This window comes from Leuciscus leuciscus (assembly GCF_965113295.1).
Source record: "Leuciscus leuciscus genome assembly, chromosome: 2".
Classification (NCBI taxonomy): Eukaryota; Metazoa; Chordata; class Actinopteri; order Cypriniformes; family Leuciscidae; genus Leuciscus; species Leuciscus leuciscus.
In genome coordinates this window covers 54688657-54812330 of record NC_138726.1, presented here as the reverse complement: position 1 = coordinate 54812330, position 123674 = coordinate 54688657, and the positions used below count along the sequence as shown (strand labels likewise).

The 123674-nt window shown below is 38.8% G+C and overlaps 5 protein-coding genes across 8 annotated transcripts; 2 read left to right on the top strand and 3 right to left on the bottom strand.

The window, feature by feature from the left end:
- Positions 1 to 2046: 2046 nt before the first annotated feature.
- Positions 2047 to 26397, bottom strand: LOC309493235 (B-cell receptor CD22-like). The gene is made up of 8 exons (XM_082162387.1): positions 26378 to 26397; positions 7196 to 7231; positions 6796 to 7041; positions 6218 to 6505; positions 3627 to 3878; positions 3076 to 3348; positions 2505 to 2621; positions 2047 to 2392 (listed from the first exon to the last, which is right to left on the bottom strand). The coding sequence occupies exons 1-8, from the start codon at positions 26382 to 26384 to the stop codon at positions 2349 to 2351; spliced, it is 1263 nt and encodes a 420-aa protein (XP_082018513.1). The 5' UTR covers positions 26385 to 26397; the 3' UTR covers positions 2047 to 2348.
- LOC309493195 (uncharacterized protein) lies at positions 15706 to 23802 on the top strand. 3 transcript variants are annotated; one of them, XM_082162315.1, is made up of 3 exons: positions 15706 to 16070; positions 16297 to 23066; positions 23293 to 23802. In XM_082162315.1, the coding sequence occupies exon 2, from the start codon at positions 16817 to 16819 to the stop codon at positions 22652 to 22654; it is 5838 nt and encodes a 1945-aa protein (XP_082018441.1). In that variant the 5' UTR covers positions 15706 to 16070; positions 16297 to 16816; the 3' UTR covers positions 22655 to 23066; positions 23293 to 23802. The 3 variants fall into 3 exon arrangements, with proteins under 3 accessions (XP_082018441.1, XP_082018442.1, XP_082018443.1); XM_082162316.1 differs by having other exon boundaries at positions 16297 to 23070; XM_082162317.1 differs by having other exon boundaries at positions 15706 to 16074.
- Positions 26398 to 41187: 14790 nt separating the features above from the next.
- On the bottom strand, positions 41188 to 61066 carry LOC309493228 (uncharacterized protein). Of its 2 annotated transcripts, XM_082162379.1 has the most exons (7): positions 60777 to 61066; positions 50837 to 50954; positions 50267 to 50334; positions 50058 to 50096; positions 43055 to 43925; positions 42432 to 42679; positions 41188 to 42182 (listed from the first exon to the last, which is right to left on the bottom strand). In XM_082162379.1, the coding sequence occupies exons 3-7, from the start codon at positions 50280 to 50282 to the stop codon at positions 41890 to 41892; spliced, it is 1467 nt and encodes a 488-aa protein (XP_082018505.1). In that variant the 5' UTR covers positions 50283 to 50334; positions 50837 to 50954; positions 60777 to 61066; the 3' UTR covers positions 41188 to 41889. The 2 variants fall into 2 exon arrangements, with proteins under 2 accessions (XP_082018505.1, XP_082018504.1); XM_082162378.1 differs by lacking the exon at positions 50837 to 50954.
- A 4199-nt stretch (positions 61067 to 65265) lies between these two features.
- On the bottom strand, positions 65266 to 97270 carry f13a1b (coagulation factor XIII, A1 polypeptide b; the record flags this gene model as incomplete). Its single annotated transcript, XM_082162373.1, has 21 exons — positions 65266 to 66248; positions 66632 to 66670; positions 66851 to 66918; positions 67071 to 67176; positions 71767 to 71806; positions 71945 to 72012; positions 80199 to 80243; positions 81815 to 84279; positions 84695 to 84831; positions 85382 to 85542; positions 86509 to 86784; positions 86860 to 87013; positions 87159 to 87247; positions 87332 to 87435; positions 88169 to 88307; positions 88919 to 89096; positions 90622 to 90729; positions 91580 to 91698; positions 91853 to 92101; positions 95378 to 95566; positions 97024 to 97270. The coding sequence occupies 14 exons, from the start codon at positions 97268 to 97270 to the stop codon at positions 84138 to 84140; spliced, it is 2292 nt and encodes a 763-aa protein (XP_082018499.1). The 3' UTR covers positions 65266 to 66248; positions 66632 to 66670; positions 66851 to 66918; positions 67071 to 67176; positions 71767 to 71806; positions 71945 to 72012; positions 80199 to 80243; positions 81815 to 84137.
- Positions 97271 to 102765: 5495 nt separating this feature from the next.
- On the top strand, positions 102766 to 111737 carry LOC309493193 (uncharacterized protein). Its single transcript, XM_082162313.1, has 3 exons — positions 102766 to 102961; positions 103789 to 104553; positions 106161 to 111737. Exons 1-3 carry the CDS (start codon positions 102928 to 102930, stop codon positions 111584 to 111586), a joined length of 6225 nt encoding a protein of 2074 aa, XP_082018439.1. The 5' UTR covers positions 102766 to 102927; the 3' UTR covers positions 111587 to 111737.
- The last annotated feature ends 11937 nt before the right edge of the window (positions 111738 to 123674 follow it).

Genomic DNA, 123674 nt, shown 5'->3' with positions numbered 1-123674 from the left:
TCTGATGTCATCATCATAACCTTAAATGCTAAATTCAATGTACTCTACCTTAGTTTTTCATTTTATGTTAAGTAAGGATGTAAGATGTAAGATTTAAAATGCCAGTATGCGCTTTTTGGTTTTATTGAGCTTAAAGCAACACTAAGGAAAATGTTTTACCTTAAAATAATGTTTCCAAAATCGTATCAGTGGTTCATCAAGTCGTAACAGGGTGAAAGGCACTTCTGGATTCGCTTTGCGGTCCTTTATCTGATATAACCACTCTATGCAAGTTTGCCAAACCGGGTCGCATTTCTGTAGTTCGAATGAGACATAAGAAAACTACAAATTTGACTTGCTTTACGTCAAACGTTACAATAGTCATTATTTAGTTTTTCTTCGTTTCTGATGTCGCAATACATCATACTTTCATGAAATCATGCAACATACTCTACTTTGTCTGTGGACATCGTTCATTCCAAAGCTGGTGCTAGATAAACAGCGAGTGTGCGTGCGACAGTAGTCTGCGGGCGGCGAAATTATTTACGACAGCGGCAATGGATAATTCCGCTTCCAACCTGTAGGGGGACCGAAGAGGAAAAGTTCCTTAGTGTTGCTTTAAGATAAACTTACAGTGATCTTGTCAGACTTCTGACCTGTAATGCAGCCTGAATCATAATCATACAACGTTAGCTCGTTGGCCAGAGGACAACTGGCCCCGACTGAGCCTGGTTTTTCCCAAAGTTTTTTTCTCCATTCTTGTCACCTGATGGAGTTTTGGTTCCTTGCCACTGTTGCCTTGGCTTTCGGCTTGCTTAGTTGGGGAAATGTAATATTCAACAATATTATTGATCTGCCTTACTTAAGGTGGATGATGACGCAATTTTATTCTAGAAACAAACTTTGTTGTAGGGGAGAGCCGGGACGATTGAAACGGGGGACGGATGAAACACTGAGATTTCCTTGAAAACCACTCACGTCATGTACGTAAAATTTCGTTAGCACATACAGCACGCAATGCCTACCATACCCGCGAAAATATTTCTTCTTTACGTCGTGCCGTTTTGGAGTTAACTGTTCACTGGCTTCCATGGCTGCAATATGCTGTGTTTTCTGCCAACTGGCAACCTGTGGTGGCAAAATACTATTGGGTAAATTGGCAATGTGGAGTATTGCACAGACCAAAACAAAAACAGATATTATGACACAGAACGCATATTTCAAAGTAAAATAACTGGTTGAAGAAGTGTTTTTCAGAGAAACGAGTATATATAAACTCAGCATGTTTCCTACATAACTTCAAAACATATTAAGGTATTTTTAGGCTTTAGTAAAGTCAAAAACTTACGTACAGCACCTTTAAACATTTCCAAATATCATATAAATCATATATTTTTTAAAATATGAATGAGACGTTTACGTTAAGCCAACTGAGGCTTAATGTGATTTCTATCTAAATTGAGCTCAGTACAATTGAAATCACCGCCTAGGAACAAAAAGTCTTCAGGGCAACAGTTTTGTGGAGTCGAACACAGAATGTCTGAAAAAAACATTCTTTCAACTGGTGCAGTTTGAACATGAGGGGCTTTCACACCGAAGAAACCTTTTCATAGTTCCTAGAACTATTGACAGAAGTACCCGGATGTAGGCGTGTTCGCACCGCAGGAACTAGGAACGATTTTAGTTGCAGGAACTCCTTTTGGAGGAACTAATGTAGCTCCTACTTCAGAGTAGGGTCTAAACCACTGTACGCTGATTGGTCAAACACACGCAAAAAAACAGCACTGTTGAGAAAACACTTATTTAAAGTGAAATGATTTGTGTAAATGCAGTGATCATGCTGTGTTTGGCTGTTTTCACTTTTCAGTGATGATCACATGGCTAAAAGCTGATCTGTGAATATAAATTATGTACTGGCAGATTTTTTTTTTTGTGTCTTTGTTTACATTTTTTACAATGACCAGCACAAGCACTCTGTGACCCAAAACCAGTGACTTTAACTTAACTTTGTGTCACTTTCTCAACACCGACATCAGTGATGCTTTTTGAAGATGTATGCTTCTTTATTAAATAAAGCAGAAATTCAAGACATATAGTGAAACAAATAAAGACTAAAATGATAGCTTCATATTAATTACAAAATCATTTTGGCAAACAATGAGGATAAACACTTTTTTGAATTTACTTCAACATATTCAAAACAGAAATAAAGAAAAAATACGACAGAGAAACGATTAGTGAAGCTGCAGTAGCTCAGGCAGAGTTCATTTAAGCCTTAATTATGTCAAATTCAGACACATTATGAATATAACTAAATAATGTTGAAAAAAAGAAACAGAATGGGATTCATTCATCAGGACAGCAGACTTTCACTCCTCTGTTACAGCATATTGATTGATCTCATCAGACTGAGCTGTAAAACACACGAGATATGGAATAAGGGTTAATTATTCATAGTGATGTTAGATCTGGTTAAATTAATCTGTGGGAGAACAGATCAGAGAGAGAGAGAGAGAGAATCTCACCATGAGCTCTGTAGCATTTGACTCCTATAATGACGGACACGAGCATATATGTAGAAGCTGCCAGTAGAAAACTGAGCAGTTTGAGAACTGAGAGAACTGGCAATGGAGCGTCTGAACCTGAAAAATGAAAGAACTAAATAATTTTATCATCATCAAAACTTGTTCGATTTTCTTATCTATAATAAAAAATAAGGTACCCTCTAGCGCCACCAGATTTTACTTTTCTTCTGTTTCTTAACTTTTAAACCTTGCGATTAAAACATATGATTGTGTCATGTAGGTCTCAGTGAAGCTATTGATTTGAATCTTTGCTCACTGACCGCTATTTTGGAGTTTGACAAATATTATCCAACTTTTAAACCAACATTTATTTACAGTCATCAATCATGTCTGTCACTGTTCATCATTCATATTTTATACTTAAAAGCATCATACAATTATTCTTTAATGCACATATTTCAAAGACTTTTAATAGCACTTGTTGAAGTATACAAAAGATACACTGATCTCAGTGGTAATTTTTCCATGGATGTGAATCAGATTGATGTGAAGGAGAGATTCTCACACTCACCTGAAAGCGTCAGTGTAACTTCATCACTGGTGTGTGTGTATCGTGATCCTCGCGTCTCTCTTCCACTACAGCTGTACTGACCTGTGTGAGATTCATTAACTGAACTGATTCTGTATTCCTGTGATTGACTGACATGAATCTCTGAATCATCTTTATTCCAGGTGTAGTTCCAGCTAGTGACGTCTGTCTCCTGTATGTCACATGTGAGAGTGACCGTCTCTCCTCTGAACACTCGTCCATCAGGCTGAACACGCAATACAGCTTTGGGTCTCTCTGTGAGAAATGAATTGTGTTTAATTTACCTGACAGCACATGATACTGTTGATGGATGACATTAATTTACATAATATCTGAATCAACATGCACCAATGCTAAAATGTTACTCATTTGTTAACAAACAAGTATTCATTACTTCAGTGAGCTCATTGTTTAACTTAAAATTTTTTTTGCTAACTGTGACTTTGTATATGTACATTTCTGAAATACTTAACTTACTTGGATGACATTAAGTTTCATAATATTCCTATTATTAAATCAGATTGGCACATTACCTCTTACAGTTAACGTGACTCTATGACCTTGTGTTGTGTGGTTGTTTTCTCTTATTTCACCACACCAGTACTCTCCTCCATCAGAGATTCTCACATCTCTCAGTGTTTTAATCTCATCACCAGATTTTATTATCTTGAAGTCTTTGTACCAGGTAATCTTCAGTCCAGTTGAGCGTCCCACGTCACAGCTCAGAGTAACTGTGTCTCCAGTGAACACTGAACTCTGGGGCTTCACAGTTACTCTGGGTTTGTCTGTAAATATTTCATGATCTTGTGATACAGCCTTCAGTCATCATCTATCACTGCTTATGACTTATATCATTTCTATTTATTATATTTAATATACTTTTTTAATACTTTTCTCTGTTCTTGTGAGTAATGTAATTATATGCTGTTTTACGTTCATCAAACACAAGAGGTTAAACTTTAAACTCTCAGAATGAAAGTACATGAAGACAAATCCAGTGCTTAAAATAATCAAATGATCCCTTTTTAATTAATTGATCTTAAAACTATAATTAAAAAAATATCTTTGTAATACCATTTTTACAACAAACTAAAACATGAATCAACATGCATTTTTTTTTTTATAGTTCAAATGTCTTTCATAGTTTTGTGCTATTATTTGTTGTTGAATGATTATTAATGGACAGATTGCATTATGCATACAGTTGTTTCTATTTAAAAAAAACACTTAAGTTACATTTATGTTATAGTTAACAAAGAAATGCATATATTTGCATTTTAGGGTGTAAAAAAAAAAAAAAAAAAAAGATTCCAGGGTACAAACCATATCTTTTAACAAAGATATGTTGATCAAATGTTCATAATAATTATTAGCGCAGGCAGAAGGCTTGATCTGATGTTTAATTAATCTACAGTGATCTACAGTGAATCAAGCCTAAACTTTTACTCTAATTTTGTTAATAATAATAATTGAACACAAAGCAAACATTATAATATACAATCTGAGCAAGATCCTGTCATGATTCTGCCTTCTTGTCTTTGATTTTCTCTTGTCTTGCGGCAGAATCATGACAGGCCCATGTTTCATGTGCAGCACATGGCCATTTGTTTGGCCATGTGCTTGCGTTGTCTCGTCCCCTAGCCCCGCCCCCTTGTTATCCTCGTTTTGTCATTATTGCTTTACCCATTATCACCTGTGTTCCTGATTATTTGTTCCCTATTTAATCCCCTCATGTCTGCTGTCTTGTGTCGGTTCATTGTCGATCAATTTCATACTTTGTGTGATCACTTTGTGAGTATTCCTGTCCAGTGAAGTTCTGATCCTGTATTTGTTGTTAATTTGTAGTCTAGTTACGTCAAGTCTATGTCATAGTCTAGTTAGTATTCATAGTCCTGTCTTGTCCTGTTTTGCCCCCTCGTGGGCTTTGTTTTCCCTGTTTTTTTCTATAATAAATTGTGTTTAGTGTACTTTGTCTGCGCCTGGGTTCTCCTTCCTTCTAAACCATAACAGAATGAACCGACCAACATTGAACCCAGCAGACAGTGTGTCTCTCCTCAAGTGGCAGTCGGAGCTCCGGGAACAATGGTGGTTGTCCTCTCCACCTTCTGCCAAGCTTCCTGTGATCCCAGAGGGTCGCGTCCTGGCCGTTGTTGCCCTTGGTGATAAGGCTGGTTCCACTTCTCCTGAGGCCTCTTCTGTTCCCATTGTTCTCCATGGTAAACGAGGGAGACGAGTTTCCTGGGATTCCCCGTCTGAGTCTTCCTCGACCGAGTCAGCGCTGCCCGAGAACGCCATCCCTGCTCCTGTTGCGGTTCCAGCTGAACATCTCCAACTGGTCGCTAGTCCAGCTACAGATTCGGCTTCGCGTTCAAAGAGAAAGAAGAGGAGAAAGGGAGCCTCTCGCTCTTCATCTCTAGCTGTCGCAAGTGCTGTTCCAGAGCCCGCTCCTGCAAGCGCTGTTCCAGAGCCCGCTCCTGCAAGCGCTGTTCCAGAGCCCGCTCCTGCAAGCGCTGTTCCAGAGCCCGCTCCTGCAAGCGCTGTTCCAGAGCCCGCTCCTGCAAGCGCTGTTCCAGAGCCCGCTCCTGCAAGCGCTGTTCCAGAGCCCGCTCCTGCAAGCGCTGTTCCAGAGCCCGCTCCTGCAAGCGCTGTTCCAGAGCCCGCTCCTGCAAGCGCTGTTCCAGAGCCCGCTCCTGCAAGCGCTGTTCCAGAGCCCGCTCCTGCAAGCGCTGTTCCAGAGCCCGCTCCTGCAAGCGCTGTTCCAGAGCCCGCTCCTGCAAGCGCTGTTCCAGAGCCCGCTCCTGCAAGCGCTGTTCCAGAGCCCGCTCCTGCAAGCGCTGTTCCAGAGCCCGCTCCTGCAAGCGCTGTTCCAGAGCCCGCAGTCGTGAGTGCTGCAGAGAGAGCAGCGGCCGATTCAGCTGCTGAAGCTGTCTTGCGGTCGGTTTCTGCTCATCAGAAGATGAGTTAGTATTCATAGTCCTGTCTTGTCCTGTTTTGCCCCCTCGTGGGCTTTGTTTTCCCTGTTTTTTCCTATAATAAATTGTGTTTAGTGTACTTTGTCTGCGCCTGGGTTCTCCTTCCTCATCATCATAACAGATCCTAAAGTCAGTCAGTGATGATCACTCACCTGACACAGTCAGAGTCACTTCATCACTCCAGTCAGAGCAGACTGATCCACTGCAGCCTTTACACTCGCACTTCTGTGTGAACTCTGCAGTGATCTTGGACTCTTTCTCTTTAGATGTGTGCTCTCTATCTCCACACTTCCATCTGTATGTCCATCCTTCCCCCTGTATGTCACATGTGAGAGTGACAGTCTCTCCTCTGAATATCTGTGATGGTTCAGGCTGAACAGTCAGAACAGCTTTAGGTGTCTCAGGTTTAGGTGTCTCAGGTTTAGGTGCCTCTGTAAGAACTGCACAAACAGAAGTTATGATAAAACATCTGAAAGAAACCAAGATAAGTGAATAAAAGAGGATAATGAAAATGTATTTCTCGTCTGTCTAGTAATAGTGCGATACAATTAAAATATCGATAAATCTAACGGCTCTGTTCCTCTTGAAACATCATGCCCTGCTCGCTGAGAACAATAACCTCACTTTATTTACAACCAACTTCTTTTCTTCTGTGCAAATAAAACCCCTTCTTAACACGTCATCACTTCTCAGTGTAACTGATTTCTGCAGTGAAGAGGATCAGACTCACGTGGTAATATCAGTGTAACAGCGTCACTGATCTCTGACTTCTGTCCATCACTTCTTCTCTCTCCTCTACAAGTGACGCTGAGAGATTCATCAGTTCTGAAGCTGAATTCTCTGTCAGAGCTGATGGACTGAGATGATCTGTCTGTAAACCAGCTGTATGTCCAGTCGTCTTCAGTTCCTGGTATTACACATCTGACAGTGATGGTTTCATGTACCTGGACCATAATCACTACAGCCTTTGGTCTCTCTATAACATCACATAAACAGATGTAGTTTAAACATGAAGCAGCATCTGTGACATAAACAACAAACTCTCACTGTACTCGACACACTGCTAAACACTTTCTCTTTCTGTTCCACTGTGTAATGTGTGTGAAGACTTGAGGAAATGTATAAATCACCTTGAGTTTGTCCAGGCTGGATGTTTGAAATCAGCACTACAAATCAAAAGAGACAAATTGCATTGATTTATTTGTAGTTGCTTCATTCATTTTCATACATAAATGTGTTTAAATCAGCATTTGAATAATTTATGACGATTATAAGGTGGAAGAGAAATAATAAAACAGGCTCATTAACAGAAAACTTGTGTGCTTATATTTTTAAATGTAACTAAGACACGTAAAAATAAACAATTCTGATAAAAACACTGATCAAGTGTTTATGCTGAGATCTCTGTTGTGGCGTTGAGCAGAACTGGAGAATCAACACACACCAGCTGCATCCTCACAACTTCATTCTGGAGAAAATACAATATTGAAAGGCTCCAAAAAAGGCTTAATTTGTCTGCTGATTATATGCAATTGTTATTATTATTTAAATTTTTTTGACACCAATTCACAAGGTCCTTTCAGACAAACACAGACTGTGTTGTTGGGTTAGTAAATTGGTACACTCTCCATTTTAGAGGGTACAACCAATGTAAAACTAGGAAAATTCTATTTTACTTTATTATGTATCTGCAACACATTCTCATACCCAAATCGTCACTTTCAAACATTCTTCAATATCCGACGCACAAAGCACCCTTTAGCGTCCATATGAGACGCTTCGGTTATGGGTAGGTTTAGGCGTCATGTAACTGACGCTTTCGAAAGTTCGTCAATATCCGACGCACAAAGCACCCTTAGCGTCAATATGTGACGCTTCGGTTATGGGTAGGTTTAGGTCTGTGGTAGGGTTATGCGTCTCATATGGACGCTAAAGGGTGCTTTGTGCGTCAGATATTGAAGAAATTTTTAAAGCATCAGTATATGACGACTATATGTATGTATATATGTATGAACTTGCTTCATTTTCTATTCCATCAGCTCAACTCTGTCCATTTTCATTATATCAAATCAACTCTATATATTCTTCCAGATCTATATAAGTCAATAAGTGGAGAGATTGAGGGTGAAAGAGGAAGAGTGAAGAAAACATCTAAGTTCAAGAATAGTTAGCTGATGCTGTCATGGCAGAGCTGAAACCACAGTCTGAAGATCTTATTTTCCATGTAATCATTGCTTCATGCGGGAAATGGCATCATCGTGGTCATTAACGTCACTGGTCAGAGTTTGAGACTGAAGAAACACAAGCCATCATCTACACATCTACTACTAAACTCTTGACAACAAAACCTGACATCAAATCAACATCTGAGTTCCTGAGATCCCCATCACAAGTAAAGAATAAATGTACACTGTTAGACATTTTATCGTATTTTTGCGGTAACTTACTGGCAGCACTATTGCCAGTAAGTTACTGTAAGTTCCCTTTTACAGTAGCTTACTGTAAATGTGTTTTACGGTATGATGCCCTTACCGCAATTTAATTTTACAGTAAGATGCCCTTACCGCAAATACATTTTACAGTAAGATGCCCATTTTACACTATTTTATTATTTATATTTTACATGAATGCTATTGAATTTAATAAATTCCAAAAAAGCGACTTGAGTCCATGTACATCAGCATATTCTTTATTCACTCTCACAATCAATTACATCCATTTTATTTATTTATGGTGATGCAACATTAGGCAAGGCAGTTTTATTTATATAGCACGTCATACACTTTGGCAATTAAAAGTGCTTTACACAATAAGGAATTAAAATAATCACAAAATAATGCAAGGAAAATTAAAGTGCCCCTATTATGGATTTTTGAAAATGACCTTTCATGTAGTGTGTAACAGCTCTAAGGCCTCGTTTACAAGTGAAATGTAACCCAATTCAGATTTTTTGCTCATATGTGACACAGATCGGATGTGTTCTTGTCACAGTGTCTGGGTTGTGTTCTTTGGGTCACCACTAGATGTCCTCCTTCCCCACGGTGTCTGTCACATTCGAACTACATTCCCCATGATCCTTGTCTCTTCATTGCACTCAGTTGTCCCTTGTCACTCATTATTACACTCAGCCAATTCCCCATTAGCATTGTCATTTACCTGTGTATTTATACCCTGTCTGTTTTAGTATGTGTTATGGAGTCCTTGTTGTATATCACGCCACTTCTGTGTCCTGTTCCTGCCTGTTCTTGTTTTTGTGTCTCATGTTGGATTGCTTATTTGGATTTTGGATTTCTGCCTGGAGGACTACGATTTGGATTACCCTTAATAAATGATTATACTGCTATTGGATCTTCCCTGGTTTCATTAAGTGTGGATCGTGACAGTTCTATGACAGTGTAAACAGGAAAAAAACACATGCATTCAGATATTTCGAGATCGGTTTCAGGCCTCATTCATATGTGAAAATAAATCAGACATAAATCGGATATGTGCCAATGCGACTGTCATGTAAACAGGCTGATTGGATTTTTTGAGGCATTAGGCTACTTCTCCGCGGTTTAATGACAAGAGCAACCCCGATGCGCGTCTGCAAAGGGACGGATGGCCTGTCGAAACGTTGTGTCGTCGTAGGAGAGGAATGTGGACAAACGTTGACACAACATATCAAAGGTTGGCATGCTCATCCTAAAATTTCGGACCCACTGCTTCTCGTTAAAGCTCGCCACAATATGCTCCTACCAGTCCTGAGATCTCTCTCGCACACAATAACTGAAGCATATGCGCAAACCCTTGAAACTAACCCTTTAAATACCAATGCTAATCAGTTTGTGGGCCACGATTATCTATAACTGTGTCTATTAATGCAGTGTATCACTGAGAAACGTCCTGCTTGAGTCGTCCTTGTGATGGAGGTTCAGGGTGAATAACTAGTTCTTCCAGAGTTTCATTATTGGACTCGCGTTCGGATTGATATGGTAAAATCGATGTCATTGTTCGTTACTTTGTTTAGTTTACGGTGTAGGAAGCCTCAGGACAGCTGATGTTGTTATGGCAATGGGTTTTTTTGTTTAAGACACGCGCGCTGTACGCAGTAAACCAATCACAACAGACTGAGCTGTCTGGCCAGTAGCATGTGGAAAGGAGGGATTTAGAGAGATTAATTTATCTGACGAGCCGTTTAAGAATCTTTGAAAAATGTGGTGATGTGCAAATGTATATTATGAGAAAATTCAGTAGTAAATAGCATAATAGAGGCACTTTAAAACAGTTATAAAAACAATTAAAAAAGATGTACAGTACAGTTATAAAATGAATTAAAAGAGTAAAAAGATAATACATAAATAAACTTCTCATCTGGCAATACACCGGTGTATCATATTTTTCATATCTCCCAGTTTTACTCTGAGATTTTCCCATGGTGATTACACTGTGTCTGTGGTGTTCTTGCGGCACGCCTAAGAAATCAACGTATCCAAAAAAACAGATTTCCCCCTAAAATCGTACATGAGGAGCTCTAGGACTGACTCACGGGGTAACCTCGGGTTCACTGCCCCATCAGTCCGCACCCCAAAGATTTGGAATGGAATCGATCCAGTCCGCACCCCACAGAACCTCGAGTTTAATTACACGTCAAACTCACTACTTCACCACAGACAGAGGTCATCAGCATGGTTTCATCTCTCAATTTCCCCAATTAAGTAATTTATGTTTGTCTCTTACCCAATTCGCAGTGCCATTTGAGTTCAGTTTAGAATCAAAAGGAGGATGCAAAAAGAGAAATGAATTCATAACAAATCAAAGCAGGGATCATGACAATATGCAAAAAAAGCATGAAGCATGAAAAAGCATCCCAGCTGGTCTTGACTGGCCTCCATACCGGTAAACCACTGATGGCTGATCTGAAAAAACAAACAAACAAACAAAACAAAAAAACAGAGAAAATGTGTGAGAAATGGTCATGAGTTTATTTAATCTAAATTTGTTCATGGACAGACGAGGAATCAACTTGTGCAACAGCAGTTATTACCAGTCGAGTTAGTTTAAAATAGTATAGCTTTATTGCACATCCCTTGTTAGGGAACTCTATTAATTGCTTTTAATAGCAATTACAATTACGTTAAAGGTACACTGAGTAACTTTATGGCCCTTCAAACTTAAATCTGAAATAGAAAGCTTTTGTAACATTACAAATGTTTTTACTGTCACTTTAGGTCAATTTAATGCATCCTTGCTGAATTAAAGTATTAATTTCATTCAACAACCAAAAAAAATAAATAAAAAAATACTAACTGAACAGTAGTGCTTTCTATTTCAGATAAATGCTGTTCTTTTGAACTTTCTATTCAAAGAATCCTGAAAAAAAAGTGTACAACTGAAAATAATCAGAAATGTTTCTTGATTCACACAAGTGCTCCTAAAAAAAGTTATGCTGCAAGTTATGCATTACAATATGTTAATCACATAATGCATCTGATAGTTAGTCAAAACATACTTACATACTCTGGGCTGTAGTTAGCTCCTGTTGACACAGGGAAAGAGAGAAATAGAAGAAACATTATTTTTCAGCAATGATTATTGGCAAATGACTATATGTTATGAACATGATAAATGACAGATCTAGGATGACTGCTAGATTGATCAATTACACAATCAGATGACAGTTTTACCAATAATTGGCATAGAATTGAAAAAAATTCAATGAATATTTTTCAATTAGTCTGCCTTTACATTGCTTTAAATGCCTTACTATTTTAACATGTCATATTTCGGTCCTGTGCAGAGTGAATCCAGCATTTATACGTAGCTGTCACATCTCTTACATCGTGTCTACACTTTGTTAATGAGAGTTTTCGCGAGCCTGCATAATTCGGCACTTAATAAAAACTCCTGCGTTCTCCAGAGCACGAAAACAAATAACTGTTAAAGGGATAGTTCACTTTGAAATAAAATTTTGGTATGTTTTAGCTTACCTCAAGGGCATCCAAGATGTAGGTGTCTTTTTTTCCGCAGTAGTTTCAATTTTGATATTTTTAGGTCAAACCGTTCTTGTCTGTCAGTCAAATAATGCAGGTCTATGGTCACTGTCTCAAACAGCAAGCACAGAGTCCAAATTAAAACAATTCCACATCGTCCAAATTAAACAATTCCCCATCGTAAGTACACATTGATGGCCTAAGACACGAAACGAGCGGTTTGTGTGAGAAAACGAACAGTATTTATATCGTTGTTACCTCTTGAACACAGCCAAAAATATCAAAATTGAAACTACTGCGGAAAAAAAGACACCTACATCTTGGATGCCCTTGAGGTAAGCTAAAACATACCAAAATTTTATTTCAAAGTGAACTATCCCTTTAAGCACAAATATGCACTGGAGCGTTTGGTTTGACAAATCTGTTTAGCCAATATATTATAACAGTATCAATCGAGGCTGCTCTTGCTTGCGTTTGAGGGTGCATAGCACCCCCATAGAACCGGGCCTGGGGCAGAGAGAGCGCGAGAGAGTGCCTTTGAGAAAACGCGCTAGGCCTAACTTACTTCAAAACGCCACACATTTAAAGGAACACTATGTAGCTTTTCAACCTTCATAATATATTTCCAAGACTCTTGTGATGGTACATCGACTTACAATAGGTTGAATGACACGTCTGCCATAGCCTGACAGGGTCTGTATCGCTTTTACTGGCACTACGTAACTTCGGGGTTCGGGTAGTAACCCTAGCACAAAAAGAACTACAAAATTCGACTGCTTTACGGCATACGTCACTTCCCCCACCACTTCCTCAAATTTGGACGTGAGCGTTTATATACTGTCTATGGACGTGAGAGGCCAACCAGCGTTTGTTTTCGGCTTTCGTGCGTATGTTTTTGTCATGGGGGCTGTTTACACCTGGCCACTTCATGCGTTTTCTCAGATCGGATAGCTATCTGATCGTGAAAAGACCAGGTGTAAATGTCCTCCGAAACGCATTCAAGACGGATTTGAATCCGATCGCTCAAACCACTTCAGGAGGAGATCTGAGACGCATTCCAGACGAAACTGGACAAGTGTAAATGCATCTGGTTGTTGAAACCACATATGTAAATTGTACTCCTCCCAAAAATTTTAAAAATAAATAAATAAAAAAACGTGTGAGAGCGTATTATAGTCTATATGTTATTGCCAGATATGACGACGCTACTGGAACACGCATCACCGCAGCTGAGCATCGATTCATCAAGACAACGTGCAAACTATCGCAAATCAAAGTGAAAGTAAGTCACAGACGCTTAACACACAATCATCATCATTAAAAGTAAAGAAACGAAATGATCTTACCAGGGCTGTTACTGCTCTCTCTTATTGCCGTCTTTGATTTTGAAATTTTAGCTGATGATCAATAAAATGCAGCTCAAATATATGTTGCTTTCGGTGACGTGCACTCCATTAAATTTGCATATAGCGCGAGAATTGAAGATCGGATTTAAATCCGTTTCGCAAAAACACATTTATGTGACCAGGTGTAAATGGAATCGTTTTGATAAATCAGAAATCCGATCTGAGAAAACTTATTTAGTGGCCAGTAAATAAATCTCTTATTTGTAAACTTGTTTGCATTCTATGTTGTATGTTGTTGCGCTTGCTTGTAGTATGTCATTTGCTTGTAGTAGGCTATGTCATTTTTTTACATGCTGTTCATTCATCCATTGCTGATAATTAGACCAGTCCAATAATTTCCACATATGTCTAGCTAGCTTTCGATTATCAGAGCTGTTAACAGACTTGCTAACAAACACTCGTTTCTCTTACGTGTTTTTTGCGTTATGTTTTCTTGCCTAGCTTGCCTCACGAACTAGTTTGCCAGCTGAACTCAGGTGTTGTGAGGTGTATCTATCACGCAGTCCTGAGGGATATCAGACGACGCTGTTGACGTTGATTCTTGCGATTATCATGAGAACAGTTTTCAATATCTCACATAAATATCAAGACATAAACAAGTCTAACGTAGAGGTTGGGGGGGTGGAGGGGTATACATACAGTCGGCATCTAGTCATAGTTGGGGGCGTGGCGAGGGTGGAGTCGGCGTGGGGGAAAACACTGCGAACATCGTGTGTATTTGAATGACAAAAATGTGGTATTGGGAGTCATTGACGCCTGCCGACCGGCAACGGTACATTGTAAAATGAACTGCAATAGGTTATGATAGCCCTTATTTAAATAAAAACTGGGTCAATGACCCAACCAAATGGCCGGAGGTGTTGTTTCCAGACATATTTTGTGATCTGGTTGAATCTCCAAGACATCGCGGCAGCTGTAGCGGTAACATTAGCCTATAACTCAATCAACTTATGCTGCATACTATAACTCCATAAAACCTTGTCACTTACCAATTGTACGTATGCTTCACTCCAAACTATTAATCCTTTTGTAAAACGGTGATCAGTAGTACGAAGTTGCCGAGGGACTGTGCTGACAGTTATCCCTAAAGTCCTCTAGTAACTCACAGACTGCAGTCTCCATAGGTTCACGGCTCGCGTCATGAGCCTTCAGCTGATAACGCTAATGTGAATGAGACATCCCTTGAAAAACAACTATAGGAATCTTGTAGTATTTTGGGACAAAATATTATAGTAATCCTATAGGAATACTATAGTATTTTGGGACATGCTATAGAAGTACTATAGAGGTATTACAGAACATCACATAAGTATTATACACTAGCCTAGAAATCTTATAGGATTACTATAGTTCTTTTTCGTAAGGGATGTAGACAAAACTAGCCCAGCACTGCCTAATACGAGTTTAACAACCACTACTATATCACACAGGGATCTACTCACACAGTAATCTCAAAAAAGAAAGCTCAAAAGCCATTTTGTCCTCATTTCCGGTTCTGTGTGTTTATTAGGAAGGATGTAGAACATCAATTCATAATTTGTTAGTTTATTGGCGGTACAGAAAACGACACAGCAACTCTTCGGCATGATTGTCCCGTTTATTTCAATGAGCGCCAAGGCAATGTTTTCCCCCCACGGGCTAAATTCACATCACGTGACGGGGCGTTCCCGGGGGCCTTCCCAGACCAACCGTCTGTATCTATTACGACAGTGCAAGTATTCCACAGCGACTCTAGGGGTCGCTGTTTGACAAAAACACAATTTCTCCACAGTGTGCCTTTAACTGACGAGTAAAATATGCCATAACTGGTCGTAAAAAGGACAGAAAACCTTTGTTTGAGTAAATATTAGATTGGGTCCATCCACTGGAAAAGGCAGTCAGTCAATTCTATGGCATTTAATGGGATATTAAAGCGGCAGTTTCGAGGAAAATTAGACTGTCCTGTGAGCTGTTATTAAAAGCCTATTAGATTGTATTATTTACTTTCTTCATAAATTTAGCTATATTTAATTGATATTGGTAATGGTTTACTTTGTAAAAGTAACTTATAAAATAAATTTGTTCAGTACTTACCTCAGAAAAAACCAGACAGTATATGGAAAAACCCCCAGCTGGCCTCTAGCGATCCACTCAGCATGGACGTCCGTTAAGGAGCGCGCACTCGACACGTGACGTCACACAAACCTCAGTTTACATTCTGCCAGGTTGTGTTGCGCGGGCTTTGCAACAATTACAATTTTGTGAGGTGTAAGCAAAGTGTGCAAAAGGCCATGGTCCTGTTATATTTATGTTCTTATTATAGTATAGTATAGTTGTACAGTGTTCTTTTGAAGTGTTGTGTCTGCTGAGTAGGCGGAGTTTGAATCGGAAGGCTCGCGAGTTCTGTGAGAATGACGCGAGATCGCATATACGCGGCAATGGAGGAAAGAGTGAAGAAATGTGGCGCGAGTTATTATGAGCAAACGAGACGAGTTAAGGTGCATCAGAAGGCCATAAAGTTATAGATCGATAATATAGCTGGTGAGCAGTTTGGTATTTCATATGTGATGGGCGGCTGATGTTGTGTGATCGCTCCTGAGGTTGTTGGATTTCTGTGGTGAATACTCGCGCGTGCGTCATTGCAGACTGTAAGTGCTTATCTTACATTTATTTTGTCTAATAATCATTGTTTGATATTCTGTTTAATGCATCAATAAGATATTTATTCAGTCATAAAAGAACAGCTGCTATATTATGCATGTATCACCTGTTTGTGATGTCTTTCACGTTCAATCACGTGGAGTGATAATGACGCAGCATTTTTATTGTAAGAGTTGTAACAGAAACTAATTGAGTTTGTTTGTTTTATTATAGAACCACACGTTTATCTACATTTATCCAGCTGACCATATCACACAAACCCATCACACAAACACACACTGAACATCACAGCACACGAAGCTACAGGCCCTTTTGAACATCATCATATTAACCCTATCAGGACCGGACGGCATCGCGTCTGAGGACCGACGTTTCTGCACCCTTCTTCCATTAAGTGGACTTCATCTGGAATACTTGGGACTTCTTAAAACTGAGTACACTTGCTTATTACCACCAATTCGTTGCCCTCTCTTAATATAATTGTATCGTTTGAATATAACCACATTGTTTTTATTGTTTGTTTATTTTACGTAGGCCTACGCTGTTTATTGTGATATTTACATTTTGTTGACATTGTGAGAAACTAATAATCAATACAGTGAGTGAATTTGATCTTTGACTCTGGTTTCTTTACTCCTCTCCTAGTTACTGGACATTAATTGTGTATTAATACTCTAAGGTGATTTAGAACCGTAATAGCAATCAGTGCATTCTACAGCCTTCAATACATTTTATGGTCCTTCGAGCCGGAGCTATAACCACCTTAGCGATGATGTCCAGAACTAGTGAGGAAGCTATAGAGCCAGAGGTTGTACGTCCTCGTAGAGAAACAAGACGGCCAACACATTTGAGTGACTATGAGGTTAGTTATCCTCAGAAACAGCTAGCATTTGCAGATGAGCAGTCTGATATGCTTAGTTTTATGCGTGAAATGAGGGAGGAAAACAGGCGAATGAGGCAGGACATGCAACGCATATCTGACATGATTGTTAACTCTCCTGTGTTAGCTTCCCAGGTTTCATTATCTGAGCAACGGCTTACGAATGAAGGAGCTGTGGTGTCATCTACACCAAAGTCTACTAGTATGCAGGAGTCATTTCAGGGTGATGGAAACTCTGGCCAGACAGAACATACTCCTTTGGTGCCACATAGAGATGAATCCCTCCTTACAGTTCGCAGTTGTGAGCGAGATCTCATTGAGGAGCTTACAGACAGTTTAAAGAGAACAGGCAGGCTTAGTGATAGTCCGTCTAATTCAGGTATGTCGACCCCTTCGTATAATGATCCACATAGTAGTAAGAATGGCTTGCCACGGTATGATCATCATTATGATGCTAATGTTCCACGGCGCCCACCTCGTTTGTCTGATACCCGTCAGCAATGTGCAGATGACCCACCAATGTTGCGGTCCAGTATGCGGTCTCATGATGTTTTTTATCAACCAGCAACAGACCCTTATCATTGCCGCTTAAGTGACAGAGCGCGTCTGTATAACGATGCCCCTATGGATCGTTTTGATCATTCTCCAATCGATTGGAGGCAAGAGTACAGTCGAGATAATGGACAGTTACGTACATCTCACCATTCTCTTGGACATTCTGGGATTCATCGTCCGGTGCACCCACCACCAATGCAATATCGAGGGCCAACTCCTACAATCCCTAATTTCGTTCGGGATGATCCTCGAGAATTTGCTCGTCTTAAGCTTGCGTTAAACAACGTTCTTCCTGAAGACGCTTCTGAGTCTTTTAAGTTCCAAATACTTATGGACCACCTTAAGCTGGAGGATGCTTTACTTGTCGCCGACTCGTATAGTCACAGTCGCACTCCATTCAGTGACACTATGAGAGCGCTCACTGATATGTATGGGCAGCCACATCAATTGGCACTGCAAAGGATCACTAATTTGATGGATGGGCCCAATATCAGGAGCGGGGATGTGAAGTCTTTCAAGGCATTTGCCCTTCGTGTCCGAGCACTGGTTGGAATGTTAAACCAGTTAGGTAGCACAGGTTGGACTGAACTGAAATGTGGCTCTCATGTTTCTCGTCTCTTAGCCAAGTTGCCGTACGACCTAAGAGCTAACTTCAAGAGATTCATTAACCCCATTCAGACACCTATTCCAACGCTGATTGATTTCGCAGACTGGCTGGAATATGAGGTTCGTGTGCAGGTAGAAGGAACACAGTATGGGTCCTATCCTGAGCAAGTGAAACACAGTGTTCACAAAGACAAGCGAACTGGCTTTGTGCCCCGTAAGCTGACTACTGTTTTACATGGAAGAGAGCAGAAAGTAGGATTGGTAGAGCTCCCAAAGACTGAATACATGGACTCAGAAAGACCACAGGAGAAGCCGAAAAAGTATTGTCCGTTCTGTGATACAATTCAGCACTACATGAATCAGTGCTCCAACTTCAAACTCTTAACTAAGGAGCAGATTGAGAGTTGGATTAGAACGGGACGTAGATGTTGGCGTTGTGGGCGAGGGCATTCTTCATCTAAATGCACGTTAAAGGCGAAGTGCAAGCGGTGTGAACGGAGGCATCTTGATGTTCTTCATGAAGTCAATGCCAACGCTGATGGGATGAGTAAAGGTAATAACCAGACATCGGAGAAAAGCCTAGTAAGCCCTGCTTCTCAGACCCTGTACTTGGATCGGCCTACGAGTGGCAAGCAAGTGCTACTGAAGTTAAGTCGAGTAATCATTCGGAATGGTGATAAGTCACTAGAAACCTATGCTGTGCTAGATGACGGATCTGAGCGTACTATCTTGTTGAATGAAGCTGCTCGACGTCTAGACCTTCAAGGTGAAATTGAAGACTTGGCTCTGCGCACAGTGAGACAGGATGTTCATACCATTCATGGTAGATCTGTATCTTTCTCCATAGCACCTGTTTCACACCCTGACAAATCCTACCCGGTCAAGGGTGCTTTTACCGCAAAAGAGCTAGCCCTGGTTCAACATACTTACCCCATCTCTGACTTGCAAAGAAGATATCGCCATCTCCGTGATTTACCTTTGCATGACATCCACGAAGCGCAGCCCTTGGTACTTATCGGCTCGGATTACCCTCATTTGATAACCCCTGTGGAGCCAGTGAGATTGGGTCCTCCTGGAGGTCCAGCAGCGGTTCATACGATGCTTGGCTGGACATTGCAAGGTCCCTCCAGTCTTATTAAACCTCACTTGCAGCCTCAAGAATGTTTATTCATTTCTTGTGTTTCTCCTGAAGCTGAGCTATTCCGTCATGTTGAAAAACTTTGGCAGCTGGATACCCTTCCTTATCAATCTGAGAAAGTAGTCAGTCGATCACGACAAGATGCAGAAGCTATCCGCCTTCTAGAAGAGAAAACCATCAGGATCGATGTGAATGGTGTCAAAAGGTACGCCACTCCTCTACTCTGGAAAGAGTCGCCTCCACCTCTGAATGCACCCAAAGAGGCAGTCATGGCCCTGTTACGCAGCACAGAGCGGAAACTAGTTAGAGAGCCTAGTATGGCTGCGTCTTACGAATCAGAGATTCAGAAACTGTTGCAAGCGGGTTATGTCACCCCATTGACATCTGCAGAATGTGATCCGAGTTCCAAGGCGTGGTACATACCACATCATATGGTTCATCACAATGCGAAGAACCGTATTGTCTTCAATTGTTCTTTTGAGTATCAGGGTCAGTCTCTCAATGACCATCTTTTCCCCGGTCCGACTTTAAGTGCCAGCTTGTTGGGCGTTCTCCTCCGCTTTCGAGAACATTCTGTGGCCATCTGCAGTGACGTGAAGGGTATGTTCCATCAGATCCGTCTCCTTGACGAAGATAAACCCTTCCTCCGCTTTTTGTGGCGTCATGGAAAAACATCTGAACCGCCCATCGTGTATCAGTGGCAAGTTCTGCCATTTGGCACTGCATGTAGCCCTTGTTGTGCTACCTACGCACTTCAGTCCCATGCAAAGGTGGATCTCGAAGCTACTGATGAAGTACGTCAAACGGTGGAGCGTAGCTTCTATGTTGACAATTGTCTCAAGAGTGTCTCTACTGAAGCTCAAGCTCTACAGCTGGTAAACCGATTGCAGTGTCATCTTATGGACGGTGGATTCGAATTGAGGCAATGGGCCAGTAACATCCCCAAGGTTATTCACCACCTTCCTGCTGAGTTGAAATCGAAGAGTGGTGAGATTCAGCTCAGTCAAGAAATGGCCAATCCGCAGGAGAATGCCCTTGGATTGATATGGCAATGTAGACCAGACACATTGGTATACAAACCTTACCAGAGGGAGGATGGTGAAATTACGATGCGGAGCATCTATCGCACTTTAGCTAAGTTGTACGACCCCCTTGGATATCTCATTCCGTATACCACAAGAGCCAAGATTGTCGTACAGTTGTTGTGGGAGAAGAAACGAGAATGGGATGATCCTAATCTACCATCCGGCTTACTAGACATTTGGCATCAGTGGGAGAGCGAGCTTCCACAATTGTCTCAAATCCACCTGCCAAGATGCTACAGTTCCAGTCTTCAGTATCCTGTCAAGAGCTGCAGCGTTCATGTGTTTTGTGATGCGTCTGAAAAGGCGTACGGCTCTGTAGCATACTTGTGTTCTGAAGATGATCAGGGCAATACGCAGGTTGCCTTTATGGCGGCAAGGTCACGAGTCGCTCCGAGGAAACAGATCTCCATTGCTCGTTTAGAGCTTTGCGCTGCATTGATAGGAGCACAGCTAGGAGACGTCCTGAAGAAAGAGCTAACTCTAGATATCTCCAGATTCGTCTATTGGTCTGACTCGACTACAGTTCTTGCTTGGCTACAGTCTGATTCGTGCAGATACCGAGTGTTCGTAGGAGTCCGAGTCACAGAAATTCAAGAGTTGTCTGACCCTGGAGCTTGGCGTTATGTCGATTCTGCAGCCAATCCTGCGGATGATATAACGCGAGGGTTGTCATTGGCTCAGCTAGCTGAAGAAACGCGATGGAAACAAGGACCAGCTTTCTTGATGCAGTCTAGCAGCTGTTGGCCTAAGGCACCAGAAAGAAAGGCCCCCGAAGAAGTTCAGGAACTTAAGAAATCTGTGTTTTGCGGCTCGTTGATTGAACATCAATTGCAAGTTGAACCTGATCCTTGTCAATTTAGTAGCTATACTGAGTTAATAGAGGCTACAGCGCGAGTTCTTCATGGGGCGGCTGGCAACACAGATTCACTGAGTGCAGATGCGTTTCAGAAGGCAGAATTGTCTATCCTTAGACAATGTCAGATGCAAGACTTTCCTGACGAATTTGCTTTACTCAAGGGAGGGAAAGACATTTCTGTACATAGCCGACTTCTTAAGCTTGCTCCTGAGTATGACAAAGAGCTAGACTTGATTAGAGTAGGAGGAAGACTTCGTAGGTGTCATGGATTGAGTGATGCAGTTCTACACCCTATCGTTCTGTCACAGAATCATCCCGTGGTGAAGCTTCTAATCAAGCATTACGATGAACAATTGCACCACCCGGGAGCCGGCAGGGTGTATGCCGAGCTGCGGCGTAAGTTTTGGATTTTGAGGGGAAGAGAAGCTATTCGAAGACATCAGCACCACTGTCTTGAGTGTAACAAGTGGAGAGGCAAACCAATGATTCCTAGAATGTCAGACTTACCCCCATCAAGTCTGCGATTGTGTAAACCTCCTTTTTACTCCACCGGAGTTGATTGTTTTGGACCACTGATGGTGAAGGTGGGCCGGCGCACTGAGAAAAGGTGGGGTATCGTATTCAAGTGCCTCACTACTCGAGCCGTACATCTAGACCTATTGGATCACATGGATGGAGATTCATTCCTGCTGTCACTCAGGCGTTTCATTGCCCGAAGAGGGAAACCCTATGAGCTTCTCTCGGATCAGGGAACAAATTTCCGAGGTGGATGTAAAGAGCTGGAGGACACCTTCTCTCAGATTCAGCCCAGTATCAGAGACCAGTTGGCCAAAGAACAAATCAGATTCCGGTTCAATCCACCAAGTGCACCTCATTTCGGCGGCTCGTGGGAAAGAGAAGTGAGGTCTGTAAAGACAGCCTTGAGAACCACCTTAGGCGCACAGACAGTTACCGAAGAGGTATTAAGAACCATTCTGATCGAGGTTGAGAGTATCCTTAATTCTAGACCCTTGGGTTATGTCTCTAGCGACATCGCAGATCCAGACCCAGTAACGCCAAATTCCTTGCTGATGGGGCGGCCTGACTCCTCCTTGCCTCAAGTTGTCTATTCAGACCCAGAATTACTCAGTAGGAAAAGATGGAGACATAGTCAGGTTCTGAGTGATCATTTTTGGAAGCATTTTATTCATGACTTTTTACCCACATTGCAGTCAAGACAGAAATGGCACAGAGAGAAAGAGAATATTGCAGTTGGTACTGTAGTACTCATCGTTGACGAGCAGATTCCAAGAGCGCTTTGGAGAGTTGGTACTGTCTCTTCTGTCATTCCAAGTTCAGATGGGAGAATCAGAACAGCAGTGGTCAAAGTGAAAGATCAAACGTACACAAGACCAGTAGCTAAGTTGATTGAATTGCCAATATTACCCCCAGACTCAGAGACTTCCTCATAGACCCTACTAATGGCAAATTTGCATACCAAATTTGGGGGCGGCTGTGCAAAAGGCCATGGTCCTGTTATATTTATGTTCTTATTATAGTATAGTATAGTTGTACAGTGTTCTTTTGAAGTGTTGTGTCTGCTGAGTAGGCGGAGTTTGAATCGGAAGGCTCGCGAGTTCTGTGAGAATGACGCGAGATCGCATATACGCGGCAATGGAGGAAAGAGTGAAGAAATGTGGCGCGAGTTATTATGAGCAAACGAGACGAGTTAAGGTGCATCAGAAGGCCATAAAGTTATAGATCGATAATATAGCTGGTGAGCAGTTTGGTATTTCATATGTGATGGGCGGCTGATGTTGTGTGATCGCTCCTGAGGTTGTTGGATTTCTGTGGTGAATACTCGCGCGTGCGTCATTGCAGACTGTAAGTGCTTATCTTACATTTATTTTGTCTAATAATCATTGTTTGATATTCTGTTTAATGCATCAATAAGATATTTATTCAGTCATAAAAGAACAGCTGCTATATTATGCATGTATCACCTGTTTGTGATGTCTTTCACGTTCAATCACGTGGAGTGATAATGACGCAGCATTTTTATTGTAAGAGTTGTAACAGAAACTAATTGAGTTTGTTTGTTTTATTATAGAACCACACGTTTATCTACATTTATCCAGCTGACCATATCACACAAACCCATCACACAAACACACACTGAACATCACAGCACACGAAGCTACAGGCCCTTTTGAACATCATCATATTAACCCTATCAGGACCGGACGGCATCGCGTCTGAGGACCGACGTTTCTGCACCCTTCTTCCATTAAGTGGACTTCATCTGGAATACTTGGGACTTCTTAAAACTGAGTACACTTGCTTATTACCACCAATTCGTTGCCCTCTCTTAATATAATTGTATCGTTTGAATATAACCACATTGTTTTTATTGTTTGTTTATTTTACGTAGGCCTACGCTGTTTATTGTGATATTTACATTTTGTTGACATTGTGAGAAACTAATAATCAATACAGTGAGTGAATTTGATCTTTGACTCTGGTTTCTTTACTCCTCTCCTAGTTACTGGACATTAATTGTGTATTAATACTCTAAGGTGATTTAGAACCGTAATAGCAATCAGTGCATTCTACAGCCTTCAATACACAAAGTGTATATATATATAAAGTTTATATTAATTTAAAATAAAATAAAAATACATTTATTTCATTTATATTGCCTGTATGGGAACCAGTTGTGAATGTTTGTGTGTGTGTGTGTGTGTGTGTGTATATATATACATATATATATATATATATATATATATATAATTATATATATATATATATATATATATATATATGTTTTTTTTTTGTTTTTTTTTTTGGGGAGAAAATGCTAATATAAAAATTACTCTGGTCTCTCTAAGAACTCATTTTAAATCCTTCCATCCACGTTTATTTATTTATTTATTTATTTTATTTAACTTTTGAGAATGCAGATTCATGATTTTCATCTGCAGAACAAGATGGGGAAAAAAATATATAAAACAGTAAAGTACTGTAAATTCCATATACAGTAAGTTACTGTAAATACAGCAGTTAACCGTAAATAATATAAATGGTATTTTACTGGGCTTTTTTGCGGTAAGTAACTGTAAAATTACGGCAAAGTCTAACAGTGTAGATAGTGAAGATCTATTGAAGAAAACAAAGACAACTTTACAGAACATGACAACATGTTTGATTCACACATGAACCATAATTAACCCTCTGGGCTTCTGAATTATGAATTTTTTGAATTTTTTTGCTTCATCGGAGGGGGGTGAATCTTGGTGACTTTTGTTATATTACCTATGTGAACACACAAAAAAAAAATCAAGAAGATTATTCAGATATGTTAAAGGGTCGTAAAAAAAAAAAGTCACACTTAGCTTCCTTCGTGCAAAAATGACCGACCATAGGAAATGAATGGGAAATACGAAAAAATAGGAAAACTCCGAGAAACTTTTGGTGGTACAAACTACAGATCAGCCACTGTGCAGAAAAAAAGTTCACAGCAATGAAGGGGTGACACTCTAAAACATCAAGAGTGCAAATAAGACACCCACCCCCCACACACACCCACACACACAAACACACACACACACACACAAACACACACAGAGAAATGAACTGGTAAGACTGAAACAGCAAATTTTGCTCCAAACTATATAAAAACTATATAATCATAACTCCAAAACTGTAGCAAGGAGAGTCAAAAGGTAGGTATCGTTTGAAAGAACTCTTTTTACATTTTTTGAAAATATTGTCCTGCCGAGAAACTGCTGATAAAAGACAAAATATATATATAATTTTTATTATGATTTTGCATATCTTTCTTATTTGTCATGGAATAACTCAGGAAGGAAATAAGGTAGGAGGAAAATTCTTTTTTAGTGAAGTCCCCCTACATGTTAGCTGCATCTGGATAAAAAATTAAAATAAAAAAAAATTGGATAAAGGAATCAAAAGTTACAGCATTTGGAACAGAGATAGCCTTTTTGTACAGTCTTTTATGCCCCCTCATGGGCAATTGTTTCTCCAGGAAGAATATCTTGTCATAAAAGACATGGGCTCATTTTAATTGTAATAATATGCTGTAAAAAATGAAGTGTCATTTTCAATGATCTGTGAATGTTTCTGTATGATGTTTTTAACACATTGCAGTACATTATTTTATAGATTATGAAAAAAAGAAATTCTATTTATCAGCAAATAACTCAGCAATACTTAAGATTTTTTCAAAGTGGATACATTCACTGTAAAGTTCAGACTCTATGCTTTCAAATGACATCAACTTTGTGTTAATCAAGGCAAAATTTTAGAAAAATATGGTAATGAATATTTTCACAGCTAGGTGGCGCCTGCTGGCGGTACACTCGGTTTTAGATACATGTGATTATATGCATTAAAAAGCTGAGATCCTGAGCTTTAAAATGATATATATTTTGTGTTGTTCCATTCAGTGGTTGCTTAGTAATTTGTTTGTTTTTCTTTCCGAATGGGAATCAAAAAAATTTAATTAAATAAAAAAATAAAAAAGCTATAGGCAGCCTATAGGCGGTTACAGGACATTACACACATTTATATATTTTTAAAGCCACTAGATGGCGCTCTTCTCACTTGAATTTTATTTATTTTTTTAGGCCTGCACTCTATTTTGATGTGAAATGTTGCATTTATTGAAAAAAAAAAAATAATAAAAAAAAATAATATATATATATATATATATATATATATATATATATATTAATTCTAATGGAAAAAATAGCTCATAAAAATTATATAATTAATTCATATCATAAAAATCTTTAAAAATTCTAAATAATAATAAAAAAAAATATTATTGAACAAAAATATATTTCATTGGTTTTCCTGGGGAAAAAAAAAAAGTAAAATTTTAAGGCTTCGGTCGTTTTTGCACGAAAGGAAGCCAAGTGTAACACATTAATGAAGAAGCCCAGAGGGCTAAACTGAACGACAATCACAGTAATGACCAATACACTGATCTCATTCAGCACATCAGGTGTTTTTCACTTTCACACACAGATATCATGAACTACTGATGGATTTGATACTCAAAGTATTAGCAGCATAAATAAAAAACAGATACTTAAAAAGATGAATGAACACCGATTCACTACAACATTATACAAAATGCACAACTGATGCATAAATGAGAAAATAATACTCACAGATCATTAGAGGAAGTGAACTGAGCTCCATCCTAACCTATTAATGACACGCTGTCAAACACAGTCAGTCTTATAGACTCAACACTTCCTGAACTTAAAGAAGAAAGTCAGAGCAACAGAGAGGAATTAAATAGACACAAAATATCTGATTCGATTAAGTATTGATTCTAACAGCATCTGACAGCCTCTTTAGCTCAAATGTGTGTGTGTTTTTGTTTTTGTTTTGTTTTGTTTTTTCAGGTGCAAGTTACAGGTAATGCATGTGTGCATCCTGAGGTTAAAGCAAAACAGATAAAAACGCCTCAAAATTAAAATGCTATGAAATAAAAGTCAACAAAAATATTTATACTTAATTAGAAATACCAATAAAACTGCACTGAATATAATACTTTGTAATACATCTCTGGTTCACTCTTTAGAAGAAACATTATAAGGGTTCTGCCAGGCACTTAATAAATATAACTTTTTAGGGGTTCCCATCATGTGATCATTTTATGGATTTAGTTAATTAATTCTGTTAATCAATTAATTGTTTTATTTTAATAAAATTTTATGAATTAAACAGTTTGTAAATTTGTTATCACTGTATTTTTTTTTTTTTTTTTTTTTTTTTTAATATACACATCAACCGCAAAGAGGGCGCTGGCGAGCACCCTTCTAAACCTACTTCTACTCAACCTTCTGACGCAACACATTCTCATCCCCAAATCGTCACTTTCAAACATTCTTCAATATCCGACGCACAAAGCACCCTTTAGCGTCCATATGAGACGCTTCGGTTATGGGTAGGTTTAGGCGTCAACACATTATACAGCAAAAAAAACATTAAATGTAAGAGATCTGTCCACTGGCTGCCCAATTGTATTTAGGGAAATAGTTCTAACATCAACGAAAAGAGGGGTGACTCAGGGCAGAGAGTCAGGGCAGAGAATGTTGATATGGTACAGAACACAACTCATAGACTTTATCAAATCTATAAAAATTGGAAAATTTTACATTTGGTTAAAAACCCCAAAAGACATTGTCTCCACAGACCGTCACATGTCCTTGTGTGCAACATATTTACCCCCGGCTGAATCACACTATTACAATGAAGAAACCTTCTCCATCCTGCAAGTGGAGATCAGCCATATTCAGACCATAGACTGTAAAAAAAACGGACAACGACGCCCCTTCGCTCTCTTCCATTGGTGAGAACTGAAGCCGGCTATCCCAAGGAATGTTTTGCAGCTTATTATTGGATCCAGAACAGAGCTTTTTGTGACAGCTCCTGTTAACAATATTTTTCTGGGAAGTGTAGATGTTTAAAAAAACAAATATCCAAGTAATTACATTAGAAATCTTTTGGTAAAGGTTACGGGATCTCCTGCTAAACATTTTTGGACATCTCCTTATAAGGATATTGATTGGGAAAAAATGTGGTTGATGAGTAATAAATTCTGTCTTAACAATAAAATAAAAGAAGTATCTTTCAAAATGATACACAGAATATATCCGGCAAAAAAGACGTTAGAAAGATTTAAGATTGATATTGAGTATTCATGTAATTTCTGTGGCTCAAATAAAGAAACTATTGAACATTTGTTTTATCATTGTGTGTTTACTAAAATGTTCTGGATGAATGTAGCCTACAACATTTTATTGAAAGGAAAACAGGTCAGTCATTATATTTGCAGGAGAAGGACGTTCTTCTTTACTTTGAGGACATTAATTTGGAAAAGGACTTGATTTTCTTTGTACAACTTGTTTTATTTTTAGGAAAATTTCACATTCATAAAAGAAAATGGACTGACAGCAAGCCATTATTTAACCTATTTCTACAAGAGCTATCTCATTACAGCACCACCATCAATGATCTTAAACAGTCAAAGGCTTTAAAAACAAATTCTAGAAAAATTCCTATGCAACTAATGTGTTTTTTGTATACTCTTTGTAACCTTATTTCTTTTAATGTTTGTACCCCTGGCAAACAGTTTTGTTCTGTACATATTATTTAATAAAACATTTTGGGACCAGACCTGCGCAGTAGTGAGCAGGAAGTAAAGCCGCGAAATCAAGGCCCCGCCCTCACTCTCGGTGTGAAATAATTAATTATAGAAATTTAGATATTACATTTAAAGCTCCAATCTCCTCAGTCCTCCGAAGATCCCGAAAAAAAAGTCTGTTGGTGCCGTGACTACTTCGCTCAGAGAACCTGTCAATCACAGCTGTCAATCATGACGTCACACCACCGTTTTTATAGCATCAAATAACTAACTAAAAACCAACTTATTTTAAAAACAAACACTTGAATTTACATTAGCGTGATAAAAACTACAGTAAATGACAGAAACCACCTTTGGAAAGTGTAATTAAATTGTTTAGTTGGTCTCAAGTCCCATTGAATAACAAGGGGAGGCGGGGTTTATGACCTATACTAGGACCAGTCACCGGGGGGCGATCGAGACGTTTTGGCTTCACTTTTCAGGGCTTGTGCGGCACGCTTGATTCAGACAAAAGGAAATGTATAAATGTGTGGCGATTTAAATGCCAGAACTGGAAACAAACCAGACTTTGTCATCCCTCAGGGAGACAAATATATTACAAACACCAGCCATGCACCCTCTGCCCTCATACCACCTCAGAAATAATTATGACAAATTCACAAACAAAAGTGGGAAAAGCCTACTAGAGCTCTGTCGATCACTGGGCCTGTATATAGTGAACGGTTGCATACGGAATAGATTATTACAGACATTGACCCAGTGCATCTCAGTGCATTCACAGTCAGTCCTCAAACGCCTGTCAGACCACTGTAAAATGACACTATATCTAAAACGAACTCAAACCAATGAATCACGCAGACAGTCTTATTTTTACTGAGACTGCAACAATCCTACAAGTGGACAAAAACAGCACAGAAAAATATCAAAATGCAATAGAAAGTCAAACTACCAAATTATTATTGGACAAATTTATAATTAACACATATCCAGAAAATAAAATAGGCATAAATCTGGCACTACGTGACATTACCAACATATTCCACCAATCAGCATCCATGTGCAATTTGAAAAAAATCATCAAAAAGGAAACCAAAACGGACATCTGGCGCAACTGTGTCTCCAGCTGACCCGGGTTCGAATTCGACTCGAGGTCCTTTGCCGATCCCATTCCTCTCTCCCCACCCAAAAGCTTTCCTGTCAACCTTCACTATCCTTTCCAAAAAAAAAAAAAAAGGAAACCAAAAAACACCACCAAAAAACACCACCAAAAAACACCACGAAACGTGGTTTGACAGTGGAAAGATTTCATACTGTTGTTTGAAAATGTTTGCACTCAATCAAAAACACAGATCCTGACAATGAAGAACTCCGCAATCAATATCATGAAGCTCTTAGAGTGTACAAACAAACTTTAAAGTGTAAATTGCAGATAATGCAATGTGCTTAATAACCGCCCACCATTGTTTTGTATGTTTTTTTTTTTATACCAAAATGCTGAATATAATATGAAAAGTTGGTACTTTTTACAGTGGTTTTAAGCACTCCCCCTCCCTTCCACTAGGCTGGGCATGACGTCATAAAAGGGACTCCAAGCCTAGAGTGTGGTCACAGAATTATTTCACAACTATTGTGTGTTATAGGAGGAGTTGTTAAGCCTATTCCGTACAATTTTGTTTAAGATTCTAACAGAACTGAATCAGCCCAAAGCAATGTGGTGGCAGAGTTGTATTGGAATTGTTGAATCAATCCGAAGTAGTGTGGTGGCAGAGTTATATAAGATTGGTTGTTTCTAAAGTAACTGAAACAAATGTGTATGTTTCTAACGTACTTGAAACTGATTGTGAAAGTTGTTATAGTTCTGAGGAAATTCTATAGTAACTGAATAGACCCAAAGCAGTGTGGTCACAGAATTATTTCACAACTATTGTGTGTTATAGTGTAGGCTAGTGAGTCTGACGCGCCGTGAAGTTTAAAACAAGAACCTGAAACAGTGTGGTTTTGCCTGACGTACTGTGGCAGTGTGTTAAATTTGATCAATATTGTTTAAGCCCGATGTACTGTGGCTAACTAAGTAAGTTGTTTTGAGAAAATAACATAAAACCTGACGTAGTGTGGTTTTGTCCTATGTACTGTGACAGTGTTAAATAAAAATAAATAAAAAATAAAAATAAAAAACATTTCTTACTGTTCTGCGTAGTGAAATTTTAGGTCGAAAGGACTGTGGCCGTGGTTAAGTTAAGAAGCCTCGGTAGTGTGGCTATTTTGTTCATTTGCGTCTGAAGTAGGCTACTGGAGCTGTGAATAATTAGACTAATGGATATCTTAAGGCAACTAGAAAATGTGTAGTCATTTAAATCAGACGTTGTGAAAACACGAGATACTGTAAAGCCTGATAAGACTTTTGAAAATGAAAGAAATGATTGTTAAATACATCGCTAAACACGGTTCTCAGGGAATGTTTGACGGAATAGAGAATATTGTAGATAAACCGTACAAGTGGGCTATCTCTAAGTTTGAAAATGATCCCAAAATGCCTAAGAACAAAAATGGGAAAATTGCTAATGCGCTTCAAGCACTTTTTGCTTCATACAAAGTAACTAGGAGGAGAGTAGATGAGTTAGAGGCTGAAAATGAGCGACTCAGTGTTGGGGCAATTTCTACAAAAAATTACCTGGCTAGTGAAACGATATGGAAAGAAGAAAAGGTCAAGATGCAGAATTAGATTGCACTTCTTAGAACTAACAATATTATGCTTAAATCATCAGTGGAAACATTGTCCAACAATTTGGAGGAAGCAAAGGCGGCTTGTCAGTTTATGATAAAGAATGGCACAACTGAGAAAAACCATAGTAAGACATTGTTAGGTGTCACATTGTGTAACCCAGTTCCAGAAATGCCAGATTTGCAAGAAGACAGGGCTGAGGTTTGGGAAAAAGATTCTAAGTCATTCAGTAGCCAATACTCTGACTGTAGAATCAGATTTCCCATGGCACCAGTCCATACTACTACGACTACGCGTGCTAGTGAAGGAAGGGACGAACCAATAACCTCTTCCATAGTCAGAGGATTTAATCCAACTGAACTAGAAACTGTGATCAATAATATTGGTAAATTTGATCCTGCCAAACAAGATCCATTAGATTTTCTGAAAAACTTGGAGGAATATACTGAAGTTTACAATTTAACAGATGGTGATGCATGTGTTTTGTTAAGAATGTGCTTGCCTGACACTTTGTCTGGAGCCTTAACTCAGAAAGTAAAGGACAGAAATGCTAATAAGTCAGAGAGAAAAAAGGCACTGCTTGAAGTCTTAGGTGTGATGTCAGTTAATTGGGATAAAATATCTGAGATGCACATGAGGAAAGGGGAGCATCCAGCAGCATTTTCAGAACGATTATTGGAGATGTTTAAAACTTTCAGTGGCCATCCTGATATTACTAAGAATGAAGTCAGTTTCAAGTCTGCCTTGATTAGCAAATGTGACCCACTCACCCAGTCTGCTGTGACAATGCTTGTGACACCACTCTCTGAATATAATGACATTATTGCTAAAATGACACAGTTTTACAACAATAATGCTAATGCAAATAGTCAAATGAAAGCTGCCAAATCTAGTCATCCAGTTGCAGCCTTTGGCGGGAGAGAATGTTCTACTACATTGTCTAATGGTTTCCATCATAGACCAAGAAGATTTGCAAGAATAAATTCAGAAGGTGTTATTCTTTGCTATGCATGTGGAAAAGCTGGTCACATTGCTAGACATTGTCAAGACAATGAGAGACCTCTTCAAAACTTTGTCTGTCATGCATGTGGAAAGGATGGTCACATTGCAAGGCACTGTTTGGAGAAAAGAAAGGAAGATCAGGAAGTTGTTTGTTTTGCTTGTGGAAAGATAGGACACAAGGCAAGACAGTGTCACTTTTCACACAAAATAAAGGGCTATCGTGGTTTGCTTAAGAAAATAGGCAATTTAGAAACCCAGTTGGCGCTGTTGAAAGGTAATAAAGAAGTCATTCACACCTTGTCAAACATATCACTACACGAGCAACATGACAGTAGCTCAGTCACAAGCAAATGCTTATGCAAATTAGAATTCGTTTTATGATAGTGTAACAATATCGACTCGGGGTAAATGTGAATTAGCTCAAGAATATAGGGAATTTTGGAAATATTAATATTTATGACTCATGGTCATAATTCACAAGTCGCATGTACATTTATTTTATCAATTATCGAGATTACCTTGTTCTGTACTGTCTGATCATTACAGTTAAGAAGGGGGTATCCCTTTTCAAACTCCAAGAAAGTTTGTCTTCTGGCCACGAATATCAAACTTTCTGAGTTTATGAATTAAAACTACTCAAGGTAGTCAATATCGAGCTTGTAGCTTAGATCTTTTAGTTTCATTGACTTTTATAAGGTGGGTTTTCAAACACAGAGACAATTAAAAGTATAAATGGGTTTATTAATAAAATGGCACACACTAGAGATTATATAAACTACAAATATAAACGTACGTAAAAATGCAAACAAACAAGCAAACATTTAACCAAACAAAACATAAAACATAGCGTTATCAGAATGAAATGAAATGAAAGGAAGAAAGATATAGAGAGAAGGGAAAAGCTAGTAATTATTACATACAGAAACCTAAGTTACGAGACACCTGGAACAGCTTTTATAGGAATCAATATACTTGCGAGTGCTCTTTCTGGTCAGGCTGAAGCTGATGCAGGAAGCGAGGATGGTGTCCTGTTTCTGCTGCGTCTTCCGGTGTCGCGGGAAGCTTGAAAGGCTCACTGAATGTAGTGTTACCGGAAAATAAAGTTCATCTCCCGGGATGGGAGAGGTTTAAGGTCTTTGTTGCAAGGGACGCAGCTACGACTCGAACATGTGCTCGCTCGATGGAGAAGGCCAGGGCCTCCTCCAGATGTTCCTTTTGGAGAAGCGCTGCGCCGAGGAAGAGGGTCAAGAGAAGTTGGATGAGTTGAGAGAGAAGAGAGAGAGTTGGATGAGAGGGTTTGGACTTTTATCAGTGTCCCATGTGCCGTCCCCTCCTTCGTGTAGGACGAATCAGCTGTCGAGATTTTTCGAGCGGGAAGATTCCTTTGTCCGGTTAGACACGCCCACTCGAATGAGTCATGATTGACTTTAACTTGAGAGGATTTTCTCCAGACATATGAACTTATAAAACAATGCGCATCACTGAATTCTGCTATCGGAATTCAACTCCGTTAGATTAAGAGAATTACAAAGATATCAAAAATAGAATATAGACGTTGTAGCGATGCAGAGATACATTAGTATGCATTAGTATAGGCAATAGCAGTTCTATTAATGTTACAAATAGGACATATGCTTTCCTATGGTTTACACACACCTCTTAACACACAAATTTATATATTTAGTACATTTAAGAGTGGCTTTATGGGTAAAAGTCCTTTTCTGAAAGGGGGTTTCTGATTCAAAGTCCAGAGTGTGTTTGTGTGTGGGTTGGTGGTCAGCTTTTATGACCTGCCAATGAGATCGGATTACGGGATGCGATTCTACTGGGAGAACATTCTTCAGAAATATATTTCAGAGCCAAACACTCGAAGATCATAACTATATGATCAAAACAACATTAATCACACATGCATAATGGAATTGTACATATATTTAAAAGAAATATTGCTTATCCTGGGTTACACACAAATGTTGGTCTCTTGGTGTGTGTGTGTGTGTGTGTGTGTGTGTGTGTGTGTGTGTGTGTGTGTGTGTGTGTGTGTCTGCGTTGGAATGTCATGAGGCTGTAAAGTCACAGGGAGTCCATGCTGAAATGGGGGGGGGGCGACAGACACCCCGGCGCTGGTGAATTATTCCGTGGGGAATTATTAACCAGCGCTGTTTGGACAAAGAAGATGTGTTCGACATCACATGATTCACTTAATGTGAAAAGCAGATGTCATTGTTGCTACAATAGTAACACATTGTAGAAAAAGGTTTACTATAAAAAGGGGGGTGATTCTTTATGATTTATGAAACATGTTTTATTAGCATTGATATGTTGTTGTAATTTATAATAAATGTTTTAATGACATTATGTTTAGAAATCATTTTTAAAATAATTACTGAAGTTTTGAGATGAAACTTCTCTGACTTTGATGTTTGTATGTGAAAAGATGCTTGTGGGGGAAAGGGGGGCAACCTCTTCTTTTGATTATAGTTTCAGATTTAAGCATCGAGATGTTTGTCTGAAATGTGTAACCTCCTGGAGAAAGATGATCTGGTCGTTTGAAGGACGAGAAGGAAGTAGAACCAGTGGAGCCAGGGGATTTTCTCAAGAAAAAGAACAGAATACAGAGATTTCCAGACCTGCAAGATCCAGAACTCCTGACCTAAAAGACCTAGAAACCCTGAGACCCACCATGGGATGGATGGAACTGATGAAGAGGCACAGACTCGAACAACACCAGTGACTGCTTCTTCTAGAAGGACTAGAAAGGACGCTCCAAGTGGAAAAGAATGGACAATGAGAAGTGAAACAAGAGAAGATTTCAGAAACAACCCATTTCAGAGACTATGGACAGCAGTTTTTCCACATAGAGGGAAAACAAGTGGATAAAGGATGTCCACACTGAGAAAATGGACACAATACATATGACAAAATGAAAAACCACACACACACACGCACATTATATTGTCTGTTGATTGTTGATTGTTTGAGTTATCAAAACCAAACAATATGCTAACATCACTGATGCACATTTTGAGAGCCAAACAAGGCCTTGAAGAAAGACAAGATTTTTTGCAAAACAAATGCATGATGGAGACTTAGATATGGCCTATTCTGATTTAATTTGGAATGTAACCTTTAAAATGGCTGTATGTGTATGTAACTTTCTTATTATTTGCCAATGCATTATGTTAAGTGTTCTGTTTAAACGTCGAATTGCAGATAACTTAATGATCGCTTTAGGACACTCCTACTGGCTTTGATGGTTCTTGAATGTCTTCTCACCCACACCCAATAAAATGTTTGTATATCATATTGCCAAATTTTAGAAGAGTCTCTGATAATTCTGCCCAATTGGATGGAGTTGTGACCAGTGTGCATGAGGTGTCGACCCAAAGACGGGTAAGATTCTCCGGTGGCGAGAGGGGGACAACCTAAGCCAGGGCTTCACCGCCACTGGGCACCTGCCCGATAGAGAAGGGAGGTGTAGTCTGTGAGAAGGGAGTGGATGTGATGCTTCTTTTGGGCCAAGAGCATCAGAGAGAGGACTGTAAGAAATTGTAGTCTGCCTCGACCCAGATTCCACTCCAAACTATACTGTATTTTAGAAGGAGCTCATCCCCAAAATGGCTTAATTATCACAGAGATGAAAGAAAGTCAAGTTATAATGTTTCTTCACCATTTTTGGTTGATCACATCCTGAACAAATGGTAGTCAATTGTAGAATGGGACTGGGTGTGGGACACAGAGAACCTTCCCAGACTATGGGGTGTCACAACTTCATTAACATACAGACCACAGTTGTTGCAACAAGAGCAACTTCATTTACATTAAGAACAGGATAAAAGGTTTAAGATTTGGATGTTGGGGGTTCATTCTGACGCCGGTGAACCCAAAGTGCTTCGTGTACCTTGCCACTGCTATGCTGTAATAAACTTAATTTTTGAGATCTTCGAAGTCCACATAATTTTTTCTTACAGTTTAAATATCTGGGGATATTTATCACCGGTTCGCTTAAAGACTTGTTTTTTAAGAACTTTACACTACTTTTGGAAAAATGCAAGTCAGATATTGCTAGGTGGAGTTCCCTTTCCCTTTCTGAAATAGGTCGTGCAAACCTTATTAAAATGGTTATCCTGCCGAAGTTTTTGTATCTTTTCCAGCATCTTCCGGTCTGCATTAATACATTTTTCGCTATAGATCAGCAATTGAATGGATTCCTTTGGAATAACAAACCAGCTTGAATCTGAAGGGGATTTAGCACTGCCAAAATTTCGATACTACTTTTGGGCATGTAACATCCATAAATTACTATATTGGGTTGGCCTTAAAAGTTGTGCCTCTTGTCCGCCCTGGGTGCATATAGAGATATCTTCCTCTCGTTATTTACTTTCTAATATCTGCTCCCAGCTTCCCCTTGGGGAACACAAAATCTCGAGCAATCCAATAGTTATTAATACTATTAAGATTTGACATCAATTCAGAAAACAATTTGGTCTACATAGAGCATCGATTCATATGCCAATTTCAAATAATCACTTATATTCCCCGTCCCTTGCAGACAGCTTCTTTGATATTTGGGCAGCTAAGGGTCTCTCTACTCTAAACGACCTGTATGAAAACGAAGTCTTCTCCTCTTTCTCTTCTTTATCAGCTAAATTGAACCTTCCTAATAGTCATCTTTTTCATTTTTTTCAAGTGAGGCACTTTATTCAAAAGTTATTTCCCCATTTTCCCAATCGTCCACCCTAATCAGAAATTGATTCAATTTTCACCTTCGACTCTGGTCAAAGACGACTGATTTCAACCATTTATGGTAAAATAATCTGCTTGGGTGGGGGTCTGTATTGCTGTGTGGAACTGTTCTGTTGATTTTCTTTCAGACATCAAGCGTAGCGTTAGTTCTGGCAGGTCACGTTAGTCAAGCTCGCATCAGCTGACTATCAGCTGATCCACATCTACCTATAGGAATACGACGCCTATCACCGTATACATATATAAGCTGCTTCAGTATTATCCGCAACTATCGCGTTTCTCAGGAGCGAATTACCCTCCTCCATCCCCAGCTCCTCCTCTCATCAGTCAGGATTTGGCATTCTGATTCCCTTCGAATCAGAATAAATTCTCGAATTATGTCGTACTTTAAAATCTTGAATTAAGGATATCTGCAATACATTCATGTTGGTTCTGTTCTGTTTACCCCAAGGGGGGTTATTGCTGCTCTCCCTGCTCTTATCCATGCTAGGCTGCATGGATGCGCAGGGAGTTCTCGCCCAGAACGGAACCATACCGCCAATCCAAATTGTATGCTAATTGTCAATCATATATGACGATAGTGGTCCTGACAGAAACCTTGTTTCATTTTACATCTATTGTAACACCCTTTATATGTCTGCAGAAAACGTAATAAATAAATAAATAAAAACATCTCAAATCCGTTCTCCAGCAATCAGGCATCTCAGTGCAGAATTTTTCCAGTCACTCATTCCTTGCCACTGTTGCTCCTTGCCACTGTTGCCTTTGGCTTGCTCAGTTGGGGATATTTTGGGGATATTTAATTTAATTTTATCAATCAATAAATTCCACTAGAAACAAACCTTGTTGTATTATTTTAATTTAATACTGTGAAGCTGCTTTGATTCAATCTGTATTGTGAAAAGCGCTATACAAATATACTTGACTTGACTTGACTTGACTCATTCCGCATTGGGGCAGCACCCTCAGAAGCCCAAAAAGGCCTCTCCCAGCAGCAGATCCAGACTCTCAGAAGATGGTCTTCAGACGCTTTCCAAAGTTACATCAGAACCAACCGGTTCCACATCAAAAAAGCCCATCAAACCCGCTTCGGCTTAACATACCGTGAGTCTTGATATCCCGTCGGATGCTGCGAGAACTCTCAGGTTGAACATCAATGCTTTACTTTCTGTCCACCAGCGAGGCTTACCCATCCGATGCTGTGAATCTTGATCTCCCGTCGGATACTGCGAGAGCCTCCTGGCTAAACATCTACGCTTTAAATTCCTTCTGCCGGCGAGGCTTACCCATCCGATACCATGAGTCTTGATCTCCTGTTGGATAGGGGTGGCACGGTACATGAAAAAACACCCGAACCGTTCGGTTCACTTGTCTCGGTTCGGTGCGTGTATGCGTCGCACGGTTCGACGCATGCGCAATGTAGCCTCGTGCCCGTGCGTGTGCGCAAGCCACAAGAGAACACTGTATCAGTGCCACTGATCGCAGCGGCAACGAGCACTTTGATCACTTGATAAAAAAAAACACATTTCAGCGCTAGATTGCTTCTTATTTAACAAACGAACGAAAAGAATGCTCTGCTAGTTAACTGGAGATGCTTTATTTATTTGTATTGATACATCCGTGCCGCGAGATGTTTCAAAAGTGGTGGGGACAATATCGACCCTGGCAAAAAATGGTGGGGACATGTCCCACCCGCAAATTACGCCTATGATGACGAGACACGAGGAGATATTGACAGAACTGTTCGACACAGCCCACGTAGCTCTCACTACAGATGGATGGAGCTCCAGGGCCACTGAAAGTTTCCTCACGGTAACCGCTCACTCACTCACTATATTACTTCGAAATGGGAAATGAGAAGCTGCGTTTTGCAAACACGCCCCATTTATGAAATACATAAATAATTAGATAATTAAGCTATATATCATATGCTGAAGTACACTTTTGGAGTGTTAAAGATTAAAAGAAAAAATAACTATAAGAACCGTACAGAACTGAAAAAAAGTTACCCTAAAACCGTGATACGAACCGAACCGTGGGTTTTGTGAACCATGCCACCCCTACTGTTGGATGCAGCGAAAGCCGCCTCCTGGTTAAACATCTATGCTTGCTAGGCATCTTAAATTTCTTTCAACCTGCAACCAGCCGATAGGACCCTCTCATCCGACACTGCAAGCTGCTCGCCTTGAAAGCAATATGAGCCATCCTGGTCAGATAGCTAAATCATGCAGATGGCTAAATCTGCTCTTTAGCTTTTTGGGAGAGTACTCTGTGTTCGGGCCAAATTCCGAGCTCGGAGCCCTCCCCCCGGACAGCACACCAAATACGTATAAAGCTGTACTCCATCTAATTATGTAAGTGTGAACTCGTGAACGATTTTTAATATCAACAGAAAAATATAGGGTGAATTCAGGTTAATTGGGACACTTTATCCCAGTCATCTCAATGGCAAAAAGTGACCCAATCAACCCGAATTCACCCATACTGGGATAACCTGGCTTCTCTTGAGACCCCACTGTTTCACAGCATAGTAATGACGTGACGTGACGTCAGAAACACAGGTGATTTCAAACCGTGTCTTTTTTTCACTGCAGTTTTAAGGAGAAAATACTCAGCAATTAACCTGACGTCTTCATACTCAGATTCTAATCAGAATATGAGTCTGATACTGCTCCATTGGGCTGTGAACCAGGAAAGAAAATGCCTCTGCACTCAATTGGATAGACCTACAACCAATCAGAGCAACGGAGTAAGTGACGTATGTTCTTCAGTTATCTTTCCGATCGACAAATGCCTTGATCGTGGTTCTCTGTTCCTCTTTTAAAATGAATGCGCTGTCGATATCTTCTATAACAGATACAATGGCGCAATCTACACATGATGTTTCATAAACAAAGTTCGGGAGGAGCACGTTCAAATAATCAATCCAATCAACTTGATATCAAACAATTACCATGTCTACCCTATCAGCATGAGAGGAAGCATATATTTATTCACTCTGTCAACTCACCTAACATTCCTTGACAGTTTTCAGCATCCCTCCACTCACTCTTGGCTTGTTCTTCCACAGCCTGGAATACGGGGGGAGTACTTTGGGTTCGGGCTGAATACCGATCCCGGAGCCCTCTCCTCGGACAGCACCCCAAATATGCATTTATTCTATCTGACTTATTTGTAAGTGTGAACATGTGAAATCTCAATTCTCCAGCGGCAGTCATCTTTGTTGTAAACGAATTCAACCCAAGCGCTCTTTGGTGACGTGGATGATTGCGTTACTGTTGATCATCTGTCCATAAAGCCCGCCCTGATAATTTGATTGGTCTGAACAGCTTTGGTTCGAGCATAATTGCTCCACAACGGATCAAGTCCAGACTGAACTTCCCAACCTAAAAATGTTGTGGGCGGGGCTAAGTTCGGCTGGCATCCAGGCTACTCAGCAATGGTGTTGACCTATAAATTTGCACATGGTTTGTCTTAAAGCATATTAAAAACACCACATAGACATATAAACAACATTAAACTGATTTTCACCACTGGAGGACTTTAAAATAGAGCCACAATACACAATATAAATAAGACAAAGAAGAATTTGCAACAAACAGCATTGGTATTTGCTCCAATGTAGCTCCAAAGTTTGCTGACCTGAAACAAATGACACAGGGTGTTTCACAAAAGCAATGTTAGCCCACTATGGTCGCAAGTTCCACTGAATTGTGTTGGTAACGAAGGAACATGCGACCATAGAAACGCACCCCAGTTCAGTTCATTTAAGCAGTTCTAAAAACTCTAAAATCTTTTATTTTATTTTTATTTTTTTATTTTTGGGGGGATTCAACCTCAATTTTATTAAGAAAAATCTTCATGTTATCAAAACAAATCATTACATATTGGCATGGTTAAACATTAATTAAATGCTAAACATGAATTCACATTTCTTAAAAAATATTGGTTGTAAAATTATTTTAACACATTAAAAATTGAAATGTTTACTTCATATTATTAGTTTTAAATATGTAACATTTTCATAAAGTTTTTTAAGTGTCTGTGACACAATTTAACAATATACAAAGAACAATACATGCAAATCATAAAATTTACAGTATTGAAGTCACAAAAACAAATAAAGTATGTAAAAAAAAAAAAAAAAGTTTTAATGTGACCAATGTTTGAAATCATAAAAGGACATAAAGGTGTATGAAGTTGATAAAATATCAGTTGGGGATATTTTGGGGATATTTAATTTAATTTTATCAATCAATAAATTCCTCTTGAAACTAACTTTGTTGTATTATTTTAATTTAATACTGTGAAGCTGTTTTGATACAATCTGTATTGTGAAAAGCGCTATACAAATAAACTTGACTTGACTTGACTTGATAATCCTCATGACATCACAGTGTTTGAACAGATTTAAATGGCAGTGATTCCCTGAAGTCAGTTAACCAAATAAATAATGATTTTTTATTTTTTTAGAATGGGGAAAAACACTTACTAAAGCTGGATAGATGAATGAATATATTTGAGTCAAGATTGAATTTAGCTGTAACCTTTTTAAATAGCAGGTGCTGAAAATATTAAAAATGTCACCATTCATTCTGTGCAGATCTAGGGACATACCCATGCAGGTAACAAAATATATATATTTTATTTAAATTATGAAAACTTTTATGAAATCAATTTTATCATTACGGGAACATTTATTTTGAATGGTCACTGAAATTTCGAAAATAAGTAGTTACTTAAAAAATAAAATAAAATAAAAGTTACAAAATGTTTTAAGAACATTATTAAAGACCCAATAACTTTGAACAAATGTTATATTAATGTTACTGGAAGAACATTTGTTCATAACGTTGAGAGAAAATTGGCAGACAGTTCTGAAAACATTGCCTGCTAGAACTAAATCATTAGGCAAATTTCATGGTTCTGTGGGTTCTTAGAAGATAAAAAATATTCCAGTGTCTCATTTCAATAAAGATGCACGATTTCTATTCAGAATGATAAAATTAAGCAGACCTCTTTGAGAAAGAAATGATGACTTTATCGATAGCTGATGATCACCATGTTTCCCCAATTTCCTTCAAGAAAGGTGTAAACAGCTCTATCATGACATCATCATTACGAGGGATTTTCTTCATGAGGTCTCTTGTCTTCAGCACTGACTGTAGTTTACCCCACTGTTTTAGCATTAGTTCTGCTAGATCAACTCTGTCTGTTCTCTCTATTGAGCTCATGGGTATTCTGTATTCTTCATTCTGTTTTAAGTAGTATTTCATTTTCTTCAGTTCATCATCAGAAAGTTCATTCAAGATATGAAGAAGAGTGTGACTCCAGTTGCGTAGAGCTGAGCCTGAAGGAATGTGATCAGATAAGCTGAAATTTAATATTAATTCACTGCATTGCATTCACAAATAAATTTGTACAAATATTGAAATTCAACAAAAACATGTATGATTGAATGGAAATTAACAATTCAGCAATGTGATGACTATTAATGGGAATTAATTTCCACACTACCTCTTCTTTATGCATTAATCATGCATGATTACTGCACCCAATGTACATATTTTCAACAATTTAATTTGAACTACATACTTACCATTTGAAGGAATATCATACAACTGTATTTCGGTGTGTCTTGAGTTCACCGTTGTGACGTCTTGACCGAGTTTACTACGATAGCCTGCATGTGCCTCATGTGGTCTCTGATGTCTAGCCATTCCTCGCAATATTTGTATCTTGTTTGTCAATTCTTCATTCTCAGTATCCCTCTCCTTTACTTTTTTTTTCAGTGTTTCAATCTCAGTATCTTTTTCCATTAGCTCTCTGTTTTTCAAAACAAGTTCTACCAGAAAGACTCGGGAGAGTTATTTCAATAAACCATACATTTATTGACAGCTCAGCAAGCTGATAATCTACAAAGTCATTTGGCGTAGGCCCCGTCCGTAGTGCATAGTCCGAGAGTATCGGATCTGCAATTCCTGCCTAAAGATGAAGGCAGGGGCGCAGCCGACCCCCCTCCTGGGAGGTATGGACGGGACCATCCTGGTGGTGGTGGGGAGGATGGGGGTAATCGTCGCTTCAGTATCTGCGAACTCAAACATGTGTAAGTACCGTGCTTTTATACGATAAGCATAATAATATGATTGGATAGAAGTGAAGCAATAAGTGACGTAATAATTGAGTCTTCCCAGCAGAACTTATGCTAAAGCTTTCATTTCTTCTTTCAATTCTGCAACTCTTCTGTTTTCGATCAGGACAGGATCTTGAGTTCTCACTGACTGTAGCCTCTTTATCTCCCTCTCTTTTTCTTCAAGAATAGTTTTTAATCTCCTTATCTCTTCATCCTTTGAATCGAGTAGCTTTTTAATCTCTATTTTGTCCTTATTTTGTTTTTCTTGATTTGACAGCAGCTTTTCCTTGAAGGTGGAGATCGAGTTGATTTTAGATTTGATCCTCTCAACAAGACCTTTCCAGTCTGACAGTTTATCACCCACATGTTCATCAGCCTCTCTCTGATCAGCAAGATTAAAACAAATCGCTCTTCCTGAGTTCTTACTCATAATAAGATCTTCAATTTTGTCAGTAATCTGTTTTCCATCATTTTTTCGGATATCCAAATATCTTTGTCCACACTTTTCAATTAAAGACTTAAGCTGCGTACTTCTAATATAATCCTTAATGTTGCAATGTCCCAGTCTTTCCGCATGTGTGAAGATCACAATAGTATGATTCCACAGCTCATCAGTAAGAAGTCTTTCTAGGGTGCTGATGGTCGACTCTGGTAGTTCAGAGTTCACTTTAAGAGCCAAGAGGACTGCATGAGGGCCAGTATTGTATAAGGACTGCACACAGTGAACAATTTCCCTTCTGGTTTTCTCTGATCTATGCAACTCTCCTTTCCAGCCTGGGGTGCGAGCCAGATGAATCCGTGTTCCTGATACATTACGAGTCTCCTTGACGTAATCACTTTTATAAGATGTCCAGAATGTAAAGACTTTTTCCCTAAAGATGGCATTACCAATAGTGTTTTTTCCAGCACCTTGAATTCCAATGAGCACAAGCTTAAGTTCTTCAAAAATGGGCTCAATTTCTGAAAGAGTGAATGTTGCATTAAATTGAAAGAAATTTAAATGTACTTTAAAGATGCAATCAGTAATATTCTGTTTATTTTGCACTGGCCAGGATGATATCTGAATCTTTACTGACACCTATACTGATTTTAAAGGAACACGCTGACTTTTTGGGACTTTAGCTCATTCACCGTATCCCCCAGAGTTAGATAAGTCCATACATAACCTTCTCATCTCCATGCGTGCCGTAACTCTGTCTGACGCACCCACCGCCAGCCTAGCTTAGCACAAAGACTGGAGGTAAACGGCTCCAGCTAGCATACTGCTCCCAATAAGTGACAAAATAACGCCAACATTTTCCTATTTACCTATTTACACTTATTGGGAGCAGTATGCTAGCTGGAGCCATTTACCTCCAGTCTTTGTGCTAAGCTAGGCTAGCGATGGGTGCGTCAGACAGAGTTACGGCACGCACGGAGATGAAAAGGGTATGTATGGACGTATCTAGCTCTGGGGGAAATGGTGAATAAGCTTATGTTCCAAAAAGTCAGTGTGCTCCTTTAATACTTTACAGTTCATTAATAATTCTGGTCTAAAGATAATGGAAGTGCATTGGTTTGTTGGGTAATATATAAAGTGCTTTCCCTTTCGAAAGGTGACTCGCACTGCGTCAATGACGCTTTGGAGAACGCCTCCTATGGAACTGGAGCCTGAAACACTTATCCAGTCACAGCAATCGCATTGACAGGCGAAAGGCTATGACGTCACTACTAGTGCGACACGGAAGTATTTATGGGGTGCCTTGAGAACATGTCATGCACTTCTTCGTCTTCAGGGGCTCTTTTGTCTGTATGCTTCAAACTGAAAACTTCAAAAGGTAATCACAGCTTGAGAAAAATACTTCAGGATGTGTGTGTATCCGTGTCTAAGATATTTGACACCTGATGACCAGAGCCGGATTATCCATAAGGGCACTTGGGCCAGTGCCCAGGGGCACCAACCATTCACAACCATTAGGGGGGCACCACATGACACAAGCTGTAAAAATATTTTTCATAAATTGTTATATTATTAACTTGAAATTCTTGAAAGACCATACATAACTCGTTTATGAACACTAATTTAACAATAATAATAATAATAAATTATAAATAAATAAAGATTATATGACCACTATCACTCCCCCCCTCCCTCCCTCCCCAATCTGTCAGAGTTGAGTTGGTCCACAACAAGTATGCGCAAATGTGTCTATTTTTTTTTTTAACGGCTACAGAAAATGAATCTAAATCCAAAACGGACAGATGTCAATTGAGTGGTTTTGCAGTTGTTATATAGGCCTATGTGTTAAAGATTTTATTTTGGATGTGTTCATTGTGATTATATTGGCTGGGTTTATAAAAGTTTATAAAAATTTAAAGGATCTTTGCTTGGTGCATTTGGAAACAAATCTTGTCTATTTCTAAATGTAATCGCGTGCATTGCTGATGATTATACTGTTCGTGTGTTGAAAAAAACTTCGATTAAACACACTCGCAACCAAAGCGGAGACGTTACAGCGTTGCCAGTGCACTGAGCGGAGTTTTGCCGCTGTAGTGGACACGCATGCTAATGTTTGCCTACGCGTCGGCGATGGCGCCAGGCGAATGAGGATATTCTTCTTGGGGGAGACAGGAGCGAGGAAGACTCGGGTGAGGAAGAGGACATTAATGAAGGTTTTTTGGGCAAACGTGAATTGACGCTGTCAATGAATTGATGTACATTTTGAATTGAGACATTTGAATATAGTGCTCACTGCTCATATGTATGTAGTTGGACAAGTTAGTAAATTACATTTGAGAAATCACCTTGATTATGTCGGGGGGGGGGGGGGGGGCTGCTGATGACACAAACAACTTGTGTGTTTACTGTTTGGGCTAAGAGCACGCATGATCAGCTCTTGAGGGAGCTGCTTGTGCCAACTATGAGAGAGGTGTTAATCTCTCACGCCCCTCTGAGGCTCTCGAGTGCTCTGCTGCCCAGCCCAAGAGAGCAGAAGATGGCTGATGAGGCTGAAGAGGATGTACAACCTGAACCCTCACAGCCACCCTGCTTCAGCGAGGCTTCAGCTGCCGTAGGAGCGCGTGAGGGAAGAGACCGCTTGTGGCAGACTTGACGAACGGTTTCTTTACGGCCATAACGCTCCAGGACCAAAGTCAGGCTCTTTCCCTTGACGCAGTGGACGAGCTGCGTCGCACCACAGATTTAGCTCTCTGGGCCACCAAACAAACAGCCGCCACGATCGGACACTCGATGATGGTGGCCAGGGAGAGGCATCTGTGGTTGAACTTGGCTGACATCGGGAGAAAGAAAAAGCCTTTCTTCTTGTTGCACCAGTGTCACCTTCTGAACTGTTTGGCACCTCCGTCGAGGCGGTGGTAGGAAAGTTCAGAGACGCAAAGGCGCGCTCGGCTGCATTTAAATCTTGCATAACACTGCGATCCAAATCTGTGCCTCCCCCACTTTTTTCTTATATGGAAAACTCTCTAGTGAGTCCATCGTTCATCCGAGCATCAAACAGATATTTCTGGGTGAGATGGCTTCCTCCCTATTGGGTGTTATTCTACTGAGGCCACCGCTCTGTCAAACTCCAGATAGAACTACAACGTCAAGCCTTGATAGCCACCTTATACTAGAGCAGCAGTTCTCCTCTCACTTTAGAGAGTCATTTTGAGATTATTGCTCTGAACTTCAGACATATAATGTTCGTGTGTCAGCCATCACAGGGCCACCTCGATATCTGGCTAAGGCTTAGTAACTAGGAATTTGGTGGCGGTCTGCTAAGCATTCTCGCCTCAAGCCTCTCAGTATCTGAGTGTAGGTTCCTTAGAGCAAGAGCCCATGAGGAGATTTTATTCCTGTAAATCTAGTTTTCCTAGTACTAGCCTCCTCTTACTACAAGAGTCGTCTAGCCAAGGCCTGCCTTTTGCATTAGGTGTAAAATTGCTAGTAGTGTTACAGGGTAGATAGCAGCATATGTAGCAGCTGTCTTCAAAAAGCCGATGCAGATATTTCATGGGCATTGTAAGGCCTTTCTCTCTAGAAAGTAAAAAGCAGAATGCTCTGGCCTCCGCCCTTTAGAGCCGAGTATAGTAGCTAGTATATCCAGCAAGGCCTTAAGTTGAAATAGGAATTTTCCACTGAGCCCCTTGAATAAAAGAATTCAAGTCATAAGGTCAAATGTCGTTGGCCACTTACTGAGGCCTCCATTCCCTTGGGTTTAGTAAAGAATAAAAAAACCAAGATAATAGGCCTAGACCCTGATACATTGCTCAGGGTCATGCTGATAGTACTACTCTTGTTAGGGTCATTATTTAGAGTACTTTGCTACCCATAGCTCGTATGTTATCACCCTTCACCACCCAGGCTCAGGTAGAGACAGATTAGTTACTCTCTCCCATTTGGGATGGTTGAGTATGCTCCCTTAGAGCCAAAGCACTGCCCGGGCTAACGCCCATGCCATTCAAACCTGCAGGCCTTACAGTAGGCCTCCTTGATAGTCCGGTAGCGTAAGATTGTACTCCCCTTGCTCTAAAGGGTCGATAGCACTTCTGCTGAGTAGACTGCCTGTTGGCAATGTTAAATAAGTATAACCAGAAATGTCTGTGAGAGCACCTGCTTCTGAGGCTAGCTCTGCTAACAGTCTCGCTATCAAGTATTTAGGCCTTAACAGGCCTCCTTGAGGGCAGCTCCCCAATGAATTGGATGCTTAGCATTGAAAAGGCATTAAGTATCACGTTGCAGGCCCCCATAGAGCCTCCCTGATTCTAGCCCAGAGCCTGGTCAATACTTTTTCAGGTTGAGAATAGTGTTCCAGAATCTATCTGAGGATCACTCTGGATGAAAACTTAGCTCCCTAAGTCTGGTCGGAAGGTCGAAGGACTCTCACGAGGCCTCCCTGTTAGGTCAGCCCTAGAGCTGGAGGTGTTCCCTTTATAAGGGTCCCTTTCAGAGTACCCAGCCTCCACAGGGCTCTGTAGCACTGTGTGGATCCAGCTTCGAGTAGAGTTACTCCCCTCATTAGCAAGGGTTAGAAAGCGTTATGCTGACTTCTACTCTCTAGGATGCCCATCTCTATGATCCGATTACTGCCACTATCTGCAGTCCCCCCTATTGGATGCCTCCACAAGTGAGGCAAATAATGTTAGAGACTCTGTTTAAGAAACAGACAGGTTGTTGTCCCCCTCAGAAACTGACTGGATGGGACTCCTTTTGGACCCCCTGGCCATATTCCCTTAAAGGAACTCCTTCCACGGAAGCTGTTGGTTCCAAGCCTTTGAGCGGCCTTGGTAGGCCTTCATTGTATCAGAGGCCTCTTTGAGGCTTATAGCTTGGGCAGTGCCCGTAGGTTGAGTTAGAGTTTGCCACATTGAGTGTCTCAGGTTACGACTGTAACCTATGTTGCCCGAGAACAGGGAACGAGACGCTGGGTCTTTCGCCATGCCTCGGGGATGCCTGCTGAACAGTCCCTTCAGACGATAAGTGGATGACATGTTCTGTAGGCGCCCCTTATATACAGTAGATCCAGGTCGCACTAGTAGTGACGTCATAGGCTATCACAGCTATGCTGTGATTGGATAAGCGTCATTGACGTAGAGTCTCATACCCTGTTCTCAGGGAACATAGGTTACAGTCGTAACCTGAGATGATTAACTAAGCAAAAAGTCTAGTCTACCATATTTTTCCACACGTGTTACAATATATAAATCAAAACAAAATGCACTGTGTTTCACAATAGGTCTGGATATAATTTGTATTGCAAAGATATTTCGTAAAGGGGTCATTGGATGCCCATTTTCCACAAGTTTGTATGATTCTTTAGGGTCTTCGTGTAAAGTTTGTAACATACTTTGGCTAAAATTCCTCAGTGGTTGTATAAAACAACACCCTTTTTACCTCCTCAAAAACAGCTCTGTTCACAGCGATCTGTTTCGGTGCTTGTCTCTTTAAATAATAATGAGCAACTGCTCACCCCACCCCTCTCTTCCATGGGGCGTATTGACACAAGACATGTAAAGTGCTGCCTTGGCAACCTGCTCAGCAGAAAGCATACAAATGGCTGAGGGTAGAAATATGCTAAGACGGGACAGTCCATCAGTGGTCGTGGGCGGAGCATGAGCAATATGACACCATATTGCTCAGAAAATCCAAACGGCTTGATTATAGAGCTGGTAAGTCCCGCCCCTTCCACTAACCCCACTGGACCTCTAGGTTGAAAAATCGTCAATGCAAGTGAATGTGAGAAAATAATTATTTTCTGGTCCCGTTTGAATTTTGCCATGAATGTGAACATATGTTGTCTGTGAATTTTTTATATAATTTTTCGTGTGAAGAATGCTACAATTTAGCGAGTAGAAGTTTGATACGGTTAGACTTTGTGTGAGAGCACTTTGTGGACTACAACTCTTCGCTGCTTTCGACGCGGAATCAGACGGGAATCTGAAGAAAGAACAGCCCATTTGGTTTGAATGGTGACATTTGGGTACAAAACACACAGGCATCTCGATCTGTCTCCATAGATTATCGCAGCATTAGCACCGTGATTTGACAAGTGGAGGGAAAATGTGTTATGGGGTGACGTCACATAGGCGACATGTAGTCTTTCTCGTTATGTCTTTTCTACAACTGCTAGCCAAAGAATTATACAATATACTGTCAAACTCGTAACATGAAAAATTATATAAAAAATTCACAGACAACATATGTTCACATTCATGGCACAATTCAAACGGGACCAGAAAATAATTATTTTCTCACATTCACTTGCATTGACGATTTTTCAACCTAGAGGTCCAGTGGGGTTAGCGGAAGGGGCGGGACTTACCAGCTCTATAACCAAGCCGTTTGGATTTTCTGAGCAATATGGTGTCATATTGCTCATGCTCCGCCCATGACCACTGATGGACGGATGGGCGGGACTTACCAGCTCTATTGACAGTGTTTAGACTTTTTGAGGATAAAAAAATAAGTGAATGGATTTTTTTCATTGTATGATGGTTGTGTCCACACACTGCAAAGACACATTTATGCAAACACCATATAAAAGTGAATTTTGCATCCGATGACCCCTTTAAATAATAATAATTCTAAATACACAGAGATGTGCATATACTCACCTTCATCATACCCTAACAAGGGCACCTGGTCCTCTTGTGCTGAAATAAATAAATAAACTAAATAAATCAGTTATAAAACTTATAAATGATCAAATAAATAGTGATATAAAAGATTCATAGGAAATTCTTTATTGTTATAGAGACAATAAAGAATTGTCTTCTGTATATCTGTATTGTATCTTTTTTTTTTTTTCAAACACACAACTTACATGGTTTGTTTCCCATTTGTCATGTCCCAGTCAGGGAAAGTCTTGATAGCTTCAGCTGATAACCTTTCCTAATGAATAGATTAGAATGAATTGAAATTAATTTTTAATTAATAAAGAAATTTCAAAGCTGGAAATATTTGTCAGTCCAAAAAACAGTGTTAAAGGGATGGTTCAGAGTAAAATCAACCTAGGGTCCTTTGCACCATGACATCGAGCCAAACACACCCCAGAAGCCTTTTTTTCCCTTGGTTCAACATTATTAAAGTTAGAGCTTATTTAGAGATATCAGACGAATGGCTTAGTACAGGCGCTATTGGCTCCAAATTTGTATCTCGTAAATTACCCCACTAATAATGCCAAGAATGGTACCAAACTTCTACAGTAGTACAAATAGGTTCTGTACTCATAAAACGAGGCACTGGAAAGTTTGTAAGTACATCAGGAGTTTATTTAAATAACACTTGCCTGACGGCTCATGCTACTGCTAACCCGGACTCAGAAATGAATTCTCTGAACCATCCCTTTAAAGCCTATCTTAAAAAAATGTATCACCAAAAAGAGGAAAAATACCTAATTTATGTGTTAGGATTCAGGTGTTTTGTGTGGGTTTGGTTGTTTTGTTTTCTCTTTGCAGGTTTCATTAGTGATTGGGCCGTGACCTGAGAACACCTGCATCCAGTCTTGGCTCCTATTTGAGCAAGCAAGGTGATTAGTTGAGGAGCTGCTAAGCTGTTGCCCTTCAGTGTTGAGAATGTTACTTTTTTGTTTCACAACCATACACTTCCTGTCAACATTCCAGTTATACATTGTTACGCTGTTACGCTGTTAAGCCTAATGGGAACAGTGTTTGTGCTGCTTTGTGCGGTTGTGTTTCTGTTTCCTCTATAGGTCCCGTCGACTGCTGATTGTGGGTGGGGGCAACTGCTTTAAAGACACCTTGTTTGACATCCGCTCTCTCTCTCACTCTCACTTCCGATCCGCTTCTGGTGGCAGACGGAGCGTAGCTCCGAGGTGTCTCATGTGCTCGGCCCGTTATGCCTCTTTATGGAGTTTCTCGTGTCGACTTCATGATCGTGTTTCATAAGCACGGTCCCGGCGAGGAATTCACGTTTGTTGTTTTCAGTTTATAACTTTATTTAGAGCTGGTGGTAATTGGTGATGGGTTTTCATGTTATTTAGTTTAGGATTAGTTAGGGTAGCAGTCAGAGGACCCGGAAGACTCACGGAGAACATTGTCTTTTGTTTTTGGACGGGAGGTAGGCCGGTAGTTCTCTTTCGAAAGCTACAATCGATGCTGCGCTGCTCAGCGCATTGGGAACATATTTTATCGTGACCAGCTGTGAATATTGTGTATAACACGTCAATGAAATTGACCCGGAGGTAACATAGCCTCGGTCGGTGACGTCATCGGCGCACCCCGCGACACGAGGCTATAAGTAGATGAGCCACAGGTGCATCGTCAGGTCTTTTGTCTTCAGACCATCACTGTGCATGTGTGAACGTCAAAACTCTCTCTCTCTACCTTTTATCTGCTACAGATCTTTGCTAGGAGTTAGTTTATTCAGGCAGTGTGCAGAAAATTTCTCATTTCTCAAGCCTTTTTCGCTCTCGTACATCAAAGAGTTTAAAAAGTAAAAAAAGAGGAGAAATGAGCCAACAAAATAATAAGTGTTGTGTTCCTCCATGCTCCCGTCCCATGTCAGAATTGGATACACACACTTACTGCTTTGTTTGTTTGGGAAAGAACATGCTGCCCTTGCATTTGAGCATGGTGATTGCGAGCACAGTGGAATGTCCACAGTTAAAGTGCTTCGCGTTCGCTTTGCTTATTTCAAAGGGGTAGTGCCCATAATGATTGTGGGGCTCGCGTGCGATCTGGCTGAGAAGCGAGAGACGGTGCGTCCCTATCGCTCGCTCTCTCTCCAGATCGCGATGTCCTTTTGCCTGACTACCGAAGCGTGCCTCGGCGCTTCTTCGGCTCGGGCAGAGGACATTGAATCTCGTGGGTTTGTCGCCTCCGAGTGTTTCTCCCGTGATGATAAAAGGAGATCGCTCGTGGCGATCGCTCGTGCAGTGGCCAGATTAATCTGATCACAACAAAAAGAGTCCCATAAAACAGTCTATAAATAAATAAAGATTGTAAATATTTGTGTCTTGTGTCCTCGACATCGAGCCATTATACTATCGCGGGTGCGAGGGCACGCGATTATATGATATTGCCTCAGTTTGGAGAGACGCTCGCGGGCTATTTCTCCCCTGGGATCACATTATCAGATGCATTTTCAGCGGTCAGGCTGGTACTGCGTTGTACACCATGGCCGTGTTAAAGGCATACCAGGTTGATTTTATGAAAGATTTAAACACAGCCTATCATCCAGACCGTGTTTGCTTGTCTGATTGGGATGTGTTTATTGCTGAGGAACTTCACAGTTGACGTTAACTTGACGTTAACTCGTTCATGGGAAAACCTTATTCTTCGTGCATCTTTGTGCCCTTGACGTATTAAGACCATCATGGGTGCGGGGGTGTGTGGTTATACGATGATGGGCCAGTCTGAAGAGACATTTTATTCTCTTCTTTTTGCTCATCGTCATTTTAGGAGGGTTCAAAAGCAGAGTGTAACGAGTTGCGCTCTCCCTCGAGAAAAACTGGGGACCTGCTCGTTGCACTCAGCAGCTGCATAATAGACCTAAGACTAAATCCTGAGGGTTGTTTTGTCCTAGGTCTGTGGGGGTGTGCCCCTACGGGACGAGACATGTAAATCAAACAGCTCCTACCTGACACCCTCACGAAACCACTGTACTTCCTCGCCACCTCTGGTGGTTCGGGGAGCAGCGGTTTCCAGCTAAATGTTAGATGTTCTGTTGCTTTTCTGCTGTCATCCAGGACACGGAACATCTAACATCCCCTCAAAAGGAAGTGTTAAGTTGATACCACTCTCAGAGAGTCTGGCAGCGTGGAAACTTCTGCCAGGTTTTTCTGCTTGGGTATTAAGTACAGTACAAATAGGATAGAATCCAATTTATTAATCGTCCTCCGCGTTTCAACGGCGTGGTATTCACTTCCGTGAGACCGGAACAGGCACATGTACTGTCACAAGAGCTACAATCTCTGCTGAGCAAAGAGGCCATAGAACATGTTCCTCTTCCAGAGAGAGAGTCAGGCTATTACAGCAGATACTTTCTGGTCCCCAAGAAGGATGGGGGGGTTGTGTCCAATCTTCAATCTTCGAGGCTTAAACCGTACAGTTAAAGCACTCAAGTTCAAGATGTTAACTGTAAAGACGATCGTGTCGTAAATTCAACATCACGTTTGATTTGTCATGATCGATCTGAAGGACGTATATTTTCATATAGAATATAGCCACAACACAGGAGGTTTCCAAGTTTGCTTTTGGGGGCAAAGCTTACCAATATTGGGTCCTTCCATTCAACCTAGCCATGTTATCTCTAGGGGGCTGAGGTCAACGCCAAGGGCGTACTCTCTCCCACCCTGAGGGTAACATGTTTGGGGTTAAATGGGACTCTGTCACCATCGGGCATAATTGTCTCCCGCTCGTGTCAGGACCAATTTGAACACCCTAAGCAACATCTAGCTAGGTCAGGACATTACATAGGTCTCATGGCAGTCCACAATGATTCTTCTGGGCCTTTTGCGCATGAGACCATGTCAGTTGTGGCTCAAAACGGGGGATTTCAACTACAATCCCCAAGGGCAAATAAAGGCAAGAACACTCGCTGAGTGCTTCGTGTCCTTTTTTAAAATCCATGTTTATGGTGAGTCACGCGCTGAACGCTTCGTGAACTTTCTAAAATCCATGTTTATGGTAAGGGTTACGCGCTGCAACTTCGTTCCCTTTCTATGTGGTTCAGACCCCGGTTCCTTGCTTTGGGTCCAACTTTAGGTGCGTCTTGCTGTCGCAGAATGCTAACGGCAGACGCCTCCCTGATGGGCTGGGGAGCGGTCTTAAGTGGTCGTCCAGCTCAAGGGGAATGAGAGGCATCAACTGCTTCAAGCTGATGACTGTATTTCTGGCCCTGAAATACTCTCTCCCTCAGTTGAGAGACTGTCATGTCCTAGTGCGGCACAGCGGCAGTCTCTCACATAATCACCAGGGAGGTTTGTGCTCACGCAATCTGAACAGAATAGCGGGGCACATCTTTCTCTGGGCCCAGGAAAAGTTCCTGTCACTCAGGGCAGTGTACATCTCAGGGCACCTGAATATGGGAGCGGATTTACTGTCCAGACAGAAACTACTGAGAGGGGAATGGAAACTCCACCCAGAAGTAGTCAAACAGATTTGGATATGAAGCGGAGGTGGACCTCTTCGCCTCTTATCAGAAAGCGCAATGTTCCCTCTACTTATCTCTGAATCACCCAGCCCCTGGGTCTGGATGCGATGGCGCACACATGGCCTAGGATGTGCATGTATGCGTTTTCCTCCAGTTTCTCTGCTCCCAGGAGTTCTAGCCAGAGTTTGGTTCTCCGAGATAATATCTCTCCTCAACGGCTCGCCTTGGACGATTCCGGAGAGGAGGGACCTTCTGTCTCAGACGGAGTGCACGATATTCCATCCCAGGCCCAACCTCTGGAACCTTCATGTTTGGCCCCTGATGGGTACCAACTGAGGGGCACTGGGCTTTTCGCCTGTTGTTGTTGAGACCATTCTCAGTGCTAGTGCTTCCTCCACTAGAAAGAGTTATGTCAACAAATGGAGTGTCTTTGAAAGGTGGTGTGTCATAAATAATGCAGATCCGGTCAACTGCCAGATTGCTTCAGTTCTGGAATTCCTGCAGGAAATATTATCATCTGGCACATGCCCCGCCACTCTCAAGGTTTATGTGGCCGCTCTTTCGGCTTGCCATGCCTTGGTTGACGGGGTGCCACTCGGGAGACATCCTCTGTTCGTTCATTTCATTCATGGGGACAGACCACTGAGGCCTCTCATAAAACCAAGATCCTATCATGGGACTTAGCTTTAGTCCTAGAGGGTCTGGTTGAGACTCCTTTTGAACCTCTAGAATCAGCGTCTGACAAACTTCTGACTCTAAGATGGTTTTTCTTATGGCAATAACTTCTTTGAAAGAATTGGGGATATGCAGGCTCTGTCGATTTCGCCACCCTGCTTAGACTTTGCCCCAGGAATGGTGAAAGTGATTTTGCATCCTCATCCTGATTACCTGCCTAAGGTGCCTTTTTCGACTGTACATCCTGTCACGCTTGAGGCCTTCTGTTCTCCGCCGTTCACGACGCCGGAACTGGATAGATCTCATAGACTGTGTCCAGTCCGTGCTCTTCAGGCCTACGTCCACCGCACTAGCCAGTGGCGTAAGTCAGAGCGACTTTTCGCCTGTTATGGGGGCCACAACCGATGGCTGCTGCCACTAAGCAGACCATGTCACATTGGGTCAGGGATGCTATTGCTCTTGCCTATGAGGCGCGCGGCCAAGTTTCGCCAACAGGTCTAAGGGCTCACTCCACCAGGGGGGTCGCCTCCTCTGCTGCCTTGGCAAGAGGTGCCCCTTGCGGTTTGTTTGTGATGCGGCAGGTTGGTCCTCTCCGCAGACATTCATAAGATTTTATAGTTTGGATGTTCATGCCACTCCGGGCTCTCATGTCCTTGAGTCGACATACAAGCTAATGTCTAGGCCTTCTTGCGTTCTTGTGAAACACACCTGCACAACCGTGGGGGTCCAGACATGTTCAAGCACGGCGGCATAGGTATTCTCGTTCCCAATGCGCTGAGCAGCGCAGCATCGATTGTAGCTTTCGAAAGGGAACGTCTCCGGTTACTTAACTGTAACCTTGTTCCCTGAGAAAGCGGAACGAGATGCTGCACTACTTTGCCGTGCTGAAGATGTCCCAGGACTGCTCTTCAGACAAAATATCCTGACGATGCACCTGTGGCTCATCTACTTATAGCCTCGTGTCGCGGGGGCGCGCCGATGACGTCACCGACCGAGGCTATGTTACCTCCGGGTCAATTTCATTGACGTGTTATACACAATATTCACAGCTGGTCACGATAAAATATGTTCCCAATGCGCTGAGCAGCGCAGCATCTCGTTCCACTTTCTCAGGGAACAAGGTTACAGTTAAGTAACCGGAGACGTTATGTGTGGGCAGGGTTTTCTTTCTGTTTTGTTATTTTCTTTTACCACCATGCTCTGCTTATGACAAATTATTCATCATTTAAATCATTTATAAATAAATAATTTATGCACCGTCACTGAATCTCTGTGGTCTTTATATGTTATGATGTTCCATTTCCATTCATTTGATGGGCTCGTAACATAGCCTACATCCATTCACCTGGATTTCATACTGACTGATATTACTGACATTTTGATTATGTTTTTTTGTTTTGTTCATTTGGATCGAATACATTTTTTTCTTTTGAATTTATTCCGCTGTGTCGTCTCCCCTTAATGTCACATCGTTTAGCCAGTTGTGACAAATGAAATATGAGCTGAATAAATTTCTGATGAAACAAGCTCTGAATCAACATGCACCAATGCTACATTTTTCTATCCTAATCATTTGTTAACAAACATGTATTCATTACTTCAATGAGCTAGTTGTTTCTGCCTTAAATGAATACATTGTTTAAATGAATACATTATTAGCTAACTGTGTGATCTGTATATATGCATTTCTGAAATACATAACTTGGACACAGTTCCCTCTGATAACGGAGCACTCTAGTCATGCATTTGTAAAACTGCTTTGAAACAATGTTTTGTAAAAAAAAAAAAAAACGCTATACAAATAAATGTAAATTGAATTGAATTCAATAAATTTGTACCTCAACCATCACATGTGTACTATAATGAAAATATAAATTTTCAAAATATAAGTTTGATTTAGTATCATTAGTTTCCAATTTCCTTTATGGATTTTTACGGATGCTTTTTCAATTAGATATATTTCCTAAATTCTTTACTAATGTACTAATTATTATAAAGTTATAGTTACTATAAACTATAAATAAGTCAAACTAAAATTAAATCAGAATTGATGGTAGGCCTACTGATAAAATCAATAGTGATAAAACCAATAAATTAATAAAAATGTGATTTTTATCATAAACCTCTTGATCATTTTGCTCTTATTCACAGATGATCTCTTCCTGATAATACACTGGTCTTAACAAATTACGTTCCTACGTGAACTGATTAAAACAACAGCGAATTTGTTCACTTAAGTTGTTTTGTTAGGAACTGCTAGAATTTTAAATGCAAATATTGCATCCACTTTAGTGTATTTAAGAAGAAACATGTTTGTCAAAATATTTTGCTTATACTTTCAAAATGCAGTATAGGCATACTTTTATTTTATCAAATCAATGAGCCTAAATCACAAAGTAATCATGTACAGTTAATTAAACTTGCATATATTAAATGTCAATTATATTTATATTAAAACAATAAATAAATAAATAAACTAAATAAAACAATTATAAAACAATTATATTTAGTCTACGTCAGCCTCCTCTCAAACTATATTAGAGCTGCTGTTTAGGTTGAGTCGTCTAAATGCTTTCACAAAACAGAAAGCATCGCAGATTGCTCAAGGTGGAAAATGTCCTGCTTTTGTCAGAATAATGATTTGAGATGAGAAAGTCCAAAAGTCATTAAGAAGTTTTATAGGCCTATTAATAATACCAATGTAGCACAGAATTAGAGATGATCATGGCTGTTGTGATTTTGGACTGCGCCACTGTGTAAAAGTTATTCACTGTAAAAGTGAATAGTAGATTTGTATGAATTCTTTACCCTTAATTGCCTTTTTCAGTCACCTTAGTCTGTAATACCTGATATCAGGAAATCTGCCTGGCAACTAGGGTGTGTTAGCAGGTGGAACTTTGGTGAAAGAAGGTGATATCTCTGGCCCTGTTTGGGATTGCCTAAGCAAATATTGGTCCACATTGCAGATCATCCGTCTCTATTTTTTTCCCCTTTGTTCTCTTCAGTCACGTGACCTGTTCTACAGACGTGGGCTGCATCCGAAAACCTCGACAGCTGACTTGTTGCCTCACTGCCCTGTCAGTCAATGGCTTCGCAGGCAACGTTTAAAGTCCCCGTGAAATCAAAATTGACCCTATTTACTTTGTTAGCGCATATTACTAGTCTTGTGGTGAACAATTAATCCGTGCAAGTTAAGACACAGAAAAAAATTGTTTGCCGGGGTAATCTTTAATCAAAGTCTGAAAAGTTACTTCCGGTCTGGAATGGCGGTCCCTCTCTGATGACATAGGCTTAACGGCTTGGGTTGAAAAACGCTTAACCACTCCCCTCAAACCGTTAGTCTGTTATGAGCGAGAGATGGAGAGGAGGAGCGCTAGAGTAAAACCCTGCCCTCTGTTCAATATTCCGTTTCACTGGGAAATACGTCACAACACTGGAGAAAAATCGTTTGCAACTTCCGGTTCACGGGGACTTTAAGCATGAAGATACCTCATGAAACTGATTTCAGACAGACTTCTGAGGCAGCGTAACTATTTGATGATCGATAACAAAACAGAAAGAGCTTTGGTGACAACCAATTGAATATTTAATTACTGCAATACTAACTTCTCGCTAGAAATTTCATCAAAAGTTGGAAAAGTTGGTCAAAATGTACACTTTACACACAAACTGACCACCAACCTCAAATTTCAGATGCCATCTTTATTTTTTAGCTCAACAGTCAGGGAATGGAACGCACAGGATTGTGGGACGGATCCATCTATGCTGCCTTCAAAAACTGCTCAGATGAAGGTATGTCAGGAGCAGTGGGGATTTCTTTAAGACTGCAAGGGAAGCTCGGCTTCCCCTATAATGTCCCCTATAATATTTTTTATGATGTAGGCCGAGAATTAATGAGCTTCCCCTCTTTGAAAGACCAGCAGCCGCCACTGGTCAGGAGACAGGATGTGGCACGATCATTGGATTCGGATGTGCCTTGTTACCTTCCTGCCTCCGTATTCTAGCTGCATTTTTCAGTTTACAGACGCAGCCATTAATTAGACAGAGGAAGCTGTCACGTTTTTTATAACCCTATAGTGAAGTGACGAAACATGCTACTATGTTGTTATGTCACTTGACATGAGACACAGATATCTTTCACCGTTTGTGCCCGCCCATTCATTATTTTATTCAGAATATTTCAATAACCATGAATATAGCCTACTCACTCGTTCATGTTTAAATGTGATTGTGGACAGGCAGTTGTTTAATCAAACAAATTACAAATCTAATTTGTGTTTGCACTGCAGTTCATGCAAATATTTGCCTTGTGTCTCAGATTTGTTAACTATAACTTTACTTGAACATGTTTCACAGAGTAAGACTAGAGCATGCTAATATTGGGGTGTGCATGACCGGAAGGTTTCACAAAATCACAACACATTGTATGCAGGGGACATTCAAATGCATAAATCTAAAATAAAGCTTTATCTGATCTAAAAAGAAAACTGATTAGTAGTAATGAAGAGTATAGTGATCTCACCATGCCTGAACTCTGAAGCATTTGACCAGCCAGTAAAACTACAAGTTGGAACATAAACGGGATATTCCTACATAATCCTACATTAAAACAACTATTGAAATAACCTCATTCAGATGAATGCATATCAATCCAACAATACCAGACTTGTTCATTACAGTAAGCAAGCTTGATAGTGAGTTTGGTCTTCTGTTCCTGATCAGATATAAAGCTAATATGTTTTTAAAAAGTGACTGCACTTTTTGGTGTAAAAGAAATCTCAGTGAAACACTGTAAAGAAACAAGCTATTTGTATTATTGTTGATGGTGCTGGCTTAATGAAAAACAATAGCCTACATTAATCTCCATTAAGTCATTAAATATTACATCACGGAAATAACAATAACAATATCCCTACTCGTGTTTCATCATACACATAGCAGTAAATAGCACCACTGGATTAAAATACATTTTAATACATATTACCAATAATATAGCTGGATATAGCAGTGGGCGAGTTACGCAAAACCTTTACCAATCTAGATTTGAATCAAGCACAGTTTATTTATTGAATGTTGATTTGGCGAATCATGTCATTTCAGAAAACGGATCACAAAACATTTCATCATCTTTTATATAGACTGATATATATATATATAGCCTATATAAACTAAAACTGAAAGTCTTTGACTTTGTAGACCTAGGAGGAGGATCTATTTAAGCTAAATTTTAAAGTTCAAATTATGAGTCATGAGTCAAAGTAAAACTGAAAGCTGCCATATGAACCACACATAACAATCAGTTAGTAGGTGAATTTACTACAGTTAATTTAATTATTTTAGTTGTTTAGTTAAGAACTGCTCGAATTGTCAATGGAAATATTGTATTTGGTGTATTTAAGCAGAAAGAGATATGCTTGTCAAGATAAGCTACTTTTGGTTTCAAAATGCTGTATCTCAATTTATCAAATCAAATAAATTAATCATATACAGTAAATTAAACTTGCACATTTTAAAAGTCAGACAACAGAATTGTATTTACTTACATTAACTTTCCCTCGAAGTGAGTTCGAGCTGCTGTTTAGGTTAAGTATGTTTTCACAAAACAGGAAGTATCAGATTGCTGAAGGTAAATTCCCTCTTTTGTCAGCATAATGATGAGAGATTGGATAACATCCAAAAGTCTTTGAGAAGTATCACTGTATATATGGAATAAATCTATTGACAGTTGGCTATAGCAGTGAATTAGAGATTATTTTATCATCTGTTTGTCCGTGTCTGTAAAGAAACCCCATTGCACGCCACCCATCTCTCTTTTTCCTTTGTTCTTCTCAGTCATGTGACTCATTCTGCAGACAGAAATAGTAACAATAGACCTAGACAGAGGAAGAGATCAGTTTTATAACATCAGTGTATAAACCTTGACATGACACAAAATATTTCACCATAACTTTTGTTGTTCATTCATTGTTTTCCTCATTCATTGTTTTACAATGAAACCATTCATTGTTTTACTCATAATATTCAATATTTCCTCTAGTTCCTATACTGACGATTTTCAACAGACTGCATCAACTCACTTGTTCCTGTTTCAATGTGATTTGTGGATAAGCAGAGAGTTGTTTAATCAAACAAATAGCAAACTTTTATTTGATTTGTTTTGTTTGCACTGCAGTTTGTGCCAATATTCACCTTGTGTCTCAGGTTATGTAACTTGAAGAGGTATTTTAATATTGTATGAGGTATTTAGAGTACATGTTAATATTGGGAAGTTTTTACATGAATTTATTTACAGTTTGTGGAGTCCCTTATGGACTGCATATTTAATAATGTTAATTTACTAATTACTATTTTATAAAAAAATCCATCATGACTACCAAGTAACAGATAAACTTCTGCCAAAAAATACTGTCAAGTCTTGGACGTTATACGAAATAAAGGTTTTCTGCCTTTTCATCCTACATATGACTGATTATAAAATTAATAGACTATAGTAAAAAAATAAATAATGAATCCCTGTACCACTCAATACACAGACCAAATCAGAAAGACTGTAAATTCTCATACAAAGTCAGTTTATAAGTGCCGTCTTATCAGATTCTGCGTAGCCTTTATAAAGAGCATTCTGACAGAAACAGTACGAACATGCAGGGACAAGAACAGACAAGCACAAGGCTGGAAAGTTTCACAAAAAGCACAAAACATCGAACACAAAGGGACACACAAATGCATTAATCTAAAATTAAGTATTACCTGATTTAAAAAGAAAAATAAGTAGGCTAATAGATTAAAATAATGGAATAGTAGTGATCTCACCATGAATTATGACCATTTAAGCTTTTTAGAGTGGAGCAAAACATTAACATAGGCAACATGTTGGAACACAAAACTGGTAAAATATTAGTATAGGCTATATGTTAAAGAGGACCTATTATGTCCATTTTCACAAGATGTATTACAAGTGTCAGGTGTCCCCAGAATGTGTCTGTGAAGTTTCAGCTCAAAATACTCCACATATCATTTATCATAGCTTGTCAAATGTTCCCCTATTTCCTCTCCTTCACTGGGTCGCCCGTCTCAGGTGCACTTTGAAGCCTTTAGTGGGTTCTTAGTAGCCTATGGGCGAGCTGGCGGTGCCACCTTTCTGCGAGAAGGCGGTTGTTGGTTGCGGGGTCGGAGCAGCATTCACAATGGCAGAGACTTTGCAGCGAGTTGTGTTAACATAGATTAGCGATTTAGAGAAGAGAAAACTTCAGAATAATGTCACAGAGTTAATTTATTAAGTTGTGTGAACAACACACGACATCCGTGTAGAAATGATGTTTTATTAACAAAGTTCGGGAGGAGCATTTTCAGATAATCAAACCTAATTAAACACGAGTGGAGCACGCTCAGTTATTCAACCCAGTCAACGAGTTAAGAGGTATATTCAGTGTTGGTCAGAATTATTTGCCCCCTTGGTAAATATGATCAAAGATGGCTGTAAAAAAATGTATCTCAATTGTTAATCCTTTTGATATTTTATTTTTTTTAAAGTGCAAAAATCTAACCTTTCATGGAAGTAAAATAATTGAAAGTAGGGGGAAAAATCACATTATGAAATAAATGTTTTTCTCCAAAACACGTTGGGAACAATTATTTGCCCCCTTTTATTAAATACTTTTTGCAACCTCCTTTTTCCAAGATAAAAGTTCTGAGTCTTTTCCTATAATGCCTGATGAGTTTGGAGAACACCTGACGAGAGATCAGAGACCATTCCTCCATACAGAATCTCTCCAGATCCTTCAGTTTCCCAGATCCATGTTGGCACTTCTCTTCAATTCAGCCCACTCATTTTCTATAGGGTTCAGGTCAGGGACTGGGATGGCCATTGCAGATGCTTGGTTTTGTGCTCAGTGACCCATTTTTGTTTTGGTTTTGATGTTTGTTTTTGGATCACTGTCCTGTTGGAAGATCCAAACATTGCCTATTATAAGATTTCTAGCAGAGGCTGTCAGGTTTTGATTTTTTATCTGTTGGTATTTGATCGAATCCATGATGCCATGTATCTGAACAAGATGTCCAGGACCTCTGGCAGAAAATTAGGCCCACAGCATTAAAGATACAGCAGAGTATTACATTTTACACATGGGGTACTTTTTATCCCTGTGTGCACCAAACCCATCTTAAGGGTTTGCTGCCAAAAAAGCTTTTTTGTTGTTGTTTCATTTGACCATAGAACCCGTCCCATTTGAAGTTCCAGTAGTGTCAGTTACTTTTCAAACGTTCTATGAACAGATGAAAAAAGAGAGAGCTTTATGGCAGCAAACACTTAATATGGGTTTGGTGCACACAGGGATAAAAAAGTACCCCATGTGTAAAATGAAATACTCTGTTGTATCTTTAACCTCGTGCACGAGCAGATCCTTTTCCTCTCTGGAGAAGCACTCAGTCTTTACGCTTGCAAATTGCGTCATGTAAATAGCAAAACCACCTTTGCAAGTGCAACTGAATTTTAAAGGGAATGGGAGATGAGACTCTGATTGGTTTATTGCACTTAAAGCCCAAAACACACCCATTACTCATTAAGAGAATAGGGACAACACTTTTAGACCATGCGTCGGGAGCGCCAACCATTTTTCCATTAGCAAGCCATTAGCAAAAGTGGATTCGGACTCGCCCTAAGTGCGCTTGCGCCGTGCACTTTAGACCATGCGCTTAAATCCTTAAAATAGGGCCCAATAATTTAAAGTCCCCCTGTAGTCAATAATTGTATCCCTTAAAACTCATAGTAATGATGATTTGCTATAGCTCGCCCGGACCTTGACGTGACGTCAGAAACACAGGCGATTTCAAAACGTGTCTTTTTTTCACTGCAGTTTTAAACAAAAAATACTCAGCAATGGTGTTGACTTATGAATTTACACATGGTTTGTCTTAACGCATACTAAAAACACCACATAGACATATAAACAACATTAAAAACCTGATTTTCACCAAAGGGGGGCTTAGAGCTACAATATAAATAAAAGTGTCTGACACACAATATAACAATATACAAATGTACAGTAAATATTGGATGTATGAGTATTTTTTGTGCTAAAATTTTAAGAACATTACTACAGACCCAATAACTTTGAACAAATGTAATATTAACGTTACTGGAAGAACATTTGTTCATAACTTTGAGAGAAAATTGCCAGACCATTCTGAGGTTCATTAGGCAAATTTCATGGTTCTGTGAGTTATTAGAAGATAAAAATATTCCAGTGTCTCATTTCAATAAAGATGCACGATTTCCCTGGATGTGGAAAAGAAATGTCTCATTATTTGGAATGACAAAAATGAAGCAGTCCTCTTTGAGAAAGAAATGATGACTGTATGATAGCTGATGATCACCATGTTTCCCCAATTTCCTTCAAGAAAGGTGTAAACAGCTCTATCATGACATCATCATTACGAGGGATTTTCTTCATGAGGTCTCTTGTCTTCAGCACTGACTGTAGTTTACCCCACTGTTTTAGCATTAGTTCTGCTAGATCAACTCTGTCTGTTCCCTCTATTGAGCTCATGGGTATTCTGTATTCTTCATTCTGTTTTAAGTAGTATTTCATTCTCTTCAGTTCATCATCAGAAAGCTCATTCAAGATATGAAGAAGAGTGTGACTCCAGTTGCGTTGAGCTGAGCCTGAGGGAATGTGATCAGATAAAATGAAATTATGCATTGCATTCTCCAATGAATTTATACAAATATTGATATACTATAAAAACATTTGTTAATTTCATGGTCATGGAAATTAACAATAACAACGTGGCGGCTATTAATGGGAATGAATTTCCACACTACCTCTTCTTTATGCATCAATCATGTATGATTACTGCACCCAATGAACATATTTTCAACAATTTAATTTTAACCTTGTACTTACCATTTGAAGGAACTAACTGTATTTTGCCATTTCTTGAGTTCACCGTTGTGACGTCTTGACCGAGTTTATTACGATAGCCTGCATGTGGTCTCTGATATCTAGCTTTTCCTCGCAATATTTGTAACTCTTTTGTCAATTCTTCATTCTCAGTATCCTTCTCCTTGACTTTTTTTTTCAGTGTTTCATTCTCAGTATCCTTCTCCTTTAATTTTTTGTTCAGTGTTTCATTCTCAGTATCCTTCTCCTTTAATTTTTGTTTTAATGTTTTAATCTCAGTATCCTTTTCCGTTAGATCTTGATGATCTTGAGTTATCACTGACTCTAGCCTCTTTATCTCCCTCTCTTTTTCTTCAACAATAGTTTCTAGTTTCCTTATCTTTTTATCCTTTGAATCGAGTAGCTTTTTTTTGTCCTTATTTTGTTTTTCTGGATTTGACAGCAACCTTTCCTTGAAGGCTGAGATAGAGGCGATTTTAGATTTGATCCTCTTAACAAGATCTTGCCAGTCTGACAATTTAGCCTTAAGTTCATCGCCCTCTCTCTCAGAAAGTTTAAAATAAATCGCTGAGTTCTTGCTCATAATGAGCTCTTCAATTTTGTCAGTAATCAGTTTTCCATCATTTTTTCGGATATCAAAATATCTTTGTCCACACTTTTCAATTAAAGACTGAAGCTGCATACTTCTGATATAATCCTTAATGTTGCAATGTCCCAGTCTTTCCGCATGTGTAAAGATCACTATAGTATGATTCCACAGCTCATCAGTAAGAAGTCTTTCTAGGGTGCTGATGGTCGACTCTGGCAGTTCAGAGTTCACTTTAAGAGCCAAGAGGACTGCATGAGGGCCAGTATTGTATAAGGACTGCACACAGTGAACAATTTCCCTTCTGGCTTTCTCTGACCTATGCAACTCTCCTTTCCAGCCTGGAGTGCGAGCCAGATGAATCCGTGTTCCTGATACTTTACGAGTCTCCTTGACGTGATCACTTTTATAAGATGTCCAGAATGTAAAGACTTTTTCCCTAAAGATGGCATTACCAATATTGTTTTTTCCAGCACCTTGAATTCCAATGAGCACAAGCTTAAGTTCATCCAAAATGGGCTCATTTTCTGAAAGAATGAAAGTTGCATTAAATTGAAAAAAATTTGAAAGAAATTAAAATGTTCTTCAGGTGCAGTCAGTAATCAGTAATGTTCTATTTATTTTGCACTGGCCAGTATGATATATCTGTATCTTTACTTGCACCTATACTGATATTAATACTTTACTGTTTATTAATAATGCTGGTCTACAGATCATGAAAGTGCATTTGTTTGTTGAGTAATATCTAAAGTGCTATTAAACTAAGCAAAAAGTCTAGTCTACCATGTTTTATATATAAATCAAAACAAAATGCACTGTGTTTCACAACAGGTCTGGATGTAATTTGTATTGCAAATACATTTCTTAAATAATAATAACTCTAAATACACAGAGATGTTCATATACTCACCTTCGTCATCCTCAAACAAGCGAACCTTGTCATCTTGTGCTAAAACAATTAACAAAATAAATCTGTTATAAAGCTTCAATTATCAAATAAATAGTGATATAAAAGATTCATAGGATGTATTTGTTATAGGAAATTATGTATTGTTATAAAGACAATAAAGTTTTTTTTATATTTTTTATATATCTATTCTGTAGATATTTTTTCAAACACACAACTTACATGATTTGTTTCCCATTTGTCATGTTCCAGTCAGGGAAAGTCTTGATAGCTTCAGCTGATAACCTTTCCTAATGAATAGATTAGAATGAGTTGAAATTAATAGAATAAAGGATTATAGAAATATCAAAGCTGCAAATATTTTTCAGTCCAAAAACCAGTGTGAAAGCCTATCCTAAAAACTGTCATGAAATCACCAAAAGAAGAAAAATACCTAATTTACCTAGGATTCAGTTGTTTTGTGTGGGTTTGGTTGTTTTGTTTTCTCTTTGCAGGTTTGATTAGTGATTGGGCCGTGACCTGAGAACACCTGAATCCAGTCTTGGCTCCTATTTAAGCAAGCAAGGTGGTTAGTTGGGGAGCTGCTGTTGCTTGAGCAGATTGCCAGAGTTGCGCTTAAGTTTTGAGAATGTTACTTTTGCAAGCCTTTAATGACAATCACATACACAACAACAACAACAACCCGTAGCCCACACGCATGCTCCACCGGGGTCTGCTCATTCAACCTCAATGTCAAGAACGACATAACGATCCACGTCACACTCCACATCCCAGCCAACATTTGTATGTGGGGTCCAAATGGGTATGAAATGGGCTGAAAAATGGGCCCCATATAGGATTGTCCGTGGGTTACATAATGGGCCAATGTTAATTGCCCAGATCGATTTCATGAAGGATTGCACTTGCTACTAGGTGGGAGCCAAGTGCGCAACATGCACAAGACCCATCTCGGCCCAGCTATACTGCCACGGCCATTTTCCCTCCAGATTATACACCCTCTTCTCCGGCACCTGTTGACTTGTGAAACACACAAACAGGGAATAAATTGAATGAACCATCTGTGCAGTGCCAACAGCACAGCAGACCCTTATGGAGCTTCATTACACCAATGCAACGCATCAACACAACATCCCTTAAAGGGGTGGTATAATGTGGTTTTCACAAGATGTATAATAAGTCTCTGATGTCCCCAGAGTGTGTGTGTGAAGTTTTAGCTCAAAATACCCCACAGATATTTTTATATAGCATGTTAAAGTTGTCACTTTTTGAGGGTGAGCAAAAACGCACTGTTTTTGTGTCTGTCCCTTTAAATGCAAATGAGCTGCTGCTCCCGGCACAGGGGGCGGAGCTTCAAGAGCTCGTGTTCTTTTACCTCACACACACATGCACTGAAAATGTCAAAAACTTTTAGTATTTTATGCTCAAACCGGAGTCAGACTCAAGAAAAAGTGACAACATGTAGACAACATTTCTGAATGGTTAGTTGATGAATTTATGAAGCTTATGTGTAGTTATCTTCTAGTCACTGATTAGCATATTCTGTCTTGATAATCTATAAATTGTGTTCAGGGGGGCGGGGTTTATGTAAATTCTAGGGTTGGTGATGTCACTAACCCGGGAGGAATGTGGTGTAGTCTCTACCAGCCGTTTGTTGTAGTCCTTAAAAAGCGATTTCTTTAAAAGCAAATATCTCCCTTTGCTTTGAACTTTGAGCTTCGTAACTTTGCAGATGTTGTTTATGATCAAATAGCAACATTACACACTAACTAAAGTTAGAAAAGTGAAATCATATTCAACCACCCCTTTAAGCCAAAATAAGAATACAGGTGAAGGCAGCCCATCTATTGAAGCTCATAATCTTTCAACTTGTCAGGGAGCCAACGGAGACGGGCAGAACGCAGAGGGACCTGCACCGACAGATGAGGGGGACATGGAATCTCCACCGAACAAGATGGGGACACATTTATGATGGGGGCTAAGTGGCACTCCGCACTCCTCTTCACTCTCAGACGCTGCACCATCTTCCCAATGACCTACGACACTCGGGAAAGAGTCAACTTCATAACAGTCCCGTAAGTGGACCCTATAAGAATCATGCCGCAACCCGTAAACTTACAGATGTTGTCACCATGTTCCGTCGGATCTAAGCACAAGATATCGGCTTTGAGCCCAAGACTTATTGCAGTCACTACAAAGGTATACAAGGTCGCCCGGGCTAATATCTGGGCTAGGTGCACCCTGACATCGTGGTGCTTTCGTCTTAACACTGTGGAGATGGTTGTGCGTGCTGCAACGAAATCAGTTCCCGGTCACGCACCGGTAACTGCTCGAGAGAGAACTGATCACGCTGCAACAACATCTCACGGGCTGACATGCCACGTGACCGGAAATGGCTATTTAACTGAGCAACAGCTACCGACCCTGTAGCTCCTAGATAGCCTTTTCGGCCACCGGATTTTTGTTGATATTTTTAGTATCGCCTACCTTAATGGCCAGCCTGTATTAAGCAAGTGCCGAGAAACCTGGCGCTGAGTCCCTTCTAACTACAGCAATCAATCCGCTGTTGATCCGCTCGTCATCAATCAACAAAGCAGCTGTGAAGGATGTCACACACTCACAAACGACTAGGATGGGCTGACGTTCATGTTGAAGCACGTCAGCTGCAAAGGTAGACCCGACCATTTAAGGTGGATCGCAGCTGGACTGCGAACACTGGGGACTGTGCAAGTGCAGCACATCAGTGACATCCCTTACTGGTAAGCTGGACGGCCGACTCCAAATCCAGGGCACAGAAGTACCGGCCGACGATAAGTCTCAACTTGTGTGCTGAGGGGTGTTCTAACCTAATGTGTAATGACATAAACAAAACATGCAACACTGACCTTGGAACGACAATGCACTCAGTGGAGGTCAACATTGGTGTGTTACCAGGCCGGCTCTAGCAGAGCAGAGCAGGCGATTGCCTAGGGCCTCGGGCTTTGAGGATGGGCCTCCACCGTAACATCCCCTATATATATAGTCCACCAGTCAAGACGGCAGAAATACTAGCCTCATTGTTCATTGGATATTGTTGAATTGTCACTCATCTGCAGTTAAACCAATTAATGTTTCCGTTTCAAAGCAGGTGCCGGACTCTGAAAGGTGCATCAGGTGCTGCGAAGCAATATGCACGCAAAGTAGCAGAGCTCGTAGGCTAATGCAGGTGTGTGAGTTGTCGTCATCTATTCCGGAGTGATTGCAATGTATTCTAAATATAAACTTGTACTGTAGATCAGCGTCATTTCTGGAAAAATCATTCACCGCTTTATTACAAGTTGAGCGCGAGCGTCATTAACGTGCCCAGACGTGACGCTTTGAATTTGCGCGTACAATGAATAGCATTGCGTCGGGAGCTGACTAGTATGAAAGCTACAAAAGTATAAGACAAGACGTTTGTATTCAAAGTTAAAAAGCCAACACACTACAACATTTTTAAATGTTTCAAATAAAGGATCTCATATCTATGGGTCAATCTTCTAAATTCTGCTGATGATTAGATTATACCCTGACATCATGCAATACATAATATCATATTACTGATATTTATAATATGACAATATCTGCAGTCAATATTGATTAAATGGGAGGGAAAAATCCTGCCCATACCGCAGCTATGAAAAAAATGATAAAAGCACTTATGTTCATCTACTGAAGTGGTATTCTGGAACTGTGAATAAATTGAATAAAACAGCAAAATAACAACAACAACAAAAAGAGATTACCTTAGATAAAGTTTGATTAATATGTACAGTACCGGTAAAAAGTCTGGACCCATTACTATTTTTAATATTTTTGAAAGAAGTATGCTCTACAAGCCTGCATTTATTTGATCAAAAAATAATAATATTCAGCAAGGATGTGTTAAATATATAAAAATGATAGTGAAGACTTTTTTAAAACAACTTTTTAATAATCAAAAAATCCTGAAAAAAAGTATCACAGGTTATAAAATAAATATTAAGCACCATTTCCAACATTTGATAATAAATCAGAATATTCTAAAGTTTTCTGACGGATCACGTGACACTAAATTCAGCTTTGCATCACAGAAATATATTTTAAAGTAAAGTAAAATAGAAAATCATAATTTAAAATTTTAATAATATTTCACTATATTATTTTTCTGTATTTTTGATCAAATAAATCCAGGCTTGATGAGCATAAGAGACTTCTTTCAAAAACGTTAAAAATGGTAATTTGTCCAAACTTTCTCTTGGCAACTAGCCGCGCCTTAGCAATAAAAGCTCTGTCAGGAGGAGGCAGAAAGTGATTGTTCGGTTTGCGAGCTTCTTTACAAAGTGGGCAGGACATCCTGAGTCGACCCAGTGAAGCCAGCTTCTGTCCTGGGGGGTTAGGCACGGCCGAGCACATAGCTCTAGCATCCTCTGACAACTGCTGCTCATCTAATAATGAACACAGGGCTTGAGATATCTGGTTTGATGGACACCAGAGTGTGTGACTGTAACTCTGTGCCATACCTTTGCTTTACAAACTTCGGCAAATCGCAGTGTATAAGACGAAGACAACTGAGAACAACAAAGTTTTCCATCATGGGGAGAGCTCCTCATCCTCCACAAGGGGTTCACCTCCGTGAGAAATGCTAGAGTCTCTACATAGTAGATTATCCTCAACAAAAGCCATTAATTTCTGGTACAAATCCTCTGGTCCTTCATTAAACTCTAGTTTAATAGCAGAAAAATCAATGAAATGTGCACCAGTCGACCCGATCTCATAGTTTTCTCTAATCTACTCAACTCTCCATTCCAGCCTGGAGTGCGAGCCAAATTAATCTCTGTTCCTGATACTTTACGAGTCTCCTTTATGTGGTCACTTCTAAAAGATGTCCAGAATGTGAAGATTTTATCCCTAAGGATGGCATTACAATAGTGTTTTTTCCAACACTTTGACTTTCAATCAGAACAAGTTTCAGTTCCTCAAAAACAGGCTGAATTCCAGAAAGAGTGAAATGTTCCCAAATACATTTAAAAAATATATTTTAAAGAAAGCCTGCTAATTTGGTGGATATATTTGCAATGATATAAATCTCAATAAAATGCACAGTTTTACAATAGGCCTAACAGAGATGTTCATATTCTCACCTTCATCATTCTCAAACAAGGGCACCTGGGTCCTCTTGTGCTAAAAAATAAAAATGATCAGCTAGTCTAAAGAACTTATAAATTATTACATAAAGAGTCACATTAAAGATACATAGGAAAAATGTTACATTATTATAGTTACCTTCATGTTATAAAGTGGATTTAAATCTGTACTTACATGAACTGGAACCCATTTTTCATGTTTTCAGTCAGGAACAGCCTTGATAGCTTAAGTTCATGAACATTCTAATGAAATAAAAAACCTGATTTATGAATGATATATATTTCTAACTAAATCATTCACATATAGCTCTGCTCATATTTGAGGTCCTGTAAGTGTAAATATACATTTTCATGACATCAATTAAAATTGGCTTTCAATTTGCATTTAACCTGTTCAAAAATAATCAGTTAAATCTGTATCATATAACTGGTTTTCAAACACCACTCATTTTATTGCTTTTCAACAATCTTTATTTAATAATTAATATGAATTTTGGGGGACAGATGCCGATACCGATATTAGGGAGTAAAAAAAAAGCCTGATATCGATATATCGACCGATATTATTTATGTGTATATTATAATACAGTAGCAATATTATTTATGTTACAAGGCAAAAGTTTGGACATACTTTCCCATTCGTGTGTACAAACTTTTGACTGGTACTATATATAGAATACACAGTATACATAAACAGAATATATATACACACATGTTTTGCAATGATCACTCAAATGTGATGATCAAACACTTGTGACAAATATATGTAATAGAGAGCCTAAGTCCCTCCCCTTCCGGTTGACCACCATGGGAGCTTATTTCTGAGAAATATTGTATGGTAGTCAATGGTGAGAGACAACAAATATTTTGATCTCGTTTGAATTGTGCCCTGAATTACACATATGATGTTTGTCAATTTAAAAGATACATTTTAAAGTCAAGAAAGTCGCAGTTTGATGTAAAACTGTTGAGGTATAAGACTGTGAAAATACGTAATTACAAAGACTACAAACCCAAAAGGCGCACATGTGACGTCATACCTTTTCTCTCAATGAATGAATACGTAATTACAAAGACTACAAACCCAAAAGGCGCACATGTGACGTCATACCTTTTCTCTCAATGAATGAAGCTAACTTTACTGAACAAACACGGTGAGTAATGTCTTGTCCTGTTATTATCATGCGTCGCGTCTGAATACGTTGTTGTTTTTGGAGCTCTATCGATTTGATTTATAATTCTTGATTTTTCTCGCTGCCTGCTGTGAGTGTGTCTGCTTCGGTGCTGTAAGCTCCGTCTTAGCCTCGTATTTCCTTGTTTTGAACCATCATTTACTACAATTTCTAGTTGTTTATATTACTACTAAATACAGCTTACCCAACCCTGACATCGCTAGCTTACGTTACTACTAGCACAACACGCTAGTAATTCGCTAGCCTGTAAACGTAAAAGTAATGTCTTGTCCTGTTATTATCATGCGTTGCGTCTGAATGCGTTGTTGTTTTTGGAGCTCTATCGATTTGATTTATAATTCTTGATTTTTCTCTTTAAACTCGCTTACAACGAACATTTTCTACTTTTCCTCACTGAGAAGCACTAATGTTACTGCTCAAACCTCATTGTTACAACGCGGACTGTTGAGCAGACGCGTCTCAAGCCTATTAGTGATCCAACGCTGCATACTCTTAAAGGTTACGTCCGTGGATCACGGCTGAACGCGTCTTCTCCACACTCACTTATAAACAAAAAATTTGTTTCCGCCTATCGTGCGTCTACTCTACACCCCTACCACTAAAAAACCTAAAAAACCTCATAGTTACAACGCGGACTGTTGAGCAGACGCGTCTCAAGCCTATTAGTGATCCAACGCTGCATACTCTTAAAGGTTACGTCCATGGATCACGGCTGAACGCGTCTTCTCCACACTCACTTACAAACAAACTTATAATATAAATTAGTATTAATATTGATAGCATCACTGGTAGCTTCGTTGCTAACTCACTGTCCATCTGTTAAAATGGCGAATATATCAGATGTAAGTAGTCTACCGCTTGGTGCAGGTGAGGACACATTTGAGCTTCACGCACTGCAGTCTGAGCTGGAAGCTGTTGAGAAACAGATCCACAACCTTTTATTGAGACAGGCCGAGCTGAGAGACCGGTGTTTGGCTCTTGAAACATCACGCGCCGATGCACACAAATCAGTGTTTAACGTTACTAACCCGCTGACTCCGACCGCGTCTACTCCGTGCGTTCCTCAGCATCGGTCGAAATCAGCCATGGTCTCGTTCACTCCGGCTCCAACACGCCACCACGAAGCCTGGGTGGTTCCGCAGCGGAAGACGCGAGTCAGGTTTAGACCAAGACTTTCTCCGACCCTCCCGGTTTTCGAGTTATCGACACAAAACCGCTTCTCCCCTCTACGCGAAACAGAACGCGATGCTGTGATCATCGGCGATTCCATCGTTCGGCATGTACACGCTACGTTAGGTAAAAGTAAGGTGCAAAGTCACTGCTTTCCTGGTGCTCGTGTTTCTGAAATCGCTGCTCGCGTTCCCGAGATCCTGAACGGTGACGAGCGCGTCGGAACTGTGGTCCTGCACGCGGGAGTGAACGACATCAGGCTGCGCCAGACGGAGATTCTGAAGAAAGACTTCAGGAATCTAATCGATACGGTACGCAGCACATCGCCTGAAACAACGATCATTGTGTCAGGACCGCTTCCCACGTACCGACTAGGGCATGAAAAGTTCAGCAGATTATTTGCGCTAAATGAATGGTTAATGTCATGGTGCAATGAGCAGAAACTGCTCTTTGTAAATAATTGGAATCTGTTTTGGGAGCGTCCTAGGCTTTTCCGTGCTGATGGCTTACACCCAAGCAGATTCGGAGCGGATCTTCTGTCAGATAACATCTCCAAAATGTTAAATACCCTTTGACTAGTAACCAAAAGTCCAAATCATAGTCTCTGCTGCACCAATTCAACTGATATAAATACTAGTGTAGAACATTGCATAGAAACCGTGTCTATTCCTCGTTTAGTGAGATCAAATAATAAATCTAATGCAGGATCTAGGAAAAATCTAATTGTTATTAAAACAGAAAATGTTGCTATTAGTAAACAAAAACTATTTCTAAAGCTAGGTCTTCTAAACATTAGATCACTCACACCTAAGGCAGTTATTGTAAATGAAATAATCACAGATAATAGCTTCGATATACTTTGCCTTACTGAAACCTGGCTTAAACCAAATGATTATTTCGGTATTAATGAGTCTACTCCTCCTGGATACTGTTATAAGCATGAGCCCCGTCTGATTGGTCGTGGCGGAGGTGTTGCAACCATTTATAAAGATATTCTAAATGTTACCCAGAAAACGGGTTATAAGTTTCTTTCATTTGAAGTACTTGTACTAAATGTTACGCTCTTAGATGTTAGAAAAACATCCCTATTATCTCTAGCCTTGGCTACCGTATATAGACCGCCAGGGCCTTACGCTGATTTCCTAAAAGAGTTTGCAGATTTTCTCTCAGACCTATTAGTCAATGTCGATAAAGCACTAATTGTTGGAGATTTTAACATACACGTAGATAATCCAAATGATGCGTTAGGAGCTGCGTTTACAGATTTATTAAATTCATTTGGGGTCAAGCAAAACGTCACCGGACCAACACATCGTCTTAATCATACACTCGATTTAATTATATCACATGGAACCGATCCAACCGATATAGATATCATTCCACAAAGTGATGAAGTCACTGATCACTACATGGTAACTTGCATATTACGTACTGCTGTAATATGTCATGCGGCGTCGCGTTATCAACCAGGCAGAACAATCCTCCCATCCACCATAGATAATTTCTCAAATTGCTTATCTAATCTGTCTCAGCTGCTGCCTGAACCCAAATAAACAGATGAACTAGAAGAACTAACTAGCACTATGAGCACCATTCTCTCTAGAACATTGGATGTGGTTGCACCTATTAAATAAAAAAAGGTCAGAGAGAAAAATAAAGCACCATGGTATAACAATACTACGCATGTTTTAAAGAGAGAAACGCGTATTTTAGAGCGTAAATGGAAACAAACTAATTTAGAGGTCTTTAGAATCGCGTGGAAAGACAGTATGTCACGTTATAAAAAGGCCCTAAAAGCGGCCAGGGCTGAGCACCTCCGCAAACTAATAGAAAACCAAAACAATCCAAGGTTTTTATTTAACACCGTGGCTAGACTAACAAATAAACAGACGTCACCCGAACAAAATATCCCGTTACAGTTCAGTAGTAATGATTTCATGAACTTCTTCACTGAGAAAATAGAAAGCATCAGAACCACAATTGTAAACGTTCAATCTTCAATCGCGCCTTATAATTCAGCTTCAATTATCACCCCGAAAGAACAATTACAGTGCTTTGCAACTATAGAACAAAAAGAGTTAAATAAACTTATCACTTCATCTAAAACAACAACATGTTTATTAGATCCTATACCAACTAAACTACTGAAAGAAGTGTTACCTGTAGTGGAAGATCCTCTCCTCAATATTATTAACTCGTCTTTATCTTTAGGTCATGTTCCAAGAACATTTAAATTGGCAGTTATAAAACCTCTCATTAAGAAACCACAATTAGATCATAATAATCTAGCAAATTATAGACCCATTTCAAATCTTCCATTTATGTCTAAAATATTAGAAAAAGTGGTGTCCGCTCAACTGGGCTCTTTCTTGCAACAAAATGAGATCTATGAAAAGTTTCAGTCTGGATTCAGACCGCATCATAGCACTGAAACTGCGCTCGTTAAAATCACAAATGATTTACTTTTAGCTTCTGACCAAGGCTGTATCTCAATACTAGTTTTACTTGATCTTAGTGCTGCGTTCGATACTATAGATCATACATTACTCTTAGATCGACTACAAAATTATACTGGTGTTCAAGGACAAGCACTAAGCTGGTTCAAATCATACCTATCTGACCGCTACCATTTTGTCTATTTAAATGGAGAAAAATCGATCATAACTCCAGTAAATTATGGAGTGCCGCAGGGATCTGTATTAGGCCCTCTGTTATTTTCAATATATATGATGCCACTTGGAAATATTATAAGGAAACATGGAATTAGTTTCCATTGTTATGCTGATGACACTCAAATATATATTTCATCACGGCCGGATGAAAACGCAAAATTTTCCAAATTGACAGAGTGTGTTAAAGATATAAAAGATTGGATGACCCGTAATTTTCTTTTATTAAATCCAGACAAGACAGAGGTAATACTTATCGGTTCAAAAAACCGCCCACAAAACCTCGCACAATACAACTTTAACATCATAGGATGTCCTGTTACTTTATCCTCTACAGTAAAAGACCTGGGTGTCATACTCGATTGCAACCTGTCTTTTGAAAATCATATTTCATATGTTACAAAAACAGCATTTTTCCACCTTAGAAACATTGCTAAGCTACGTAATATGCTATCAGTTTCTGATGCAGAAAAGTTAGTTCATGCATTCATGACCTCGAGACTGGATTACTGTAATGCTTTACTAGCTGGTTGTCCTGCATCCTCAATAAACAAGCTACAGTTAGTCCAAAATGCCGCCGCTAGAGTTCTTACTAGATCAAGAAAATATGATCATATAACACCGATTTTATCATCACTGCATTGGTTACCTATAAAGTTCCGTATTAATTACAAGGTATTGCTACTGACCTATAAAGCCCTAAACGGCTTAGCTCCAGTCTATTTAACGGATCTTTTATCACCCTATAATCCATCGCGCTCTTTAAGATCACTAAATTCAAGGCTTTTGGTCATACCTAGGATATCCAGAACCACCAAAGGAGGGAGAGCATTCTCACATTTGGCTCCAAAACTCTGGAATAGTCTTCCTGATACTGTTCGTTGCTCAGACTCGCTCTCCCAGTTTAAAACTAGATTAAAGTCGCATCTCTTCAGCCAGGCATTCATATAATCCTACAGTTCAAACTACAATCCGGCCTCTAGCTCATAAATGCCAGAGGAGAACTGGCCCCGACTGAGCCTGGGTTCTCCCAAGGTTTTTTTTTCTCCATTAGGTCACCTGATGGAGTTTTAGGACACCATTAGGTCACTTGATGAAGTTTTTCGGTTCCTTGCCACTGTTGCCTTTGGCTTGCTCAGTTGGGGATATTTTGGGGATATTTAATTTAATTTTATCAATCAATAAATTCCTCTTGAAACAAACTTTGTTGTATTATTTTAATTTAATACTGTGAAGCTGCTTTGATACAATCTGTATTGTGAAAAGCGCTATACAAATAAACTTGACTTGACTTGACTTGACTATATATAGAATACACAGTATACATAAACAGAATATATATACACACATGTTTTGCAATGATCACTCAAATGTGATGATCAAACACTTGTGACAAATATATGTAATAGAGAGCCTAAGTCCCTCCCCTTCCGGTTGACCACCATGGGAGCTTATTTCTGAGAAATATTGTATGGTAGTCAATGGTGAGAGACAACAAATATTTTGATCTCGTTTGAATTGTGCCCTGAATTACACATATGATGTTTGTCAATTTAAAAGATACATTTTAAAGTCAAGAAAGTCGCAGTTTGATGTAAAACTGTTGAGGTATAAGACTGTGAAAATACGTAATTACAAAGACTACAAACCCAAAAGGCGCACATGTGACGTCATACCTTTTCTCTCAATGAATGAAGCTAACTTTACTGAAGCTAATGTCTGTTATTTTTTTCTATAGTCTTACGTTATAATCGTAACGTTACGCCGTCTAGCCTGAGTGTTTTGTACCAGACTGCACACATACGAGCAACGGATCTTGTGACGTACACAGTGCGAGACGAGAGACGTAGGTCATTGAGCGATTTTCACATAAAACTAAATGTTACTCTTCTGTTTTATGACAAGCTGCGACTTTCTTGACTTTCATAATTATCTTTTAAATTGACAAACATCATATGTGTAATTCAGGGCACAGTTCAGACGGAATAAAAAGATAGTTGTCTCTCGCCATTGACTACCATAAATATTTTTTCCGAAATAAGGTCCCATGAGCCGGAAGCGGAGGGGAGGGACTTAGGCTCTCTTTAACTGTGCTTGACAAGTAACAGGTGATTTGATTGGTTTATAATTGCTGTGGTGGGCGGGGCAATAATTCAAAATCAAGACTGCACCAGAAAGCTGCATGGTAAGTAGCCTGGCATACCAAATCTAACTAAACTATTATAAGGATGATAAATCTATAAAAATATAAAAACATGCACATAAAAAAAAAACTATGCATAATATCTGTCTTGATGGCATCAATCAGAAACAATGTTGTTAGTTTGGTATATGAACATATTTTTTGAAAAAGTGATGTTTTTCTTGGCGGCCCAATTTACCTTAACCCACTGAGGTAAAATGGGCCACATGGTTTCAGCTAAAATGGGCCATCATCTGTGTCACTCACAAACACACATACACATGTGTTTGTTACACACACACACACACACACACCACTGACATCAGTTCACTGATCTATGCTGTTCCAAAATGGGGGTTTGCACCAAAAATGTTTTTAGTTTTTTAATGGCACATATGAATATGTTTGTTTAATGCAGTTTAAATGTAATGTGGCTGTATAAGCAATTGTGTTTTAAAATTAAAATGATGATAAATTACTATTTCCCTTTGCAGTTTGACTGGCCCATTGTACCTGAAACAGCTCATGCAAAAAACAGTTGGCACAGCTGATGTTTCAAGAACTGTAGGGCCTAAATAATTATATTTTATTACCTAATTTCAACACAAAAGTATCAAAAACAGTCATTATTAATCATAAAAACACATGGAAAAGGCATATATGGTATTGTATTATTGTCCCAAACGATTTACCAAAAAGTGGCCCAATTTAGCTGATATCACCCTACGCCGATACCAATATATATGCGACAGGCTCATATCGGCCGATAAAATTGGCAGACCAATAAATCGGTCGGGCTCTACTAATTACTAAGAATTAATTAGTCAAACTAATATGGAGGTGGAAACATCAAGCTTTTGATACCTGTTGCTTTTAAAGTAGTCTATTATTATGTGATGCTTTTCCAAAAAGAAATGCATCTGGTCGTAATCTGTTTTAATATCAACACAGTATTGCTCATCATCTACAAAGCGATTATGGATGTCAACCTGAAGTAATCTCAGTTTCAATGCCTTGCTTTAGAATAGTGTTAAGTGTTTCTTAGCTAGAATTATTAACTGAAATATCACCTCCACTTTGGTATATTTAAGAAAAAGAGCTTGTCAAGATACTTTCAAAATGCAGCACTCTCATTTGATCAAATCCAATATAGTGCATGAATCATATTTGCACACATTCAAAGACAGATTACAGAATTATATTTACTGTACATACGTCAGTTTCTTCTTGTGAATCATGGCTGTTGTTTAGGCTGAGTATCTGTATTAACAAAAGAGGAGCATTAAACATGGCTGGAGATGGGGAAATCCCTTCTTTCGTCAGTTATTTTAATGAGGAGAGATAAGATAAAGTCCAAAAGTCGTCAAGAAGTTTATACTGCTTAAATTTATAATTATCAGTAACGCATTGGACTATAGCTCTTTAGTTGTTTGTACAGAACCCCATGCACCTGCAGATTATCCGTTTCTCTTTGTATTCTTCTCAATCATGTGACTATTTTTCTAGACAGATAAAAATAGCAATAATTAACAGGTATGAACTAGACAGAGGAAGTTATAATGTTTCATAACACAAGTGCAGCGACAATTGATACTACTCTATGTGTAGGCTTTTCATTGTTTTATTCATAATATACTGATATCCTGGGTCTATATTTTGATGATCTTTAACAGAGTACAACAAGGTTCAAGGGTCTTTTATTGTCAATGAAGGAACGAAACTAAGTACTAAGGTCCCAGTCAAAACTCCAGATAAAAACGTTGACCAATAAAAACATTAGGAACTAGGGTGTATGTCTAAGCAGCTTTGTCAATAAATAGCATAATAGCAATAAAAATCTAGAATAGACGATGCAGGAATAAAAACAGTAATAATTAGTAATAAATTAGGACATACATAGTCAAATATTATTGCGCATAAAATGTCTAAATAATACTTTTTTAAAAATGTAAAAATTATTTAGGCCTATAAAAAACAACAACAGAGAAACTTTTATTACACATGCCCGTATCTATATTATTGCACACAGAGTAGAAGATCAAGGATTTGTCAGTCGAATAGCCTCAAAAAAAAAACAAAAAAAAACCCTGTTGCTGAGTTATAGTTGTTCTTGCCCGGATGGAGCGCAACCTTCTTCCTGAGGTAACTGGGACAAACCATAGGCAGGGTGGGAAGAGTCCAACTCACTGCATTCACGCTTATTAAATGTGACTTGTGGACAAATAGACAGATGTTTAAATAAACATCTCTATTTGTAAATCAATCTGTTTTTTTAATCTGAAACACTGTAATTCATAAATGTTTTTGCCTTGTGTCTCAGAATGGTCATTTGAACAGGTTTCACAAAAGAAGAATAAATCGAATGTTACAGGTGCCTTAACTTATTTACATTTTGTGGAGTTCGTTATGAACTGTATATTAGCCTATGTTACAAAAACAATGTCATTTCACTAGAGCAAATTTTGACCTACCCCCTTTCAGCATTAGTGATGGGACGGTTGACACCAGGGCGCCGATACTCCAACACAGTTTTCAAAGCCCTATTAGCCTATATCACACACTGTACCGATGATAGTTTCGAAATGACAATACCACGTGATTGATAACGTTTGATGGGAAGTTCGGATCATTTTACTGACTCTTTCGTTCGATCTCGTCATCAAGGAACAAATCTTTATTTAAGTCATTTCGTTCATTTAAATGTTATACTTTTAACAACCAAATTCCCCGAACACATCCACCTACGCAATCTTAATCATATTCTGAATAAAGAAATCATTATAATAGGCTACAGCCCAAAATAATTTACAGGGAACATAAATTGACTTTACCTTACGAGTCTTTAGGCTGTTTGAGATGCGCCTCGCCTGAAATGTATGCGAAAGTGCAGTGAAAGGAGGAGGAGTGAAAAAAAGTGCAGGCAAGCCGGACAGTTCTCTCTTCTCATAGTGGATCAGACACCTGTGAGATCAGAGACGGAAATCGAGGGATTCACGCTCATGCGCCGTGTTGATGATAAACTGGATGTAATTTAAGTTCTGTTGTTTTTATATGAAAATAAATATAATGAACAAGACACCCAAAGTACTGTTATTTATGTCCATTCAAAAGATGTGTTCGCACTGTCTGAGAGTTTGGGAATATTCACACATAATACAGCTATGCTAAAGACATAAAAACATGATATCAGAGTTTAGAAATTAAACATTTTAAAAGAGATCAATACATCACGGGTGTTTAAACCAATGAGCATTAAGCTGTGTCTTCAGCAAGTTGTTTCTCATTGTGCTTTTGATCAGCGCAGTCGGTGCAGAGAAACTGCAGGATCCACATGTCAGCATGACATCAGAGCAAGTCCGACCGCACTCGAAGACATTTCTAACCGGCATGCATCTCGAGATGATCACCGGTGATCGGTTCTGTGCAGATTTTGCTCATTTCAAACAAGCCTCTTCATTCGTTTGTCACGTGACATGCGCAATGAACGACGTTCATGAATGATCCATCACTAGTTTGAAACTTCGAACGTCATGCAGTATCCGAAGGTCGGAACAGCTGTTTGAAAAAAATGGGCTCTTCGCAACCTTACCTGATGCATAAGACTATTGAGGAGGTCAGGTGGAGATCACATGCGGGAGGAGTTTTTCGACACACGTTAGCATGACATCAGAGCAAGTCGCATTCGGATCATTTGACCCAAAAATGCATATTCTGTCATTAATTACTCACCCTCATGTCGTTCCAAACCCGTAAGACCTTCGTTCATCTTCAGAACACAAATTAAGATATTTTTCATGAAATCCAATGGCTCAGGGGGGCTCCATTGACAGCTATTTAATAACCCATTGAAGGCCCATAAAGGTAGGAAAGACATCGTTAAAATGACAAAATAACGACTTTATTCAACTGATACAGAAGAGAAGGAATTGTTAAATAAAGTCTTTTTTTTTTCTTTCTTTTTTTTTTGGCAGACAAAAAGTATTCTCGTCGCTAAATAGCTGTCAACGGAGCTCTTACGGGTTTGGAATGACATGAGGGTGAGTAATTAATGACAGAATTTTTATTTTTGGGTGAACTATCCCTTTAAAAAACGTCTTCCTGCGTTGATGGAAGCCTAATATGCTTCAGAAAGCCTGTTTCCCATCACTGCTCAGCATGAGATACACTTCTCTGCCGAGGGAAGGGGTGTGGCTTTGAAGGTCAAAGGCGAACAACCCACTTATTACTTAATGTCGCCACCAGAGGTCGCACAAAAACAATTTACTGAACAAAAACACAGTAATTTGGGTGAAAGTCATAACATTTACAGTAACATTTTTAACCCTGTTACATTTACATCTCCATCATACTGACAGCCAAAAAAAATGCCATAACCGAAACTACTACTCTGAGGCGTCTCAGAATGTTTAGAACTGTCCTACAATGTTTAGCTCCAACTCCAATTAAACACATCTGAACCAGCTAATCAAGAAACTTGGCATACTAGAAACTTCCAGGCATGTGTTGAGGCAAGTTAGAGCCAAACTCTGCAGGACAGCCGCCCTCCAGGACTGACTTTGGAAACCCCTGTTCAAGAATGTCTTCAAATGGGCAAAATCATGTGAGTTCAGCAAACGGATCACAGAATATCTCAATGCCACCTTTTGATAATCAGAACTATATACTGCCAAAAACTCCTTTAAAAGTCAAATCCTCAGGAGTTCATTGAATAATTCACACACATATGGTGTAAAAATAAATGTCTGTAAAAATGACGCTACAAAGGGCACTGCATTTGTATTTGAATGATTGATCTTTCCTGTTTTATACATCAGTTAATATTCATACCTAATGAGTGAATCCTATAAAGAGATTAAATCATCTTAATTCAATCAAAAAAGTATTGTGAGTGACTTTCACTCGACTTTTTGTTTTCTGTGCTTATTTCCCTTTTCAAGAAAAAAACCCTTTTTGTTCATTTGTTTATTTATTTTATTTTACACCTACGGATATAAGAACATATTAACTGTAATAACTGTATTTTTGACTAAACATAATATAATGCACTTGTAACATGCTTCAGTATGTTTATAGAGTACATGCTATGCTGGAGTTTATATGGTATTTCTCTTTGGTCAAAGACTACAGATGTCTCAGCTTCATCCTCTGTGGCGTTCATGGTTGTATGGTGAGCTCAGTCTCCCCGTACACCTGTCTGAGCGCAACACAGTCTAGACTCGCCATCAGTTTAGTAGAGCCGGCCCGGCGGGGACTGAATGTCTCCGTCCACGTTATAGAGGTGTCCGGAGAAATCAGACTGAAAAACACATCACACACACGTCAGAATGACACAAAACATGCAGTATACGGACTTACATTCATGCATTTAGCAGATGCATTTATCCAAAACAACTTGCATTGCATTCAAGGTAGACATTTGATTAGTTCATGCATTCCCTGGGAATCAAACACTTTAGTGATGTGAATCTCACACAAAACATGTTCATGTCACATTTCACTCTTTGGTGGAGGAACCGTTTACATTTTTAGTTTCCTTTCAAAAAGGAACCGTTTTTTTGCACCGCACATTATTCTCAACACTAATTAGTGTAATATGGTATTTTAACATATATGTATTTTATTTTACATTGTATGCATTGCATTTAAAATATATGTAATATGTACAGATATGTACAATTTCGATGTAATGGTGTCGGTCTGACAGTGTTCACCTGTACTGCTTTTTTTTGAGGGCCATGATTCCAGGACCCTCCATACGCAGATCCACATTCTCCAGACTGAACTTAAACGGGTTGGTGAACTCGACTGACACATACATTTCCTCGCTCACTCTTGGAGAACCGGTCACCTATACAGAGAGACATAGCAAAGAGACAAGAGAGAGAAAGAAGAGAGACATGAACTAGTCTCTAGTCTACCAGTAGAGGGCAGCAGATTCATTTACATTCAATTATCAAAAGCAACTTACAGTCCATTCAAACAATATTTTGTCAGTATGTGTGTTACCTGGGAACAGAACCCAGCTTATATATATATATATATATAACCCTAACTTAAAATCTCAGGGGTGCCTCAAGTAAATATTTTAGGTCAAAGAGGTTTGTCTGATCAAAAACTTAAATTTTATTTAAATTAATAAGAGACCAAATACAGTTAATATGATTAAACTTATGATATCAGTAAACTTTAAATTTATATTGGTTTTTATATTGTTTTATTTGTATATAATAATATACAAGTATAATAATACGTTTGATTAAAAGGTAAATAATCTTAAAATTATTTTTATTATCTATACTTTATTTTAGCTTTTTCAGTTCCCTCATCAACGGCAGTTTGGGAAACCCTGGTTTTAATGTAAATGAGAGGTACAGTAGCAGTAATGTACAATGCCTGACCTCCACTATGAGTTTGGGGTTGTGCATTGTGATGACTCTCATCGCTGTTATGATCTGTCCCGTCTCTTTAATCTTTCCTGTAGCGATGAAGTGGATGTTTCCCTGTTCCACCAGTTTGTTCATGTAGTCCTCGCCGCGCACAGACACTTTCTCCTCCTTACCTATCGCCAGCAGGGGGAGCATTAAAAGCATGAGTATAGATCCAACAATCATATTGCACTCTCTCCTAGGGCTGGGTTGAAAATAGAAATTTCTCGATTTTAATCAAATCTCCTTTCTATGTACTGATATCGTTTCTTTAATCCCAATAAATTATCTTTTATTTGTATCGCGCCGACCAACCAATAAATTACAATAAGCTTTGTGCTGTTACTTTTGATGTGAAACAAAGTCTTAGCTTTCAAATTCTGTCAATTTTATTATGAATTTGACCATTTTGGCACTCTTTAATGTAGCGTGACAGATCGCTGTTCAAGCGGCACTTAAACCGATAGTTACAGCTCCAAATAAACATGAATGAACATCAGAAAGTATGTTAAAAGAAACGGTACAACCGTGTTTCAACCACAGAAATACATAAAAAAAACGGCTTGTAAATAGTATGCCATGTAACATTATATTTACCTTTAGAGAAGCTGTTCAATGACCATAAACTCAATAGTAAGAAAGAAAAAAGAACTCTAGAGAGGAGCATTGTTCTAAATATATGCATTAAATACTAATTATATTTTTACTTAACCTGTTCTTCAACATTTAATGTGTGTTTATATAAATGAAAACAGGTTATATCAGCCACTGTGTAAATGTTTATATTTGTAAAAAACGAATAGAATAGAAACATAATTATGTCATTATTACTATAATGTTATTATAACAAGAACAGTTAAAGTTTGTATGCAAATCAGGTGTTAACTTTAACCTTTAAAATTATATTAATGTACCAACTGACATTATTCCCTGTACAGTTACAGCATTAGTTGAGTTTTTTTTTTTTTTCTTGACATGCACTGTAACTGATAAATATTCACATGAATCGATATCAAAACGAGATCTTTTGCAAACTTGTGAATCAATATTGAATCGAGAAACTCGTGTGCCCAGCCCTCCTCTCTCCTACGTGTACTCACTCTGCAGTGGCTCTAGTTTCACTCTGGGTGTTTTAAACACAACCTCGCCGCTCGGGACTCCGGTGTAATACACCACAGTCCCGGTGATGTACACGTCTGCACTGCGCCGCTGGTCGCTGCGGTTGTTAAACTGCAGTGTCACGTTAAAGCTGTCCCCTACGCGAACGTCCAGATTGAGGATCTCCACATCCACATCACCCTTAGGAAGAGAGGATTTCTCCCTCTGACAGCCGAACTCCTCCGCTTTCTCCAGCACACGCCGCTCCTCTGGGGTCCCTGAGGAAAGAAAGGTTTAAAATGGAAGTCGATCCTGGTTATCTGACATTTACATCCAAGAGCAACTTCTCTCACCTTCAGGAAACTTGTATTGATAGGTGATGTCTCGACGGCCATCGTGCAGCACGGCTTTGGTCAGAACCATGCGGCCCACGTGAGAGGTATTGACCTTCACCGGGTCCAGTGTGCCATCTTTATGTCTACGATAAAAGACCACATCACTGTTCACCTGCAGAGAGAGAGAGAGAGAGATAGATTAGGTGGATGGATAGATGGATACATGGATGGACAGACAGACAGATAGATAGATAGATAGACAGATAGATCATCTTAATGCCAGGAGTAAACGAGACCTGTCACATGGCTTGCATTACCTCAGCAAAGACAAAAGGGGCATCAAACGGGTAGCAGATCTGGCCGTGTTTAATGGCAGCTACTGATGCAGGCCCGCACCTGAACATACCTGACAGAAGAACAGCCTCAATGACATCACAGAACAACAAACAGATGCAGTGTGTGTGTGTGTGTGTTTATGTGAATGTCCTACCATCACTTGTCTCCTGTGGAGTAGCGTCCACAACCTGCCATCCTCCAAAGCCAGAGGGCAGATCGGGTCTCGCCATGTAGCACTCGTTCCAGCAGTGATAATTCCTGCAGATGAAGATAAAGCAAGTCATTTACTGCATAAGCCGCATTCAGCAACAGGGTGAGAGATTGACAAGGCCTTGGGGTAAAATCACTGCCAAAATGAACAAAAAATCCTCCTCAAGTTCAAGATAAGTGGACAAAAAAGCCTTGTACAAATTAAAGTGAAATAAAATGAATGAACTGCGTCAATTGCAGCATTACATCATGATGCAGGGTGTAACTATTATTACAGTATCAAAATTATGCAATTGTGTTAATACATGTGTGCCATATATAAAACATTTGATCCAAAACAACACATTTTTCGTGAAATTGAAATTCCAAATGTGTTACCATGACATGTTGTATGTCATTTTAATTCATTATACAATTTTAACTCATATTTAGTAATGTACTTATGTATAATGCATTGTAAAGGTATTCATAATGTACTTTATAAAGCATTACATCTTTTCATAAATAATTGTAATCAAAGTTAAAATGTATTATAATATTTGCAGATTCTGAAATGGGTTGTTTGTCATGTTTTTTAACGCATTATACTTTCTAAAGGTGTGCTCAATGATTAAATAAGTATTATAATGTATTATATAACTGTGGTTACAATAATTCATGAGACCATACAATGCATTATAAGGTAGGTACATTACAAGACATAGTTAGTGCATTAAAATACTTGTATAATGCATTATCTATATAGGCTTTAAGTAAAGTGTTACTAAAAAAGAGCACAAACCAGATGGAATCCTTGGTGCGATTCCGGTCCAGTTTTCCGTTTTCGTCCAGAATGATGTCCATCTTCAAGTTTCCGTCATTGTCGTGGGCGGAGAAGAAGTTTGTCACGACCCTGCTGGGGATCCCGAGACTACGCAAGACTGTGGGGAAGAAGGAGATGATGATTAATCTCATTACATAGCTCTCTGAAATGCTCGGTTCTGATTGGTCAGTTATTTGCCAATAATGACCGTTGTCAAAAGCAACGGTTTATAACGATTGTTTTGTGCACTGTAATGGATTTTAAGATAATTAACAGGTAGGATTTAAAAAAAAATTTCTTATCAAATCCCTATTTCATGACCCCTCTGTTATTATTTATATGGTGAAAAGTTGTGTAATAAGTGATCTGACTATACAGTGATATGAACTTGTTTGTTGGTCTAGGCTCAAAGAGGAACTCTTTTCAGTTGTGGAAGCTTTGTGTTGAATGAGCTAATAAAATAGTTAAACTCAGATCAATATTTTGTGTCTAATTATTTACTTATGTGGCGTGTAATAAGCTTACATCCAATACAAGCTAATACAATGTAATGTAATAAGCTAATACATCCAGCCGGTTGTTTACCCTTCAGGGTGATACAAGACCTGATCACCATGTCAGGGTTTCAGCAATAACAACCAGCTGGATATACATTATCCCTTACATATAGACCGACCGGATCATGTGACCTATAAATGAACGTCTTGTCCTGTTGAAGTGAGCTCTCACAGGAGTTGAAGACGGCAGCGTAGACCCAGCACTGGCTGTAGCAGACCGGCGTTCCTTTGGTGCTGGCGTAGTCCAGGAGGATCTGCACGCTGCCGGTCCAGGACGTCGGTGGGACGCCGTATGTGTAATCTCCACTCCAGTTTCCCACCAACACGCCGTCGTCATCACGGGAGTTCATCTGTTTTGAGCCAGGGAAGAAGTGAGCTCAACAATAACTTCATGAAAGTTGAAAACGATTTGTTGTTTCACCAGTAGCACACATTATAAATCATCATGTGGAAATTTTAAAATGCTGTGTGTTTTTAGTATTAAAGTTGCAAAATTCACTGAACATAAATGTGTGTACACAACCACCCTATAATAATACAAATCCACACACTCCTCTATTTATTCTCCCTAAATCATAAGCAGTGTCTCAGAACAAGCCGTTTGTAGATTCTAGCAATGTGATGTAAGAAATGCCTAGGCCCCGCCCACAACTTCTGACGGACTCCGCCCTATTAGCATAGACCCCGCCCTCAGTGAGCTGTACACAGTCCAGCATGATTATCTCCTCGACCAGGGCATTTAACAGCAGCGTTCAAGTAAGAAATGTATTCCTTTTAAGGCTACTCCCTAATGAAACAAGTATACATTATTGTTTTTGAAATATATTCCCTTTATCAATAGTACATTGCAAATATACTAACAATTTTTTTACTATATTTAAAATATATTAAAAGTATATTAGCATCATGCTTTTTCCTGTTTTCACAATACAACTTTTAACACACTTTAAAATAATTGTACTTCAGTATATTTTCTGAAAATATATTTTAGAAAAAAATATACTTGAAGTGAAAATTCTGTTTATTTTTTAAAAGTGTATTTATTTGCACTTAAATATATTTTAAGTATATTTTTTAACTGTGTGCTGGAAATGATCATTGTAACAATGCATTGAAAGTATACTTTCAAAATGCATTATAGTAGCCAATAGTATATTGTACGAAGTATAGCTAAGTTATATTTGTTTATTAATGTGCATTTGTTATTAATGTGCAATTTGTAGTATTTGGAATAAGCCAAAGGTATTATTGAGCATATACTTTTTACTCAAATATAATACACTTATGCTATATTGCTTGTGTGTTTCGAAGACACTCATAATGAATTTGTAATGTACTTGTAACACAAATAAAGTACACTTTAATATCACTAATCAAGCATGTAATTAGTCCAGTTGTTCCAATTTAGTACACAAAAGTACACTAAATACACTTAAAGTTATGTTTTACTACAATTTAATTACTACTAAAATATACTTAGTACAAAATGTGTTGTTTCAAAATAGCACACTTCAAGTTAACTAATCATTAACACACTTATTAACACAGTATATACTGATAAATAGTCTGGCTGCAAGTATACATAGCATTTTTATTTTTTATTTTTTTACCAGTAGCTACACATGCGATTTCTTTCCCTGCGGTTTACGTTCACAGACATAACCGACTGCGTTTATGTGAATAAAAGTTATTTATCTGTCAAAATACGACAGTTCGATGCTTTACCGTTAGCTGTGAACATTTACATTATAGTCCAAGTCTGGCACAGGGAAGCTCAGTTCCTCATAAGATGGTAAACAGTAAGTGAAGGGGATCATTCAGCGTTTTGGAAACTGTAGCTGTAGTTTCTCTGGCTGAAGCGTGTCAGTTTCTCACCATGGCCGAGGCGACGCGGGTCACTTTAATGACGTCACCACGGTTGGACAGCGGCATGTCTGCTTTATCCAGAATGAAGAGACAGGCATCCAGGACACCAAACTCAAACTAAAAAACAAACAAAAAATACAGAAAATTGCAATGTTTCTATTCATAAACAAGAAAATATTCTTACAGCCTTTTAGTTATAATTAAGGATGCACAATATCCCTTTGTCATCACATATCAATACTCACTTAAAATAATTTAAAAAAAACTCATATTTAATAATGCTATTAAATGTAATTTTTAGCCAGTTTTAAAATAAATATCCATCACACTGTACATTATAAAGTTGTACTTATAAAGTTGTGCATAAAATCACTTGTTGAATAAAAAAAAAATACATTTTTACTTTATAGTATAGAATTTTGGTAACAGTTTACAATAAGGTCTAATTTGTTACCATTAGTAATGCATTAACTAACATTAACAATGAGCATTATAATTGTACTATTTAAACTGATGTGAATGTTAACTAATGTTAATAGATACAACTTTTGATCTTCAGTATGTATTATGTATTAGTAAATGTTAAGATTAACGTTAACTGAGATTAATAAATGCGGTAGAAGTATTGTTAATTCTTAGTTCATGTTAACTAATAAATAAAACCTTATTGTAAGTGTTTCCAGAATTTTTATATTGGTGATTAATCAATTACCGTTCATTACATTAAACTAATTATTGGTTCAAAATTGTTAATTATCAAAATTGCTGCATATTTTATAATAAGAGCATGCTTAATAATAAATAAATGTTATAGCGATTTTTCACAGAGATTAAATGTGTCCCAAGTATCTTTTATAAATGGTGTAGGACAAATGAATGCAGGCACTCAGTTATTCCTGAACATTAGAGAGAAAAATTAAACACATTCATCTGAACATTTAAAGAACATAAGGAAGCCGAAGCAAACCTGTCCGTAGTTCCAGGCCCGTTCGGACACATCGTCATATGCTCCATGATAGATGATCCCCAGCTCGTTCATAACACACTCTTCACGCTCCTCCTCATCGTCCAAGAACACGGGATCAGCTTTCAAAGAAACATCAGTTATCATGCATCACATCTTCTTTTTTCCTTAACACATGCACACAATTTCAATGTGCACTGGCGTCCATATGCTTCAAAAATAGAGCCTAGCCTATATAATATGGGTTCTTCTACCAGAAAGAAAGAAATGTAAAACCTGATGACCACGGGTTAAAAAGGATGTAGACGTCGGTGCTCGGGTCCCTCCTGGTCCTGCGGATGCCGTAGGGCGTCACCACACCGATATATATCAAGTACTTTCCCACAATGCACTCTGGTGAGGGTGTGATGCCCATCGTGACAACACTGTCGCTGGTCTCCACGACCCGACCTCTCCAAAGACTCTGTCGATCCGCAGTGGGGAAGACGGGAATGTAGGTGCCCTTACTGTACTGAGGACTCGGCCCTAGTGCACAACGACAATCACAGCAAAATATTAGCATTACAGGCTTCATCATTATGCACAAATATATACACCACTGTAAGATTGGTAACACTTTACAATAAGGTTCATTAGTTAACATTAGTTAACTACCTTAGTTAACATGAACTAAGCATGAACAATACTTCTACAGCATTAAATAATCATTTACTAATAAATTATTAAAATCAAAGGTTGTATTAGTTTACATTAATGCACTGTGAACTAACATGAACAAAATGAACAGCTGGGTTTGTGTTGACTAACATTAACAAAGACAAATAAATACTGTAATAAATGTATTGCTTATTGTTAGTTCATGTTAGTTAATACATTAACTAATGTTAGCTAATAAACTTTATTGTAAAGTGTTACTTTTTTTTAAATAAGTGTAAGGTTTTTCGGGGGGAAAAAGTTTTCGGAAGATGTTCACCAAGGCTGCATTTATTATAAAAACAGTAATATTGTAAAATATTATTACAATTTAAAATAACTGTGTTTTATGTAATTATATTTAAAAATTAAAAAATGTCCTGTGATGCACATGATTCACAAATCATTATAATATGTTGATTTGCTGTTCAAGAAAAAAAATAATCTTATTATTATCAATGTTGAAAACTGCTTAATATGTTTGTGAAAACTGTGATGTATTTTTCAGTATAATTTGATGAACAGAAAGTTCAAAAGTGCAGCATTTATTTGAGATAGAAACATTACAAATGTCTTTACTGTCACTTTTAATGCATCTTTCCTGAATAAAAGTAGAAATCTTACTGACCCCAAACTTTTGCATGGTTGCGTATGGCAAAGTCTGTTCTGAGCAACTATGTTTCCTCAAAAGGTTTGCCTGGTCTGTTTGTTCAAATCATTTTCCAGTAAAGAGAACCTTGCTCAACTAGCCATCATGTTGACTTCCTTCAGCTCGTGTGCTCAGTTTCCTTAAATATCAGTGGCAATGTGCAAATATCTGGATGTGTAAATATTATCAAGAAAAAAAAAAGAGAAGTACACAAGGTTTTGTCTCTGAAGGGAAGTGTGCCAACGAGAAGGGAAAGTGTTGATGGTGCTCAGAAGTTGCAGAACAATGGCATCTCTTGTGAAATTTCACTGTCAAATACATCCAGAAAATGCATAGTGAATACATTTATTGCTGTGCTGGACAATATGCCTCTTTAAATAATTCTTAGGTATTGCAAAAGGGGGAAACTGATCATTTAAGCAGAAGGAAGCTTCAAAAAACATGTACACTCTTAAAAATAAAGGTTCCAAAAGAAGGGCTTCACAGCGATGCCATAGAAGAACCTTATTTGGTTCACTAAAGAACGTTCACTGAACAGTTCTTAAAATAATAAAAAAAATTCTTAGTGTGAAGAACATTCTAAAAATTCTAAAACCTTTTTCCACTTTAAGAAGCTTTTGCGGAATGGAAAGATTCTATGAATGTTAAAGGTTCTTAATGGAACCATCAATGCCAATAAAGAACCTTTTTTTAAGAGTGAAGAATGCTTTAATAAAAAAATGGAAAGACTTCCAGATTACCAATTTGAGATATAGTGGTGCTCAATTACACAATACTCAATTTAAACTAAAAAACAATGGAATTTTGACTCATTGAAAAAAGTAATTGTTTTTTAAAGTATTAAAAGCGCTGATCTATGACCCATATTTATTATTTATTCTAGCCAGTACTAGTCATTATCAGTATTTTGACCCATATTTATTATTTATTCTAGCCAGTACTAGTCATTATCAGTAGTATTAAAGATTAGTGCAGACATTTAATATGTATTGATCTGCAAAAAAAGCTAACTTTTAAATGTATTACCAAAACTTATCGTTCATTATACTGATTAAACTTTTACAACAGATCTAGTTCACAAATAACTGACAGTCCTTCTGTATGTATGATTTTCATTTACAATAATCAATACTCAAATTTGGGATAAGTAACTTCCTTTTTGCTTTTTACTTAACTTTTTAACTTTAAGTTTTTTTAAAAACTAAGTTTTAGTAACTTTTTGCGCTACGACAATATCCTGGTCAATTTTGACCTAATCACTGAATCAGTTGCAATCGGATCAGTTTGATTTGTAAATGAATCATTCAGTGTGATTCGTGAACCAATTCAACAGGTTCATTGGAAAGAATCATGTTCATGTTCTTGGGTATCGGGTGGCGATTTCTTCAGTTGGACTAAAAAGTATCGTGTTATGCTTTGGAATGTAGCCTACTGAAGTAAAAGTTTCCCAAAAAAATTAACTTAAAGTAGAGATAGGCCTACTTGAAATATCAGTAGCTAAGTAAAACTACTTCATTATTGTCCACCACTGGGAAAAAAGACTTGTGAACCAGTGGCGGCTCATCAGGGGAGGTAAGGGAGGCCAAGCCTACCCGAAACTTAAGTAAAAATGGGAGAAGGACGATTTAATGGTAATAAAATTCTCAGATATTAATTTCATGTCTCAGAATGTGTATTTATTGTTAGTAATTTCCCCTCTGTAAGTGTAACCACCGCGAGCCTCTTCCCCGAATGTGCAGAATCTGCGAAACGTGATAACGAGTGTTGAGAAAAGTAACGTGACAGAGGAGGCTAGCCTTCCTCGGTATATCAACCAATCATCGACGAGACGTAAATTACGTGATATTAGTTTGTACTGCTACCGCTGATGTAACTATGGAGAGTAGAGATTTTGAATATTTGATCGCAAACAAATTTACTAAACTACCATTCCAGCGCTATCTCACGACCAAATCGTACGAATTCATCGAGCGAGTAAAATGTGGCTGATTCGTACGATTTGTCTAAACCCCAGTGACGGTTAGGTTTAGGGGCGGGGTCAGGGGTAGGCCATTCGTCCGAATACATACGAATTGGGCAACTCGTAAAATATATACGATTTAGCAAAAATAATTGTACGAATTGGTCGTGAGATCGGGTTGACCATTCATACAACAGCTACAAATTAAAAATGAAGGAAGACCCCATGTCTAAGTTGGAAATAGGCTATAGGCCTACATCAGTCAGCTTCACTAAACGACACAACGCGCTCTTTTAAAAGGACAGAAGGAAGGATTTTTGCTTCAAGTGATAGGCTAGGACTAGGTGAGTGAACTTATATTTATATTGTCTTGTATGTGTCGTTTTCTATACATTGTCTGTCTAAAAGTGACCAAAAAGCCATTTTAAACCAGTTTAAAAATAAGATTTTGTGTGCCTCCATTTAAAAAGCCACCATTCAGAATTCTCTGAAGACTCACCTATGACAAACTCAAGCGCAAACTTGTCTTCGGCCGGTTTGTAGGGCCGATTGAATGTGATCTTGATCTGGAACTCTTGAGCCCGACGCACGATGAGGGAGTCGCTGGAGTAAAGGTGTGTGTGGTGCTCCTGTTTATTGAGGTCTTGAGGTCGTTTCAGCACATCCACGTCCCAGACATCAAGATACTCTGAGGGACAGAAACAGGACTGTCAACACGTTAAAGGCTCAACCATCAATTTGCCTTTTTTACAATAAATAATCTACAAAAACAGTGGCATGACTCTCACAGAGGATGTCTTTCATTCTTTATCTCTGGGGGTTTTGAAGGGAAGAGGATGACGAAAAAGCTCAAGATGTTACAAGATAAAAGTGGGGTGCTTCCTGCAATAAATGTGAGGGACAAGAGCTCACTGTTATCTGGTGGAAGTGGTAAACATGCAGGAAACGGTCTTAGTGGTCAGGATATTTGTTTCAGCTTTTCAGTTGAGGGCTTTTGACTAGATAAGACCAAGTAAATATTTTAGTAAACAAAGAAACGGTACCAAGTGTGTCTGCATGAATTATTACTCTATTCATCACCATTACATTTTAATTGGTTATGCATAAATTGTTTTGCTTTAACTGACAATATTTTATCATGCTTTAATGTAGTTCATTTTAAATGCTTTATTCATTTTCATAGGAAATGCTAAATTTATGTGATGTTGGGATATTTTTCACTGGAAAAATAATGGTGAGTGTTATTTTAGTATTATTTACATACTATTGTAGTGTTTATTAATATTTTTATTAATCTAATATTTTCAATTATAGTTTACATTTTAACAATTTTGTTATGTGCTTATTTTATTCATTTATTTGTATTTTATTTCAGTTTTAGTTTAGTACTTATTTTTCTCAATTCCTAATTTCAAATTTCTCTACAGTTTTGCATCTAATATTTATATTTCATTTTATTTCAGCTTTATTTCAGGTTTTAGTTAACAATAACAACACTGATAATAATGACATCATATTTAAGTGAGAGACATCGCTTTTTTTTAAAAACTTTTTTTCAAATTAAGTTGAAAATACTATTACAGTATTTATCTCCATTTTATTAAGTTGACATTGTCTAACTCAATTGATTTGGGACAAAAATAGAGATACATTTTACACTGACAAAAATGTCAAGAATATTAATATTGATGATATTAATATGTATTGCAATAACCGTAAAATATTCTTAATATGTGATTTATTAAAAGGCACACCAAATAAAAGGGATACTACTAAAATGTACTCTACATATAATTTCTTACAGTGACAAGATTTACATATTCTAGCACTTTAAATTTACCACGAAATCAAAATGGGCGATTCTAGTTTTTTTAAGGAATATTGCAGTGCTTATTATAAATTATTTATCCGTGCACATTGTTTTTCAAATTCGTGCCTCATAATGTTGTATCTAATCTCTTGCAGTGACATCTCTTTTCTTCTCTGATGAAGAGGGCGGGGTGACCTGTCAATCAAATGAGATACACCAATAGCAAACCACACCCATCCAATCAATTCCCCATGGATAAAATCAACATTTAATCCCACCCTACATTTATTCCTGTTCGAGAAGCCGATAAAAAGTACAGATGTTCTCATTCTCACCATTGAGTGGAGGTGGTCCTCTGGGCATTAACATGAAGGGCTCAAACTCCTCCACTTTCCCCTCCTGTTGATTAGAGCTGGCTTTGGCTCCTGCACTGCGCCCGCGGTGGGACACGCGTTTGGGGCGTACGGCGGGTGTGGCGGCAGGTGTGGTGGCGGTGGGTGTGGTGGCGGGGGGTGTGACAGCGGGGGCGGGGGGTGTGACGGCGGGGGGGGGCGGGTCCTCTCGGGCCTCTTGATCAGCCATGGCAGGTGTGGCGGGGGGTGTGACGGCGGGGGGGGGGCGGGTCCTCTCGGGCCTCTTGATCAGCCATGGCAGGTGTGGCGGGGGGTGTGACGGCGGGGGGGGGCGGGTCCTCTCGGGCCTCTTGATCAGCCATGGCAGGTATTATTGGTGGGGTGGCCATTAAACTGAATTCAGAAACAATGTAAACAGGTTAGCTGCACACATCGCATACAGACTTCAATGATAAAACAATAAAAGAGCCTCTTCTTTTGTTTACACATCCATGCATTTTTATAAAATGTTGCAGGAAGGGTGTCATTCATGGCATCTGTTTTGCATTGAGGATGAAGCACTGCATGCACACAGACACAAACTCAAAGCATGTGCTGCACAGTTTTATTGCAGGATTTGGCCTTTCTTCCTTTGATTTAGAGCAGCATATGAAAAGTCCAATGTAGAAACGTAAGCTAGACTAATGAGGAAGATGCAGTTTGGCTTTTCTTTCTTTCTGTCATTCTGTGAAAAACTGGCGACACTTTACATTAAGGTTTCGTTGTAAACATTAGTTAACTGTAACAGTTAACGTGAACTAACAATGAACAATACTTCTACAGCATTTATTAATCTTAGTCAATGGTAATTTTTACATTTACTAATACATTTTTAAAATCCAAAGTTGTATTTGTTAACGTTAGTTAATGCACTGTGAACTAACATGAACAATTAGATTTACTAATTAAGGTTAGCAAATATTAATAAATGCTTTAAAAATATATCGCTACGTCATTGTTAGTTCATGTTAGCTAATGAATTAACTAATATTAATGAATGAGACCTTAATTTTGTGTTAATTAAAGTGTTACTGAAAAAGTATCTGCTTGGCTAAATTAGTGTTTTGTCTTTTATTTTGAAATCTAGAAACTTAAAAAAAAAACTTGTGGAATTAACAAAATGACTTGCTTATAACTGTTTAAAATAAATAAATAAATATTATTTCTAAACCAGAATTTTTTTTCTGTACATTATAGTCATCATGAAACGGAAGTTGTGATAGTCGTTTCTGCACAATTGTGACGTGTATCTGAGTGAAACTGATTCTCAAATAAGAATAAATGTAGGGCGGGGCTTGATTGATTGGCTGTGGTTTGCTATTGGTTGATCTCATGTGATTGACAGGTTGCCCCGCCCTCGTGTCAGTAAACATCATCAGAGAGGAGAAGAGATGTCGCTGGAAGAGGGAGGGGAAGTTATTTTGCTTAAAGATTATGAGGGCAAATAAAAAATTAATGATGTGCACAGATAAATAATTTATAATAAATACTGCAATAATAAACGAAAAAATAAGAATTGTACATTTTGATTTCATGGTGACTTTATGAACACAATATGGGTGTGTGTTTTTACACAAAACCTTGTGATTCCCTCTTTGGTGCTGTTAATGCAGGCGACATTTTCCCATCCAATTGCCTATTCCTGTGTTTCCCGGCATTTAAATGTGGAAAACTTATTTTTATGATAGGCTGCACAATGGCTGCTTTTACACTGGCAAAATATGTCACCACAGACACACAAACACCTGTGTGATGGTTACATAAACTGGGCGTTTGCTTGAATGAGGTGTGAAGTTTGAGGAGATGTTTGGCCCGTGAACCCCACCGGAGCCGTGAGTAACACCTGGGACACAGTGAAGTCTCTGTTCACTTCTGAACCACTTAAACACACGGCAGAACACGCTTTTCCACAAGTATCTTGGCGAGGTAAACTAGACGGAAAAGCTGATGCTAATTTAAAAAAAAAAAAAAAAGTTTTTTTTTCTGCGGTTATCACGTAGATATAAAACAGATGGTGGGACATATTAAAATAGTTACGTTTTGCAAACTACACAGAAAATTGGCTCTGCATATAAACACTCAAGACTTACTTTCACAAACACACACATAAAATGCATTTGCAAACACAAACATATCTGCTCTAAAATCCAAAATATAATACATCAATCACTTAAAATAAATTAAAACACTAACATATTATTTTTAAAGACTAACTTTTCCTTTGCAATTATCCATTTACCCTCAATCAATTTTTGTGAACACACACACACACACGTATAGGATATCCATGCACACATATGTTCTACACAAAAAAGTTAGTTGGAGGTATTTGCATAATTGCAAAAATACACTAGTACCTTTCCAAAGCTTTGGGCTCAGTGTCATTTTTTAAAATAAGATATTAATACTTTTATACAGCAAGGATGCAAAAAATTTATCAAAAGTGACAGTAAATACCTTTATAATTTTATAAAAGATTTCTATTTCAAATGCATCGCAGTTGAACTTTCTATGCATCAAAGAATCCTGAAAAAAAATGTATCCACACAAATATGAAGCAGCACGACTGTCTTCAACATTGATAATAATAATAAATAATAAACGTTTCTCGAGCAGCAAATCAGTATATTATAATGATTTCTCATGTGGCTTTCTGAAGGATCATGTGACACTGAAGACTGGAGTAATGATGCTGAAAATTCAGCTTTAATCACAGGAATAAATTACATTTTAAAAGATATCCACATTTTAAATCGTAAAAAATATTTCACAATATTACCATTTTTACTGTATTTCTGATCAAATAAATGCAGCCTTAAGTGCTCAAACTTTTGAACAGTAGTTGGCAATTTCCATCTTCCAGAGTGAACTCTTTACTATTAAATATGTAAAAGTAAACTAACCTGGTTTATGTTTAGATAGAAAGGCGGCACTGGTCTGCAGACACTGGAAGCTGGAGTCCGGGATCACACCAGGACGACTTCTGCCTTCACTTTTATATGGGCTGGAATAACAGTGTGTGTGTGTGTGTGTGTGTTTGTGTGTGTGTGTAGTGTGGTATGTGTGTCTATGAAACCTCATGGTGGGCGTGTCTATGTATGCAGATTAGCATGACATTATAAAGCAGGGGGTGTGTAGTGTATGTGTGAGATTAGGGTGGAAGTGCAAACCACTGCGTGTGTGAGTGTGTGAGGCTTGTAGTGACCAGAAATGAGGCCAAATAAAGACAAGTGTAGAATGTGACACATCTTTCTCTTTAGGCACCGACTCGAAACACGCAGAGACACTTTACAATCAATGCCTAAAATATTCAGTTTCATTTTTTTTGCAAAACTTGCAAATGCTATATAGCTGTACAAAGGCAAGTAACTTTCAATAAAAATCATAATTTTACTGATATATAACTGAAAAAGTGTCTCTTAGATTGTGATCCAGAAAATAAAAGTTGAAAAATGTATATAAAAATCAATCATAATAACATCAGTTATGAGTTATAATACTGACCAGCTTTCTGTATTTCTACAGTAAATCAGATCAGTCTCTTTGCTTACCAGTAAAAAACATCTAGACATCCTTAAAGCAAGATATATTCACCTGAGAAGCAAAAGATGATGCATAAGATATTAAGCATAGAATATAAGAGCATTTCATTTACATTTACATTTACATTTAGTCATTTAGCAGACGCTTTTATCCAAAGCGACTTACAGATTAGGACAAAATTAAGCGAGTCATCATGAAGAGGCAAAAACAACGCAAGTAGTGCTCAAAAAACAAAGTTCAGGCATTATTCAGAGTAGCATAAACCCGACAAGTGAGGTTTTAAAGGGAAGGGGAAGGATTTTTTTTATTTTTATTATTATTTTTTTTTTTTTTATAAGGTTAAGTGCTCACGGAAGAGATTGGTTTTCAGCTGTCTTTTGAATGTTGTCAGGGATTCTGCATTCCGGATGAGAGTGGGGAGAGCGTTCCACCAGCATGGAACTGTGAATGAGAATGTTCTGGAAAGTGATTTTTTGGCTCTCTGTGATGGAACCACGAGACGTCGCTCTTTGACCGATCGTAGGCTTCTGGTAGGGATGTAGACTCGTAGGAGTGAGTGAAAGTAGGAGGGAGCTGAGCCTGTGATGGATCTGTAAGCAAGCGTCAGTGCCTTGAACTTGATGCGAGCAGCGAGAGGTAGCCAGTGCAGAGAGATGAACAGAGGAGTGACGTGGGCCCTCTTGGGCTCGTTGAAGATAAGACGAGCTGCAGCATTCTGAATCATTTGTAGAGGTTTGGTTGCACATGATGGAAGTCCGGCCAGAAGAGCATTGCAGTAGTCAAGCCTAGAAATGACCAGGGCCTGGACGAGAAGTTGTGTTGCATGCTCAGTTAGGAAAGGCCTGATCTTCCTGATGTTGTGCAGTGCAAACCTGCATGATCGAGCTGTCTTTGAAATGTGATCTGTGAAGGTCAGCTGGTCATCAAACGTTACTCCAAGATTTCTGACCGACCTTGATGGGGTGATTGATGATGACTCTAGCTGGATAGTGAAGTCGTGCTGTAGAGACGGATTGGCAGGGAGGACGAGAAGCTCAGTCTTTGCCAGGTTGAGCTGCAGGTGATGTTCCTTCATCCATGTCGAGATGTCCGCCAGACAGCTTGAGATCCGTGCAGCTACTGTGGGGTCATCTGGTTGAAATGAGAGGAAGAGCTGTGTGTCATCAGCATAGCAGTGGTATGAGAAACCATGTGCCTGTATGATGTGTCCCAGTGATGTGGTATAGATGGAGAAGAGGAGGGGACCAAGAACTGAACCCTGGGGAACCCCTGTGGTCAGTTGATGTGCTTTGGATACCTCGCCTCTCCATGCGACCCTGAAGGACCTACCTGTGAGATAGCCCTCGAACCAGCGGAGGGAAGTTCCTGTGATGCCCAGTGATGAGAGACTGGACATAAGGATCTGATGATTCATAGTGTCAAAGGCAGTAGACAGATCCAGGAGAATGAGGACTGAAGATTTGGAAGCAGCTTTTGCGATCCGTAGATCCGTAGGAAAATTTCATCTTGTTCCATTTTCTAATGTCCATTTTTGCACTGCATTATGGCTCTAATGGGCAGTTTGAGTCATTGCTTCAGGCATTCTATATGGAAAAATCCCATTTTCCCAGTGTTTCTTAGGGAAAACATGATGTTCAGACCCCTTCGGATGCTTTGGGAGACTATGAGTCACACGCATGAGCTCACCTTTACATTGGAGAACAGGCAACTTTCTTTCACCATGAACTTTAATTCAGAAGATGTAATGCTTTTGGTACAATACGAGTGCTTGTCAAAGCAGTTTGACCTTAGCAAGTTACATCTAGTTGCATAACAGAGGGAGGATGCAGTCCACGGCTTATAAATGGGCTTTTCATGAACATTTTTGGTGGGCCAAAACTAAAAGGTTAGGGTTATGAGCATATATGTTATGTTATTATATGCATATATACCTGATCAAGACAACAACATAAAACACAAATATGCCTTCCTGATGACCAAATAATGATCCGAAACAAAGCTTTATGATATAGAGCTAGTCAATGCACATCTGAAATGAGCAACACTGACCACAAGGCTCCTTTTGATTTCCGCCAAACCCATGCGAGCAGAACATGGTGTTTCCTGTGCGAGTTTCAGAAAACCACAGGTTAGTCACATGATCAAGCTTCCACGTTCAGCGCTTTGTTCCGCTCTGCTGTCGTTCCATGCATATAGGAAGTGAATCGATTATGCTTGAAAGATACTGAGGCGTAAAACGATGCCAATGTAAAACAATACAGCTCAAAACGAAGAGCGAAGGAGGACGAAGACAGACAGACAGAGATGGAGAAACAGAAGGAGGATCCCTCGTTCTTGGGTGAGCAAAGTATGATCATGATTGAAGAGAGACCACTGAAGCTGATGTACACATGCACACATTTTGTGAAAACATGTCTGAACTTCTTTGCATTAGACAAACGATATATCAAAGCAAGTGTTTGTATCTTCAGAGCCTTTTTTTTTCCATTTACTAACGACAAACCAACACAAAGTGTCACAATACTCAGGAATAAGAGGAACCTGTAATAAAAGGTACATTTTTGGACCTTATTTACACCCAATGGCTGCATATTAGTAACTTAAAGGTACATGTTAGTGCTTAAACATATTAGTACCTTTGGCACTGCCCCACTAACAGCTTTTGTGCCTTTTCTTTCTGAGAGTGTACGGACTGACTAATTTTCAACACCCAAATGGCTTTATGTCAAATGTTTTGCTTGAAAGGTGTGTTTTTGCTATCATACTTTAAATGAACGATACTTGCTTTAATATTTTGCCATCTAATGCAATAAAACTCAGATATTTTTAAGCGTGGCTTAGGTCTGTAAATAACTTTTGGGGTCACTGCATAATATCTTCTTCCAAAGGGAGATTCAGGGTTTGTCTCACTAAAAAGACAGTGATAGGACAACTGTACACTTTTTTATTTAGGATTTCTGATTATTTTCAATGTTTAGAATTATATTTTTGTAGAAACTATGATACATTTATTTCATGATTCTTTGATGAACAGAGAGTTCAAAAGAACAGCATTTATTCAAACTGAAATGTTTTGCACATTATAAATGTCTTAAAAATGAATGAAAGCATGAATTACTTTTGAACGGCAGTGCATTAAAACTAAACATTACCTATCCGTCACAGACAAGAGGCCGGAGACAGTTGAGGCGAATGGAGGAAGTCTTAGTCACCAGCCGTCTCCTCTTCCTGAACTTCGTGTGGTTTTACTCGGCCGCAAAGGGGCCGGGAAGAGCTCAGCTGGAAATACCATTCTAGGCCTGGCAGGAGGGTTTGAGTTGAATAAACCGACCGAGGAGTGTGTGAAGAGGCGCGCCGACGTGGAGGGAAGGCGTGTCACGGTTGTGGACACACCAGGATGGGAATGGTACTATCCGGTGAACGGGACTCCCGGCTGGGTGAGGAGAGAAACGAAGCGAAGCATGTCCTTGTGTCCGCCAGGCCCTCATGCCGTTCTTCTAGTGGTGAGATCCTGTACGTCAGTGACAGCCGACTACCATCAGCAGATCGAGGAGCACCTGGAGCTTCTGGGAAAAGCGGTGTGGGATCACACACTGGTGCTGTTCACACGCGGGGACGAACTGGGCTCCGTTCCCATCGAACAGAGGATTCGAAACGGCGGCAAGGCCTTCCAGAGGCTCCTGGAACAATGTGGGAACCGGTTTCACGTTCTGGAGAACAAGAGGCGCGTCGATGATGGATCGCAGGTGAAGGAACTGATGAAGAAATTGGATGAGCTGGTCGGAGAGAGAGGAGGGAGATATTATGAGATGGATGTGCTGCTTCTGGAGCTGGACGTGGAGAGTAAACGGAGGGCGAGAGAAAGGAGGAAGAAACAGAGGCTGATGGAGGCGCAGACGCACAGAGGAACCATCAGAGCCGTGCTGACGAGTGAGTGGACGGCATGCAGATAGATAGATTGATTGATTGATTGATTTAATGCCATGTCAGCATCTAAAGCTATTTTCATGGCACAAATATCATATAAATACAATGCATGTGAAAAGTGTTCTTCCTCAGTATTTTTGTCTTGTTTTCCAGTACAAATATCTAAACATGCTTAAGCAAGGTCTGGTACTACTAAGATGAGCACTTGTTTTTAAAAAAATATATATAAATAACATTTGTTTTGGTCAAAATTACCCGAACAGAGTATTAAGGTTTAAATTAAGATACTTTATTTACTTTAGAAGCAAAATTACATAAGATATTAAGCCTTAAAAATACATCTAAATTAAATGAGTATATGCTTTCAAAAAGTAAACATAAATGCCAAGGGTGTAAGTGATTTTTTTTTTCTTGTTTTAAGCCTAAACTCACTTTATTTTGGGAATATCGTATTTTATAATATACAATATTTTATTCTTAATTAAAAAAATTGGACGGAAAACAAGATAAAAGTACTTTTTGCAGTGCATCAAATTCAACAGACAGACTTTACGTTATCTGCAGAAGTAAAAAAAATTATAACTGTGAGTTTGGGATACTTGTTTCTCTACAGAGGAAAACTATTGAGTTTTCAGTATTCAGATGGATAAACTCACTTAAAAGAACCAATTGAAAAGAAACTGGTTTGAAAAAATATTCAGTCACAAAAGAATGATTTATACAAACATCAGTTATTATTAGGTACAAAAAAGAAATTATTCACTATAGAAATTTCTATTACTTTAAGACTTAATTCCATTAATTTTGCTACGGCAGTGTACAAGACACATTTTCATCACCCAGAAATGAACACATTTTGTCATTATTTACTCACCTCATGTTGTTCCAAATGCGTATGTATTCATATACATCTGTGAAACACACACACACACACACACACAAAGTTAATGTTGCACTTTTTCCACACACTGCAAAACAAAACAAGCAAACAAACAAAAGTACCATAAAAGAAAAACCATAAAAATACCTACAGTATATGACTACTATGGAAAAATCTTCCAGTCCACCATAGCTTAAAACATAATTCATGCTTGAGTTTAATTCAAGCTTGGCCCATTTACACACATTGCACTAGGTGTGATGTCACTGATGTAAATCAGCATTGTTCCTCACACAAAACAACAAACTAGTTTGGAACAAGATGAGTAGGAGCAACTCAAAGATTTGTCCAATTATTTATTTGTCAGCATTAATATGTAGTTAAAAACAGTCACATGTATTATTAGTGCTGTTACAGCAAACAATATTTTTCTCCTCAAAAAAAAATAAATAAATAAATACTGAACATTAAAAATGAATCATTATGTAAATCCAAATTATGGAATTACGTGAATTCTAAATGTGACTTGAATGCATGTAAGCACTACAATTTTGTAAGATTTGAATATAGGCCTACATAATACATTAACACGGTGATGTGAATGACCTTTGATTGGCAAAAAGACTTAATAATAAAAATGCATCTAAATGATATGTCAACAAAAGCCATTATTCACAAGTAACCACTTCATTTAGTTGTTTCTGTGTATTGTGTCTCTTGTCCCTGCTAGATGATAATACTCAAACTGAAGACATGGATGAGAGGAATCTCTTCTCCAGAGGTTCACGGCGTCTCCCGGAGCTGAGACTGGTTCTGCTGGGAGAGAGAGAGACGGGGAAAAGCTCTGCTGGGAACGCCATCCTCGGAGGACCGGGATACTTTCAAAGCGGAGAGGCGACGGAGGAGTGTTCGAGACAGCAGATGGAGGTTTCTAACAGACTGGTGACGGTGGTGGATGTGCCGGGATGGGAGGGCGGACCGGAGGGAACAACTCCAGAGAGAGTGAAGCGAGAGATCGGAATGAGTGTGATGCTGTGTCCTCCCGGACCTCACGCGTTTCTTTTGACGTTGCGTGTAGATGCGTTTGTCCAAGCCCAGTCGGTGCGGGAGCACTTGGAGCTTCTGGGGGAGACGGTTTGGAGACATACGTATCTTCTGTTCACGAGGGGCGACCAGTTACGAGAGGGAGTCACGATTGAGCAGCACATACAAGGAGGAGGAAAGGAACTTCGCTGGCTGGTGGAACGATGTTCAAATAGGTTCCACGTCATCAGCAGCAATTCTTATTTGGAACCTCGGAATTCCAAGACACAAATAACAGAACTTCTGGAGAAGATTGAAAAGATGGTGGCGGGAAATCGATGCGAGGCCTTCTCACCACTAGTGCACGAGATTCAAGAGTTAGGAAGACAAAAAAATGAGAAATTTCAACTGAAGGTCAAGGAGTTTAGCGAGAAGCTTCAACGACAGGACGAAGAACTGAAGAAGATGAAGGAACGAGAGGTCAAGAGCATTCGGTGGTTCTTCGAAAGACGCAAGAAGGACAAAGTGCAATCTCCCGGGAAGGCAGAGAGGGAAGAGGCGCCCTACAAAGGCGAAGACGACAGGAGAAGTATGATGGGCGAGCTGGAGGAGAGGATGGCGTGGTTAACGGAAGACAAGGAGCGAGAGATACAAGACCTGAGCACTGAAATAAGCAAAGTCACAGTGACTCACCATCAGGTACTGAAAGAGAAAGAGCAACTGCTAATGAGATTAGAGGAACGAGAGCGTGAGGGGGAAGAACATAAAGAGAAAGTGGACGAGCTTCAAATTAAACTGCTAGAACTGGAGCGCTTGGGTGCCGCGAAAGAGCAAGAACGAAAAGAGAGAGAGGCCGAAATTCAGCGAGCACACTTGGACGAAAAGAATGAACTTAAAAACAATTTGTTGGACGCTGAGAAAGAGAATGATAGGATGAGAGGAAAGGCTGAGGAAACTCAAAAAGAGATGGATGCATCACAACGCAGGTACGAAGAAGAGGCCAGGCAGCAAAAGCAAGAGATGGAGAGCAAACTGAAAGAGAAGGACAGTGAAATTGAAAACATTTTAAGAGAAATCGAGGAGGTGAAACTTAAGGCTGAGAGCAGAGAAAGAGAACAAGGTGAGATATTCAGGGAAAAAGTTGAGAAGAGAGAGAAAGAGATGGACAAGCTGAGAGAGGGAATAGAGATGATGACAAAAGAGATGGAGGAGCTACGAATGTCCTATCGAGAGCAAGTGAAAACAACAGAAGCCGAGAGAGAAATGCATGGAGACGTTATGGAGAAATACAACACCCTCATTGATAAACTTGCAGGGAAAGACAAAGAAATAGAGCGAACGATGAGAGAGAAGGAAAAAGAGCTAAACCGAAATGCTGAAACGCAAGAGAAGCTTCAGCAAAAAGAAGACGAAATAGTCAAATTGAGACAAAGAGATCAGGAAAAGGACAGAGAATTGGAGACACTGAAGCAAAACATTACCGAAAAACAGAGGGATACAGAAAAGTTAAAAGACACGGTCCAGGCAAATACTGATAAACACACAGCAGAACTTAAAGTTTTGGAGGAAGAGTTGAAAGCAAAAGAAGATGAAATTGACAAGTTAAAACAAAGAAACCTAGAGAATGACAAACACATTGACAAACTAAAGCAAAACATTAGCGAAAAACAAAATGACATTGAAAAGTTAAAAGACAGTGTTCAGGCACATATTGAAGAAAATGCAGCTCAACTAAAACATCAACAGGAGGAATTCAAAGTAAAAGAAGAGGAAAATGAAAAATTAAGACAGAGAAACCAGGAGAAAGAAAAAGAAATTGACATTCTTAGGCAAAACATTAGCGAAAAACAGAAAGACATTGAAAAGTTAAGAGACTGTATTGAGTCGCATACTGAAGAAAGTGAGGCTCAACTTAAGCATTTAGAGGAAGAGCTGAAAATAAAAGAAGAGGAAATAACCAAATTAAAACAAAGAGACCTGGAGAAAGACAAAGAAATTGACACACTTAAGAAGAATATTATTGGCCAACAGCAGGACGCTGAAAAATTGAAAGACAGCATTCAGTCAAATATTGAAGAAAGTGCAGCTCAATTGAAACGTTTAGATGACGAATTCAAAATAAAAGATGAGGAAATAATCCAATTAAGAACAAGAGACCTGGAGAAAGACAGAGAAATGAACACACTGCGGGAAAATATTTGTGAAAAACAAAAAGACATTGAAAAGTTAAGAGAGAGTATTCAAGCACATATTGAGGAAAGTGCAGCTCACCTAAAACATTTAGAGGAGGAGCTGCAAACAAAAGAAGAAGAAATAACCAAATTAAATCAGAGAGATACAGAAAAAGACACACTGCTGCAAACAATCAATGAAAAGCATATAAGAGACATAGAAAAGTTGAAAAACAGCATTCACACAAATACTGAACAAGGTGCTGTTCAACTGAAACTTCTAGAGGAGGAGTTCGACGTAAAGATGGAGGTCTACAAAAGAAAGAATACGGTGATGGAAAAGGAGATGGAAAATATAAAGAAACAGTTTGAGAAAGCAAGAGTAATAATTGAGATGAAAGAGAATATCATCAGTCAGTTACAACAGCAACACGCAGACACTGAAAGACGCTCAGAAGAGCTTAAACAACAGCATAGTAAAGAGCAAATACGTAACGATGCCCTACAAAACGTGAACGCAGAACTGGAGAAAGAATTCGAAGAGCTGAAGTGCAAGTGTGAGGGACTTCAGACTCAGTTGAAGACTTCAGTTGAGCGCTATGAGATACAGATGAATGAAATGAACGGGTTAGAACAACAGCTAGACGAGATAAAACGGCTGCTGGAGGAGAAGGAGAAAGAGAAAGAGAGTGATATGCAAGACATGAAGGTGTATTATGAGAAAAGACTGAGAGAAAGGCATGAAGAGCATGAGACGGAGAAAGAACAAGAGCTTTGCAGGAGAGAGAGGGAGGTAGAAAAGAAAGAAGAGAAATTAGCTCAAAACAAACAAGATTTGTTAACTAGAGAGGGTGAAATTAATAGGAGAGAACAAGCGCTAACAGATGAAAAGCAGGATGTGGAGGTGCAAATGTACAGGATTAGAGAAGAGGAGAAGAATCTGGAAAACGAGGGCCAGAATAATGAACGTTTAGCTGTAGATCTGATGAGAATGAGAGAAGAGATTGAGAAAAGAGCAGAAGAGCTTATGGTTCGAGAGGAAAAATTAAAGGAGCAAGAGCAGCAGATAAAATGTCGAAAGGAAGAACTACAAGCAATGGAGAGGATATTGGAGAACAAGGAGATGGAAATGAAAGACCTGACTGAAAAGCAGGAGAAAAATATGGAAAATCGTAGAGAGCAGATAGAAAGGAGAGAGCAAGAGCTGTTTGAAATGGAGGAGACATTTGTTAAAGAACAACACAGGCTTAAGGGAGAAGAAAAATCCTTGGAGATGCTCAGAGCAAATCTGGAAACGAGAGAAAATGAACTTAATAAACGAGAGCAGATGTGGGAAGTAAAAACCCATGAGCTTTTAAAGAGCTCAGAGGAACTTGAAAATAACAAACACAACGCAGAGAAACGGCAAGCCGAGTTGAGCAATGAGGAAAATGATCTTCTGCAAAAAATAAAAGGGTTACAAGAAAAGGAGCAAGAACTTGAACTCAAAGGTCAAAGGCTGATGGAGCAACAACGAGACATGGAAAAACGGGACAATACTCAGCATGAACATGACCTGGAGCTTGAGAGCATTAGAGAAGCGTTAGGAAAAAGGGAGCAAGTGCTGATAAAAGGCGAAGAAGTGCTTTCTCAAAGAGAGCAAAAGCTGAAAAGTGAAGAAATCTATTTAGAGAAAAGAGAGCAAGTCATGCAAAAACGGGAAGAACAGCATGAAGACTTGTTACGCGGTCTGAAGAAACAGCAGGATGTTTTGAAAGACAGAGAACGCTCTTTAGAGACCAGAGAAACAGACCTGCGTCAGCTGGAACTGGAGCTCGCTACGAAAGATAATAAAAACAAATTTCTGCAGAACCAAGAATTAGATCTAAAGAACAAAGAGAGCGATTTTGAGGCCAAAGCCCAAATGCTAGAGCTCCGAAAAACAACACTAGACGTGAGAGAAAAGGAGCTTGAGGAACGTCAAAACCAACTGGATGGCAGAACGCAGGAGGTAAATAATGAACAAGAAAAGCTGGAAAAGAAGCGAGAGGAACTTGAGAAATGGGAGATGTATTTGTATAACACAGAGCTCAAACTGATACACAAAGGGCCTTCCTCGGGGTTTCGCCCATGGACAAACAGCGCTGAAATGAATGGGAAACAAATGGAAGGTGAAGACATCCATCGAATGCATCAAGAAATAGGAGTGGATGGTGGCATTTGCGATGCAAAAGATACAAGATGTGAAGAGCGATTGGTGTTGGCTACTAAAAACTGTGCAAACAACAGATCGGAGAGGGTTAAACGAATTCTGAAGGCCAAGCAAAATGAGGAAGATGGTGAGATTGAAAATTCTGAAGGTGAAAGTGAGGAAGACTTCTTTGAATCTTCAAGCATCAATTTCCAACCTACCGGACATTCACCCTGGCCCGTATCTGATCTAAGGCTTATGCTTTTAGGAGACCCCTGGTCGTCCCGTCATCCAGCGAGATGCACCATCGTGGGGCCTGGTGCAAATGGATGCAACCCTTGGAGAGGAGAGATTTCCGGCAGGCAAGTCACTATTGTAGAGCCTCAGGGCCTGAAATGGAGATCTGGGATTGACAATAAAGGCACGTTTCAAAAACATCTCTCTCAAAGTGTCTCTCTGTGTCAACCTGGACCACATGCATTCATCCTGGTGATTCCCGCTTATTTATCCTTCACTGGTCAGTACAGGCGTGCAGTGGAACGTACCGTATCAGCGTTAGGAGAAGCATCATGGAGCCACACTATTGTTCTGCTCACCTGGGGGGAAACATTAGGAGAGAGCAGCCAGCAGCACGTGAAGAGAAACGGTGACCTGGAACGGCTGGTTCGGAGGTGTGGGAATAGATGCCACGTGCTTGACAACAGACATCGGGAATCTCACGTGGTTAAGTTGCTGGAGAAGGTTGAGGAGATGCTTAGAGGAAACAATGGATGTTACTACAAACTGGACTGAAAAAGAGTGTTGGGAATTTAAAGAGAGCCTTTATGACTGTGAATGACATTTAAATTATGATATAGACCTATCTGGTAGATTGTTTTGACATTCTTGGCTTTAAACAATATTTATGTGTTTAGAAATGAAAATAAACAAGATTTTCAAAAGACTTTAGAGCAAAATGTGTTTATGTACAACAGAGTAGGCCGAACTACAGCAAACATGCAAGTACGTAATTCACACTCTTAACAGACGGTGGCGCACTTGTACTAAAAGTTCCACTAGGTCGTTTCACAAACAATACTGCTTTTCACAGTATTTTATAATCTTTAGCTAATTTATTAGCAAATATGAGAAAGAATACGCTATTTTCTCTCTTTATAATACAATACAATGAGCAAAGTGCATGGTTCATTTCCAAAACGCCTCACGTAAGAAAATCACTTCTTTTTTTTTTTATGTTTAACGATCATTTCAGTCTAAAAATGAATCATAAAGAAGCCGAGCGCCTCATAATGTGTTGCGAGATCGGAAAGATATAAAGACGACAAATTACTCACATTTAACACCGATTCAAGCATATTCAGGGATTCTCCGGAACATAACAGAATGTAGTATTTTCCATTAGTGCCTCGGTGAAGTGGCGTCTTGCTGTGCTTCCGCTGCGATCCTGACAGGTAAATTATTACCTTAAAAATATTGGTCAGTTTCGTCTGAAAGAGAAACCCTTCCCATCGAGTGAAAACACACATTTAAAATAAAATTCTCTTTTATGGCCCACACACAGAAAACCTAAACGCTTACATATAATCTGTGGTAATTACGCGAGGATAGTATTCCTCCGCCTCGCTATTACGCGCGTCAAACAGTCAGATAAAATAATTCCTCAACAGCGTGTCGTTTCCCCACGACATTTATATGTGTCTGAATGGGTCTATTTTAAAGTCTTTTGAAAGAATCTATAATTTATCACTTATGACATCAAGTACAGATTTTATTTTATAAGACCAACATTGTTCGATTTTAGGAAAACACTTCAATTAGACGAAAATAATATGCAATCTAACTGAAAGTGTGTCAGTCTGAGTGCATTAGTCGACTTCTTTCATTTGCCCATTAATTGCAATTTTGGGTTTTCTAGTCATTATCTGCACTATGGCTTTTTAAGGTAATGAACATGGCCATGCTAACATCATTTCAACAGCAGAAACTTCAAATTTCTGTCTCCTCTTAAACTACTAGACAGATGTGCATTCATTGGCATGCTTATTGTATGTGTAGTAAATCCTGCTATCTCTAATGGATGATAAAACCTCTTGACAATTCTAATTAGCCTAAATTCACTGCAATTACCATATGTGCCCATTTCTCTTTTGGTCAGATCAGATCAAGCAATGTTAAGGTTTTTATAAGAGGATGTAAAACACTCACTCTATTCATGTTTCAACTTAGAATTACACTGTTTTTAACTGCGTGAAACTTTTCCCAAATAAATGTAGATTCTTCCAGATTCCCAACATGCAAAGTCACAAGTGCATTGTTGTTTGTCTCCTAAATGGTAGGAAAGGCATCTAAATACAGTGACTCCAGGAGACTCAATTCAGATTACAGAGATTAACATACAAATACAAATGCACATAAAATGGTGCACTTTTCAACTTTCTGGGTCTATAAGCAGGGTAAACTTCTGGAGAGACCATATAGCATATATAATTGTTGCATTACTCTAAGAGCAAGAGGGGGAAAATCCACCATTGCATTCACATTTTCAAAATAAGAAAAAAAGATGATTTGTGGCAGCCATGTCAGATTCAGTCACTCCCTCAGTTCCATAAAATATGAAGCAATTTTTAACATAAAAAAAAAGGAACGTTTCTTGAGCAGCAAATCATCATGATTTCTGAAGGATCATGTGACACTGAAGACTGGAGTAATTGATCACAGGAATAAATTACATTTTAACGCACATTCAAATAGAAAACACTTATTTTAAAATGTATAAATATTTCACAGTATTACTGTTTTGCTGTATTTGTATTGTTTTGCGGTATTTTTGCAGTATTTTTTGTATAATTTGCTGTAATTTCAGCCTTGCTGAACTGAACATAATGATAGCATAAATGTACATACTAAAAATAAAATTAAAATAACTGCTAGCTTTATGAAGTTCATTATTTTGCAAAGGGTCCATCCTGGTATACACAATAGCAATAAATATGATAATATTAAACAAGAGTAAAGGAATCCATTTATGTACAGTTTGTCATTTGCATGCAAGAGGTTTTAATACATTGATTCCAAATAATGCTTTATTTTTGTAGTCACTTGTTAGGCATAGGCCGATCGAACTTTGAGAGACCCTGACCCTCCAGATGCCCTTTAAAATGCCCCTTTAGAACTTCAGATGCTGTCTGCATGCACAGTGTGCAGCGAACTTATAAAGGTCAACCCGATGTCTCTGAGGGCAGACATATCAATTCTGATGGACCATGAGGAGCAACACTCTAAATAATGTCTTCTCGTAAATGCTGATCCAGGAACAGTTTTCCGATCCCAAAAACTATCATCATACTTGGAGAAAACTATAGAACTGACCTGAGATCAGCATATTTGTGAGTAAAGGCCAACCTTTAGCCACATTTACACATGGATCATGAAGCAAAGACAATTTTAGACATTTGTTTTTTTTATTGTATCTTGAAAAGATTCATATTGAATGCTCATCTCGACTCAGACCTGGACAAGAATGTGGGCAAATGGTTTTACGGCTTATCAAATGTAACTTTATCCACACTTCACAGAACAGTGCAGTTTAAAAATATTTAAAAAATCATGCAAAAGTTTGATAAACATTTCCCAAATTCAAGTCCCGACCCAAAGCATCATCATGCCTGCATGTCTTTATAATAAAATTTACTTTTTACTAGGAAGCAATATTTGTCTGTGAAAGTGAGTTTCAGGGTTTAAAAATAAAAATAAAAATACAGAGAAAAACTGGTGGTATTATTGAGAGATGAATATGGATTTGAAACAGGATGCTGATGTGCCAATGATTGATTGATGATTTTATATATAAAATCATCAATCAATCATATGTATGGAAAAACCTGATATACGTATTCTAAAATGGTCAATAAATAATTTTACTCAACAAGACTCAAATGGTTTTTTATTCAGATTCTATGATTTAAAGAACTTGGATTTTCTTTTTTTGCACACAAAAGTTTCACCATTTATACTTGTCCTATTAACCTCCAGCAAAGTTTCAAGCCGTTTGCTACATAAATTAGCCTATAGTTCATAAGTGCTTGTCTTTGAAATATACTTACATCTGATGAACTTCTTCCCAAGATCAGCTCGTCAGGCTACAAGTCAGAAAATTGAGATGTGTTTGATAGAAACCCCTGTCAGCGAAAGATTTTTATGGATCTCCTCCCCGAAATAGGCCTATGGCATACAACGCCTAGTTTTATACATTAATGTCAACTGCATACCATTTCCAGATACCACGTTTAACACAAGACATTAGGAAAATATTATAAGATAAGGACTATGTGCCATCACAATAAAAAAACTAAACATCATTCAGTATCCTTGCCTTGTTTTAGAATAAATAAATCATTGTATAAAATACATTTCAGAGAAAGTTTACAGAGAAGAGTTATTCTCAATCTTTAATTTCCACTGGCCAAATATTAGGCAATGTTTATTTGATTTAAGCAAATCAAATTGATGCAATTTTTGCCTATAAGGTAAACATGTATTTAATGATGGTTTATATGTGTTTTAATGGAAACAGATAGGCCTTATTTTTTGCAGTGTAAATAATTGTCTGACTATTGCGTCAAATAATAAAAACGTGCATATCCTACAGTTTGCTTCAAATTCTATGCTTCAAATATAATTGTATTTTCATTATATTGGGAAGACTCCAAAAATGGTTATCATTAGGCTACTGTCTGTGCACGACACCCAAAGGTTTTACTGTCATCGGTCATTACAGTAACAGGTCTATGCGAATTCTGTGACTCTATAGGCGCTGTAGTGATGGTATAGGATTAGGATTGGGTAGGAGTATGTCGGATTATCTTAATACAGCGCCTATAGGGTCACAAAATTCGGTGGGACACAGCATTCGGCACGGAGTCAAGCGCTGATCATTATTCCCACGAAAGTATTTTAAATGGGCTACAATTTAAAGCGGAATTATGAGAAGTTGTTAAACTGAGTGAGTAAAGTCAGTCAAATTTTGTCCAATGCAGTAACATTAACTAGCATTTTCGGTACGGGATCTTCGACATGTTTTATGCTAAACAATACTTTTGTTGTGAACAATATGTAGATTTTACTATGATAAAAAGGCGATCCTAGAAGGTTTCGACAGGTAGGAGGGCTTGTTTACGGCATTACCATAGTATTTAATCGCAATATTGAGACTAGCCCAAAAAGAACTGACAACAGACAATAAAAAGGATTACACAGGACTAAATGAGCGAGATAAGGAGGAACAGGTGGACACAACAGGTTGCCATGGGAACAGATGTAAACAACACTAGGGCTGCATCTGAAATTTTGAATAAGTAATTACTTCACGACCGCTAAAAAAGTATGTTCTATATAGGCTATTAATGTGTGTAGTATGACTGTAATCTGGAAGTACTATATTCGCCATGTTGTCATTATCATGTGACCTACCAGCGTCAGTTGCGTCCCTTCACTCTCATTCACAAATCCTCTCCCAACGGCCTCATGGGATAGTAAGGTCTTTATCATATGCACACTTCAGAATCTCGCAGGAAGAAGGTCATCCAAAGACTTTTTGTCTACTCTTTTATGAGTACTGTGAATTTGGATATACTACTCTTGTTTCATAATGTTTGTCACCTACTATTAGGAAGCCTAAAAAACTAGGGCTTAGGGGCCATTTACACAACACGGTTTTCAACTAAAAAGCAAAAAACTTTTTATGCGTTTTGGTTGTTCAAGTTTGAAGTGCAAGTTTTTGAAAACGATACCGTTATTGTCTCCTTGTAAACTACAAAACCGCGAATTCATGAAAACGGTGACGTCATGTACATGCGTATTAGGCGTGTAGTGTTTCTTTACAAAGTGACATTGCCAACTACTGGCCTTGCATGAATACAGCATTTTCAGTCATTTTCGCGGATCCGTGTGAACGGGGAACGTTTTGACAGCCTTGTCGCCTCTACGTGAAAAACACAAAGGTAAAACTTTTCCGATTTTAGTACATCGTTGTTGTGTAAACGTACCCTTATTCAGCTGACTTGTTGCCTTGCTGACTTATCAGGCAATGACTTGAAGGCAGAGTTTGCGCACACAGGTACATCTGTTGCCTTCAGAAATGATCAGATGAAGGTATATCAGGTCAGGAGACAGTGGAGCTAACATTGGATTCGGATGTGACTGCCTTCCTACACTGGAATGCAACATTTTAAGCTTTCGGATGCAACGTTGGTCAACCAAGGCAAAGGAACTGGGAAACCATGAAACTAAACCAAAACAGAACAAAAACCTGACAACAAAAGTAGGCTATAAGACAACGTACATACATTTACATTTATGCATTTGGCAGACGCTTTTATCCAAAGCAACTTACATTGCATTATCCTATACATTTATACATAGGTATGTGCAATCCCCTGGGATCGAACCCACAACCCGCTCTTACCACTGAGCTACAGGAAAGCATGCAATGCATATAAATATAAATTGTCACTCTATATCTCCCATATGTCTTACGTCTAAAGCTCTGTATCTTTTATTGTCGGGGACAAAACATATAATTCAATGCAATACATTGATGATTTAGAAATGAACAAATAAACTTTCCTCAAAAGCCTGATGGATCATATTTGATACACATTTTAACATGAATTCTCAAAAAAAGATTTATGGATAATCAGTAAGTTGTTCATCCTGAAATATTAATAACAATTTAAAAGTTATTCTTTATAAAAATCAGTCAAGATTTCACAGCAAGAAGACTAAAAGTCAATGCAAAAAGGCCTTTTACTAAAAACATTAACAGACGATAGAAAGCATGTAGACTTTGTAGCACAACACTTTTTCAGCAGTTTTAATCATTTTAATCAGTTTTTGATCATTTATAGAGGCCTCAGAAATGTATAAGGGCAAAAATGCAAATCATGACAAACAACAATGAAATCATTAAAACATCTGCTTCTTTTTGCTGTAAAATACTTTATATATTTCATAATGATTTGCTGTCTGTTCATTTCAAAGCTAGATGACGATTCTTTAAACATTTACTTTTGAGTTCCACAAGAACAAAAAAGCATTCAGCTTTGGAATGAAAAAACTATGACAGAAATTTCATGAACGGGTGTACTAAACTTTTTAATTGGTTCTTTTATTCAGCTATAGTCCGGTGAGCACTAGGTGGCACTGTTCTCTTCGCTTAGTTCTCTCTCTCTCTCTCTCTCTCTCTCTCTCTCTCTCTCTCTCCAATTATCCCTCTTGTCTGTCAGTCGGTGAGGCATCATCTGCTATGGGTTAAAAGCAAGGTCATATAGTTTTAGAAAAAAGGTAAATGCGTGCGTGCGTGCGAATGCGCCTATGCACAATGTTAAACTCACGGGTCTCAGGTGAGGTGCCAAAACAAGCAGAATCACATGACCTCTGAGTGACTTCCACATGGCAGTGTGTCTGTGGGATGTGAACACACTCGCCTCGGGATCTGTAAACAACGCGGGAAAGTATCGGGGGTCGTAAGTTCAGGTCATCCTGTCATCGCTTGAAAATAACAGATGTGTCTGATGTTTTTCGCTATTTGTTAACATACACTCATATTCGGTGTATTTGCAATATTATTAGTGTATGGCTTTGATTTGTTCATCCTAAACGATCCATACCATAGTCGTATTCAAGAGTGTTGCCTTTGGCATTAGCGCAGAAGTCAAAAGTTCAACTGTAAGCCACCTAGTGGAAGAATTAAGCATATTGAATCATGACGCATTTAATTATGCGTCACATTTGGAGTCCACACATATACACACATATGTTCTCCATCTGTTTATGTAATATATCATTTCTCTTGATCATTCTGACTGGAATTTGTCCAGAGATATAGCTTATTTTGCTCAAAAGAGCTGTATGCTAAATAAATTAGGTTGCAAACCGCTGAACAGTCTGCATCCTGAAAGAAGATTTAACCATTTAACAAGGGTGTAACAATTCCCTCATGTCACGATTCGATACATATCACGATACTGAACTTACAATATGATATTTTTGCGATACTCCAAGACATATGGTAAAAGGTTAACAAAAAATAAACTGTTGATTAAAATGCTACATTTGATATTACATTGTGGGTGTAAATGAACAGGCTTGGACTTGGTGCTGATAACCCAATGCACAGGACAATAGTGACACCCGAATACAAATATTCAAGATTCTGAAGCTGAAAATACTATTTTAGACAAATATGTTTGCACTCTTTCACTGATTAGATGTATTTAAAATAATGTAGGCCACTTTTTACTGGTAAAATTAGATATCTGGCCCCACAAATATATTATCAGGACCCACAAATATTCCCCCATTACATTATTATATATTATATTCAACATTATAATTAGTAGTTTAATGTAGTACTGACACTAAAACTCTGTAAACTTGATTTTTTTATGCACAGTAGTTTTTATTTTGGGTGAACTATACACAATACATATCGTCACTATCCATGATACATATTGTTGCATTTTTGTATTGCGATATATTCTGACACGGTATATTGTTACACCCCTAGTACTAAGTAGGCATTCAGCATTCAAAGCAAGTTTATTCTGTGTGTTTGATGGCAGGTGTGACTGGTCTCTTCCTAAAAATCACAGTCTAGCACTGTCTAACACCATCTACGGTTCTACCGCACAGAAATGTATTTTTGACGAGCGAATGGTAACGGAGACAGAGCACCCTCCATTTTGGTTTTATCTCAATTACCTGCATGAAATTTTTATGCTGGCGTTGAGAGTGCATGGTAGCATTTCTATGGAGCAGATTAAAGATTGATCATGTAATGAGGTCTCGCCTGAAAGGGTAGCGGAGGTGGGAGCGTGAACGCTTGTGTCTGTGAGTGCGTGTTCGTGCTACAACCAAAGGAAGACACACTGGCTGTGTTCACTACTGAGCCAAAAACCAGTGAGTCAGTGCTCTGCTCTGAGAAGGCCTGGGTCTGTGTAACCGGTCCTACTCACTCTGCTCCAAGCGAGATTCGAACCCGGGTCTCTGGCATGGGAGGCGGGCTCGCTAACAAATACTCAAAAGAAGCATCATCCAGCATCAGTCGCTAGCTCACCTCTTGAGATCAGGGGAGTGAGGTTTATGCGAACAGCTCTTACTAGCCTACGTCCGTTACATCTGGATCAGTTTAGCCATATAAAAACTTTATTTTCCTTATGCTTAGAGTCCCAGAGACCCCCATGCTTTAGGGGGGACATAATCATTTTGAAATTAAACTATTAATTTGCTTTTGAGTGTTTCTTTGATCTCCTTTGTTTTACCACAAACCCAGCTAACAAAAATATCTTCTAAAAATGTTTTTGATAACGTTTCAGTTATGAGAAAAATAAGAAGTTTTTTTCTTGGTTATGCAAGCGTTATGGGGAACATTACTTTTTATCATTTCGCAAAAATGATGGGTTACTTTTAATGTTCTCTGAACGTTCTGAAACAAGTAGTCACATTTATTGAAACATTCCATGAATGAAATGAAAGTTTTGTGCTAACGTTTTGAGAACATTATCAAAGACCAGATAACTTTTTTGAATGAACATTCTATAAATGTTACTGGAGGAATGTTTATTCATAACTTTGAGAGAACCTTGCCAGAACATTAGAGAAGCTCTGAGAACGTTCTCTGTGATTTTCACTGCAGATTAGTGATAGTTATAATTGATTCTGGAGACGAAAATAAAACTTTAAATAAATGTGTTCAGTGTTTCTTTGACCTCCTTTATTTTACCAAAAGCCCAGCTAACAGAAATATGTTCTGAAAATGTTTTGCTAACGTTTTCATTTAAGTTACAAGAACTTTATTTTTCTGAATGTCAAAAACATCCTGTATTTTAAAAATGTTTTAAGAACGTTTTTTTCCCCGTTTTTTCTTGGTTCGTGATTTTTCTATGCAGATTAGTAATAGCTATAACTGATTCTGATAACGAAAATACATTTTTTTTAATTAATTAAATTCGTTTTGGGGCTCTCGCTTAATCCAAACAGACACTTTGACAGGGAAAGTTAATGAATAAGAAAAATGATGCATCAACGAAGGCAGAGCATTAAAATTGCATGAGACTTACAGCGGAATGGTAGATTCGGGACAGCGAAGAAGCAAAGCAAATGTGCCTGAGGTGGAAGGGAAGAATAGAGTTGCACTGGGAACTCATTGGCTCTGTGGAGGCCGGTGACGGGGCTTCTCCGGGACGTCTGCTCAGATTGCTTTTGTTTTGATGTATCAGTGGCAGTGGTTTCACGTGTGCCCGCCTGGCCAGGGGAGCTCGACCAGGGCACAAAATGTCTCCTGGCAGTGCCCGCTGCGCGGTGGATTTTATGAGTGATTTCACAACACATGCACTCAGTGAAAACGGACTAATTACACAGAGACAGAACAGGCTGACACGGACCAAATTGAGTTAAGGAGCTGGAGCACATTTTTAAATGTAACATTCACATGCATTCAGTCTTTTATTTTTCTTTAATTATTATTTTTTTAAGATAGGCTAATATTTATATGTGCATATGCGCACGCATGGTCTTCAGTCAGGCAAATGTCATGTTCAACGCAAAAATGGCAATTGCATGGTCGTTTCCGTAATGATTATGGCAAATATTTTGTTTGCCGACAGCCAAACTGACCATCGTGTCAGTGCGTCTGAACAGGACTGATCCGATGTAAATACGAAAGATGCGCACACAAAGATGCCCTATCCATTACTGCAATTTTCTCTCAGGGTGAATAGTTCACATCGCATCACATGTACCCGAGCTTCTGCTGCTGTTGCCATAGAAACCCGCAATAGACTCAGGTTGACTTTCTGCTGTTAATACGTCCTGACTGACACCGCATACGCACCTGTCCTCCGTTTCACAAACTGCGCGTTTCACTCACATTGGTTATATGCTAATTAATGTTCTCATTCTACAAAAAATGTAATACTTTGTTAGTTTTACTGCCAATATGCAGAAACAATGCGTGATGGTCATTGTTTTTGATAGATATTAACTTACCAAAAAACTAGGATTTTACGCGTGTCTTGATTGTCATTTATTTAGTATTTCATCATTTATTTTTAAAGACTTAAAATTGTTAAAATGAAGATCCGAAAAGTTCTGAAAACTTATTTGAAAACATAAATACATGGTCTTGCTTGTTTCTCACGCACACTAACAAATCAAATAGCTTGATTTCAAATGTTAAGTTTGGACATTTACTTGAAAGTGTGAATAGCCGCTACACACGTTTTTTTATTTTATTTTTTTTAATAAAATAAGATGCTTTTCGTAAGCAAAATATGCTGATTCGTTATTTATTAATGAAAAGTAACATTTAAAGTGTGCAATTCCACAACGGGATACTTTTATGAGTCTATTTTAAGGCGATATTCTGGACAGTTTTTTTCTTATTTAAATCTAAAAAAGGATTGCGTTAAAATATCTTCTAATTCCGTTGTCCGCTTATTAATTATTCATAGCATCTCAGATGTAGAAAAAGAGGAGATTTTATAGACTGGCTGAGGGGTTTGAGTTTCCAGAAAGCGTCCAGTCGCTTCTCACAGAATCACAGGACACACGCGAAGCCGGACGAAAACAAGGTAAAGACTAGCAGTAGGCTAATATTGTTAGTGTTCCTTCTTTATAAACAGTGTTTGATATATATATATATATATATATATATATATATATATATATATATATATATATATATATATAAGCGAGCGTAGAATAAGTGATTTTAATGTTTATTTTCTTTTTATTCCTGTTTTGAATGTCATTTTTAAGAGGAATATTTGTCGTAATAGTAGCTAATATTTATTTAGACTTGATTTTGCATTGTTTTTATAATAGAAACATTCCTCAAATTAACGAGTGTAGTTTATTTGTTTGTTTTGTATACATTTGACTTTATATTTTTAATGTTAATTATAAATGTGTCACTTTGAGCTTGTCCTCTGCCAGGAACCGAGCGGAATGTAGGACCACGAGCTGCAGAGCTTCATCTCCCCGCGCGCGGTGCATTCACAGTTCACGGGCGCCTGGACGCTAACGCGATGAGACAGGGGAACCTTTACAGCAACAAACGGGAGTATAGTATCAGGGAAGGCTGACCGAGCCGTGAACCGCGGCCCTAACACGGAGCAAATTAACATCAACAAAAATAGCACTGCGTTTTTAGATCGCTTATGTGAGAAGTGGCAAATGCAGCCCGCGGTGTCAGGTCATCTTTGCGCGGGGATGCATAGCAAATCCTCCCGCTTATCTGGTCAGGTTGACACGGGGTCACGACATTAGACCTGTTCACCTGGATGATCCGGACGGATAGAACCAGAACCGATCGATTTGATTGTGTGAGACCTCAAAAAAGTTCATTTCAGACACCCAGCTATAACAAAAATATATTCTAAGACATTTTGGCTAACGTTCCGATAAAGTTATAAAAAAAATTTTTTTAAAAGTCTAAACATTCAAAAGGTCCAGTTCTTTTAAATGTTTTTAAACGTTTTTTTCTGGATTATACGAATGTTAAAGGAACGTTCTAATTTATAATTTTGCAAACATTATGGGAACATTTATTTTAAATGTTCTGGAACAAGTATAGTAACATTTAAAAAATGTTAGATGAACGTCCAACTGAAATGTGTCAGGGGGAAAAACATTCCATGAACAATGTATGAATAACGTTTTAATGCTAACATTTTGGGAACATTATCAAAGACCAGAAAACTGAATGAAAGTTCTATTAATGTTACTGGAAGGAGGTTTATTCATAACTTTGAGAGAACCTTGCCAGAATCTGTCAACTTGTTTGCAGAAGCACATTGCTGTCTAATAAAGTTGAATGCCT

Coding starts and splice junctions, on each gene's coding strand:
- LOC309493195 (XM_082162315.1), top strand. CDS start 16,817: ATGGTCCTTCGAGCCGGAGCTATAACCACCTTAGCGATGATGTCCAGA.
- LOC309493235 (XM_082162387.1), bottom strand. Junction 3,349..3,626: donor AGTCACGTTAACTGTAAGAG/GTAATGTGCCAA, acceptor CATTTCTCACAG/AGAGACCCAAAGCTGTATTG. Junction 2,393..2,504: donor CAAATGCTACAGAGCTCATG/GTGAGATTCTCT, acceptor TGTGTTTTACAG/CTCAGTCTGATGAGATCAAT.
- LOC309493228 (XM_082162379.1), bottom strand. Junction 43,926..50,057: donor CTTGTTAGGGTATGATGAAG/GTGAGTATATGC, acceptor TCACTCTTTCAG/AAATTGAGCCCATTTTTGAA. Junction 42,183..42,431: donor GTATGATATTCCTTCAAATG/GTAAGTATGTAG, acceptor ACATTCCTTCAG/GCTCAGCTCTACGCAACTGG.
- LOC309493193 (XM_082162313.1), top strand. CDS start 102,928: ATGGAGAAACAGAAGGAGGATCCCTCGTTCTTGG. Junction 102,962..103,788: donor GGAGGATCCCTCGTTCTTGG/GTGAGCAAAGTA, acceptor TATCCGTCACAG/ACAAGAGGCCGGAGACAGTT. Junction 104,554..106,160: donor CATCAGAGCCGTGCTGACGA/GTGAGTGGACGG, acceptor TGTCCCTGCTAG/ATGATAATACTCAAACTGAA.